Source organism: Podarcis pityusensis, assembly GCF_964106645.2.
Source record: "Podarcis pityusensis genome assembly, chromosome: 2".
In the NCBI taxonomy this organism is placed as follows: Eukaryota; Metazoa; Chordata; class Lepidosauria; order Squamata; family Lacertidae; genus Podarcis; species Podarcis pityusensis.
In genome coordinates, this window is record NC_138029.1 from 116,849,910 (window position 1) to 116,960,987 (window position 111,078).

Consider the following 111,078-nt stretch of genomic DNA (forward strand, 5'->3'; position numbering starts at 1 on the left):
AGCAAAGCTTCACTGTGAAACAGGCCAACGGTCAGGAGTTGGAAGCGACTGGAATTGGGACTGTGTATCTTGAAAGTCTGAACTTGACTATAAGCGATGTTTACCTGGTTCCAGAACTGAGATTTAATCTGCTGAGCGTGTCGCAGATTGCAAAGAAAGGACTGAAACTGTCCTATGATGCTAAAAGCTGCAAGATCTACAAAGATGGAGAACTGTTTCTTACTGCCAAAGAGAAAGATGGACTGTATTTGTTGACTTTTGATCAAAGTGATTACATGAAATGTAATTCTGATGTTTCTAACGAAATCTCTCTTGCAGGTGTGACCAGTGTGAGCACCAGGAAGGTGTCGAAGAAGGTCAACAGAGCATTTCAGCGAGTGTATGCTGATGTGATTGGTCCTCTAGAACCATCTAGAGGCGGTGCAAAATATTACCTTGTGTGTGTGGATTGTTGCACAAATTATTCTTGGGTTTATATGATGGAGAAACCGCAAGAAACTTTAGAAAAGTTTCAGGAGTTTTGTGACAAGGTTAAAAGTATGCATGATGCTAACATTGATTGTCTTTTCACAGATGACAAACAAGTTTTTCTGTTACAGAAGTTTCAGAAGTTCCTGGATGGAAAAGGGATAGACCACAAAGTGGCAGTCTCGCAAGAAGCGTGGAACAGGGGGGTCTGTGTAAAAGTGAACAAAGAATTGCAAAAGGGGATGAATGCGCAATTGCTGAGTTCACATTTGCCACATGAATATTGGGCCGAATCACTAGCGTCCTATCTTCATGTGTGGCTGAGAAAGGTCTCAACAGAGTTGGGATGTTCTCCTTTTGAGAAGCTGTTCAATAGAAAACCTTCTGTTGCCTATTTTAAGGTTTTCGGGTCTCATGTGAGAACAGAAGCTCCAGGTGGAGTAAAGAATGCCAGAGGCATTTTTGTGGGTTATGAAAAGGGTCTCTACAGAGTAATTTTGTCTGAATCTGGTCAGGTGATTCTCACAAAGTTCCTAGAGAGTGCTCCAGAGCGAGAGCGGGTTGTAGAACAAACATTTCCCACAGGAAACGATGATGATGATGATGATGAGTTTGATCTTATTGAGTTCAGTAGTACTGATGATGACAGCGATAGCTCAGACAGCTCAGTTGTCACAGTCGTTGAGAGGAAATCTCACACAATGGATAGACCTTCACAGATGAAGGAAGAACCACTGATAGCTACTGGTTCTCAACAGAGTCCAAAGGTTGAACCAGTGAGCACAGAGGATCAGAACCTCTTACGTAGGTCTGAGAGAGCAACGAAGGGTGTACCACCAAAGAGGTACTCAAAAGAGTTTGCTAACTTAGCTGTTGCATGTGTTGCTATTGTTAACAACTCAAAGCAGGTTGAAGCAGTGTCTAAGTCAGAGACAAAGACACAACAGAGAGTAGCTAGCCAAGGTAATGCAGAAGCACTCATTCCTTGGAAGCCAGACAACCAGAGAGGTACACTGGTGAAACCAGTGGTGGGTAGTTCCAAGGGTGGAACTGAAACAACAGGGGAATGTTATAAATATAACAACTGTTTGTTTTCTTCTCTGGATGACGCTTTGCTCGCAGCACGCATTGATACTTTAGGGGGAGTATGTTACCATAAAGCACCAATGCTGCAGCAAGCAAAGGCTCCAGCAGCTCAGCCAGCTGCTTGTGGCTGGAAAGCCAGACAGGATGTTTGTGACTGTTGCCATGGAAACAAAGGGGCAGTCCATTCTGTACTGAGCACCGGATGTTAGCTCAGTGTGTGTGTGTGTCATATGACCCGTACTGGATGTACTTGGGAGGAGTTTTCTTCTTGCTGTTGTTGAGTGCAGACATGATTCTCTGTACTGATGTAAGAGGCAGAAATAAATGATGTAAATAGTTTTCTGTCTGCTTCTTTCCCCTCCCTGGGGACACCAAAGGGGAGAGAGGAAGAACGGTGTGTTCCTCTCATACATCTGAGAAGAATCGCCGGACCTCGCCTGCTTATCAGCAGAGGTTGGGAGACGCGGGGAGGTCGACAGGAATATCTGCCGGTGCCTACGCTTGTGGCACATTCCTCTGACCCAGGCAGAATTCATCTGCCATTCTTCCCGGGTGGGTAGATCTTGTGTCTTCCAATACTTTGCAATAAGTATTCTTGCTGCTGTTGTAGCATACTGTCAGGGGCTCAGGAGCAGAGGCACAGGGGAGAGAGGAAATGGAGAGCGAAGGGGAGGAATCTGAGGGCAGCGGAGGGGAGAATGACAGTGACCCGAGAGATTCCATGAGCCTCTCCAGCGAATCAGAAGATTCCCAGAAGGGAGCGCCGATGGTCAGGGCAAGGGGGGTCCCAGGGGGGACGCAACAGAAGCAAAGAGCCAGAGGGGACTCCCAAAGCAGCAGTGAGAGATCAGGACCAGCTTCCCCACCAGAGCGCAGTGGGGGGGAAGAGTCCCATGTGTCAGGGCCAGCGTCTCCTCCAGCAAGGAGAGAAGATGGGTCAGGGCTGACCACGCCTCCAGCGGAGAGTGGGGGAATGGAGGGGAGGTCAGGTCCAGCTAGCCTCCCCGAAGGGGGAAGCAGTGACGGGAGCAGTATAACGATCAGGAGGAAGGTGGCCGGCTGGGCGCGCGCGCCAAGTTCGAATGTACAGGCGCGCGGGACAGCAGAAAACCCGGATTGGGAACCAGGTCCCAAAGCCCGCCGGAGGCAGGGGGAAGACTCAGGGGACTCAGCGTCAGAAGAGTCTAGGAAGGGCAAAACCCCAGCGGACAGGCGGACCCAGAGGAGGAAAGAGCAAAGGAAGAGGTGGAGCAAGGCTAGAGTCTTAAACTGGTGTCTGGGGGGCGGAGATTCAGACGGAGCTTCGGCGGTCTAGAGTTTCAGACGTAGAGCTGCGCGCCGCGGCTGTGAAAGCTAAAATGAACTTCAATAAAGACTGTTTTATATAACAACGAACTGGCGTTGGTCCTTTGTGAGCTGGGACCTAGGGCAGCTCTGACACATATATTAAAAAATTTATATCCTTTAACACCAACTGGCCGACCATGCCCAGGAGAAAGGCCTCTGGTTTCTTCAGAAAGGTATATTTAAATACCTTTTTCATTTCATTATAGATCATCTCCCAGAAAGCCTTAATCCTTGGGCACGTCCACCAAAGGTGAAAGAATGTACCTTCAGCCTCTTTACATTTCCAACATTTATTGTCAGGCAAATGATATATTTTTGCGTGCCTAACTGGTGTCATGTATATCATTTTCACAATATTCTCTCTTAAGGCATTACATGCCGTGAACTTCATACCTGTGGTCCATAACTGTTCCCAGTCAGCCAGCATAATGTTGTGTCCCACATCTTGTGCCCATTTAATCATAGCAGATTTCACCGTTTCATCCTGAGTGTTCCATTTCAACAGCAAGTTATACATTCTTGACAGAGTCTTAGTTTGGGGGTCTAACAGTTCTGTTTCCAATTTTGATTTTTCCACCTGGAAGCCAATCTTCTTGTCCAAATTGTATGCCTCCGTTATTTGATAATAATGAAGCCAATCTCGCACTTTGTTTTTTAGTTTTTCATAGCTCTGCAATTTTAATTTATCTCCCTCTTGTTCCAAAATTTTGGCCATTTAGCCTCCATATTGAGCTTTTTCTGAGCCTTCGCTTCCATTGGTGACAACCACCTTGGGGTTTTATTTTCAAATAAGTCCTTATATCTTATCCAGACATTAAATATTGCTTTCCTGACAATATGGTTTTTAAACTCTTTATGTGCTTTGACCTTATCATACCACAAATATGCATGCCACCCAAATACATTATTGAAACCTCCTAAATCCAAAATGTCTGAGTTTTCAAGAAGCAGCCATTCTTTCAGCCAGCAAAAAGCAGCTGATTCATAGTAAAGTTTGAGGTCTGGCAGGGCAAATCCACCTCTTTCTTTTGCATCAGTTAGTATTTTAAATTTTATTCTGGGCTTCTTGCCCTGCCAGACAAATCTAGAAATATCTCCCTGCCACTTCTTGGCAATACATTCATTTTTATCACAGCAATACGGCCTAGCAATGAAAGCTTCAGATTTGACCATATTTCTAAATCCTTTTTCACTTCCGTCCAGCATTTTTCATAATTATCTTTTTTTTTATTTAAATTTTATTTGAGAAAAATACACATATCATACTACAATACATATATATACTTACGAAGAAAAATCCAAAAAAAAGAAAAGAAAGAAAAAGAAAAAACAAAGAAAAAAGAATAAGACGAAACACAGGACATAAACACTGACAAATAATAAACTTCCGTCCAACTCGGTCTTGGATTACATATCCTTACATTACTTCTGCAGTAGTACTAACATTAGCATTATACATCGAAGGTATTAATTATCGTCTACTGTTAAGTTGTTAATTCCCGTATTAGTCTCAAAATAATTTAAAAATTTAGTCCATTCATCTTTAAGTTTCACTGTATTATTTTGCCTTATTTTTTGTGTTAGTCTCGCTAAATCAATATATTGATATAGCCTCACTTGCCACTCTCCAATCGTGGGTAAATCAGGAGATTTCCATTTTTGCGCTATTAGAATCCTCGCAGCGGCCATGGCATATTGAAAGAAGGTTTGATCTGATTTTTTTATTTCCTTGCCAATCATACCTAAAAGGAACATCTCAGGTATTTTGGGAAAATTATACTTCAAGATTTTTTTCAATTCATCATGGATTTGTCCCCAAAATTCCTTCACTACATCACAGGTCCACCAGATATGGAAGAAAGTCCCAACCTTGTCTTTGCATCTCCAGCAGGTGTTGTCAACAGTTTTATACATCTTTCCTAACTTTGCTGGGGTCAGGTACCAGCGGTACATCATTTTCTCTAAATTTTCTCGAAGGGTTGCACACGCTGTAAATTTCATACCTTTCCTCCAAAGTGTCTGCCATTTATTATATTCGATATTATGTCCGAGGTCTCTGTCCCATTTTACCATCACTCCCTTCACCAAATCCTCTTTAGTGTCCCATTCCAATAATTGTTTATACATTTTGGAGAGGAGTTTATCATTACTCTCTAAGATTTCCATCTGGAATCTTGATTTTTTTTCACTCATCCCCAGTTTCTTGTGCTCACCCCACAGTGCATTAATCTGATGAAAATGTAGCCAATCTTTTATCTTGTCTTTCAACTCATCATAAGGCTTCACCTTCTACCCTTCTTCTGTCTTGACTAAAAGATCCTCATACGTCCATCTTTCACCTGACATATTTATTTTTTTTATTTTGATGATATCAACTGGGGAGAGCCACCAGGGGGTACCTTTTTCAATCAGTTTTTTATACCTATTCCACACTTCCAGTAATGAGCCTCTAACTATATGGTTAGAAAAACCTCTGTGGACCCCACCTTTCTCCTGCCACAGGTAGGCATGCCACCCAAACCTAATATCGAAACCCTCCAAATCTAGCAGATCTGTATTCCTAAGGATGGCCCAGTCCCTTATCCAACATATGCAAGCTGCCTCATAGTAAAGCCTTATATTCGGGACTGCAAAGCCACCTCTCTCTCTTGAGTCTGTTAGGTATCTGAGCTTTATTCTGGCTCTCTTCCCCTGCCATATAAACTTGGACAAGATTTTTTGCCAATTCCTAAAGCGGGTGGTGCCTTTAATTATCGGGATATTTTGAAACAAAAACAATAGTTTCGGAAGAATACACATCTTAATTGCTGCCATCCTCCCTGTCCATGAAAGTTTCAGCCTGTGCCAGGTGTCCAGATCTTTTTTTATTTCCTGCCATACCTTATTATAGTTATCTTCAACCAAATTTATATTTTTCGGTGATAACCAAATTCCCAAGTATTTTACTTTATTCACAATTTTAATACCAATCTTTTGCTCCAGCTGGATTTTATCCTGGTCGGCCAGATTCTTTATTAGAATTTTTGTTTTCTTCCTGTTTAATCTAAATCCTGACAATCTGCCAAAATCCTCCAATAATTCTACCACCCTGCTGGCACTGTCCACTGGATTCTCCAAGGACAAGACCAGGTCATCGGCATAAGCCTTCAGCTTGAATTCTTTCATAATTATCTTTGAATAAATTCACATTCTTGGCAGTCATATTAACCCCCAGGTATTTCACTCTCTTAACCAATGTTAAACCTGTCTCCTTCTGAAACCTCTCCCTCTCAGTCACTGTTAGATTTTTCTCTAAAACCTTAGTTTTTAACTTACTCAACTTGAATCCTGCAACCTGACCAAATTCTTGAATCAGTTCCAATACTCTTTTAGTACTAGATTCTGGCTCCTGTAATGTCAGTACTAGATCACCAGCAAATGCTTTCAATTTGTACTGTTAGGCTCCGACTTGTATACCGTTAACCAATTGGTCCCTTCTAATCATATTTAAGAGAACCTCCAGGACCGATATAAAAAGCAATAGGGAAATTGGGAACCTTGTCGTGTTCCCTCCAGCACCATAATTCAAAATCATCAATTCTCCATCGATCAGCCTTCTTTATGGTCCGGCTCTCACTTCCATACATCACTACTGGGAAAACCATAGCTTTAACTATACGGACCTTTGTTGGCAAGGTGATATCTCTGCTTTTTAAGATGCTGTCTAGGTTTGTCATTGCTTTTCTCCCAAGAAGCAGGCGCTTTTTAATTTCGTGACTGCTGTCACCATCTGCAGTGATCATGGAGCCCTAGAAAGTAAAATCTCTCACTGCCTCCATTTCTTCCTCTTCTATTTGCCAGGAGGTGATGGGACCAGTGGCCATCATCTTCGGTTTTTTGATGTTGAGCTTCAGACCATATTTTGCGGTCTCCTCTTTCACCCCCATTAAGAGGTTAATTCCTCCTCGCTTTCTGCCATCAAGGTTGTGTCATCTGCATATCTGAGGTTGTTGATATTTCTTCCGGCAATCTTAATTCTGGCTTGGGATTCATCCACTCCAGCCTTTCGCATGTTGAATTCCGCATATAAGTTAAATAAGCGGGGAGCAATATACAGCATTGTTGTAAAGGTAAAGTAAAGGTACCCCTGCCCGTACGGGCCAGTCTTGCCAGACTCTAGGGTTGTGCACTCATCTCACTCTATAGGCCGGGAGCCAGCGCTGTCCGCAGACACTTCCGGGTCACGTGGCCAGCGTGACAAGCTGCATCTGGCGAGCCAGCGTAGCACACGGAACTGTTAGGATACTGCCAGGGAGATAAAGTCCATCTGAGCCCCCATGCCGGCTGCCGGACGATCCATCGACCTCCCGTAGATTCAGTATCAGCAATTAGCGACACGAAGCCTAAGAAATAGCTTGCCACATTCTTGGGCTGGTGCACACTCTGTCAGCAGAATTCACACAGCAAAAGTTGCACTCAGGAGAGTATCATTTAGAATGTTTATTCAGCGTTGGTCAGAACAAAGAACAAACATGACTGCCTGCTAGCGTGTTCTGGCGCAGAGAGAGAGAAAACGAAAGCAATAGCAAACATAAACATCCTGTAAAAGGAAATGTGCAGACTCTGTGACTCACAAGCCTGCTCTCTCTTAAGGTGGAACGGAAATATCCTAACATCCTCCCCCTTTCCGTGTAACCTGTAGTACCTGTGGTTCAACCCAATTGCAACCTCTGTACGTAAACCTTAAGTTGTTCTCTGTTAACAACCTTAGACAACAGATCAGCAGGAATTTCATTTCCTGCCATGTAGGACACCTGAATCAGTCCTTTCTGAATACACTCTCTTGCACGATGTAGCTTAATCTGCAAGTACTTGGTTCTTTGCTTGCAACTCTCTGAGTTCAGCAAAGCCAAACAGGATCTATTGTCTTGATACACTTGTATAGGACATTTCACAGTAACCCCAATGTCCTTAAACAGTTGCATCAACCATTCACAATCCATGAGTGAAAATGACAAAGCATTGAGTTCTGCTTCACAGGAACTTAGGCTCACTGTCGTCTGCTTTTTGCACAGCCAGTCAAACAGACAGTGGTTGTACATGTAGCACACTCCAGAAGTGCTTGTACCATCCGTGGTGTCACTTCCAAAACTTGCATCTGCAAAGATTTCAAGACCTCCAGTCTTCTGACTGGTGAACCTCAGCCTGTAGTGCATAGTCTCTTTCAAATAGCGGGCTATGCGCTTCAGAGCTTTCCAATCCTGAACAGTAAAATTGTTAGCATGTCTGCTAAGCAGGTTAGTGCTTACAACAATGTCAGGTCTTGAGCAGTTACAGATAGGCAGCCGTGTTGGTCTGCCATAGTCAAAACAAAAAATTTTTTTCCTTCCATTAGCACCTTAAAGACCAACTAAGTTAGTTCTTGGTATGAGCTTTCGTGTGCATGCATCTGTGCATGCATGTGTGTATCTGAAGAAGTGTGCATGCACACGAAAGCTCATACCAAGAACTAACTTAGTTGGTCTTTAAGGTGCTACTGGAAGGTCTTGAGCATCTAGCAATGAAATTCAACTTGCCTAGAATGCATCTGTACAGCGTAGTGTCAGAAAACGCTTCAGCAGTACCATCTACCTGGTAACCTATCACCATCGGTGTGTCTGCTGGGTTTGCATCAACCAAATTCAACCTGGTTAATACATCAGCAATTTTCTGTGTTTGGTGTACCAGAAAATTACCTGCTTGGTCCCTCTCCACCTGCAGAGAAAGATAGTTGGATACCTCACCAAGATCCTTCATGTCAAAGTGCTCCTTCAGTTGAGCTAGGGTGCTTTGGTAAAAAGCCTGATTCTTCCAAAACATCAAAAGATCATCAACAAAACATAAACAATACAGTTTGTTTTGCCCCTCCTCCTTGACAAACACACATGGATCAGCTTTGCCCTGGTGAAAACCTAGAGAAAGCAATGTCTCAGTGAGTTTTGTGTTCCAACACCTGGCACTCTGCTTGAGACCATATAAGGATTTCCGCAGTTTACAGACCATTCCCTTCTGTATCTGCATTCCATCAGGTGGAAGCATGTACAGCTGCTCCTCCAAAATCCCGTACAAAAAAGCTGTATTAATGTCATGATGGGAAACATGCAGTTTCTCCTCTGCAGCTATCTTGAGCATCAGGCCGAATGGCCTCATATTTGATGGTGGGCGAGTAGGTCTCGTGGTAATGCTGTCCTGGTACCTGTGAAAAACCTCTGGCAACCAATCTGGCTTTGTGTCTGACAACCTTGCCATTCTGATCTGTCTTGGCCTTGAAGACCCATTTGCTGCCAACCAGTCTCATTCCTGGGACTACCAGTACCAATTCCCAAGTTTGGTTCCTATTCAAGGAATCAACTTCAGCCTTCATGGCATTTAGCCAAGGCTCAGCATCTTTAGAGGTTAACTCCTGAACCTCTTTGAAGCTTGAAGGTTCCCACACCTTCTCTGAGCTACTAAGAACAGCAGTTGCCGTCTTAGCAAACTCATCAGCAAATCTCTTTGGAGGTCTGCTTTTGGTCGCCCTTTCAGACCTGCGAACTAGACGTAAGTCTTCTGGATTCATCTCCTCCTTCTTAAGAGAAAAGTGACCAATGGTGAACAGCGGTTCTTCCAGTTCATTGTCAGACGCATCAGATGGTCTGACTGAGGCCTTTGCGCTCTTGTAGTCTGCTGTGTCATCACTATCACTGACAGCAGCAGCAGCGCCACCAACTGAACTAGAATCCGAACTCTGATCATCATCATCATCATCACCATCCTCCTCAGCTTCCTCAGCTTGATCTGCTTTCTTCACACCACCTCCATCCTCCTCTGGATAACTCTGGAAAATTCCCACATTTTCCCCCCACTTTGGATTGTACTCAACACTCTTGGTGAACTTAATGGACTTAGAGTTAGTCATCCATATCCTGTATGCACCTTTCTCGTAACCCATGAACAAACCATGTGCCCCACGCTTCCCAAGCTTGTTGCTTTGTGGGGTGTGTACCCACATGTCAGAACCAAATATTTTCATGTGCTTGACGTTCGGTTTCTTACCAAACATCTTCTCGTACGGAGTGCAACCTATGGGTGATGACAGTCTCCGATTAACGGTATAAACAACCGTTGACAGAGCTTCCCCCCAAAACTTCTCAGGGAGGTTGGCATCATGCAACAAGGTTTTCAGGCCTTGAAGCAAAGTTTGATTTGCTCGCTCCGCAAGTCCATTCATCCATGGCGATCTAGGCGTTGACAAGTCATGCTGGATTCCCTTCTCAGTCAGGAAAGCTTCAAACTGCTGAGAAGTGAACTGTTGGGTTTGGAACTTAACTGGTTAAGTTGTTCCCATGATGCCTCAACATTCTGACGTCAGCTTTCGAAGCTGGGAGGAGCTGGGAGGAGTTACGTTCTGTTCCCCTCTGGTCTTTGAGGGAGGAAGGTTGCAGTTTGTCATGGCTGCGGTGAGCCCAGGAGTTTCCTGGGGAATGTCGGAATAAAGAACTGAAATGGACAAACCTGGACTCTGTGTGTGTTTGTCTGAAGCTAAGTGAAGCTACGTGACAGTTTTCACCGCTGTGTTCAACTCTGCTGAGGCGTGACTGAGAGCTCAGAGCGGAGGCGTGCCGGGCGGCCATAAAGAGCTAATTGGGGATCGCAAATCAATTAGCGGGGGTCACGTCAAACCAATCAATCAATTCCACATGAACTCCCCGCCCCAATCGGTAAAAAGACAGCCGATACGTTTACCACGAACATTCTCCAACCAAGCACAGAATGCCTTGAACTTAGGGAATGCTTGCGATTTCTGCTCAAGCATAAACACATGAATGTACCTGGAAAAAGAATCAATTAGAACCATGAAGTACCTTGCTCCTCCCAAAGATGGCGCAAGTGGACCAACCAGGTCTGCGTGCACTAGCTGGTAGGGTTTGGAAGCCTGCCTGCTAGACTCCTTGCCTTTTGGAGCAACCTTCACCTTGTTCTCTGCACAAAATACACATTTCATGTGATACTTACAAGGTTTGATGTTCAAACCTTCAACCAACTCTGGCATATTGGCTAGCGCTTGCCAAGAGAGGTGACAAAATCTTCGATGTGCATCGTGAATGCATCCTGCATGAAGAACTTTGTTAGTTTGTGCAACACAACAAGAATCAGCATTAGACACAACAGCATTGTCATCATAAGTTATACAGAATAAACCATCCATAAACTTTGCATGCAAAACGTCCTCTTTGCCTTTCCTGATGACACAGACGCTCCTCTTGAAGGAAATCTCAAAACCACGCCCAGTCAGCTGTGGGACACTTAGCAAATTGTCCGCAGCTCCTGGAACATAAAGTACATTACTGATGGTTGTATGCAAACTTGCAAGTTTAACAGTCCCTTCTCCTGCAATTTGCAACGTCCTTCCATCAGCCAGGTGGATCTCTCCGTCTTGCGGTGTGAAGGAGATAAACAGGTGTCTATCCTTTGATAAATGGCGCCTGGCGCCTGAGTCCACAATAAACCTGGCTTTTGGAGCAGTCCTTTCAGCAAGCAAAACCTTGTTTTCCACCGGCGTGGGCTTTTGCAGCTTGCCCCCCTGCTCCTGGCCATCAGACTTGCCTTTAGCCTTTGGTGAAGCAGTGCCAGCAAACAACGCTTTGTTTTCCACTGGCGTGGGCTCTTCACCCCCCCCTCTGCTTCGGGCCATCTGCAGGCATCTGTCTTTGTTTACCTCTGGCCTTCCGGCCTCTGCAAAGACAATGACCTTGGCTCCCACGAGAAACAGAGCTCTCAGCTGCTGACTCCTTGGCTCCCCCTGGAGGATGGAATGCTGCCTGGGCTGACATCACAGTCTGCTCCCTCTGCAGCTTGCAACCGGTGCCCTCTGCATCCCTGCATTCACTCGCATTCTGGGAAACAGCCAGGACCTCTGATGCACTCACACCCTGGGCATTCAGACTCTGAGCTGGGACGATTGGCAAATGGGCAGCTTTCAAAGCATTCCACATCTTAGGTGCCGTCACGTTGCCAGCAAGCGTTTTTATTTCCTCTAGAGAGACGGACAAGACGATTATGTCAATGGCCCTCGAATCACGGGCCCTCCATCTATCTGTCAGAGGAACTGGAGGGGCTTGAGACACAGTATGCCATACTCCATACTGACGCAGCAAACTCTCACACCATTTTGCCCAGTTCTGATAATTTTTTTTCATTTAACTTAGGGCATTCAGCAGCTTGGAAAAATTCCATTTCAGGTTTTCCTTGAGCCCGAGCCTCTCTCTTTACCTCAAAGAGTCCTTATCTTGGCAGCTCTGGCTCGGCTCCCAGGCCAATTAAGGTACCGCTCCGGCGGGAAGGTAAATGGCGTTTCTGTGCGCTGCTCTGGTTCACCAGAAGTAGCTTAGTCATGCTGGCCACATGACCCAGAAGCTGTACGCCGGCTCCGTCGGCCAGTTAAGCGAGATGAGCGCCGCAACCCCAGAGTTGTCTACAACTGGACCTAATGGTCAGGGGTCCCTTTACCTTTACCTTTACTTGAAGGACCAAACCAAGAATTACAACAATCTCTTCCACAAACACCTTGCATATGAACTTCGTAAAATAATGAAAGTGTACTACCCCTCACCCCCGCTCGCTCTCCCCACCTCTCAATTCCCCAGCCTTACACTGTATACAACATTAAAGTCTGTCTGTCTCTGAATTTTTATGATATCCAAAGTAACAGAGTAGCTTACAGTTAGGAAGCCAAATAGTTATTCTAGTTGATAGTTCCTTTTTACAGACTATACAGTGGCCAGACTCTTGCTATTCAAAAGAACTTTACTTTCATAATCATATAACTGAGAAGAATAGAAGAGGAGTCTGTAACCTGAAGTGTATGTAACCCGAGGTACCACTGTACAATCTTCTGCTTATTCAAACACGGGCACGTTCTCCCTTGAATTCTCTTATAGTTTCTTATGAAACATTTTTCTTTCACATCAGCAGTATTGTCTCTGTTTCTGCACAGGTTTCTGCTTATTAACATTTAGTGGCCGCCGGGACCACATAACACTGGTCCTGAGAGATCTGCATTGGCTCCCAGTACGTTTCTGAGCACACTTAAAAGTGTTGGTGCTGACATTTAAAGCCTTAAACGGCCTTGGTCCTGTATACCTGAAGGAGCATCTCCACCCCCATCGTTCAGCCCGGATACTGAGATCCAGAGCCGAGGGCCTTCTGGTGGTTCCCTCATTGCGAGAAGTGAGGTTACAGGGAACCAGACAGGGGGCCTTCTCTGTACTGGCGCCCACCCTGTGAAACACCCCCTCCCTTCAGATGTGAAGGAAATAAACAGCTATCCTATGTTTAAAAGACATCTGAAGGCAGCCCTGTTTAGGGAAGTTTTTAATATTTAATGCTGTACTGTTTTTAACACTTGATTGGAAGCTGCCCAGAGTGGCTGGGGAAACTCAGCCAGATGGGCGGGGTATAAATAATAAATTATTATTATTATTATTATTATTATATAATGATCTTCCTCTGCTTCACTTCAGATAATTCAGTGGGGCCTCTTCTCATTTCATTCTCTTCTGGATCAGTGCCTTAATCCTTTGTAGATTCTGTATATCACGGAATAACCATTGAGATGTCCCCAGATGTTGTTGTCCAGTTCCCATCAGCTTCAGCCAGCAGGGCAGACAGTCAAGGATGATAGAAACTCTAATCTGGACCTCACCACCTGGACTCTGCTGCCCTATATCCTTCCCATTGAAACAACCGTGAAAATAAATTTTGGACGCTATAGATTTATCCTGGTCTGGAGCATGCAATGTCTTTTGTTTTGCAGCTGTGTGATTTGTGCTCATATTGTATTGTGGTGGCCATTGGCTATAAACAATAAAATGTATAGATACGGTAGATTGAACTGCAAAAATAAGTAATAAAATAATAAAATGATTTTATTTTTTTGGTCCTCACTCCAAAATGGTGTGTGTGTTTTTGGTTATATTGGGGGTGGGGTGGGGGTGGAGAAGTATGAAGGCCAAAACCGTTCCCCTCCTCTGCTAAATGGATGCAGGAGACCAGAGGCAGCGAATGAAAAAGCAGGGAAAGAGAAACCCTCCAAGTGCCACTATTTCCCAGGGATGTCCCTGATTTAGAGAAGCCGTCCTGGTTTCTGATTTGATCCCAGAATATTCCGCTTTTCCTTAGGGTCTCCCTATTTTCACTGAAGAAATGCTGGAGGGAATGGAGTTATCCGACCCCCGGGCCCTCTGAGAAGACAATCCTGTATAGGGACGTTTGAAAATGTTTAATGTTTTATTATGTTTTTTATATATGTTGGAAACTTCCCAGAGTGGCTGGGGCAACGTAATAAGATGTGCGGTATATAAATAGGAAAATTATGTTTATGGAATGGGATGTTCCTATTTTCATCAGAGAAATGTTGGAGGGTTTGGAAAGGTCGGTTGCTGGAGCTAAGTGATTGCATGATCCCAACCAGCAGAGCTGGGAACAGGACTGCCTCCTCCAGCTACCCATTCGGGCTGCAGGCATAGCTGTCAACCTTCCCTTTTTTTTTGGCGGGAAATTCCCTTATTCCAGTGCCATTTCCCGCTGCTATCCCGGATTGTTAGATATCCTGTAGACTGTCCCCGGGACAGGTGAGGCTGCTGATCCCTTATTTTCAAATCTGAAAATTGACAGCTATGGCTGCAGGGTGGCATCGTCCCAGCTTTCTGAAAATATTTGCTGATAAGGAAACCAGTGACTGCACATCGGATCACAAGGAGACTTATTTGTGCAACATTCTGGATATCTTATAAGATGCCATGTAGATTCCAACGATACAATAAATTTTGAGGGACAGCGCAAGGGGGCGCATCCAGCCTCGCAGCCTCCCAGGGCCCAACCCACAGCCAGCGAGCTCCGATGCTCAGAGAGGCAGGAAACGGGGCCAGCCAGGGGGACTCGAGAGCGGCTGCACTTTCCTGTCCCCCCTCGAGGAGAGCGGAGGAGCAGCGGCCCATGGCCTGGCGAGTTTCCCCGGAGAGGAGCCGGATTCCGGTGCAGGGACGGAGCGAGGAGTCCGAGGTGCAGGAGGCGGGGGGGGGGCAGGAGGGGAGAGCACGTGCGCCTGGCAGGATGAGGCCCCGAGCCCAGCTAGAGGCTGCAGGGCGCGCCCCACCCGGGCAGGAAGGGGAAGGGGCGCAGCTGAGGGGCAGGGCATCTGCAGGAGGGCGCAGGGGCAAACATCTCTGGCTCAGGCTGGCACGGACCCTGCCGGAGACCCTGGGGAGCTGCTCCCTTCAGTCCTGAGCTCAAGGGGCAGAATGAGGGGTCCAAGGCAGCTGCTGCTTCCCGATGGACGATGCATATAGTTGCTCACGGATCAGCGGCGTACCTGGGGCTTTTGCCGCCCCTCTCCCTGTCCCTCATCAGGGAGCCCCGTCCTCTTCCACGGTCCTCCCCACGGCGGGGAGGGAAGGGGAGGCGGGGGGGGGAAGGAAGAGCAGTGCAGCACGGGGGGGCTCTTCCTGTGCAGCCCCCTGACACCCTTTGCAGGCCACTACTCCTGCCCCCCCCCTTCCTCTGCCAGTGCCATTGATATACCTATCGCCCTCCTTCATGAATTGGTCGCCTTCTAAAGCACTCTTAGCCGCCACCACCATCACTGCATCTTGTGGCAATGATGTGCATCAGATTCATTTAGCAAGGAAATGGCTTCTTTTGCCTGCCCCAACTCAAGGTACACTGTGCCTACACATGGAGGCTCTGTTGATCTGTCACAGCTAATAAAAAAGCTAATAGATCTATTTCCCGGAGAACGCATCTGATCTTTTCCCAAGCTGTCAAAGCTAGTGACCTCTTGTGTCTGCGTGTAAATAAGTGAGACTTATTTATTCATTAATTGTTTTATTTCCACCTTCCTCAGTAAGGCAGCAGGGTTGAAGTGGGTGACAGTTTAGAGAATGCAGAGGAAAGGAGGATTCTTAAGAAGTGTGGCATATGGAAATGAATTAATGATAATAAAAACGTTGAAGACAGTATTGTTAAAGACTGAGGAAGGCGAAATTGAAATTAGCTATTCATTTTCAGATTATTACTCATTTCATTTATATATTGCTTCATATTTTTAAGGGAAAAAATCTCAAAGCAATTAAAGGGAAATCTCATTGCAGTTTGTGTCCATAGGATGTTGAGAACATTAACTCTGTAGATCCAGGAGTTCTCTCCTCCTGATAGTCTCAGATTTGATTGTTCTTTCTGATAGAGAAGGAGGAACGAAACGTTTATGGGCTTAAAGCTGCATTGATTCTGGAGGCCACATTCCAGTGAGCTTTGTGGCCAATGTATGCACATGCATGCGCACACAGAAAAGATATGCAGACCATAAAGTCACATGCACACACTCACCAGAGGTGCTGCACACACTCACCAGACATGCCATCTAGCATACATACAAGTCTTGCAAACACAATCAGCATGTTTAGACCTTCCAACCCCAGTTCTGGGGTGGGGAAAAATAAGAGCACAAGAAGACCCTTCTGAATTAACAAGGAGATCTGTGGGGAAAAGACCCATCAGATTGTTCTTTAGAAATCCTCTTTAAAGAGCAGCCAGAGGGATCATTTATTTTCCTTTTGCCCCATTTCAGCACTGTGCTGGTTTGTGCTGAAATTGGAGTTGAAAAGATCTCTCTAAGGGCCCTTTAGGCATCTTTCTCTCCAGGACAGTCAGAGATCTTCATCCCATGATCAGATCAGGAGATGGAAATGGCAGGGACTAGCAGGACACACCCTGAGGCTTGGGAAGCCATATGCAGCCAATGGACTGCAAGTTAGAATGTCTTCAGTCAAGAGAGTTTGTGACCATCAAATTTAAAATATTTTGGAGTGAGTTCTTTAATTTTGTTGGTCAATATTCCTTTTGTCAGTTTCTTGGGCTGTGCAGATCCCATACATTTAAAGCACGTGGCTTCGCCCAGAGAACCACAGGACCTGTAGTTTATTGCTACAGTTCTCAACACCCCTAACAAACTGCAGCTGGCAGGATTTCTTGGGTGAAGCCATGTACTTTAAATGTTAGCTGGGTCTGTTGCAGCCTTAATCATATACAAGGATCTGTTGCTGCCTTTCCAACATGCTAGAAGTTGCAGCCAGGATCAGCATTCCCTGTCCACTGAACATGCTCAGTCCTCTCACTGGGTTGTTTTTGGATTTCCTTCCACTGCCTTGGTTCCCCCCCCCCCCCAAATATTATTTGTACTTCCATAAACCTTGATGTTTTCCCCAGTCTTTGGATAACTTCCCTTCGTCCCTGGGTGGAGCCGTTTGGGTGACATAATGATTGTCATTCACATCCTGAACATCAGAAATAGAAAGAGTAATAATATATTTCAAAAACTGGCTAATGGTTAAAATTCAAAGGGAGAGACTAGAGTGCAAAGGAAAGAAACCTCCTGCCGGCCAAGTTGGGGCCATCAGGGATCTTCTGCCTCGGGCAGATTTATGTCAAATTAAGCAGGAGGCAGAGGAGGGGCAGCCGCAGCAGCACTGGGATGCCCAGAAGCAGGATTTCCTGAAGACGATGCAGCCCCCTCGTTCAGGGTGGGAAACCCCACAGGCTCCCAGTTCTCACCACTCTGGGGATGGTGTCCTCTCCTTCAGGGGAGCTGCAGATGCCAGTCGGTGGCCCAGTGGGAGAGCAGGGGGACAGACCAGACCCTGCTCCCAGACACTGAGGGGCTTCTGGGAAAGGTAAGTGCCCTCCTCTCACCTGGGTTTCCAGCACCTGGAGGTCACAGGTCCACTGCCTCTAGACATGGAGGTTCTGTTTAGCTATGGTGGTGAATATTCCTCCCCCCTGCACTTTCTCTCTAATCCACTTCTAAAAGGCTTGCTAGACCAAACTTTCTTACACATGGGAGGTTTGCGATCATATCTCCTGATGTTGTTACTTTAATAAAGCAACCACAGGGGACTCGGAATTTCATCAGAGCAGAAGCTACGTCAGAAGAGGGTCCTTCCACCAACCCCCTTTTTCCTCCTCTAAATTGCCTCCATTTCCAAAATGCTCATTTCTCACCACTGAGATAAAAATCTTGGCACGTCTTGCAGCCTCACCACTGCCATCTGCAGTGCAAATAGAATAACATTGGCCTACCTTGCAAGATTGTTCCAAGATTTATTAAGATAATGTCCATTTCCAGATGACTGAATCACAGCCTGAAAAGTTGGGTTACAAATAGGAACAGTTTTTAGTACATCGCTGTACTAATGTACATTTGGTACATTACGATAAAACCTAAGTTGACCCAAGTTCAAAACAAAAAACTAGCCGCCGCCACCACAGACTCCTGAACCCCACAAACAGAATGCATCACTCCAGGAAGGACACCCACCCAACCTTTAGTGAGAGAGGGGAAAAGAGAAGGACTCTGCATGGGTAGTTGCACAAATTTACCAGCTGTGGTCCTGCACTGGCAGCAAGGCTAACAAACAGGGGAGCTGGGAACGTGCTGGTCCCATATCTCCCTGCATCTGCCTCCTGACCTAATTGTCCCAGCTTACCTCATGATTGGGCCGGCCCTGAGGGTGAACTGTGCTGAAACCAGACAGTCTCTTATGAGCCATAACTAACAAACTTTCCATTTTGCCCAAACCAGGAAACTATGGCTGCCAGCTTTGGAACAAGCTGGGATATTAAGCTAACTTCAAACTGTGCTTGGTCAAAACAGGAAATTCTGGCTGATCAGTGGCTTCGTGGTTTGACTGATCCCACTGATAGCAGTAAAAATAGGAAGCCCTGTTGCGTTCGAAGGGGTTGTTTGGACAGAATCTCTGATCAGCATGCCTAGCAGGACAGGCTTAAAAAGGTAAAGGGACCCCTGACCATTAGGTCCAGTCATCACCAACTCTGGGGCTGCAGCGCTCATTTCGCTTTTTTGGCCGAGGGAGCCGGCGTACACCTTCCGGGACATGTGGCCAGCATGACTAAACCGCTTCTTGCGAACCAGAGCAGCACACGGAAACGCCGTTTACCTTCCTGCCAAAGCGGTACCTATTTATCTACTTGCACTTTGACGTGCTATCGTACTGCTAGGTTGGCAGGAGCAGGGACCGAGCATCGGGAGCTCACCCCGTCGCAGGGATGCAAACCGCCGATTATTATTACTTTCATCCTGCCTATCTGACTGGGTTGCCTCTGCCCATCTGGGTAGCTTCCAACAAAATAAAAACCATCAAAAATTTCCTTGTAAAAGGCTGCCTTCGGAAATCTTCCATTTTGTAGAAATGGCCTTCGGTTTTACAGAATTGTCCTCTTTAAGGAATCACGTGGTGTAAACATGCAAGTTGTCCTCTACGTCCAAACACACACAGAGACACACATAGTAGGAGCAAGCAGTGCTCTAAAGTGCTTATCTTGCGAACTTGCCATCTAAGTTTTTTACTCCTGACCAAAGCTCCTGTTTCCCTAAAGGACAGGAGGGGGAGCAGAGGAGGAAACAGATGGGTTTGAAGGCTCTTTCCATCAGCCGCCTCTCTCCCCTGAGGAACAAGAGCAAAGGGTGTTTGCAGGGCAGGAGGGCAGAGGAGGAGGCAGCGAGGGCAGAGGGAGCAGTGGGCGGATCCCCCGCCTCTCCCAGGGGGTCCAGATGCAAGCAAGGGGCTTCCTTCTTCTCCATGCAAGGGCCACCCATGTATTCAGAGCAGTCCTTTAAAGATTAACACTTAAGTTCCATGGGATCTACTCTCAGGCCACTAATGTGCATACCATGCCAGCCTTAAGAAGGGAGGTAGGACAGGCAGGTGAAAGGAATTGCCAAAGGTGTTTGAAAATGGGTGGAGGCTCTTGGGAAGGGGGTGCCCGCTTGTGAATGAACTTTATTACGGTCACAGACCAGGATTAAAAAAGCATATAGATAAAATAGCAGTTAGGATTTTTTAACCAATAATTGTTAGAGCAAATTAGGACATGGAAACAGGCATAGGATAAAACATCTAAATAAAATACAAGATTAAACACGGATAATGGATGGATAAAAAAACAGATAATTAAAACAGATAAGAACTAAAAACAAACAAAGTCACACAGTTAAAACAACTGTAAGAGCATAAGAACTAAAAGACTCGCAGTTAAAACAACTATAAGAGACTGCAGAGTAGAAGCCTCTTAAATAGAGGACACTCACAACAATAGAAACTGCTGTGCAAATATGGTTAAAACAGACAATTAAAACAATGTTCAACGCTAAATTTAGAAGCAATATACAACAATAAACTGTCCCAGGGAGTTGTCTCAGAGTCACCCATGGAACCGTGTTTGGGGCTTTTCATGTCGGACTATCTTGAGTTGGGCGATGGTCTGCGCCTACAGAAATGTACACAGAATCTGGCGACCATCCAGGTCATCTTCTGATCTTTGCCTAACAGCAAAAGGTCAAATTTTTGCTTTTGCGGGAGGTCGGCTAGCCTCACCAGTAGGGGATCCATGCTCTTACTACGTGCCTCTTCATAAAAGGGACATTTAAAGAATAAGTATTCTGGGCTTCCTATCTCTCCCAATGGACAGGTGCAAAGTCTCTGAGCATACGGGACCCTTCTAAAGGCTTCATCCAGGACCGGCGAGGGAAGAGCCGAGCTTCTGGCGAGTGTAAAGGCCCTTCTTGCATCCCTAGATACGAGAAAGAAGAGATATGCTGCCGGTGCGGCTATATATCTCTCGATTTCTCCAATTCTATAGTCGGGGCACCTTGCAGTCCTGCTGTCTCTCGGTGTCTAATATTCTTTGCCTGAACGTAGCTTTTGCCTGGCCCAAGCCCAGACTTAGAAGGGCTTGAAGGGCAAAACCCAGTTTCCGGAGGGTGTTCAGGACTGCAGTCTGCCAGCCCGACTGGAATTGGTCACAGAGGATCAATGGGGCTATCCCTCGGGGGAGCAGGTTCAATGTCAGCCACTTGTAGGTTGATATTAGGCGGATGCTAGCCTCCACTCTCATCATCCCCGTTTCCAATCTAACCCATGCGTTTGAGACACATCTGGGGACTTGGAGGAGACGTCTAAGAAGTCTAGATTGAACTCTCTCAAGGGGGGAGAAAGCAGAGGAAGGTGGGCCCAAAAAGAACCATAGAGGAGTTGTGCCAAAGTTTTGGCCTTGTATAATTTTGGAGCTGCGGGAATGAAGAAACCCCCTTGTGCTCTGAAGAATTTAAGGATACAATTAGCGGTTTTTTCCGCTAGGGGGTGCCCAATTGGGGCTTCTTCAGGGGCAGCAGAATGTCTTGGGCAGAGGAATCCCTGCAGGGGCTCTCAGACTCCCTTGGCTTCTTCTTCCCTTCCTCCCAGGAAGCTGCAACTTGCTCTGGATTCTGTGCTCCTCAGGAAGCTGAACCTGTAAACCTAGCTGAGACTGAACCTGCAACCCTGGCCAGGATGGAAGGAGGAAGATGGACGGTTGACCTGGTCAGGCTCTCTCCCGCATCCCTCCCCACAACCTCTGAGCATTCCCTCCCAGGACCCTTGGAGAAATCTGGTGAGTTCCAGGGGAGAGGAGATGGGGACAGGGATAGATGGAAGGTGGAGGGAGAAAGAGGAAAAGATGGAGAGGAGACAAATGGAAGGAAGTTCCTGACAGGAAGAAGGAAGGGATGAGGCCTTCTCCAAAGCTGCTCTTTGTTTCTTGAATCCTTTTCCTAAAGTAGTGGGGGCAGATTTTCTTCCTCCAGGCTTTGAAATCTTAGGTGTTATTTCCACGGTGGGAATAATTGATGATAATGATGTTGCACACCAATCCTGAAAAATGGGTGAAGGGGAATGGATATGCTTCCCATAATTATTTATGATGAATGTATTTAAATTGTTTCTGTTACTCTTATTTTTTATAGACAGGGTCAGAATGATACATTCCACCAGCACCAAAACACAATAAATGCATGCACCTTCCCAGTCTGGTAGGGTTCAGGGACAAAGGACCAGTTATCATGATGCACGATTCCTGTGGCTGGAGGCTCTACACTTAGGATTGGGCATATAAAGTCAAAGAGCGGATGGTATTATAAGCAAATTGTGTAAACTTGCCAATCTTACAGACTGGGGTTGTGTGTGAGAGGGAGGGAGGGAGGGAGGGAGTGGGATTATAATTTATAGCGCCCCTGTGTAATGGCTTGGTTCTCCCGCACAGACGTGAGACAACTCCAGTAGTAATTATCTCAGGTTTATTCCTCAAACTCTGCCTTTAAGGGCTGCAGAAGATGAATAAACAGAAGCGTAGTTCATCTATGGAATCTATCCTAGAGGAGACAGTGACGGCCAGCAACATGGATAGCTTGAAGAAAAGGATAAGACTGACGTCTCTGCTCTGCCCTTGCGGTCTTAGGCAATAACGCTTCTTAATACTAGTGTCTGGAAAGCACACGAAGGCAGAGAAGATTCTTGTGCTCCAATCCTGCTTGCCGGTTTCCCACAGGCATCTGGTTGGCCTCTGTGAGAAGAGGATGCTGGACTAGGTGGGCCTTTGCCTGATCCAGCAGGTTCTTCTTAGGTTCCAATCTATTGCAATATTTTTACAGTTACATGTAGCACTTAAGTTTTATTTATTTCACAATGGAGACACTGTTACTTGAGCCTGATATCATTTCTTCACTTCAGAAAGAAAAAATAGATGTGTCTAATAAGCCAATTCCACCATAGATCTGTATTATAAAACGATGGTGCTTTATTAAGTTTGAATGGAGTGATCATGTGTTCCTCTTGCCACTATCTCGTCAGCTTTCGTAAAATTTGGAACATAGAGAGGATAGTGGAGAATGAAGGTGTTGAAATGAGAGAAGGTACAGATAGGGATTGACATGTGTTCAGTTCCCTTTTTGTCTTTCTTGAAAGTCTAACAGGATTCTCTTTCCTCCCAGACTCCCAAACAGGTGAGGAAGATGAAAGTCAGAATTCTATGGAGCCACATGTGAATTTATGGGGGAAAACAAAGAAATTGAGGATACAACAAAAAAGTCACAAAGGAGAGAAACTATTTGAATGTATTGAATGTGGAAAGAGCTTCAGTCGAAATGATACACTTAGAATACACCAACGGACTCATACAGGGGAGAAACCATTTAAATGTATTGAATGTGGAAAGAGCTTCAGTGAAAATGGAGCACTTAGAAGACACCAACGAACTCATACAGGGGAGAAACTATTTGAATGTACGGCATGTGGAAAGAGCTTCAGTCAAATTGTAGCACTTAGAATACACCAAAGAACTCACACAGGGGAGAAACCATTTGAATGTTTTGAGTGTGGAAAGAGCTTCAGTGAAAGTGGAGCACTTAGAAGACACCAACAAACTCATACAGGGGAGAAACTATTTGAACGTACGGCATGTGGAAAGAGCTTCAGTCAAAGTGGAAAACTTAGAATACACCAAAGAATTCACACAGGGGAGAAACCATTTGAATGTTTTGAGTGTGGAAAGAGCTTCAGTGAAAGTGTAGCACTCAGAAGACACCAACAAACTCACACAGGGGAGAAACCATTTGAATGTTTTGAGTGTGGAAAGAGCTTCAGTGTTAGTGGATCACTTAGAATACACCAACAAACTCACACAGGGAAGAAACCATTTAAATGTATTGAATGTGGAAACAGTTTCAGTGATAGTGGATCACTTAGAATACACCAACGAACTCATACAGGGGAGAGACCATTTAAATGTGTTGAATGTGGAAAGAGCTTCAGTCGAAATGATACACTTAGAAGACACAAACGAACTCATACAGGGGAGAAACCATTTGAATGTATTGAATGTGGAAAGAGCTTCAGTACAAGTGGAAAACTTAGAATACACCAAAGAATTCACACAGGGGAGAAACCATTTAAATGTATTGAATGTGGAAAGAGCTTCAGTGAAAGTGGAGCACTTAGAAGACATCAACGAACTCACACAGGGGAGAAACCATTTGAATGTTTTGAGTGTAGAAAGAGCTTCAGTGAAATTGGATCACTTAGAATACACCAACGAACTCACACAGGGGAGAAACCATTTAGATGTATTGAATGTGGAAAGAGTTTTAGCATAAGTGGAGCACTTAGAATGCACCAACGAACTCATACAGGGGAGAAACTATTTAAATGTATTGAATGTGGAAAGAGCTACAGTCAAAGTGGATCACTTAGAAGACACCAACGAACTCACACAGTGGAGAAACCATTTAAATGTATTGAATGTGGAAAGAGCTACAGTCTAAGTGGAGCACTTAGAATACACCAACGAACTCACACAGGGGAGAAACCATTTAAATGTATTGAATGTGGAAAGAGCTTCAGTGAAAGTGGAGCACTTAGAAGACATCAACGAACTCACACAGGGGAAAAATCACAGATACTTTAATAAACCGTATACGTGTTCTTTACCTTTCCTTCTATGCTTCCCTGCAATACTGATAAAATCAAACCACGCCAATGCTTTCAGCCCCAGAAGAGGAGCTCCCCTTGGTGTCAGGGGAGGGGTCCAAGGGAGCATCTGAAGCCCTGCCATTCCTTCTGTCCCTGGCCCCTTCCCCTCCTCTCTCTGCCATCCCAGGGCCACTCTTGACTCCACAGCAGGAGACTGGATCTGTCTGTGATGGTGAGATGTCCTGGCTGGTTGAAGGACCACTTCCTGTTTCCTGGAGCTCCATCCTTCTTTCTCATGCAGGGTGGAGTCATGAAGCAGGTGAAGGCTGAGCACACCTAAGGGTGGCCCAGCGGGTGGGTGGGATTCTGCTTAACCTTTCCCTGTCTGCTCCTTTAATGGATCCAAATCCCCACACCAAAAGGGGCAGTGTGAGGGCGCAATCAGTGTTATGGAGCTGCACTGAAAATCATTTCTTTGTGACTGTAAGAGGCCCTTCTCAAAAAAACAAGCATCAAGAGAATTTAAGTTATAGAATTTAAAACAAACAGATAATTACAAAAAAAGAAAGCAGTCTGGTGCCACATTGCGTAGGAGTTACTTTAGCACACTTTACCTGTGGCTTCCTTTGAAAAGAGCTCAGAAACTTCAATGGCTCAAAGAGCTGCAGACACTTTGCTGACCAGGGCTGGCTATAGGCAGCATAGGACTCCCATATTAGTACAGCTCCATCTGCCTAATTGTCTGTTTCTGGACACAATCAATGTGTCCACAAGAAGAGGAAGATAGATTTGAGGAAGGCCAACCTGCAGAGGCACTACAAGTCGAAGCACATCCAGTACCAGGAGTTCCAAGGGCAGCTGCACCAGGAGAAGGTCAAGGCGCTGAAAACAGACCTGTTGGGTAACCTGTGGCCCCTCCAGATGATGTGAAATTGCAACTCACGTCTTCTTTAGTCGTTGGCCACGCTGGCTGGGGCTCATGGGAGCTGGAGTCCAAGGATCTAGGTGCACAAAGGCCGGGGACATTTCAAATCCCTCCTCAGTCGTGAAGCTGATTGGGCGACTTAAAGCTGGTCACCATCTTTATGCGAAACCTCCCTCGCAGGGTTGCTGTGTGCGTGAAAGCAATATATCTTGTGGTGGGCTTGATGAGGGGAGTGTGGAACAGAAATGTAATTCATAGGTAAGAAGACAGGAAATAGTTCTGAATCTGACTGAAAATAAAGGATTCTTTGTCTCCAAATTGCATATAGCAAGCACCTGTGTTGTTGAACTCTAGCTGAAGTCTCAACATCTGGTTCCTCAGCACTCTGCACTCTCTCTCTGGAAACCTCCAGCTGTCAGGTGACAGGAACCAGCCAATGCCTCCCAGTTCAGAAACAGTCTGCCAAGAGCTGAGATTGGAAGTGGACAACCAAGGAAACTTAGGGGAGCATTTTCATTTCCATGCTTATGAATATTGATTTGAATCAATTCATCTGATGTGTTCAAAATAGTAGAGAAAATTTATGGTTGACACCACCTTGGGATAGTTTTGACAGGAATTCGGGGAACTAGGAATATTTTTAGTTCCATCTGGGTTGATGGATCATTAAATAGCTAGAGAGGATTAAGGGGTGGGGGCGGGAATCAGGCCTTGTTTCTCATGTGACAGATAACCGATTCCACAGTTCTTAAATGTGACCATTTGCGACACAAGATCTACCCACCAGGGAAGAATGGCAGATGAAGGTGATGGACTATATGGAACTGGCAGAATCCGAGACCAGGGAGAAGAGTTGGTGGAAGAAGATTGGAAGAAATTTAAAGACTATTTACAGAAACATTGTAAAATTAATGAATGTTAGAAAGATATTGGAATGAACTTATGTGGTTTTAGCAGAAATGTTATAAAGGATTAGGAAAAAATAGACTGTTAATTGGTGAAACGAGGGAAAGTAAAGTTATATCATATTAAGATAAATTACAGGACAAAAATTGGAAAAGATGGAAAGGATTTGCTGAAATAGTTAACCAAACTAGAAGGTCAAGAAAACAAGCTAACGAATGATAAGTTATGGGAAGATTCGATGTTTTATTTTTTTAATGGACTTTTTTTCTGTTTTTGTATTTTCTTTTTTTTTTCTTATTATGATGTGTTGTTTTTGATGTTGTTTAATATGATGTTATTATTTTTTCTTTTTGTAACCTTTAAAACATTAATAAATATTATTAAAAGTAAATAAATAAATGTGACCATTTGCTGCCTCCCAAAATTATGCTTAAGCCTTTCCCCTCCCCCCCCCCAAAAAAACAACAACAATTCAAACATGGTAGCTGGTCTTGTCAAACGGGCCAATATAAGGTTCATTTGGCAAGTTTGTTGTTGTTTATTCGTTTATTTGTGTCCGACTCTTCATGACCCCATGGACCAGAGCACGCCAGGCATTCCTTTCTTCTACTGCCTCCCGCAGCTTGGTGAAACTCATGTTCGTAGCTTTGAGGACACTGTCCAACCATCTCGTCCTCTGTTGTCCCCTTCTCCGTGTGCCCTCCATCTTTCCCAACATCAGGGGGGTCTTTTCCAGGGAGCCTTCTCTTCCCATGAGGTGGGCAAAGTATTGAAACCTCAGCTTCAGTATGTGTCTTTCCAGTGAGCACTCAGGGCTGATCTCCTTCAGAATGGATAGGTTTGATCTTCTTGCAGTCCATGGGACTCTCAAGAGTCTCCTCCAGCACCATAATTCTTTTTTTTTTATAATAAATAATATTTATTAAAGTTTCAAAGAATTAAAAAAAGAAAAAGAAAAAGAAAGCAGAAAAAAACAAAGTACAGAAAAATAAAAACAATTAAAAACAAATCAATCTTTACATGCCTTGTCTTTCATTTACTTGTTTCCCTGACCTCCTCACACCTCCCTTTTTTGTATTCTAGTTCAATTAGTTACTTCAGCATATCCTTTCCATTTTTGCTTTTATCTTAATGATTTATCTTAATATATTGTAACTTTACATTCTCACCTATTCAGGATCTATTTTTTTTAAATGATATTTTATTAAGTTTTATGAATAACAACAAAGAGAAAAAGGAAAAAACATATACAAAAAATATAAAATTATAAAATACAAAAAATACAAAAGTTTAACTTAGAAAAGAAAGGGGGAAAAACAAAAAAGAAAGAAAAAAGCACATTAAAAAACCCCCACAAAAATCCCTCTTTTTAATTCCTCATCTTTGATTCACTTATTTTCCTGACTTCCTCACGTCTCCCTTTTTTGTATCCCTTTTGAAAATTAGTTCAGCAAATTCATATCCAATTAATTTATCTATTATCAATCCAATCTTATTTTTTACTTTGTTGCTAGAACCCCTTCAGTTCATTTCAATGCCATTAACATTTAAAAATTTTACAATGTTTCTGTAAATAAATTTTAATTTTCCTCCAACTCTTCTCCCTGGTCTCGGATTCTGCCAGTCATTTCCGCCATTTCCATGTAGTCCATTACTTGCATCTGAATTTTACCTAATTCTATAACATTACTGCTAAAACCGCATAACTTCATTCCAGCATCCTTCTAACATTCCTTAATTTTACAATGTTTCTGTAGATAGTCTTTAAATTTCTTCCAATCTTCTTCTGCCGACTCTTCTCCCTGGTCTCGAATTCCGCCAGTCATTTCCGCCAGTTCCATGTACTCCATCACCTTCATCTGCCATTCTTCCCGAGTGGGTAGATCTTGTGTCTTCCAATACTTTGCGATAAGTATTCTTGCTGCTGTTGTAGCATACATTAAAAAATTTCTATCCTTCTTTAACACCAACTGGCCGACCATGCCCAGGAGAAAGGCCTCTGGTTTCTTCAGGAAGGTATATTTTAATACCTTTTTCATTTCATTACAGATCATCTCCCAGAAAGCCTTAATCTTTGGGCACGTCCACCAAAGGTGAAAGAATGTACCTTCATTTTCTTTACATTTCCAACATTTGTTATCGGGCAAATGATATATTTTTGCAAGCTTGACTGGTGTCATGTACCACCTGTATATCTTTTCAATAATATTCTCTCTTAAGGCATTACATGCCGTAAACCTCATACCGGTGGTCCACAACTGTTCCCTGTCAGCAAACATAATGTTATGACCAATATCTTGTGCCCATTTAATCATAGCAGATTTAACCGTTTCATCCTGCGCATTCCATTTTAACAGCAAGTTATACATTCTTGAAAGTGTCTTAGTTTTGGGATCTAACAATTCTGTTTCCAATTTTGATTTTTCCACCTGGAAGCCAATTTTTTTGTCCAAATTATAGGCCTCTCTTATTTGATAATAATGAAGCCAGTCTCGCACTTTATCTTTTAATTTCTCAAAATTCTGCAATTTCAATTTATCTCCTTCTTGTTCCAATATTTCCCAATATTTCGGCCATTTGGCCTCCATATTGAGCTTTTTCTGAGCCTTCGCTTCCATTGGTGACAACCACCTTGGGGTTTCATTTTCCAGTAAGTCTTTGTATCTTATCCAGACATTAAACAATGCTTTCCTTACAATATGGTTTTTAAATGCTTTATGTGCTTTAACCTTGTCGTACCACAAATATGCATGCCACCCAAAAACATTGTTAAAACCTTCTAAGTCCAAAATGTCCGTGTTCTCAAGAAGCAGCCAGTCTTTCAACCAGCAGAATGCTGCTGATTCAAAGTAAAGTTTAAGGTCTGGCAGGGCAAATCCGCCTCTTTCCTTTGCATCAGTTAATATTTTAAATTTTATTCTGGGCTTCTTGCCCTGCCAGACAAATCTAGAAATATCTCTCTGCCACTTCTTGAAACAGTCCATCTTGTCCAAAATTTGCAACGATTGAAACAGAAATAACATTTTTGGCAATACATTCATCTTTATAGCTGCAATTCGACCCAACAAGGAAAGCTTCAAATTTGACCATATTTCTAAGTCTTTTTTCACTTCTGTCCAACATTTCTCATAATTATCTTTAAATAAATGTAAGTTCTTAGCCGTCATATTAACCCCCAGATATTTTACTTTCTTAACTAAAGTTAAACCTGTCTCCTTCTGAAACCTCTCTTTCTCAATTGATGTTAAATTTTTCTCAAGAACTTTGGTTTTTGACTTGTTCAGCTTAAATCCTGCCACATGACCAAATTCTTGAATTAGTTCTAATACTCTCTTCATACTAAATTCTGGCTCCTGTAACGTCAAAACTAGGTCATCTGCAAAAGCTTTCAATTTGTATTGTTTGGCTCCGACCTGGATACCTTTAATCAGACGGTCCCTTCTAATCATATTTAACAAAACCTCCAGGACCGAAATAAAAAGCAATGGGGAAATTGGGCAGCCTTGTCGTGTCCCTTTCTCTATCTTAAATTCCTCTGTCATCACATTATTGACTATTAGCTTAGCCTTTTGTTCTGAATAAATTGCACTTATACCATTTTCAAACCCTTGACCCACCCCCACCCCCTGAAGATTTTTCTTCATAAAATTCCAAGAAATATTGTCAAAGGCTTTCTCCGCATCTATAAAAATTAAAACTGCTATAGTATTAATATTCACTTGCAACTTCTCCAAAATGTTAATTATGTTCCTCGTGTTGTCATTTCTTTTAAAATTTTGGTTCTCAAGGAAGAGGCAGCCCAGGAATACAAGGCAGGAATTTACCTGGGATCTTGCTAACAAAATCCTTTCATAGCTTTTTGTGAGGGATTTGCGGCTGCTAATCTTAAAGCCAGGATGAGCACTCAGAATTGGGCATCATTTCCTCTGTTATTAAAAATAAAATACTTGTTCTGCTTCTAAAAAAACCCTTTAGAATGCATTCTTATTCTTTTTTCATAAAAAAATTCAAACAGCTGTGCAAAGGTGCTCCTGTGCAATGCAATGTCAGAATAACAAAATAATGAAACATCTCACAAGAGCCTTCTTTTTTAAATATACAGCTAAAAAACCTTAAAACTCCTACAACACTTACCAAATAGAAATCTAATAGCTGGCCCCCCAGGCACTAGGAGGCAACCTGATGTTCAAGGCTTCACCCCACCCCCAAACTCTGAGCTTTTGGTTTCTCTTTAGACACTCATCTGTGGTCGCCTGGAGCATTTGAGGGGAAAGAGAGAGAACATTGGGGCATACGAAGCAGACATAGAAAAAGAAAGTGACAACCTGCTTGTAAGTGTCATTGTTACTTGGAAGGGAACAAGTCCTGTAAGTTTAATGTACATATAATGCTGTGCTTGAATGCATTGTAATAAAAATACTATAAAGGGAATCATAGAATCATAGAATCATAGAGTTGGAAGAGACCACAAGGGCCATCGAGTCCAACCCCCTGCCAAGCAGGAAACACCATCAGAGCACTCCTGACATATGGTTGTCAAGCCTCTGCTTAAAGACCTCCAAAGACGGAGACTCCACCACACTCCTTGGCAGCAAATTCCACTGGCGAACAGCTCTTACTGTCAGGAAGTTCTTCCTAATGTTTAGGTGGAATCTTCTTTCCTGCAGTTTGGATCCATTGCTCCGTGTCCGCTTCTCTGGAGCAGCAGAAAACAACCTTTCTCCCTCCTCTATGTGACATCCTTTTATATATTTGAACATGGCTATCATATCACCCCTTAACCTCCTCTTCTCCAGGCTAAACATGCCCAGCTCCCTTATCCGTTCCTCATAAGGCATCATTTCCAGACCTTTGACCATTTTGGTTGCCCTCCTCTGTACACGTTCCAGTTTCTCAGTGTCCTTCTTGAACTGTGGTGCCCAGAACTGGACACAGTACTCCAGGTGAGGTCTGACCAGAGCAGAATACAGTGGCACTATTACTTCCCTTGATCTAGATGCTATACTCCTATTGATGCAGCCCAGAATTGCATTGGCTTTTTTAGCTGCCGCGTCACACTGTTGGCTCATGTCAAGTTTGTGGTCAACCAAGACTCCTAGATCCTTTTCACATGTACTGCTCTCAAGCCAGGTGTCACCCATCTTGTATTTGTGCCTCTCATTTTTTTTGCCCAAGTGCAATACTTTACATTTCTCCCTGTTAAAGTTCATCTTGTTTGTTTTGGCCCAGTTCTCTAATCTGTCAAGGTCGTTTTGAAGTGTGATCCTGTCCTCTGGGGTGTTAGCCACCCCTCCCAGTTTGGTGTCATCTGCAAATTTGATCAGGATGCCCTTGAGTCCATCATCCAAGTCGTTGATAAAGATGTTGAATAAGACTGGGCCCAAGACAGATCCCTGTGGCACCCCACTAGTCACTCTTCTCCAGGATGAAGAGGAACCATTGATGAGCACCCTTTGGGTTCGGTCAGTCAGCCAGTTACAAATCCACTGAGTGGTAGCATAGTCAAGACCGCATTTTACCAGCTTCTTTACAAGAATATCATGGGGCACCTTGTCAAATGCCTTGCTGAAATCAAGGTAGGCTACATCCACTGCGTTCCCTTCATCTACCAGGCTTGTAATTCTGTCAAAAAACGAGATCAGGTTAGTCTGACATGACTTATTTTTCAGAAATCCATGCTGACTATTGGTGATCACAGCCTTCCTTTCTAGGTGCTCACAGACTGTTTGCTTAATGATCTGCTCCAGAATCTTCCCTGGTATTGATGTCAGACTGACTGGGCGGTAATTATTTGGGTCCTCTCTTTTCCCCTTTTTGAAAATAGGGACAACATTTGCCCTCCTCCAGTCTACCGGGACTTCGCCTGTTCTCCAGGAATTCTCAAAGATGACTGCCAGTGGTTCTGAGATCACATCTGCCAGTTCTTTTAATACTCTTGGATGCAGTTCATCTGGCCCTGGAGACTTGAATACATCTAAACTAGCCAAGTATTCTTGTACTATCTCCTTAGTTATTCTGGACCGTGTTTCCTCTGCTGAATCATTTGCTCCAAATTCTTCAGGTCGGGCATTGTTTTCCTTATCGGAGAAGACTGAGGCAAAGAAGGCATTGAGGAGTTCAGCCCTTTCTGTGTCCCCTGTTTGCATTTCACCATCTTCTCCTCTGAGTGACCCCACTGTTTCTTTGTTCTTCCTTTTGCTACGAGCATACCCATAAAAGCCTTTTTTGTTGCTTTTAACCTCTCTAGCAAGCCTGAGTTCATTCTGTGCTTTAGCTTTTCTGACTTTGTGTCTACACGTGCTGGCTATTTGTTTGAATTCCTCTTTGGTGGTTTCCCCCCTTTTCCATTTTTTGTACACATCCTTTTTTAATCTTAACTCAGTTAAAAGTTCTTTAGATAGCCACCCTGGCTTCTTTAGGCACCTTCCATGTTTCCGTCTCAATGGTATTGCCTGAAGTTGTGCTTTTACTATCTCCCTCTTAACAAACTCCCAGCCCTCATGAACTCCCTTTCCTTTTAGTATTACTCTCCATGGGATCTCACCCAGCACTTCCCTAAGTTTTATGAAGTCGGCTTTCTTAAAGTCAAGAAATTGAGTCCTAGTATGCTTGGCTGCTCCTTTCCGCTGTATAGTAAACTTCAGAAGAGCATGATCACTTGCGCCTAATGATCCTTCCACTTCTACCCCACTAACCAGGTCATCGACATTGGTTAGGACCAGATCTAAAATGGCTGCTCCTCTTGTTGCTTCTCCCACTTTCTGGACAATGAAGTTGTCTGCAAGGCCAGTGAGGAATCTGTTTGACCTTATGCTCTTGGCTGAGTTTGACATCCAACAAATATCCGGGTAATTGAAGTCCCCCATTACTACTATCTCCCTTCCTTTTGCATGCTTGGCCATCTGTTCCAGGAAGGCATCATCTATGTCCTCCGTTTGGCTTGGGGATCTATAGTAAACTCCCACAATGAGGTCTCTGTTATTCTTCTCTCCCTTAATTTTGACCCAAATGCTCTCACTTTGGCTTTGAGGTTCTAAATCTTGGATCTCTTCACAGGTATACACATCCCTGACATATAACGCCACTACTCCTCCTATCTTGTCTGGTCTGTTTCTCTGAAATAGATTGTATCCCTCCATTATTACATTCCAATCGTGGGACTTATCCCACCAGGTTTCAGTGATGCCTATTATGTCATATTTAGTTTGCTGTACCAAGAGCTCAAGCTCATCTTGTTTATTTCCCATGCTTTGTGCATTAGTGTACAGACATTGAAGTCCATTAATCATTCCCCCGTTTCTCTTATTTAAGGATTTTTTTCCCCCACCACTAGGTCTGCGTGCTGTTTGCTCCATTTGGTCTATGACATTTAGATGATCATCTTCATCAATTGATAGACTCCTACCTTCAGTAGCACTGTCTCCCTCCCCCACATTAGTCAGTTTCTCTTAGACTTAGGCAAGAGGTTCCACTCTGACAAAAGCATCAGAGGAGGCTGGATCTTTCCTCATAACTCATCGCTGGAGGCATAAGCTGCAGAGCTCTCACGGAAGGAAGCTTAAACTTGAGAAGCCAGTGTGTTCTTGCTGGAGATGGCTAGGAGAAGCAGCAGCAGCAGTTGCAAATAAGTCATGCAATGTTGAAGAAGCTTAGGATCTCCCTCTGGGACCAGGGATAGGAAAGCTGACTGAATTACATAAAGGACTGAACATTGTTTGCAATGTGCTACTTTATCATGCTTATCTTATTGTTAGACTGTTTAAGACTGTTCTGCGGTAAAGCTTCAAAACTTATTTTTGTGATGGAGAGAATTCATTCCCACACAAGGTCCAGATCATGAAGACCATGGAACAACTTTAACAGCAAGTACTTGAAGGGTACTTCAACAAGTACTTCAACAAGTACTTGAAGGGACGCGGGTGGTGCTGGTTGTTAAACCACAGAGCCTAGGGCTTGCCGATCAGAAGGTTGGCAGTACCGCTCTGGCGGGAAGGTAAAGGGCGTTTCTGTGTGCTGCTCTGGTTCACCAGAAGTAGCTTAGTCATGCTGGCCACATGACCCGGAAGCTGTACGCCGGCTCCCTCGGCCAGTTAAGCGAGATGAGCGCCGCAACCCCAGAGTTGTCTACAACTGGGTCTAATGGTCAGGGGTACCTTTACTTGAAGGACCAAACCAAGAATTACAACAATCTCTTCCTCAAAATGGTTCAGCCTCCACCACCTTTACTGCAGTCAACTGAAGGCAACCAACTAGGCCCTGGGGCCCCCGATCTTTCTCACTGCCAATGAAAACTAATAAATGAAAAGGAAGAGAAGCTACCCATATCACACTGACACAAACACCTTGCATATGAACTTTGTAAAATAATGAAAGTGTACTACCCCTCCCCCCCCTGCTTGCTCTCCCCACCTCTCAATTCCCCATCCTTGCACTGTATACAACATTAAAGTCTGTCTGTCTGTGAATTTTTATGATATCCAAACAGAGTAGCTTATAGTTAGGAAGCCAACACCCACCCTTCAGATGTGAAGGAAATAAGCAGCTATCCTATCCTAAAAGACATCTGAAGGCAGCCCTGTTTAGGGAAGTTTTTAATATTTAATGCTGTACTGTTTTTAACACTTGATTGGAAGCTGCCCAAAGTGGCTGGGGAAACTCAGCCAGATGGGTGGGGTATAAATAATAAATTATTATTATTATTATTATTATTATTATTATTATTATGTAATGATCTTCCTCTGCTTCACTTCAGATAATTCAGTGGGGCCTCTTCTCAGTTCATTCTCTTCTGGATCAGTGCCTTAATCCTTTGTAGATTTTGTATATCACAGAATAACCATTGAGGTGTCCCCAGATGTTGTTGTCCAGTTCCCATCAGCTTCAGCCAGCAGGGCAGACAGTCAAGGATGATGGAAATTGTAATCTGGACCTCACCACCTTGACTCTGCTGCCCTATATCCTTCCCATTGAAAGAAATGTGAAAATTAATTTTGTACGCTATAGATTTATCCTGGTCTGGAGCATGCAATGTCTTTTGTTTTGCAGCTGTGTGATTTGTGCTCATATTGTATTGTGGTGGCCATTGGCTATAAACAATAAAATGTATAGATACAGTCGATTGAAATGCAAAAATAAGTAATAAAATATATAAAATGATTTTATTTTTTTGGTCCTCACTCCCAAATGGTGTGTGTGTTTTTGCTTATATTGTGCTTTTGGTTATATTGGGGGTGGGGTGGGGAATGGAGAAGTATGAAAGCCAAAAATGCTCCCCTCCTCTGCTAAATTGATGCAGGAGACCAGAGGCAGTGAATGAAAAAGCAGGGAAAGAGGAAACCCTCCAAGTGCCACTGTTTAGAATTAGAGAATGGAGTTATCCAACCCCCGGCCCTCTGAAGGCCATCCTGTATAGGAAAGTTTTTTAATGTTTAATGTTTTATTATGTTTTTATATATGTTGGAAACTTCCCAGAGTGGCTGGGGCAGCGTAATAAGATGTGTGGTGTATAAATAGTAAAATAATATTTATGGAATGGGATGTCCCTATTTTCATCAGAGAAATGTTGGAGGGTTTGGAAAGGTCGGTTGCTGGAGCTAAGTGATTGCATGATCCCAACCAGCAGAGCTGGGAACTGGACTGCCTCCTCCAGCTACCCATTCGAGCTGCAGGCATAGCTGTCAACCTTCCCTTTTTTTTGCGGGAAATTCCCTTATTCCAGAGCCATTTCCCGCTGCTATCCCGGATTGTTAGATATCCTGTAGACTGACCCCGGGGCAGGTGAGGCTGCTGATCCCTTATTTTCAAGTCTGCTGATCCCTTATTTTCAAATCTGAAAATTGACAGCTATGGCTGCAGGGTGGCATCGTCCCAGCTTTCTGAAAATATTTACTGATGAGGAAACCAGTGACTGCACATCGGATCACAAGGAGACTTATTTGTGCAACATTCTGGATATCCGAGAAGATGCCAGGTAGATTCCAATGATACAATAAATTTTGAGGGACAGCGCAAGGGGGCGCAACCAGCCTCGCAGCCTCCCAGGGCCCAACCCACAGCCAGCGAGCTCCGATGCTCAGAGAGGCAGGAAACGGGGCCAGCCAGGGGGACTCGAGAGCGGCTGCACTTTCCTGTCCCCCGCCGAGGAGAGCGGAGGAGCAGCGGCCCGTGGCCTGGCGAGTTTCCCCGGAGAGGAGCCGGATTTCGCTGCAGGGACGGAGCGAGGAGTCCGAGGTGCAGGAGGCGGGAGGGGGAGGAGAGCACGTGCGCCTGGCAGGATCAGGCCCCGAGTCCACCCAGAGGCTTCAGGGCGCCCCCCACCCGGGCAGGAAGGGGAAGGGGCGCAGCTGAGGGGCAGGGCATCTGCAGGAGGGCACAGGGGCAAACATCTCTGGCTCAGGCTGGCACGGACCCTGCCGGAGACCCTGGGGAGCTGCTCCCTTCAGTCCTGAGCTCAAGGGGCAGAATGAGGGGTCCAAGGCAGCTGCTGCTCCGCGATGGACGATGCATATAGTCGCTCACGGATCAGCGGCGTACCTGGGGCTTTTGCCGCCCCTCTCCCTGTCCCTCATCAGGGAGCCCAGTCCTCTTCCACGGTCCTCCCCACGGCGGACAGGGAAGGGGAGGCAGGGAGGAATGGAAGAGCAGTGCAACAGGGAGGTGCCCCTCTCACTCTGCAGCCCCCTGACACCCTTTGCAGGCCACTACTCCTGCCCCCCCTCCTCTGCCAGTGCCATTGATAAACCTATCGCCCTCATTTGTGAATTGGTCAGATCGCCTTTGAAAGCTCTCTTTGCCACCACCATCACCGCATCTTGTGGCAATGATGTCCATCAGATTCATTTAGCAAGGAAATGGCTTCTTTTGCCTGCCCCAAATCAAGGTACACTGTGCCTTTATTAGTCAGGGCTAATAAAACAGCTGATCGATCCATTCCCTGGAGAACACATCTGAACTTTCCCCCAAGCTATCAAAGCTAGTGTGTCTGCGTGTAGATAAGTGAGAGAGCCTTAAAGCATGTTTTGTTAAAGGTTTTATCTTCCACCTTCCCCAGTAATACGGCTGAGTTTTCAGACAAAGAGTTGAAGTGGGTGACGGTTTTGAGAATGCAGAGGAAAGGAGGATTCTTAAGTGTGGCATATGGAAATGAATTACTGATAATAAAAACGTTGAAGGCAGTATTGTAAAAGACTGAGGAAGGCGTAATTGAGATTAGCTATTCATTTTCAGATTATTACTCATTTCTATACTGTTTCATATTTTTCAGAAAAATATCTCAAAGCAATTAAAGGAAAATCTCATTGCAGTTTGTGTCCATAGGATGTTGAGAACATTAACTCTGTAGATCCAGGAGTTCTCTCCTCCTGATAGTCTCAGATTTGATTGTTCTTTCCTATAGAGCAGGAGGAACGAAACATTTATGGGCTTAAAGCTGCATTGATTCTGGAGGCCACATTCCAGTGAGCTTTGTGGCCAGCGTATGCACATGCATGCTCACACAGAAAAGAGATGCAGACCATAAAGTCACATGCACACACGCCAGAGGTGCTGCACAAACTCACCAGACATGCCATCTAGCATACATACAAGTCTTGCAAACACAATCAGCATGTTTAGACCTTCCAATCCCAGTGCTGGGCTGGAGGAGAAATAAGAGCACAAGAAGACCCTGCTGAATTAGCAAGGAGATCTGTGGAAAAAAGACCCTTCAGATTGTTCTTTAGAAATCCTCTTTAAAGAGCAGCCCGAGGGATCATTTATTTCCAGAGCAGGGCTTTTACCCCATTTCAGCACTGTGCTGGTTTGTGGTGAAATTGGAGTTTAAAAAATCTCTCTAAGGGCCCCTTAGGCATCTTTCTCTCCAGGACAGACAGAGATCTTCATCCTATGATCAGATCAGGAGATGGAAACAGCAGGGACTAGCAGGACACACCCTGAGGCTTGGCAAATCATATGCAGCCAATGGACTGCAAGTTAGAATGTCTTCAGTCAAGAGAGTTTGTGACCATCAAATATAAAATATTTTGGAGTGAGTTCTTTGATTTTGTTGCTCAATATTCCGTTTGTCAGTTTGTTTCTTAGGCTGTGCAGATACCATACATTTAAAGCACGTGGCTTCCCCCAGAGAACCACAGGACCTGTAGTTTTTTGCTACAGCTCTCAACACCCCTAACAAACTGCAGCTGGCAGGATTTCTTGGGTGAAGCCATGTACTTTCAATGTTAGGTGGGTCTGTCGCAGCCTTAATCATATACAAGGATCTGTTGCTGCCTTTCCAACATGCTAGAAGTTGCAGCCAGGATCAGCATTCCCTGTCCACTGAACATGCTCAGTCCTCTCACTGGGTTGTTTTTGGATTTCCTTCCACTGCCTTGGTTCCCCCACCCCCAAATATTATTTGTACTTCCATAAACCTTGATGTTTTCCCCAGTCTTTGGATAACGTCCCCTCGTCCCTGGGTGGAGTCATTTGAAAATGGAAGAGCAGAGACCCAGGAGACCCATTCAAAGGGAGAGACTGGAGTGCAAAGGAAAGAAACCTCCTGCCGGCCAAGTTGGGATCATCAGGGATCTTCTGCCTCGGGCAGATTTATGTCAAATTAAGCACGAGGCAGAGGAGGGGCAGCCGCAGCAGCAGTCGGAGGCCCAGAAGCAGGATTTCCTGAAGACGATGCAGCCCCCTCGTCCAGGGTGGGAAACCCCACAGGCTCCCAGTTCTCCCCACTCCAGGGATGGTGTCCTCTCTTTCAGGGGAGCTGCGAATGCCAGTCGGTGGCCCAGTGGGAGAGCAGGGGGAGCAGACCAGACCCTGCTCCCAGACACTGAGGGGCTTCTGGGAAAGGTAAGTACCCTCCTCTCACCTGGGTTTCCAGCACCTGGAGGTCACAGGTCCACTGCCTCTCGACATGGAGGTTCTGTCTAGCTATTGTGGTGAATAATCCTCCTCCCTGCACTTTCTCTCTAATCCACTTTTAAAAGGTTTGCTAGACCAAACTTTCTTATACATGGGAGGTTTGCAATCATATCTCCTTCTGTTCTTACTTTACCTAAACAGCTGCAGGTGGCTCTGAATTTCATCAGAGCATGAGCTGTGTGAGAAGAGGTGACCTTCCACCAACCCCCATTTTCCTCCTCTAAATTGCCTCCATTTGCAAAATGCTCTTTTCTCCCCACTGTGGAAAAATCTTGGCACGTCTCGCAGCCTCAGAAATCCAATAAATTCCTCAGAAATCCCATGTGTAGTCGCATTAAAGATGACTGGCCTACATTGCAAGATTGTTGCAAGATTTATTAGGATAATGGCCAGGTTCAGATGACTAAATCACAGCCTGAAAAGCTGCGTTAAAAATAGGCACAGTTTTTAATGCATTGCTGCAGCAAAGTTACGCTGAAGCCTAAGTTGACCCAAGTTTAAAACAAAAAACTCTAGCCCCCACCACCACAGTCTCCTGGCCCCCACAACCAGAATACATCACTCCAGGGAGGACTCCCACCCAACCTTAAGTGAGAGAGGGCAAAAGAAAAGGACTCTAAATGGGTAGTTGCACGAATTTACGAGCTGTGGTCCTGCACTGACAGCAAGGCTTAACAAACAGGGGAGCTGGGAATGTGCTTGTCCCATCTCTCCCTGCATCTGCTCCTGACCTAATTGTCCCAGTTACCTCATGATTGGGCCGGTCCTGAGGGTGAACTGTGATGAAACCAGGCAGTCTCTTATGAGCCATAACTAACAAACTTTCCATTTTGCCCAAACCAGGAAACTACGGCTGCCAGCTTTGGAATAAGCTGGGATATTAAGCTAACTTCAAACTGTACTTGGTAAAAACAGGAAATTCTGGTTGATCAGTGTTTTCGTGATTTGACTGTTCCCACTAATAGCAGTAAAAATAGGAAGCCCTGTTGCATTTGAAGGGGTTGTTTGGACAGAGTCTCTGATCAGCATGCCTAGCAGGACAGGCTTAAAAAGGTAAAGGACCCCTGACCATTAGGTCCAGTCGTGACCGACTCTGGGGTTGCAGCGCTCATCTCACTTTACTGGCGAGGGAGCCAGCGTACACCTTCCGGCCACATGACTAAGCCACTTCTTGCGAAGGAGAGCAGCGCACGGAAACGCCGTTTACCTTCCTACCGGAGCGGTACCTATTTATCTGCTTGCACTTTGACGTGCTTTCGAACTGCTAGGTTGGCAGGAGCAGGGACCGAGCAACGGGAGGTGACCCCGTTGTGGGGAATCGAAGCACCGACCTTCTGATCGGCAAGTCCTAGGCTCTATGGTTTAACCCACAGCACCACCGGCGTCCCGGGACATCCTGTCCCAGGACAGGAAACAATTATTATTATTATTGTTATTATTATTGTTATTATTATTACTTGCATCCTGCCTATCTTACTGGGTTGCCTCTGCCCATCTGGGTAGCTTCCAACAAAATAAAAACCATCAAAAATTTCCTTGTAAAAGGCTGCCTTCGGAAGTCTTCCATTTTGTAGAAATGGCCTTCAGTTTTAAAGAATTGCCCTCTTTAAGGGATCACTTGGTGTAAACAACTCTTGAGATCTACTCTCAGGAAGGGAGGTGGGACAGGCAGGTGAAAGGAATTGCCAAAACTGTTTGAAAATGGGTGGGGGCTCTTGGGAAGTGGGTGCCCAATTGGGGCTTCTTCAGGGGCAGCAGAATGTCTTGGGCAGGAGAATCCCGGCAGGGGCTCTCAGACTCCCTTGCCTTCTTCTTCCCTCCCTCCCAGGAAGCTGCAACTTGCTCTGGATTCTGCGCTCCTCAGGAAGCTGAACCTGCAAACCTAGCTGTGACTGAACCTGCAACCCTGGCCAGGATGGAAGGAGGAAGATGGACGGGTGACCTGGTCAGGCCCTCTCCCGCATCCCTCCCCACAACCTCTGAGCATTCCCTCCCAGGACCCTTGGAGAAATCTGGTGAGTTCCAGGGGAGAGGAGATGGGGACAGGGATAGATGGAAGGTGGAGGGAGAAAGAGGAAAAGATGGAGAGGAGACAAATGGAAGGAAGTTCCTGACAGGAAGAAGGAAGGGGTGAGGCCTTCTCCAAAGCAGCTCTTTGTTTCTTGAATCCTTTTCCTAAAGTAGTGGGGGCAGATTTCCTTCCTCCAGGCTTTGAAATCTTAGATGTTATTTCCACGGCGGGAATAATTGATGATAATGATGTTGAACACCAATCCTGAAAAATGGGTGAAGGGGAATGGAAATGCTTCCCATAACTATTTATAATTAATGTATTTAAATTGTTTCTATTACTCTTATTTTTTATAGACAGCGTAAGAATGATACATTCTACCAGCATTAAAACACAATAGATGCATGCACCTCCCCAGTTTGGTGGGCTTAAGGGACAAAGGACCCATTATCATGATACACAATTCCTGTTGGCTGGAGGCTCTACACTTAGGATTCGGTATATTAAGTCCAAGAGTGTCTGGAATAAACTTGCCAATCTTACAGACTGGGGTTGTTTGTGAAAGTGAGTGAGCGGGATAATAATTTATAGTGCCCCTGTGTAATGGCTTGGTTCTCCCACACCGACGCGAGAAAACTCCAGTAGTAATTATCTCAGGTTTATTGCTCAAACTTATAAATCACTGTGGAGCTCAGTCTTCGGCCTGTTCATCCCAGCTTGCAGTTACCGAGTACTCCAGCAAAGAAGCCCCCGCTTTTGCTTTCTTTCCCCCTCTTCTCGCAGATTCTCACGAGCCTACGATTTTTGGGACAGGCTATTTCTGGGGTCTCTGTGTTAGAGCTCAAACTGGAGCTAACGGTCTGTGCCCCCACCCCCCCGGCACTCCCTCTTCCTGCTCTTTCTTCTTTCCTCCTGCTGCAGCTTGGCTGCTCCTCTCCTGCTTCACATTCCAACTGAATCACATCTCTTGCGTTCTCAGGCTCTGTCAGCGGAGGCACGAGAGGCTTGAGATTCACAGAGCTGACACCCTGTAATTTTGTCCGTTCCTAAGCTTCCATGGAGACACTGTGGTACAACCTTGGTGCAAATTTCAAAATAAGTACACAAAGTCAACAAAGAGACTCAGAGGTGGCACCAGCTTTCCTGGTCAAGAGTCCACTTTGTCAGACTGCAGCCCACAAAAGCTTAGGCCATAATACATTTATCAGCTTTTAAGGGCTGCAAAGATGAAAAAACAGAGGCATAGTTCATCTATGGAATCCATCCTACAGGAGACAGTGACGGCCAGCAACATGGATAGCTTGTAAGACTGATGTCTCTGCTCTGCCCTAGTGGTCTAGGCAATAATGCTTCTTGATACTAGTTTCTGGAAAGCACACGAAGGCAGAGAAGACTCTTGTGCTCCAATCCTGCTTGACGGTTTCCCACAGGCATCTGGTTGGCCTCTGTGAGAAGAGGATGCTGGACTAGGTGGGCCTTTGCCTGATCTAGAAGGCTCTTCTTAGGTTCCAATGTATTGCAATATTTTTACAGTTACATGTAGCCCTTAAGTTTTATTTATTTCACAAGGGAGATACTGTTACTTGAGCCTGAGATCATTTCTTCACTTCAGAAAGACAAAATAGATGTGTCTAATAAGCCAATTCCACCATAGATCTGTATTATAAAATGATGCTGATGTATTAAGTTTGAATGGAGTGGTCACGTGTTGCTCTTCCCACTATCTCATCAGCTTTCGGAAAATTTGGAACCTAGAGAGGATAGTGGAGAATGAAGGTGTTACAATGAGAGAAGGTGCAGATTGGGATTGACATGTGTTCAGTTCCCTTTTTGTCTTTCTTGAAAGTCTAACAGGATTCTCTTTCCTCCCAGACTCCCAAACAGGTGAGGAAGATGAAGGTCAGAATTCTATGGAGCCACATGTGAATTTATGGGGGAAAACAAAGAAATTGAGGATACAACAAGAAACTCACAAAGGAGAAAAACGATTTGAATGTTTTGAATGTGGAAAGAGCTTCAGTGAAAGTCAAACACTTAGAATACACCAACGAACTCACACAGGGGAGAAACCATTTAGATGTATTGAATGTGGAAAGAGCTTCAGTACAAGTGGGAAACTTAGAGTACACCAACGAACTCACACAGGGGAGAAACCATTTAGATGTATTGAATGTGGAAAGAGCTTCAGTCGAAATGATACACTTAGAATACACCAACGAACTCATACAAGGGAAAAACCATTTAAATGTATTGAATGTGGAAAGAGCTTCAGTACAAGTGGGAAACTTAGAATACACCAACGAACTCACACAGGGGAGAAACTATTTCAATGTATGGAATGTGGAAAGAGCTTCAGTGATAGGGGATCACTTAGAATACACCAACAAACTCACACAGGGGAGAAACCATTTAAATGTACTGTATGTGGAAAGAGCTTCAGTGATAGTGGATCACTTCGAATACACCAACGAACTCACACAGGGGAGAAACCATTTAAATGTATTGAATGTGGAAAGAGCTTCAGTGATAGTGGATCACTTAGAATACACCAACGAACTCACACAGGGGAGAAACCATTTAAATGTATTGAATGTGGAAAGAGCTTCAGTGATAGTGGATCACTTAGAATACACCAACGAACTCACACAGGGGAGAAGCCATTTAAATGTATTGAATGTGGAAAGAGCTTCAGTACAAGTGGGAAACTTAGAAGACACCAACAAAGTCACACGGGGGAGAAACCATTTCAATGTATGGAATGTGAAAAGAGCTTCAGTGATAGGGGATCACTTAGAATACACCAACGAACTCATACAGGGGAGAAACCATTTAAATGTATTGAATGTGGAAAGAACTTCAGTGACAGTAGAGCACTTAGAAGACATCAACGAACTCACACAGGGGGGAAATCACAGATACTTTAATAAACCGCATAGGTGTTTTTTACCTTTCCTTCTATGCTTCCTTGCAATACTGACAAAATCAAACCACGCCAATGCTTTCAGCCCCAGAAGAGGAGCTCCCCTTGGTGTCAGGGGAGGGGTCCAAGGGAGCATCTGGAGCCCTGCCATTCCTTCTGTCCCTGGCCCCCTCCCCTCCTCTTTCTGCCATCCCAGGGCCACTCTTGACTCCACAGCAGGAGACTGGATTTGTCTGTGATGGTGAGATGTCCTGGGTGGTTGAAGGACCACTTCCTGTTTCCTGGAGCTCCATCCTGCCTTCTCATGCAAGGAGGAGTCATGAAGCAGGTGAAGGCTGAGCACACCTAAGGGTGGGGCAGCGGGTGGGTGGGATTCTGCTTAACCTTTCCCCGTCTGCTCCTTTTCTGGATCCAAATCCCCACACAAAAAGGGGCAGTGTGAGGGTGCAATCAATGTTATGGAGCTGCACTGAAAATCATTGCTTTGTGACCGTAAGAAGCCCTTCTCAAAAAAACAAGCATCAAGAGAATTTAAGCTATAGAATTTAAAACAAACAGATAATTACAAAAAAAGAAAGCAGTCTGGTGCCACATTTCGTAGCAGTTACTTTAACACACTCTACCTGGGGCTGCCTTTGAAAAGAGCTCAGAAACTTCAGTGGCTCAAAGGGATGCAGACACATTACTGACCAGGGCTGGCTATAGGCAGCATAGGACTCTCATATTAGAACAGCTCCATCTGCCTAATTTGTCTGTTTCTGGACACAATCAATGTGTCCACAAGAAGAGGTAGATTTGGAGTGCCGCATTTTCAAAAAAGATGGACACCCGACTATTTCTTTCTGGAGCTGAAAGGCATTCCCTTGAGCCTCATTTGTGGTGAGGCCCTCTCCGTCCTGAAGAAGGCCCACCTGCAGAGGCACCACAGGACGAAGCACATCCAGTACGAGGAGTTCCAAGGGCAGCTGCGCCAGGAGAAGGTCAAGGCACTGAAAACAGACCTTTTGGGCAACCTGTGGCCCCTCCAGATGATGTGATATTGCAACTCACGTCTTCCTTCGCCATTGGCCACACTGGCTGGGGCTTATGGGAGCTGGAGTCCAAGGATCTAGGTGCACAAATGCCGGGGACAATTCAAATCCCTCCTCAGTCGTGAAGCCGATTGGGCGACTTAAAGCTGGTCACCATCTTTATGCGAAACCTCCCTCGCAGGGTTGCTGTGTGCGTGAAAGCAATATATCTTGTGGTGGGCTTGATGATGGGAGTGTGGAACAGAAATGTAATTCATGGGTAAGAGGACATGAAATAGTTCTGAATCTGACTGAAAATAAAGGATTCTTTGTCTCCAAATTGCATATAGCAAGCACCTGTGTTGTTGAACTCTAGCTGAAGTTTCAGCATCTGGTTCCTCAGCACTCTGCACTCTCTCTCTGGAAACCTCCAGTTGTCAGGTGACAGGAACCAGCCAATGCCTCCCAGTTCAGAAACAGTCTGCCAAGAGCTGAGATTGGAAGTGGACAACCAAGGAAACTTAGGGGAGCATTTTCATTTCCATGCTTATGAATATTGATTTGAATCAATTTGTCAGATGTGTTGAAAATAGGGAAATTTTATGGTTGACACCACCTTGGGACAGTTTTGACAGGAATTCGGGGAACTAGGAATATATTGAGCTCCATCAGGGTTGATGGATCAGCAAATAGCTAGAGAGGATTAAGGGGCGGGGGCGGGAATCAGGCCTTGTTTCTCATGTGACAGATAACCGATTCCACAGTTCTTAAAGCTCACCGTTTGCTGCCTCCCAAAATGATGCTTAAGCCTCCCCCCCTAAAAAACAACAACAACTCAAACATGGCAGCTGGTCTTGTCAAACGGGCCAATATAAGGTTCAATTGGCAAGTTTGTTGTTGTTTAGTTATTTAGTTGTGTCCGACTCTTCGTGACCCCATGGACCAGAGCACACCAGGCACTCCTGTCTTCCACTGCCTCCCGCAGCTTGGTCAAACTCATGCTGGTAGCTTTGAGAACACTGTCCAACCATTTTGTCCTCTGTCGTCCCCTTCTCCTTGTGCCCTCCATCTTTCCCAACTTCAGGGTCTTTTCCAGGGAGTCTTCTCTTCTCATGAGGTGAAGTATTGGAGCCTCAGCTTCACGATCTGTCCTTCCCCTGAGCACTCAGGCCTGATTTCCTTCAGAATGGATACGTTTGATCTTCTTGCAGTCCATGGGACTCTCAAGAGTCTCCTCCAGCACCATAATTCAAAAGCATCAATTCTTTGGCGATCAGCCTTCTTTATGGTCCAGCTCTCACTTCCATACATCACTACTGGGAAAACCATAGCTTTTACTATACGTACCTGTCAGGGGTTCAGGAGCAGAGGCAAGGGCAAGGGAGGAAACAGAGAGCGAGGGAGAGGAGGCAGAAGAAAAGATGAGTGATGACGACCCGAGATCTCCGAGTCTTTCCAGTGAATCAGAAGATTCACAGAAAGGAGCACCAGTGGCCAGGGCAAGGGGGGAGCCTAGGGGGACACCCCAGGAAGATAGAGCCAGAGGGGACTCAGAGGGGAGCAGTTGGAAATCAGGACCAGCGTCACCGCCAGAGAGCAGGGAAGAGGAAGGGCGCCAGGGATCAAGCGCTGGCAGCTCACAACAGGGGGGAGGGCACGAGTCAGGAGTGGCCACACCTCCATCGGGGAGCGAAGAAACGGTCAGACGGAAGGTGGAAGGTTGGGCGCGCGTGCCAAGTTCAAATGCACAGGAAGGTGGCGCAGTAGGCAGCCCGGAAAGGGAGCCAGGTCCTAAAGCCCGCCGAAAGGAGGGAGAAGAGTCAGGGGGGTCAGCGTCAGCGTCAGAGGAATCCCGGAAGGAAGAGACCCCGGGGGGCAGAGGGACCCAGAGAAGAACAGTCAGGCGGAAAAGGTGGAGCAAGGCTAGGATATTAAGTTGGTGTACAAGGGGCGGAGACTCAGATGGAGCTTCGCCGATCTAACCATGAGACGTAGAGTTGCACGCAGCAGCTTGAGAATGGAAACTGTAACTCAATAAAGACTTTTATTTAATGATCGCTGGCTAGCGTGATCCTCTGTGAGCTAGGATCTGGAAGCAGCTCTGACAGTAAGCTCCATCCCTAGATTGTGGGCATCTACGTCCTCGCAGAGAGGAGAGAAAGCGGGTGCCTACTAGCGAGCTCACGAACGGCAGACAACATGACGGCCGAACAGCAGATAGTGGAACTCAGAGAAGCAGTGACACGACTGAATGCCGAGGCTCTTGCATCCAGGAAGAGAGAGGAGGACGCAGCTGCCGCCTACAGGGATCTCCAGGTCAGGTTGGAAGTGCTTACGAAGCAAGGGCAACTGACACCCAAACCGGAGGGGATTGGGTTGGGGAGACGAACAGGCGGTCTGGTCTCTCACTTCGATGGGAATTTGCAACAGTACCCCAACTTTAGAGCAGATGTAATGTGTGCACTGCAACTGCTGAACAAAGACTTTAGAGATGAGCAAGAGAAGGTGGGATTCATCATGTCCCATTTGCATGGAGATGCTAAAGCATGGCTGCGCAATTTGTGGAGAGATAAGGATCCGGCGCTCCAAAATGCGGATGCCTTTATTAAAGCGATGGATGGGTGCTTTTTATCAAGCATTGACGTGGATCTTGCTCGGCAGGAGATACATGGACTGAAGCAAGGGAGGGCCAGCGTAAGGCAGTACCATGCCCGCTTTTTCGCTTTGGTCAGTGCCCTGGAATGGGACAGAGATTCGGCTCCTGTAAGAGACCTGTTTTGGGAGGGATTGCACGGCTCGGTTAAAGATGAAATTGCGAGGGGGGAGAGACCCCGGACCACGCAGGAGATCGTTCAGAGGGCGCTGGCGGTGGGGGTGCGGCTGGAAGGACGTCCGTGGAGCAGGGACGAAGGGCGTGGAGGGCGCGAACCAGCCAGGGGCTCCTCCTTCCTTCCCAGAGAAGCAGCGCGTGCGCAATCCACGCCTCCGCCAGGAGGAGGAGCGGAACCTATGGAGGTTGGAGGTGCAAGGGCTCAGTCAGCAGCCAGAGCCCTAGCACCGGCAGCAGTGAAAGCGAAGCCTCCTAGAGGGAACAGGAAGTGTTACATCTGCGATGATCCACAGCATATGGCGAAAGAGTGTCCCCAGAGGCTCCACAAGCACACTGCAGCCTCAGCAATGGTAACTGCAGCAACGCAGCAAGGACAACCACAGCAGGGAAACGAAGGAGTCTGGTTGGAGGAAGAGGCACTGGGGCCCAGCCAGACGTGTCAGTGAAGCAGTCCCCAGAGATTTTACAGCCCATGGACCCCCTCCCGCCCAAACCGGTAGTGAAGCTCACTGCGTCGCTCCAGCTGCCCAATGGAATCACCATGGACGTGCCAATCACCATTGACTCCGGAAGCAATGCGGACTTTATAGGGCAGGACTTTGTCGACCGGCACGCTATACAGTTGCTGCCTGCCACGCTGCCCCTGCAGGTTGTCACGGTGGATGGCAGGGAGCTGCTAGGGGGGCAAGTGGTGAAGCAGACGCCACCAATGGTGATGCGACTTGGGAATCACAGGGAAATCATCAGCTTCAATGTCACTCAACTATCGGACACGCCCATTGTATTGGGCATGAGTTGGCTGGACAAGCACAGCCCGACGCTGGCTTGGTACCAGAGGCAGCTGACCTTCGGCTCTTCCTTTTGCGCTGAACACTGCATCGTGCCCAGGCAGGAAGGAGGGGAAGAGGAGTCACAGCTGCAGCTAGGCACGCTGCAAGCGGTTCCCCACAAGTACGCAGAATTTTTGGAGGTTTTCTGCGAGAAAGAGGCAGACAGGCTACCCCCCCACAGACCATATGACTGCAAAATTGACCTGCTGCCGGGGGCGGCGCTGCCCAAAGGGAAGCTGTATTCCATGTCTGAGGACGAACTGCAGGAACTCAAAGAGTTCATAGATCATAATTTGGAGCGCGGTTTCATCCGAGAGTCCAAGGCAGCGGGGGGCAGTCCGGTATTCTTTGTTAAGAAGCGGGACACGCCCCAAAAAAGACTTGTAGTGGACTTTCGCATCTTGAACAGTGTGACCAAGCCATCGGACTTCCCCATGCCCCGAATCGACGACCTCCTCGCAAAGGTACGGAAGGGCAGAGTGTTCACCAAGTTGGACCTGCGAGGGGCATACAACCTCATTCGCATGCGGGAGGGAGATGAGTGGAAGACAGCCATGTTCACGCCCCTGGGCACCTACGAATATAGAGTTATGCCTTTTGGATTGCAAAATGGCTCCCACGTTTTTCAAGCTTTCATGCATCACGTGTTGGCGGGGCTCCTCTACAAGACGTGCGTCTGTTTCTTGGATGACATCCTGATCTTTTCGGAATCGCAGCAGGAGCATGACAGACACGTCAAGGAAGTGCTGAGCAGGCTACAGCAACATAGGCTTTACGCCAAGCTGGAGAAGTGCCAATTCGACGTGACCGAGGTGGATTTCCTGGGCTACAAGTTGTCTGATAAAGGGCTCGCCATGGACAGCGCCAAGGTCCGAGCAGTGTTGGATTGGAAAAGCCCACGCAACCGGAAGGAGGTCCAACGGTTTGTCGGCTTCGCGAACTTCTATCGCAAGTTTATCAAAGGCTTTGCGATGCAGACAGCGGCCATCACGGACACGCTCAGCTCCAAGAAAAAGAAGTTCATCTGGACAGAGCAGGCGGAGCAGTCCTTTCAGGCACTCAAGCGTCTCTTCGCGTCGGAAGAGCAGCTGCTTCATGTCAACCCCAGCAGGCCGATGAGGGTGGAGACAGACGCTTCGGACAGAGCCGTGGGAGCAGTCCTGCTGCAGAAAGACCCGCAGGGGGTTTGGAGGCCGGGAGCGTTTTACTCAAGGAAGCTCAGCAAGTCCGAACAGAACTACACCATCTGGGACAGGGAGTTGCTGGCCATTCATGCAGCGTTCAAAGCGTGGAGGCACTTCCTGATCGGCGCCAAGCACACGGTGCAGGTCTGCACGGACCACAAGAATCTAGAGCACTGGCGCACGGCACAGTTCCTGAACCAGAGGCAGATACGTTGGGCTGAGTTCTTTGCGAATTTCGACTTCCGAATAGAGTATGTCCCGGGGGACACCAACATCATGGCGGATGCTCTCTCCCGTAAGCCACAGTATCTGGAGGAGGCAACGCCAGCGGCCGCCATGCACATCTTCGCACCGACAGTGTGGGCGTGCGCGGCGGCAACAGTTGACCTGGATGCGGTGCGACGAGCGTTGCAGGATGACTCCTTCGTGCAAGCAAAGATGGCAGAGGTGCACAGGGGCACGGCAGCGACCGACGAGTTCCAGCTGCGAGATGGTTTGCTCATCCGTAAAGGGGCCATCTACGTGCCGGGAGACGAACTTCGCGCCAAGGTACTGCAGCAGCTGCACGACGCGCCCACTGCCGGGCACTTTGGCAAGGAGAAGACGGTGGAATTAGTAGCCAGAGACTTCTGGTGGCCCGGAATGAGAGGGGAAGTCGCGGACTACGTGGCGAGGTGTGACACCTGCCAGAGGGCCAAACCAGTGCACAGACCGCCGGCCGGACTGCTGGAACCGCTGCAAACTCCGTTCGAGCCATGGGAGAGAGTGGTCCTGGACTTTGTCACGGATCTGCCCAGCTCGAGGGGCAAGACGGCTGTGCTGGTGGTGGTGGATTTGTTCTCCAAGATGGCACATTTCATTCCGTGTGCGAAGGTGGCCACGGCGGAACAAACCGCCAAACTGTTCATAGACCACGTGTTCAAGGTTCACGGTCTGCCGCGGTCTATTCTGTCCGACCGAGGGCGACAGTTCATCTCAAACTTCTGGCAGAGGCTGATGGGCTTCCTGAACGTCAAGATCAACCTGGCGTCGGCTAGACACCCGCAGACCAACGGGCAAGCGGAGCGGGTCAATGCCATCATGCAGCAGTACCTGAGATGTTATGCGAATCAACAGCCTGCGACGTGGGTGGATTACCTGCCTCTCGCCGAGTTCGCCTACAACAACACGAAGCACGTGTCCACGGGGGTCACGCCGTTCTTCGCCAACAACGGGAGGCACCCTAGAACCTTCCCGGGACTGGAAAGAATGGGGGAGGGGGAGCCGCAGACAGCAGATGCGTTCGCGTCGGAGTTGCAGGAGGTCCACGATCAGCTGCGGCGGCACCTGGAGCTGGCTAAACACGCATACAAGGTACAAGCGGACAAACACAGAAGGGTTGGCGAAGAGATCCATGTGGGAGACTGGGTCTGGTTAGCAGCCCACGCAGTGCCGGCCAGGTCGTTGGCGAAGAAGAAACTAGGGCATAAACAACTGGGGCCCTACCAAGTCGAAGAACAGGTCAACCCGGTGGCTTTCAGGCTGGCTCTTCCGGAGGGTTCCAGAATGCATCCGGTGTTCCACAGATCGGTGCTCACTCCCTACAAGGCACCTCACAGGTTTCAGGAACCAGGAACGGCACCGGGTCCGCTCCGAGAGAGAACCGGGCAAGGGGGAGTGGCACAGGAGGAGCGCATCAACGAAGTCACGGAGATTTTGGACTCCAGATGGGGGGAAGAGGGGGTAGAATACCTTCTCGCCAAGGAGGGCACCCCGGCCAGTGCCAACAGCTGGGTGCCGGGCTACGCTTTGGACGAACCTCTGCTCAAAGAAGAGTTTCATGCCCTCTTCCCACATAGGCCAATGCCAGCAGACTTTTTCGACGACTGGCTTTTCACGCCCACGCTTTCAGCCAGCACGTTCCGGGGGTTCGACTCGGACGAGGAACCGACACGAGACGCCCGTTCCCCAGAGGGGTCACCCTCGGGATCTGCTTCAGAACCCTCGTATTGGTGGGATGATCGACCAGAGGAGCAGTTCCGCAGAAGGTGGCTGGAGGGTCCAGGACGAGCAACGTCTCCAGAAGGCAACGAGGGAGAGACGGACATGGACGTTTTCGGGGACGACCCGGGTTTCGAGCACGGCGGCACAGAGATGGAAGCGGAGGTGACCGTCGTCAACGAGAGCAGGGAGGAAGAACCGGAAGACTTCGGATGGCGGCCCGCCACGGGAAGCGAACTGTATCCGACATTCGTCCCCCTGACACGGCAGCACCCAGATCCCGCACCGGAAGGAGGGGAGGGGGGAAGAGGGGGCTTCGAGGGGGGGATGGATGTCAGGGGTTCAGGAGCAGAGGCAAGGGCAAGGGAGGAAACAGAGAGCGAGGGAGAGGAGGCAGAAGAAAAGATGAGTGATGACGACGACCCGAGATCTCCGAGTCTTTCCAGTGAATCAGAAGATTCACAGAAAGGAGCACCAGTGGCCAGGGCAAGGGGGGAGCCTAGGGGGACACCCCAGGAAGATAGAGCCAGAGGGGACTCAGAGGGGAGCAGTTGGAAATCAGGACCAGCGTCACCGCCAGAGAGCAGGGAAGAGGAAGGGCGCCAGGGATCAAGCGCTGGCAGCTCACAACAGGGGGGAGGGCACGAGTCAGGAGTGGCCACACCTCCATCGGGGAGCGAAGAAACGGTCAGACGGAAGGTGGAAGGTTGGGCGCGCGTGCCAAGTTCAAATGCACAGGAAGGTGGCGCAGTAGGCAGCCCGGAAAGGGAGCCAGGTCCTAAAGCCCGCCGAAAGGAGGGAGAAGAGTCAGGGGGGTCAGCGTCAGCGTCAGAGGAATCCCGGAAGGAAGAGACCCCGGGGGGCAGAGGGACCCAGCGAAGAACAGTCAGGCGGAAAAGGTGGAGCAAGGCTAGGATATTAAGTTGGTGTACAAGGGGCGGAGACTCAGATGGAGCTTCGCCGATCTAACCATGAGACGTAGAGTTGCACGCAGCAGCTTGAGAATGGAAACTGTAACTCAATAAAGACTTTTATTTAATGATCGCTGGCTAGCGTGATCCTCTGTGAGCTAGGATCTGGAAGCAGCTCTGACAGTACCTTTGTTGGCAAGGTGATGTCTCTGCTTTTTAAGATGCTGTCTAGGTTTGTCATTGCTTTTCTCCCAAGAAGCAGGCGCTTTTTAATTTCGTGACTGCTGTCACCATCTGCAGTGACCATGGAGCCCAAGAAAGTAAAATCTCTCACTGCCTCCATTTCTTCCCCTTCTATTTGCCAGGAGGTGATGGGACCAGTGGCCATGAACTTCGTTTTTATGATGATGAGCTTCAGACCAAATTTTGCGCTCTCCTTTTTCACTCTCATTAAGAGGTTCTTTAATTCCTCCTCCCTTTCTGCCATCAAGGTTGTGGCATCTGCATAACTGAGGTTGTAGATATTTCTTCCAGCAATCTTAATTCTGGCTTGGGATTTATCCACTCCAGGCTTTCGCATGTTGAATTCCACATATAAATTAAATAAGCGGGGAGACAATATACAGCCTTGTCATACTCTATCCGAATTTTGAACCAATCAGTTATTCTATATCCAGTTCTAACTGTAGCTTCTTGTCCCACATAGAGACTTCTCATGTTATGGAAATTGGGGGGGGGGGAGTGAGCACATCTTTAAAGTTGTTAAATGTTAGAAATATTATGCCTGAATGTATCCTTTCAACTTGACAGCTCAGGGAAGTTACCTAGCTTTAAAAATAATATAAAATCAATTCCTTTGCCAGTTTCCTCCATTCCAAAGCTATTTTCCCCTTGAAAAAGGACTCCAGGAAGTGTCCAGGGGTGACAATTGCTGAGCTGGGCCAAGGAAAGCCTAATCCTATCACCAAACTTGCCAAGGGGCCAGACATGCAAAGGAAGTTCTATTGTACTTTGGGTGATGGGACTTCAGAGGTGTTGGCCTATGCTAATCTTATACGGGAGTCTTGCCCTGACATGTCTGCTTATGCTAATCTTGTACCAAGGACTTGTCTGGACATGTTTGCCAAGGTTAAACTAGTGTAACCCCTGTCTACACCTCCCCTTTTGTGACATGTCAGTGATGTAACAATGATATAGCAATGATGCTCTACAAACAGTATTCTGGGATATCGTGGGGAAGTTTTAAAAGTCTTTGTCACCCCATGCTCGGGGTTCAAAATTCCTCTTTTAGCCTGTTGCGCAATAAACTTTGATCTACAGCTATTTGCTCCAGTTGGTGCTGGATTGCTTCCTTTATTCCACAAGGGACCTGCGGGCTCTTCCCAATGAGCTGGTTTGACTGAACAGCCTCACACCTAGATTTTTCCCTAAGACACAGGAGACAGATGAGGTGATCAGGCACTCCCATTTCTTTAAGAACTTGCCATAGTTTGCTGTGTCGACACAGTCAGCATGTTTGCAATTTGGTCTCTGGTTCCTCTGCCCCTTCGAAATCCAGCTTGCACTTCTGGGAGTTCTTGGTCCACATACTGCTTAAGCCTGCCTTGTAGAATTTTAAGCATAACCTTGCTAGCGTGTGAAATGAGCGCAATTGTGCGGAAGTTGGAACATTCTTTGGCACTGCCCTTCTTTGGGATTGGGATACAGACTGACTTTCTCCAATCCTCTGGCCACTGCTGAGTTTTACAAAGTTGCTGGCATATTGAGTCTAGCACCTTAACAACATCATCTTTTAAAATTTTGGTTTTCAAGGAAGAAGCAGCCCTGGAAAATAAGGCAGGAATTCACCTTGAATTTTGCTAACAAAATCCTTTCATAGCTTTTTGTGAAGGTGTGACTGCTAATCTTAAAGCCAGGATGAGCACTAAGAATTGGGCATCATTTCCTCTGTTATAAAAAATAAAATAAAATACTTGTTCCGCTTCTAAAGAAACCCTTTAGAATGCATTCTTATTTTTTTCATTAAAAAATTCAAACAGCTGTGCAAAGGTGCTCCTGTGCAATACAATGTCAGAATAAAAAAATAATGAAACATCTCACAAGAGCCTTGTTTTTTAAATATACAGCTAAAAAACCTTAAAAACTCCTACAACACTTACCAAATACAAATCTAATAGCAGGCACTAGGAGGCAACCTGATGTTCAAGGCTTCACCCCCCCCCCCCAACTCTGAGCTTTTGGTTTCTCTTTAGACACTCATCTGTGGTCGCCTGGAGCGTTTGAGGGGAAGGAGAGAGAACATTCTGGCATATGAAGCAAATATAGAAAAAGAAAGTGACAACCTGTTTGTAATGGAGGCTTACAAGTTAGACAGGAAAATTGGCTTCCAGGTGGAAAAATCAAAATTGGAGACAGAATTGTTAGAACCCAAAACTAATAACTTGTCAAACATGTATAACTTGCTGTTGAAATGGAATACACAGGATGAAACGGTTAAATCAGCCATGATCAAGTGGGCACAGGATATTGGTCATAACATTATGTTTGCTGACTGGGAACGGTTGTGGACCACCGGTATGAAATTTACGGCATGTAATGCCTTAAAAGAAAATATTATGAAAATGATTTATAGGTGGTACATGACCCCAGTCAAGCTTGCAAAAATTTACCACTTGCCTGATAATAAATGCTGGAAATGTAAAGAGATTGAAGGTACATTCTTTCACCTTTGGTGGATATGCCCAAGGATTAAGGCTTTCTGGGAAATGATATATAATGAAATGAAAAAGGTACTTAAATATACTTTTTTGAAGAAACCAGAGGCCTTTCCCCTGGGTATGGTTGGCCAATTGGTGTCAAAGAAGGATAGAACATTCTTTATGTATGCTACAACAGCAGCAAGAATACTCATCGCAAAGTATTGGAAGACAGACGATCTACCCACCGTGGAAGAATGGGAGATGAAGGTTATAGACTATATGGGACTGGCAGAAATGGCCGGCAGAATCCGAGACCAGGGAAGAGAGACGGCGGAAGAAGATTGGAAGAAATTTAAGGACTATCTTAAGAAACATTGTAAAATTATTGAATGTTAGAACGATGTTGGTTTAGAAATTAAGTGGTTTCTAGCTGTAATGATTATGCAATCAAGAAAAGAAAGGTTAAAAATTAAATAGAAATTAGGGGAGGGATTTGCTGAATTAAATAATTAGAGATTGGAATACAGAAAGGGGAGGTATGAGGAGGTCGGGAAAGTAAATTATAAGAAAATAAGGGATTAAAATTATACTTGTTGTTTGTGTTTTGTTTGTATTTTTGTTTTTTGTTTTATATAATTTTTTGTTGTTTTTTTAATATCATATTTATTGCAATTTTCAAAAAAATACAGAAAAAAGAAAAAGAAAAAAAGAAAACATTTACCATTTAAACCTTATTTTCAATGATATCTTTTCAAGACTTCCCCACACCTCCCCTTCTTGTATTCCATCTCCACTTATTTAGTTCAACAAGTTCTTATTCATTATTCAATTTTGTTCATTTTGTATAGCCACTTTCACCTTATAATCCACAGTCTTTGTACATTAGAATCTTTTTCTAAGGTCGATCCCAATTCCCTTCCACGAATTCCTCTTTTTTGTACTCGTAGCAAAACAAAATAAAAAAAGAAGAAAAATTCAAAATATAATTATACACCCTTTGGATTCCCAAACTCCAGCCCCCCTTTCCCGGTTTTGATCCCCAATGTCCATCAGTCTATCTGCTATCAGCCTGGAGACCTCACATCCGAGGCTTTTAATTTTCTCACAGTTCCTCTTTGCCGGTTTTTTTGATAGTCCTTTATATCAAACACCAAATCTCGGAGAAGCTCTGTCTCGAAGATGTCCATTTTTCTCCCATCTAGGCCTCTATATTTAAAAGTGGAGCTCAAATCTTGTTTCTTAATCCTTTTGAGTCTGAATGTCCCAAAAGCTCCAACTTCCATCTTGATCAAATTTGTAATCCATAGGTCTTCAGATCTCCACATCAGGAGATCTCTCCGATCTTCATTATCCAGTTCAAACCAAATTTTCATCATCCAATTCTTGTTTTCCTTTATGTCCTTCCTAGCAGGCCTCTGGCCTTCCTTGATCTTCTGTGGCGTTGTAACTCCTCCTTCATTCCCTTCCAAATCATCATGTATCCCTTGTTCCCCTTTCTCAAATTTCTCAGGTTTCTTTTCCTGCTCAGCTGCAAAAACTTTTGATTCCGCTACAAGTTGAGTCAAGTCCCTTCCAGTTTCAGTAAATTTGTTTACTGTTTCATTCAGTGTAGTAGCCCTCGTAGTCAAAATATTGCTTTGTTCTTAAAGCTTTCCCAGGAGATAAAAAGTCCTGTTCAGCTCTATGAGTATTTTTCCACTTACAGCCATTCTTGTAATATCCCAAAACCCCCTCTAGAGGGATTATGGTTACTTAGTATCCTTCCAGTTCCAACCCAAAAGTCAAAATAACTTGTTCTTCCTTGTTTTCAACAATTTATATCCAAATTGTAACAAATCTAACCAGCAAAGTCACAGAAACAAAGTTCTCTTTTTATTCCCCAACTTTGACAGCTACTTTGACAGCTGTCAAAATCTTCTGTATCTCTTCACCAGGCTCTCTCGCGGATCACTCCCGGTTCCCGGGGGGTTGCACTTTAACTCTCAAAATCAACTCTTATCCTCCAGCAAAGTTACTTGTACTTTCCAATCGTGAAATTAATAACTTTTATCCAATAAAGAAAAGGATGTTCTCTCAACCTTAGTTATCTAGTCCTTGCTTTAAATTGTTTACAGTGCGGGGAGACGGACTTCCTCTTTGCGCCTTCCCCGATCGTGCCAAATCCAAGAAAAAGAAAAATTTCCCTTTTAAGTCCAGTTTCTGTATTACTCACAGGTTGTTGCTTTTAGTCCAAATATTCAGAAGAAGCCAGCGCTCTCCGTCAATGGCATGCGGCTTCACTCAGCAGGGGAAGCAGAGGACTCTCAGCACCGCGCCGCTCCCCGTCCCCCGTTCCGTAGCCTTTAAAAAGGCTCCTTCGTGGGTTGGGGGCGCAAACGGTGCCCGCCGAGTCACCAAGTCCACGGGCTTCCGCGCCCGTGGTTTTTAAGGGTCCCCGCTTCGCCGGCGCGGCAGGACCCGACCCCTGCTGAGCAGATTCCCTCCGGAGCTCGGAGGGAATCCGCCATTCGACGATGGCGCTAACCCGGAAGTCATTTTATATAAATTTTTGAAAACTTCAATAAATATCTTTTTTTTAAAAAGTGTTATAAGTTTAATGTACATATAATGCTGTGCTTGAATGCATTGTAATAAAAATACTATAAAGGGAAGTTTCTCTTAGACTTAGGCAAGAGGTTCCACTCAGACAGAAATTATTATTATTATTATTATTATTATTATTATTATTATTATGTAATGATCTTCCTCTGTTTCACTTCAGATAATTCAGTGGGGCCTCTTCTCAGTTCATTCTCTTCTGGATCAGTGCCTTAATCCTTTGAAGATTTTGTATATCACATAATAGTCATTGAGGTGTCCCCAGATGTTGTTGTCCAGATCCCATCCGCTTCAGCCAACAGGGCAGACAGTCAAGGATGATAGAAACTCTAATCTGGACCTCACCACTTGGACTCTGCTGCCCTATATCCTTCATATTGAAACAAATGTGAAAATAAATTTTGGACGCTATAGATTTATCCCGGTCTGGTGCATGCAATGTATTTTGTTTTGCAGCTGTGTGATTTGTGCTCATATTGTATTGTGGTGGCCATTGGCTATAAACAATAAAATTTATAGATACAGTAGATTGAACTGCAAAAATAAGTAATAAAATAATAAAACTATTTTTATATTTTTTTGGTCCTCACTCCCAAATGGTGTGTGTGTTTTTGCTTATATTGGGGGTGGGGTGGGGGTGGAGAAGTATGAAGGCCAAAACCGTTCCCCTCCTCTGTTGAATGGATGCAGGAGACCAGAGGCAGTGAATGAAAAAGCAGGGAAAGAGAAACCCTCCAAGTGCCACTATTTTCCAGGGATGTCCCTGATTTAGAGAAGCCGTCCTGGTTTCTGATTTGACCCCAGAATGTCCCGCTTTTCCTTAGGGTCTCCCTATTTTCATTGAATAAATGCTGGAGGGAATGGAATTATGTGACCCCCAGGCCCTCTGAGAAGGCAATCCTGTATAGGAAAGTTTTTTAATGTTTAATGTTTTGTTATGTTTTTCATATATGTTGGAAACCTCCCAGAGTGGCTGGGGCAGCGTAATAAGATGTTAGGTGTATAAATAATAAAATTATATTTATGGAATGGGATGTTCCTATTTTCATCAGAGAAATGTTGGAGGGTTTGGAAAGGTCGGTTGCTGGAGCTAAGTGATTGCATGATCCCAACCAGCAGAGCTGGGAACTGGACTGCCTCCTCCAGCTACCCATTCGGGCTGCAGGCATAGCTGTCAACCTTCCCTTTTTTTTTTCTTTTTTTTTTTGCGGGAAATTCCCTTATTCCAGTGCCATTTCCCGCTGCTATCCCGGATTGTTAGATATCCTGTAGACTGTCCCCGGGACAGGTGAGGCTGCTGATCCCTTATTTTCAAATCTGAAAATTGACAGCTATGGCTGCAGGGTGGCATCGTCCCAGCTTTCTGAAAAGATTTACTGATGAGGAAACCAGTGACTGCACATCGGATCACAAGGAGACTTATTTGTGCAACATTCTGGATATCCGAGAAGATGCCAGGTAGATTCCAATGATACAATAAATTTTGAGGGACAGCGCAAGGGGGCGCATCCAGCCTCCCAGCCTCCCAGGGCCCAACCCACAGCCAGCGAGCTCCGATGCTCAGAGAGGCAGGAAACGGGGCCAGCCAGGGGGACTCGAGAGCGGCTGCACTTTCCTGTCCCCCGCCGAGGAGAGCGGAGGAGCAGCGGCCCGTGGCCTGGCGAGTTTCCCCGGAGAGGAGCCGGATTCCGCTGCAGGGACGGAGCGAGGAGTCCGAGGTGCAGGAGGGGGAGAGCACGTGCGCCTGGCAGGATCAGGCCCCGAGCCCAGCTAGAGGCTGCAGGGCGCGCCCCAACCGGGCAGGAAGGGGAAGGGGCGCAGCTGAGGGGCAGGGCATCTGCAGGAGGGCACAGGGGCAAACATCTCTGGCTCAGGCTGGCACGGACCCTGCCGGAGACCCTGGGGAGCTGCTCCCTTCAGTCCTGAGCTCAAGGGGCAGAATGAGGGGTCCAAGGCAGCTGCTGCTTCGCGGTGGACGATGCATATAGTCGTCCCATGATCAGCGACGTACCTGGGGCTTTTGCCTCCCGGGGCGGTCACTGAGTCTGCCGCCCCTCTCCCTGTCCCTCACCCGTCCTCCCTACGCCCCGACTGTCCTTCCCTCTCGCCTGCTTCTGCCTCCCTGCGGGGGCTGCAAGGGCGATGAGTGGGTTCCTGGGGCCGCAGCACAGGCACAAGCTCACGCTCTCCCACCGGCGGAGAGGGAAGGGGAGGCAGGGGGGAATGGAAGAGCAGTGCAACAGGGAGGTGTCCCTCTCACCCTGCAGCCCCCTGACACCCTTTGCAGGCCACTACTCCTGCCCCCCCTCCTCTGCCAGTGCCATTGATAAACCTATCGCCCTCCTTGGTGAATTGGTCTGATCGCCTTTGAAAGCTCTCTTTGCCACCACCATCGTCGCATCTTGTGGCAATAATGTCCATCAGATTCATTTAGCAAGGAAATGTTTTCTTTTGCCTGTCCCAAATCAAGGTACGCTGTGCCTACACATGGAGGCTCTGTTGTTCTGTCACGGCTAATAAAACAGCTCATAGATCTTTTCCCTGGAGAATGCATCTGATCTTTCCCCAAACTATCAAAGCTAGTGACCTCTTGTGTCTGCGTGTGAATAAGTGTGACAGGCATAAGCCTGTCTCATTAATTGTTTTATTTCCACCTTCCTCAGTAATACAGCTGAGTTTTCAGATGAAGGCTGAGGGTTGAAGTGGGTGACAGTTTTGAGAATGCAGGGGAAAGGAGGATTCTTAAGAAGTGTGGCATATGGAAATGAATTAATGATAATAAAAACGTTGAAGACAGTATTGTGAAAGACTGAGGAAGGCGAAATTGAAATTAGCTATTCATGTTCAGATTATTACTCCTTTCATTTCTATACTGCTTCATATTTTTAAGAAAAAAATCTAATTAGTAATTAGAGAGAAATCTAATTGCAATTTGTGTCCATTGGATGTTGAGAACATTTACTCTGTAGATCCAGGAGTTCTCTCCTCTTGATAGTCTCAGATTTGATTGTTCTTTCTGATAGAGCAGAAGGAACGAAACATTTATGGGCTTAAAGCTGCATTGATTCTGGAGGCCACATTCCAGTGAGCTTTGTGGCCAACGTATGCACATGCATGCGCACACAGAAAAGAGATGCAGACCATAAAGTCACATGCCCACACGCCAGAGGTGCTGCACAAACTCACCAGACATGCCATCTAGCATACATACAAGTCTTGCAAACACAATCAGCATGTTTAGACCTTCCAACCCCAGTTCTGGGGTGGGGAAAAATAAGAGCACAAGAAGACCCTTCTGAATTAGCAAGGAGATCTGTGGAAAAAAGACCCTTCAGATTGTTCTTTAGAAATCCTCTTTAAAGAGCAGCCAGAGGGATCATTTATTTTCCTTTTGCCCCATTTCAGCACTGTGCTGGTTTGTGCTGAAATTGGAGTTGAAAAGATCTCTCTAAGGGCCCCTTAGGCATCTTTCTCTCCGGGACAGACAGAGATCTTCATCCTATGATCAGATCAGGAGATGGAAATGGCAGGGACTAGCAGGACACACCCTGAGGCTTGGCAAGCCATATGCAGCCAATGGACTGCAAGTTAGAATATCTTCAGTAAAGAGTTTGTGACCATCAAATATAAAATATTTTGGAGTGGGTTGTTTGATTTTGTTGGTCAATATTCCTTTTGCCTCTTTGTTTCTTAGACTGTGCAGATACCATACATTTAAAGCACGTGGCTTCCCCCAGAGAACCACAGGACCTGTAGTTTATTGCTAGAGTTCTCAACACCCCTAACAAACTGCAGCTGGCAGGATTTCTTGGGTGAAGCCATGTACTTTAAATATTAGCTGGGTCTGTTGCAGCCTTATTCATATACAAAGATCTGTTGCTGCCTTTCCAACATGCTAGAAGTTGCAGCCAGGATCAGCATTCCCTGTCCACTTAACAGGCTCAGTCCTCTCACTGGGTTGTTTTTGGATTTCCCTCCCTCTGCCTTGGTTCCCCCCCCCCCAAATATTATTTGTACTTCCATAAACCTTGATGTTTCCCCCAGTCTTTGGATAACTTCCCCTTCTCCCTGGGAGGAGCCGTTTGGGTGACATAATGATTGTCATTCACAGCCTGAACATTAGAAATAGAAAGAGTAATAATATATTTCAAAAACTGGCAAATGGTTAAAAAATGGACTTTTGTTTTTATTCTTGGGTTTTATTTTACTTTGTGTTTATTTCTTTTCCAGGAGGGTGGCGTAAAAATGGAAGAGCAGGGACCCAGGAGACCCATTCAAAGGGAGAGACTGAAGTACAAAGGAAAGAAACCTCCTACCGGCCAAGTTGGGACCATCAGGGATCTTCTGCCTCGGGCAGATTTATGTCAGATTAAGCAGGAGCCAGAGGAGGGGCAGCCGCAGCAGCACTGGGAGGCCCAGAAGCAGGATTTCCTGAAGACGATGCAGCCCCCTCGTTCAGGGTGGGAAACCCCACAGGCTCCCTGTCCTCCCCACTCCGGGGATGGTGTCCTCTCCTTCAGGGGAGCTGCGGATGCCAGTGGGAAAGCAGGGGGAGCAGACCAGACCCTGCTCCCAGACACTGAGGGGCTTCTGGGAAAGGTAAGTGCCCTCCTCTCACCTGGGTTTCCAGCACCTGGAGGTCACAGGTCCACTGCCTCTCGACAGCTATGGTGGTGGTTATTCCTCCTCCCTGCACTTTCTCTCTAATCCACTTTAAAAAGGCTTGCTAGACCAAACTTTCTTACACATGGGAGGTTTGCGATCATATCTCCTGATGTTCTTACTTTACTTAAACAGCTGCAGGGGACTCTGAATTTTATCAGAGCAGAAGCTACGTCAGAAGAGGTGATCTGCCACCAATCCTCATTTTCCTCCTCTAAATTGCCTTCATTTCCAAAATGCTCTTTTCTCCCCACTGAGGTAAATCTCTTTGCATGTCTTGCAGCCTCAGCGATCCCATGTGTACTTGCATTAAATAACACTGGCCTATTTTGCAAGGTTGTTACAAGATTTATTAGGATAATGGTCAGGTTCAGGTGACTGAATCACAGCCTGAAAATCTGGGTTAAAAATAGGAACAGTTATTAATGCATTGCTGCAGCAAAGATACGATACAACCTAAGTTGACTCAAGATTAAAACCAAAAACTCTAGCCACCACCGCAGTCTCCTGGCCCCCACAACCAGAATGCATCACTCCATGAAGGACCCCCACCCAACCTTTAGTGAGAGAGGGCAAAAGAAAAAGACTCTAAATGGGTAGTTGCACAAATTTACCAGGTGTGGTCCTGCACTGACAGCAAGGCTAACAAACAGGGGAGCTGGGAATGTGCTGGTCCCATCTCTCCCTGCATCTGCCTCCTGACCTAATTGTCCCAGCTTATCTCATGATTGGGCCGGCCCTGATTTGGAACTGTGATGAAACCAGGCAATATCTTATGAGCCATAGGTAACAAACCTTCCATTTTGCCCAAACCAGGAAACTGCAGCTGGCAGCTTTGGAATAAGCTGGGATATTAAGCTAACTTCAAAATCTGCTTGGTCAAAACAGGAATCTCTGGTTGATCAGTGGCTTCGTGGTTTGACTGTTCCCACTGATAGCAGTAAAAATAGGAAGCCCTGTTGCATTCAAAGGGGTTGTTTGGACAGAGTCTCTGATCAGCATGCCAATCAGGACAGGCTTAAAAAGGTAAAGGACCCCTGACCATTAGGTCCAGTCGTGGCCGACTCTGGGGTTGTGGAGCTCATCTCGCTTTACTGGCCGAGGGAGCCGTCGTACACTTTTCGGGTCATGTGGCCAGCATGACTAAGCCGCTTCTTGCGAACCAGAGCAGTGCACGGGAACGCTGCTTACCTTTCTGTCAAAGCGGTACCTATTTATCTACTTGCACTTTGATGTGCTTTCGAACTGCTAGGTTGGCAGGAGCAGGGACCGAGAAACGGGAGCTCACCCCGTCACAGGGATGCAAACCGCCGACCTTCTGATCGGCAAGTCCTAGGCTCTGTGGTTTAACCCACAGTGCCACCCACGTCCCACGATAGGCTTAGGAAGCAATTATTATTATTATTATTATTATTATTATTATTATTATTACTTTCTTCCTGCCTATCTGACTGGGTTACCTCTGCCCATCTGGGTAGCTTCCAACAATATAAAAACAAGCAAAAATTTCCCTGTAAAAGGCTGCCTTCGGAAGTCTTCCATTTCGTAGAAATGGCCTTCAGTTTTAAAGAATCGCCCTCTTTAAGGAATCACGTGGTGTAAACATGTATGTTGTCCTCTAGATCCAAACACACACAGACACACACATAGTAGGAGCAAGCAGTGCTCCAAAGTGCTTATCTTGCGAACTTGCCGTCTAAGTTGTTTACTCCTGACCAAAGTTCCTGTTTCCCAAAAGGACAGGAGGGGGAGCAGAGGAGGAAACGGATGGGTTTGAAGGCTCTTTCTGCCTCTCTCCCCTGAGAAACAAGAGGAAAGGGTGTTTGCAGGGCAGGAGGACAGAGGAAGAGGCAGCGAGGGCAGAGGGAGCAGTGGGCGGATCCCCCGCCTCTCCCAAGGGGTCCAGATGCAAGCAAGGGGCTTCCTTCTTCTCTCTGCAAGGGCTACCCATGTATTCAGAGCAGTCCTTTGCAGATTAACTTTTAAGTTCCCAGGAATCTACTCTCAGGCCACTAATGTGCATACCATGCCAGCCTTAGGAAGGGAGGTGGGACAGGGAGGTGAAAAGAATTGCCAAAGGTGTTTGAAAATGCACCTTGGGAAGGGGGTGCCCTTGGGAAGGGGGTGCCCAATTGGGGCTTCTCCAGGGGCAGTAGAATGTCTTGGGCAGGAGAATCCCTGCAGGGGCTCTCAGACTCCCTTGGCTTCTTCTTCCCTCCCTCCCAGGAAGCTGCAACTTGCTCTGGATTCTGCACTCCTCAGGAAGCTGAACCTGCAAACCTAGCTGAGACTGAACCTGCAACCCTGGCCAGGATGGAAGGAGGAAGATGGACGGGTGACCTGGTCAGGCTCTCTCCCGCATCCCTCCCCACAAACTCTGAGCATTCCCTCCCAGGACCCTTGGAGAAATCTGGTGAGTTCCAGGGGAGAGGAGATGGGGACAGGGATAGATGGATGGTGGAGGGAGAAAGAGGAAAAGATGGAGAGGAGACAAATGGAAGGAAGTTCCTGACAGGAAGAAGGAAGGGGTGAGGCCTTCTCCGAAGCAGCTCTTTGTTTCTTGAATCCTTTTCCTAAAGTAGTGGGGGCAGATTTTCTTCCTCCAGGCTTTGAAATCTTAGGTGTTATTTCCACGGTGGGAATAATTGATGATAATGATGTTGCACACCAATCCTAAAAAATGGGTGAAGGGGAACAGAAATGCTTCACATAATTATTTATAATTAATGTATTTAAATTGTTTCTATTACTCTTATTTTTTATAGACAGGGTCAGAATGATAAATTCTACCAGCATCAAAACACAATAAATGCATGCACCTCCCCAGTTTGGTGGGGTTAAGGGACAAAGGACCAGTTATCATAATACAGGATTCCTGTAACTGGAGGCCCTACACTTAGGATTGGGTATATAAAGTACAAGAGCGGATGGTATTATAAGGAAATTGTGTAAATCTTACAGACTGGGGTTGTTTGTGAGAGTGAGTGAGTGGGATAATAATTTTAGCGCCCCTGTGTAATGGCTTGGTTCTCCCGCACAGACGCGAAACAACTCCAGTAGTAATTATCTCAGGCTTAATGCTCAAACTCATAAATCACTGTGGAGCTCAGTCTTCGGCCTGTTCATCCCAGCTTGCAGTTGCCGAGTCCTCCAGCAAAGAAGCCCCCACTTTCGCTTTCTTTTCCCCTCTTCTCGCAGATTCTCTCGAGCCTCCGATTGTTTGGACAGGCTATTTCCGGGGTCTCTGTGTCAGACCTCAAACTGGAGCTGACGGTCTGTGTCCCCCCCCCCACGGCACCCCCTCTTCCTGCTCTTTGTTCTTTGCTCCTGCTGCAGCTTGGCTGCTCCTCCCCTGCTTCACATTCCAACCGAATCACATCTCTTGCGTTCTCAGGCTCTGTCAGCGGAGGCACAAGAGGCTTGAGATTCACAGAGCTGACACCCTGTAATTTTGTCCGTGCCTAAGCCTCCATGGAGATACTGTGGTACAACCTAGGTGCAAATTTCAACATAAGTACACAAAGCCAACAAAGAGACTCAGAGGTTTATAGTGGCACCAGCTTTCCTGGTCAAGAGTCCACTAAGTACCACAGAAGCTTAGGCAATAATACATTTATCAGCCTTTAAGGGCTGCAAAAGATGAATAAACAGAAGCGTAGTTCATCTATGGAATCTATCCTACAGGAGACAGTGATGGCCAGCAACATGGATAGCTTGAAGAAAAGGATAAGACTGACGTCTCTGCTCTGCCCTCGTGGTCCAGGCAATAATGCTTCTTGATACTAGTTTCTGGAAAGCACAGGAAGGCAGAGAAGACTCTTGTGCTCCAATCCTGCTTGCCGGTTTCCCACAGGCATCTGGTTGGCCTCTGTGAGAAGAGGATGCTGGACTAGGTGGGCCTTTGCCTGATCCAGCAAGCTCTTCTTAGGTTCCAATACATTGCAATATTTCTACAGTTACATGTAGCACTTAAGTTTTATTTATTTCACAAGGGAGATACCGTTACTTTACCCTGAGATCATTTCTTCACTTCAGAAAGTAAAAATAGATGTGTCTAAAAAGCCAATTCCACCATAGATCTGTTTTATAAAATGATGGTGCTTTGCCAAGTGTGAATGGAGTGATCATGTGTTGCTCTTGCCATTATCTCATATTAATTCCTAAAAATTTGAAACCTAGAGAGGACAGTGGAGAATGGAGACAGTGTTAAAATGAGAGAAGGTGCAGACTGGGATTGACATGTGTGCAGTTCCCTTTTTGTCTTTCTTGAAAGTCTAACAGGATTCTCTTTCCTCCCAGACTCCCAAACAGGTGAGGAAGATGAAAGTCAGAATTCTATGGAGCCACATGTGAATTTATTGGGAAGAAGAAAGAAACTGAGGATACAACAACAAACTCACAAAGGAGAGAAACTATTTGAATGTATGGAATGTGGAAAGGGCTTCAGTGAAAGTGGAAAACTTAGAATATATCAACGAACTAATACGGGGGAGAAAAGATTTGAATGTTTTGAATGTGGAAAGAGCTTCAATGACCGTCAAACACTTAGAATACACCAACGAACTCACATGGGGGAGAAACCATTTAAATGTATTGAATGTGGAAAGACCTTCAGTCAATATGGAGTCCTTAGAATACATCAACGAACTCACACAGGGGAGAAACCATTTAAACGTATTGAATGTGGAAAGAGTTTCAGTCAATATGGAGTCCTTAGAAGACATCAACGAACTCACACTGGGGAGAAACCATTTAAATGTATTGAATGTGGAAAGAGCTTAAGGCAATATGGAGTCCTTAGAAGACATCAACGAACTCACACTGGGGAGAAACCATTTAAATGTATTGAATGTGGAAAAAGCTTCGGTAAGAATGGAGCACTTAGAGTACACCAACGAACTCACACAGGGGAGAAACCATTTAAATGTATTGAATGTGGAAAGAGTTTCAGCGAAAGTGGAGCACTTAGAATACATCAACGAACTCACACAGGTGAGAAACCATTTAAATGTATTGAATGTGGAAAGAGCTTCAGTCAAAGTGGGGCACTTAGAATACATCAACGAACTCACACAGGGGAGAAACCATTTAAATGTATCGAATGTGGAAAGAGCTTCAGTCATAGTGGAGCACTTAGAATACATCAACGAACTCACACAGGGGAGAAACCATTTAAATGTATCGAATGTGGAAAAAGCTTCAGTGAAAGTGAGAAACTTAGAATACATCAACGATCTCACACAGGTGAGAAACCATTTAAATGTATTGAATGTGGAAAGTGCTTCAGTGAAAGTGGAGCACTTAGAAGACATCAACGAACACACACAGGGGAGAAACCATTTAAATGTATTGAATGTGGAAAAAGCTTCAGTCAAAGTGGGACACTTAGAATGCATCAACGAACTCACACTGGGGAGAAACCATTTAAATGTATTGAATGTGGAAAGAGCTTCAGTGAAAGTGGGAAACTTAGAATACATCAACTAACTCACACTGGGGAGAAACCATTTAAATGTATTGAATGTGGAAAAAGCTTCAGTAAGAATGGAGCACTTAGAAGACATCAACGAACTCATACCGGGGAGAAACCATTTAAATGTATTGAATGTGGAAAGAGCTTCAGGCAATATGGAGTCCTTAGAATACACCAACGAACTCACACTGGGGAGAAACCATTTAAATGTATTGAATGTGGAAAAAGCTTCAATAAGAATGGAGCACTTAGAAGACATCAACGAACTCACACTGGGGAGAAACCATTTAAATGTATTGAATGTGGAAAGAGCTTCAGTCAAAGTGGGGCACTTAGAATACATCAACGAACTCACACTGGGGAGAAACCATTTAAATGTATCGAATGTGGAAAAAGCTTCAGTGAAAGTGAGAAACTTAGAATACATCAACGAACTCACACAGGTGAGAAACCATTTAAATGTATTGAATGTGGAAAGTGCTTCAGTGAAAGTGGATCACTTAGAAGACATCAACGAACTCACACAGGGGAGAAACGATTTAAATGTATTGAATGTGGAAAAAGCTTCAGTCAAAGTGGGACACTTAGAATACATCAACGAACTCACACTGGGGAGAAACCATTTAAATGTATTGAATGTGGAAAGAGCTTCAGTGAAAGTGGGAAACTTAGAATGCATCAACGAACTCACACTGGGGAGAAACCATTTAAATGTATTGAATGTGGAAAAAGCTTCAGTAAGAATGGAGCACTTAGAAGACATCAACGAACTCACACGGGGGAGAAACCATTTAAATGTATTGAATGTGGAAAGAGCTTCAGGCAATATGGAGTCCTTAGAATACACCAACGAACTCACACAGGGGAGAAACCATTTAAATGTATTGAATGTGGAAAAAGCTTCAATAAGAATGGAGCACTTAGAAGACATCAACGAACTCACACTGGGGAGAAACCATTTAAATGTATTGAATGTGGAAAAAGCTTCGGTAAGAATGAAGCACTTAGAGTACACCAACGAACTCACACAGGGGAGAAACCATTTAAATGTATTGAATGTGGAAAGAGTTTCAGCGAAAGTGGAGCACTTAGAATACATCAACGAACTCACACAGGTGAGAAACCATTTAAATTATTGAATGTGGAAAGAGCTTCAGTAAGAATGGAGCACTGAGAATACATCAACGAACTCACACAGGGGAGAAACCATTTAAATGTATCGAATGTGGAGAAAGCTTCAGTGAAAGTGAGAAACTTAGAATACATCAACGAACTCACACTGGGGAGAAACCATTTAAATGTATTGAATGTGGAAAGTGCTTCAGTGAAAGTGGAGCACTTAGAAGACATCAACGAACTCACACAGGTGAGAAACCATTTAAATGTATTGAATGTGGAAAAAGCTTCAGTAAGAATGGAGCACTGAGAATACATCAACGAACTCACACTGGGGAGAAACCATTTAAATGTATTGAATGTGGAAAGAGCTTCAGTCAAAGTGGGGCACTTAGAATACATCAACGAACTCACACAGGGGAGAAACCATTTAAATGTATCGAATGTGGAAAAAGCTTCAGTGAAAGTGAGAAACTTAGAATACATCAACGAACTCACACAGGTGAGAAACCATTTAAATGTATTGAATGTGGAAAGTGCTTCAGTGAAAGTGGATCACTTAGAAGACATCAAGGAACTCACACAGGGGAGAAACGATTTAAATGTATTGAATGTGGAAAAAGCTTCAGTCAAAGTGGGACACTTAGAATACATCAACGAACTCACACTGGGGAGAAACCATTTAAATGTATTGAATGTGGAAAGAGCTTCAGTGAAAGTGGGAAACTTAGAATACATCAACGAACTCACACTGGGGAGAAACCATTTAAATGTATTGAATGTGGAAAAAGCTTCAGTAAGAATGGAGCACTTAGAAGACATCAACGAACTCACACGGGGGAGAAACCATTTAAATGTATTGAATGTGGAAAGAGCTTCAGTCAAAGTGGGACACTTAGAATACATCAAGGAACTCACACTGGGGAGAAACCATTTAAATGTATTGAATGTGGAAAGAGCTTCAGTGAAAGTGGGAAACTTAGAATACATCAACAAACTCACACTGGGGAGAAACCATTTAAATGTATTGAATGTGAAACGTGCTTCAGTGAAAGTGGGAAACTTAGAATACATCAACGAACTCGCACTGGGGAGAAACCATTTAAATGTATTGAATGTGGAAAAAGCTTCAGTAAGAATGGAGCACTTAGAAGACATCAACGAACTCACACGGGGAGAAACCATTTAAATGTATTGAATGTGGAACGTGCTTCAGTGAAAGTGGGAAACTTAGAATACATCAACAAACTCACACAGGTGAGAAATCATTTAAATGTGTGGATTGTGCAAATAGCTTCAGTAAAAATGAACACCTTAGAAGACATCAGCTAACACACACACAATGAAAACTACGGGTTTATTGAATGGGGAAAGGGCTTCAGAGGGAGTGGAGACCTTAATATTCATTAGTAAATTCACATGGGGAAAACAATATAAATGTATGGAGTTTTTCACTCAGGGTTCACTACTTCCATCAAGAAACTCATAAAGGGGGAAATCAGTTGTAAATGCATGGAATGATGTTTTAGTGTTTCTACTTAAATTTGTATACACATATATACGTATTAAAGTAATGAAGGTCACATATACTAAATGTACAAAGTAAGTGGCAACTTTTTGCTAGATAAACAGGGAGAGAGTGTGAATCTGCAATGCTCAAGGTGTGTGTTGAATCTGTTGAGTTTTCAGGTCCGCCTTTCACTGCCAAAATGATGGGCTGCCCTTGCCTTGTAGATCAGCATTCCAGGCGCTCTTTACTTGAACTTTGCATAATCTATTGAAGAGCTTTTTACTGATAGATAGCATTTTCCAGCTGAATGAAAGGTCCCTGTGTTAAATGTTCATTTGGGATTGCTTTTAAAACTCATCTCCTATTTTCTGTGCTCTTGTGTACCTGTTTTGTGCTGTTTTTATTAAATATTTTATGCATTGGCTTTTGACCCGTGGAAGGTGACCAGTGAGGGTGTTTTTTTGTGTTCCTTAGTTCACAGAAATGTTTTAAAGGAATGTGAAAGAATTAGGGCTAGGGGAGATGAGTGAAAGGGACTGAGGAGTGGGAGACTGATTTGTTGTGAATGTGGGAGGTGGAGTGGGAGAGAAGAGAGAGGTCCGTTATTTGGTCAGGGCTGTGGCTAAAGGCCTTGGTCCAGCTTTTCTGGGAATTGTAGTCTCAGGATGTCTAATTGTAGTTGGCTGAGGAGGCTCAGAAACCTCTGAGAGGTTCCTCCCAGAACTACAGTTCCCAGAGTTCCTAGGAAGTGAAGATGGCTGTGAAGTCTCTGGACAGAGGTCAGCAATCTAAGGGCCACGGGCTGGTTCTGACCCGAATGGGTTCTGGATCCGTCCCACAGAAGGTCCAGAAATTGCCTCATGGTTCTGATTCATATAGTTTGGGCTGCACCATTTCTCTCTCTCTTTTTCTCTTCCTGACGGCGGCACTTCCTCCCTCCCTTCTGGCTTCTCCCCCGCCCTGCAGAGGAAGGGGGCTAGCCTTTGGTTGGTGCCAGCAGCATTGTTTCCCTCTGATTGGTTGCAGAGTTATTTTGTTGTTGGTTATACTTGCGTCTATACAAAGTGCATAGCTTTTGCCCCTCCATAAAGAAATGGGGAGGAGACAAGAGCTGGAATAGCTGACCAGAAGGAAATGTAACCTGGGAACTTCATGTTGCTCCCCCAGCTCCCTGAACCCAAGAAAAGACTCATCCAGGGAGGCAGGTGAGCATCACAACTAAACCCCACATTATGCTCTCCAGTAGCTAATCGCTCAGACAGGGCTATTTTCATTCAGTTCTTTGTGTTAGGGGGGGGGTTACCTTCCCTTCTTCCCTTGCAATCATGACAAAAATGAAACCTCCACAGCAATGCTTTTAGCCCCAGAAGAGGAGCTCCCCTTGGTGTCAAGGAAGCGGTCCAAGGGAGTGAGGAGATTTCACCCTTCCCATATCAAAGAATCTCCTGATGAGTCTGGTGATTTTCCAGAGAGGAGGGGCAATGTTCTGCTCTCTACTTATTCTGCTCCAGCACCACATCAAAGAGTCAGTCAGTCAGTGTGTTGGAGAGAGAGAGAGACTGAGTGTTAGAGATCGTGTGTATAGATAGGGTTGCTGCTAAGAGCAGCTGCAGGCACTCAGTGCGGTTCAGCATTCATTTATGCTTAGACCTCATTAAGCTCTGTACATAGTTGTGTATTATAGCTGTAGATAGAATAAAGAAGATATTCTACAGAGCTGCTCTCCGAGTCGTTTATACTCTGCTATACTCTGCTATACTCTGCTATACTCTGCTGTGCGACGACTGTCTTCTTGTGGAAGTGAATCCGGTGCTCACAACTCTAAGCTGTGAGTCCACAGCACTTTGACCTGTTCCTGTGCAGAAGGTGGTCTCTGGAAGTGCTACCCAGCTCGCCTAGCCCAGTCAGGGCTGAAGTGGATGAGTCCAGTTGGTGGCACTGGCTCAAGGACGATGCTGACATCGGTTATGGGCCCAGTCGTTGTTCCAGTCGTCTGACCAGACATTGTCCCAGTCGTCCCAGTCGCCAGACGTTTCTGTTGCTGATTGCTGGATGGCGGAACGGAGGCTGCATGCTGGACTGATTTGTGGTGCCCAGAAGCAGAGCTGTTTTGGAGCAGAGTGTTCAAGCTGCCGCTGTTGCTGCTGCTTGATTTATGGAGGTGTGTTGCTGACTGCCAAAAGGAAAGAAGATAGCATCCCTGTTTGCCTGTTAATTGCGCTCTGAGTGGGAGAGAGAGTGGCTGAAGGAGTCAAGGCTTTATCTGTGTTGCACGAAGGAAGTGTCTTGCTTTAAGTGATAGCAGACATGGCCTGTGCACATTCTGGCCAGATGACTCTGCCCTTTCCTCTCCTCACGCCCGAGACCTATGCTGTATGGCAGGTCAAGATGAAAGCGCTTTTACAGAGGCAAACAGGGATGCTATCTTCTTCTCTTTGCAGTGTTTAGAACAGATAATTACCCCCCCAAGAGGCAGTCTGGTGCCACATTGTGTAGGGGTCACTGTAACACACTCTACATGGGGCTGCCATGCACTTTCTGCCTGGAACTTTCTGTGCTCAGAAATTTCAACTGGCTCAAAGAGCTTCAGACACATTGCTGACCAGGGCTGGCTATAGGCAGCATAAAGGTAAAGGTAAAGGTACCCCTGCCCGTACGGGCCAGTCTTGACAGACTCTAGGGTTGTGCGCTCATCTCACTCTAGAGGCCGGGAGCCGGCGCCGTCCGCAGACACTTCCGGGTCACGTGGCCAGTGTGACATAGCTGCTCTGGCGAGCCTGCACCAGAGCAGCACACGGAACTCCGTTTACCTTCCCGCTATAAAGCGGTACCTATTTATTTACTTGCACTTTATGGGTGCTTTTGAACTGCTAGGTGGGCAGGAGCTGGGACCGAAAGACGGGAGCTCACTCCGCCGTGGGGATTCGAACCGCCGACCATACGATCGGCAAGTCCTAGGCACTGTGGTTTTACCCACAGCGCCACCCGCGTCCACAGTGAGAACTGTGGTTCTCAAGGAAGAGTCAGCCCAGGAATACAAGGTAGGAATTCACCTTGACATTTGCTAACAAAATCCTTTCATAGCTTTTTGTGAGGGTGTGGCTGCTAATCTTTAACCTGGGATGAGCACTAAGAATTGGGCCTCATCCCTCTGTTATTTAAAATAAAATAAAATGCTTGTTCTGCTTCTAAATAAACCCTTTATCATTCATTTTTATTCTTTTTGCATATTAAAAAAATCACTATTTTAAAAAGCTGTGCAAACAATGCAGTGTCAGAATAACAAAAGAATGAAACATCTCATGAGAGCCTTGTTTTTTAAATATACAGCTAAAAAACCTAAAGGCTCCTACAACACTTACGAGATACAAATCTAATAGCAGGGCCCCCAGGCACTACAAGGCAACCTGATATTCAAGACTCCCCACCCACCCACCCGTCCCACCTCTGAGCTTTTGGTTTCCCTTTAGACACTCATTTGTGGTCGCCTGGAACATTTGAGAAAAAGAGAGAGAACATTGTGGCATATGTAGCAAACATAGAAGAAGAAAGAGTGCAACCTTTTCGGCAAGAGGTTCCACTCAGAGGTTCCACTCTGACAAAAGCAGCAGAGGAGGCTGGTATCTTTCCTAATAAATCATCGCTGGAAACAGAAGCTGCAGAGCTCTAACAGAAGGAAGCTTAAACTTGAGAAGTCAGTGGGTGCTTGTTGGAGATGGCTAGGAGAAGCAGCAGCAGTTGCAAATAAGTTCTGCAATGATGAAGAAGCTTAGGATCTCCCTCTGGGACCAGAGAGAGGAAAGTTCACAGGATTACATAAAGGACTGAACATTGTTTGCAACGTGCTTCTTTATCAAGTTCATCTTATTGTAAGACTGTTTAAGACTCTTGTGCAGTAAAGCTTCAAAAATTATTCTTGTGATGGAGAGAACTCATTTCCCACACAAGGTCCAGATCAGGAATTCCATGGAACAACTTGAACAACAAGTACCTGAAGAACCAAACCACGATGTAGCCGTGCTCTTTCCATCCCTTTCCAAAATTGCAGCAAGCTGTTCCTCCAAATGGTTCTCCCTTCACTGAAGTCATCTGAAGGCACCAACTATGCCCTGTTGGCCCCGATCCTTCTCCGTATGAAGGCTCCCTCCTCTGCTGAATGGAGGCAGGAGACCAGAGACAGCAAAGAAAAAAGCAGGGAAAGACAGACCCTCCAAGTGTCACTGTCTTCCAGGGATGTCCCTGATTTACCGAAGCTGTTGTCAGTTTCTGATTTGATGCCAGAGGGTATGGGGTTATGTGACCCCCAAGTTGTCTGAAGGTAATCCTGTATAGGGAATTTTTAAAATGTTTTCTTATGTTTTTATATATGTTGGTAGCTGCCTGGAGTGGCTTGGGCAACCTAATAAGATGTGTGGGGTATAAATAGTAAAATTATCATTATGGAACAGGACACCCCTATTTTCATCGGAGAGATGTTGGAGGGTATGGAAAGATAACAGAGCCCAGCCCTGGCACCTGTTACTGGAGCTAAGTGATCACATGACCTAGGCCAGCAGAGCTGGGAACTGGACTGCCTCCTCCAGCTGCTAGGCATTCAGGCAGCTGGGTGGCATCGTCCCAGCTTCATGAAATGGTATTTCAGGAATATTTCCTGTAGAGGATTTGGAAACCAGGGACTGCATACTGATCGCAAGGAGACTTATTTGTGCAACATACTGAAGAGCTTATAAAATGCCAGGTACATTCCAATGTTCTAATAAATTTTGAGAGACAGCTTTCCAAACAAAACCCACTTATTACAGAATTATTATTATTATTATTAATACCCCACACTCCCCAGCCAAGGCCGGGCTCAGGGCGGCTAACAAGCAATAATAAAAACAAGTTGAATGATTACAACTTAAAAACAAAATTAAAATACATTAAAATATTGATACATTGAAATATTAAAATGTAGCCTCATCGCAGGAAGAGAAAGGAAAAGAAAAAAGAGAGGGAGGGAGGGAATAAATTTGGCTCCAAGCCAAAGGCCAGGTGGAACAACTCTGTCTTACCGGCCCTGAGGAAAGAAATCAGATCCTGCAGGGCCCTGGTCTCATGAGGTAGAGCGTTCCACCAGGCCGGAGCCAGAGTTGAAAAGGCCCTGGCTCTGGTTGAAGCCAATCTAACTTCCTTAGGGCCCGGGACCACTAGGGTGTTGCTATTTATGGACCTTGAGGCTCTCCGTGGAGCATACCGGGAGAGGCGGTCCCGTAGGTACGAGGGTCCTAGGCTGTGAAAGGCTTTAAAGGTCAAAACCACACCTTAAATCTGACCCTGTACTCCACCGGGAGCCAGTGCAGCTTGAAAAGTACTGGGTGAATATGCTCCCATGGCATAGACCCCGTGAGCAGCCTGGCTGCATTCTGCACCCACTGGAGTTTCTGGGACAGCTTCAAGGGCAGCCCAGCGTAGAGCGAATTACAGTAGTCAAGCCTGGAGGTGACCGTCGCATGGATCACTGTGGCCAGGTCGGGGTGGGAAAGGTAAGGGCCCAACTGCTTGATGACAACGAAAGGGTATAGAAAGGGGAAGTTTTCGGGTTTCTCTAAAAACCATCGGACTATTGTGTACACAATTTCAAGGTAACATTACACTTTATTTCCGCTTTTTCTTACATGGGACTCGAACTCACAACCTTGAGATAAAGCACCTCACGCTCTACTGACTGAGTTAAGACAATAAGACAACTCAGTGATTTGTGTACAGGGGACACAGATGGCGGCGTGTGAACTTCCCTAGAGAAGGGTGCAAAAAGCTTGTTCCCTGCTGCTCCAGAGCTAGGAATGGACCAGATCTCATAGGGCTAATCCATTTGCCCCGACAGCTAAGAGCAGAACCTCCAGGATCAGAAGCAGCGGGCTGCAAATACGAGGGCAGGTGAAGCAGCAGGGCGGTCTCGCAGCACTCGCCTTGCAAGGGGGCGCATCCAGCCTCGCAGCCTCCCAGGGCCCAACCCACAGCCAGCGAGCTCCGATGCCCAGAGAGGCAGGAAACGGGGCCAGCCAGGGGGACTCGAGATCGGCTGCACTTTCCTGTCCCCCGCCGAGGAGAGCGGGGGAGCAGCGGCCCGTGGCCTGGCGAGTTTCCCCGGAGAGGAGCCGGATTCCGGTGCAGGGACGGAGCGAGGAGTCCGAGGTGCAGGAGGCGGGGGGGGAGGAGGGGGAGAGCAGGTGGGCCTGGCAGGATCAGGCCCCGAGCCCAGCTAGAGGCTGCAGGGCGCCCCCCACCCGGGCAGGAAGGGGAAGGGGCGCAGCTGAGGGGCAGGGCATCTGCAGGAGGGCACAGGGGCAAACATCTCTGGCTCAGGCTGGCACGGACCCTGCCGGAGACCCTGGGGAGCTGCTCCCTTCAGTCCTGAGCTCAAGGGGCAGAATGAGGGGTCCAAGGCAGCTGCTGCTTCGCGATGGACGATGCATATAGTCGTCCGATGATCAGCGACGTACCTGGGGCTTTTGCCTCCCCTCTCCCTGTCCCTCATCAGGGAGCCCAGCCCATTCGACGGTCCTCCCCACGGCGGAGAGGGAAGGGGAGGCGGGGGGGAATAGAAGAGCAGTGCAGCGGGGGGGGGGGTCTCTTACTGTGCAGCCCGCTGACACCCTTTGCAGGCCACTACTCCTGCCCCCCTTCCTCTGCCAGTGTCATTGATAAACCTACCGCCCTCATTTGTGAATTGGTCTGATCGCCTTTGAAAGCTCTCTTTGCCGCCACCATCACCGCATCTTCTGGCAATGATGTCCATCAGATTCATTTAGCAAGGAAATGGCTTCTTTTGTCTTCCCTCATCAATGTACACTCTGCCTACACATGGAGGTTCTGTTGTTCTGTCAAGGCTAATAAAACATCTAATAGATCTATTTCCTGGGGAACGCATCTGATCTTTTCCCAAGCTATCAAAGTTAGTGACCTCTTGTGTCTGCGTGTAAATCAGTGAGAGAGGCTTAAGCCTGTTTCATTAAAGGTTTTATTTCCACCTTAGTAAGGCAGCAGAGTTTTGAGATGAAGGCTGAGGGTTGAAGTGGGTGACAGTTTTGAGAATGCAGAGGAAAGGAGGATTCTTAAGAAGTGTGGCATATCGAAATGAATTAATGATAATAAATATGTTGAAGACAGTATTGTAAAAGACTGAGGAATGCAAATTTGAAATTAGCTATTAATGTTCAGATTATTACTCATTTCATTCATATACTGCTTCATATTCTTAAGGGAAAAATTCTCAAAGCAATTAAAGGGAAATCTCGTTGCAGTTTGTGTCTCCATAAGATGTTGAGAACATTAACTCTGTAGATCCAGGAGTTCTCTCCTCTTGATAGTCTCAGATTTGATTGTTCTTTCTGATAGAGCAGGAGGAACACTTTTTGGGCTTAAAGCTGCATTGATTCTGGAGGCCACATTCCAGTGAGCTTTGTGGCCAATGTATGCACATGCATGCGCACACAGAAAAGAGATGCAGACCATAAAGTCACATGCACACACGCCAGAGGTGCTGCACAAACTCACCAGACATGCCATCTAGCATACATACAAGTCTTGCAAACACAATCAGCATGTTTAGACCTTCCAATCCCAGTGCTGGGCTGGAGGAGAAATAAGAGCACAAGAAGACCCTGCTGAATTAGCAAGGAGATCTGTGGAAAAAAGACCCTTCAGATTGTTCTTTAGAAATCCTCTTTAAAGAGCAGCCAGAGGGATCATTTATTTCCAGATCAGGGCTCTTACCCCATTTCAGCACTGTGCTTGTTTGTGGTGAAATTGGAATCTAAAAAATCTCTCCAAGGGCCCTTTAGGCATCTTTCTCTCCAGGACAGACAGAGATCTTCATCCTATGATCAGATCAGGAGATGGAAATGGCAGGGACTAGCAGGACACACCCTGAGGCTTGGCAAGCCATATGCAGCCAATGCACTGCAAGTTAGAGTGTCTTCAGTCAAGAGAGTTTATGACCATCAAATTTAAAATATTTTGGATATTCCTTTTGTTCTTAGGCTGTGCAGATACCATACATTTAAAGCATGTGGCTTCCCCCAGAGAACCACGGGACCTGTAGTTTATTGCTACAGTTCTCAACACCCCTAACAAAATGCAGCTCGCAGGATTTCTTGGGTGAAGCCATGTACTTTAAATGTTAGGTGGGTCTATCACAGCCTTAATCATATACAAGGATCTGTTGCTGCCTTTCCAACATGCTAGAAGTTGCAGCCAGGATCAGCATTCCCTGTCCACTTAACATGCTCAGTCCTCTCTCTGGGTTGTTTTTGGATTTCCCTCCCACTGCCTTGGTCCCCTCCCCCCAAAAAAATATTATTTGTAATTCCATAAACCGTTTCCCCCAGTCTTTGGATAACTTCCCCTCGTCCCTGGGTGGAGTTGTTTGGGTGACATAAAGATTGTCATTCACATCCTGAACATTAGAAATAGAAAGAGTAATAATATATTTCAAAAACTGGCTAATGGTTAAAAAATGTGCTTTTGTTTTTATTCTTGTGTTGTATTTTACTTTGTGTTTATTTCTTTTCCAGCAGGGTGGCAAAAAAATGGAAGAGCAGGGACCCAGGGAGAGACTGGAGTGGAAAGGAAAGAAACCTCCTGCCGGCCAAGTTGGGACCATCAGGGATCTTCTGCCTCGGGCAGATTTATGTCAAATTAAGCAGGAGCCAGAGGAGGGGCAGCCGCAGCAGCACTGGGAGTTCCAGAAGCAGGATTTCCTGAAGACGATGCAGCCCCCTTGTTCAGAGTGGGAAACCCCACAGGCTCCCAGTCCTCCCCACTCCGGGGATGGTGTCCTCTCCTTCAGGGGAGCTGCGGATGCCAGTCGGAGGCCCAGTGGGAGAGCAGGGGGGACAGACCAGACCCTGCTCCCAGACACTGAGGGGCTTCTGGGAAAGGTAAGTGCCCTCCTCTCACCTGGGTTTCCAGCACCTGGAGGTCACAGGTCCACTGCCTCTAGACATGGAGGTTCTGTTTAGCTATGGTGGTGAATATTCCTCCCCCCTGCACTTTCTCTCTAATCCACTTTAAAAAGGCTTGCTAGACCAAACTTTCTAAATGGGTAGCTGTACAACTTTACCAGCTGTGGTCCTGCACTGGCAGCAAGGCTAACAAACAGGGGAGCTGGGAACGTGCTAGTCTCGTATCTCCCTGCATCTGCCTCCTGACCTAATTGTCCCAGCTTACCTCATGATTGGGCCGTCCCTGAGGGTGAACTGTGATGAAACCAGGTACTCTCTTATGAGGCATAACTAACAAACTTTCCATTTTGCCCAAACCAAGAAACTACGGCTGCCAGCTTTGGAATAAGCTGGGATATTAAGTTAACTTCAAACTGTGCTTGGTCAAAACAGGAAACTCTGGCTGATCAGTGGCTTCGTGGTTTTACTGTTCCCACTGTAAAAATAGTAAAAATAGGAAGCCCTGTTGCATTCAAAGGGGCTGTTTGGACAGAGTCTCTGATCAGCATGCCTAGCAGGACAGGCTTAAAAAGGTAAAGGGACCCCTGACCATTAGGTCCAGTTGTCACCGACTCTGGGGTTGAGGCGCTGATCTTGCTTTATTGGCCAAGGGAGCCGGCGTACACCTTCCGGGTCATGTGGCCAGCATGACTAAGCCGCTTCTTGCGAACCAGAGCAGCGCACAGAAACGCCGTTTACCTTCCCGCTGGAGCGGTACCTATTTATCTACTTGCACTTTGACGTGCTATTGAACTGCTAGGTTGACAGGAGCAGGGACTGAGCAACGGGAGCTCACCCCGTTGCGGGGATTCGAACCGCCAACCTTCTTATCAGCAAGTCCTAGGCTCTGTGGTTTAACCCACAGCGCCACCCGCGTCCTAGGACAGGCTTAGGAAGCAATTATTATTATTATTATTATTATTATTATTTGCATCCTGCCTATCTGACTGGGTTGCCTCAGCCCATCTGGGTAGCTTCTAACAAAATAAAAACTATCAACAATTTCCTTGTAAAAGGCTGCCTTCGGAAGTCTTCCATTTTGTAGAAATGGCCTTCAGTTTTAAAGAATTGCCCTCTTTAAGGAATCACGTGGTGTAAATATGTATGTTGTCCACTAGGTCCAAACGCAGACAGACTCACACATGGTAGGAGCAAGCAATGCTCTAAAGTGCTTATCTTGCGAACATCTAAGTTGTTTACTCCTGACCAAAGCTCCTGTTTCCCAAAAGGACAGGAGGGGGAGCAGTGGAGGAAACAGATGGGTTTGAAGGCTCTTTCCACCAGCCGCCTCTCTCCCCTGAGGAACAGGAGCAAAGGGTGTTTGCAGGGCAGGAGGACAGAGGAGGAGGCAGCGAGGGCAGAGGGAGCAGTGGGCGGATCCCCGCCTCTCCCAGGGGGTCCAGATGCAAGCAAGGGGCTTCCTTCTTCTCCATGCAAGGGCCACCCATGTATTCAGAGCAGTCCTTTGCAGATTAACTCTTAAGTTCCAAGGGATCTACTCTCAGGCCACTAATGTGCATACCATGCCAGCCTTAAGAAGGGAGGTGGGACAGGCAGGTGAAAGGAATTGCCAAAAGTGTTTGAAAATGGGTGGAGGCTCTTGGGAAGGGGGTCCCCAATTGGGGCTTCTCCAGGGGCAGCAGGATGTCTTGGGCAGGAGAATCCCTGCAGGGGCTCTCAGACTCCCTTGGCTTCTTCTTCCCTCCCTCCCAGGAAGCTGCAACTTGCTCTGGATTCTGCACTCCTCAGGAAGCTGAACCTGCAAACCTAGCTGAGACTGAACCTGCAACCCTGGCCAGGATGGAAGGAGGAAGATGGACGGTTGACTTGGTCAGGCTGTCTCCCGCATCCCTCCCCACAACCTCTGAGCATTCCCTCCCAGGACCCTTGGAGAAATCTGGTGAGTTCCAGGGGAGAGGAGATGGGGAGAAGGATAGATGGATGGTGGAGGGAGAAAGAGGAAAAGATGGAGAGGAGACAAATGGAAGGAAGTTCCTGACAGGAAGAAGGAAGGGGTGAGGCCTTCTCAGAAGCAGCATTTTTTTTCTTGAATCCTTTTCCTAAAGTAGTGGGGAAAGATTTTCTTCCTCCAGGCTTTGAAATCTTAGCTGTTATTTCCACGGTGAGAATAATTGATGATAATGATGTTGCACAACAATCCTGAAAAACAGATGAAGGGGAATGGATATGCTTCCCATAATTATTTATGATTAATGTATTTAAATTGTTTCTATTACTCTTATTTTTTATAGACAGGGTCAGAATGATACATTCCACCAGCATCAAAACACAATAAATGCATGCACCTCCCCAGTTTGGTGGGCTTAAGGGACAAAGGACCCGTTATCATGATACAGAATTCCTGCTGCTGGAGGCTCTACACTTAGGATTGGGCATATAAAGTCCAAGCGTGTCTGGTATTATAAGCAAATTGTGTAAATCTTAGAGACTGGGGTTGTTTGTGAGAGTGAGTGAGTGGGATAATAATTTATAGCGCCCCTGTGTAATGGCTTGGTTCTCCCGCACAGATGCGAGACAACTCCAGTAGTAATTATCTCAGGTTTATTGCTCAAACTCATAAATCACTGTGGAGCTCAGTCCTCGGCCTGTTCATCCCAGCTTGCAGTTGCCGAGTCCTCCAGCAAAGAAGCCCCCACTTTCGCTTTCTTTTCCCCTCTCGCAGATTCTCTCGAGCCTACGATTTTTTGGACAGGCTATTTCCGGGATCTCTGTGTCAGACCTCAAACTGGAGATAACAGTCTGTGCCCCCCCCCCGCCGTCGGCACCCCCTCTTCCTGCTCTTTGTTCTTTGCTCCTGCTGCAGCTTGGCTGCTCCTCCCCTGCTTCACATTCCAACCGAATCACATCTCTTGCGTTCTCAGGCTCTGTCAGCGGAGGCACGAGAGGCTTGAGATTCACGGAGCTGACACCCTGTAATTTTGTCCGTTCCTAAGCTTCCATGGAGATACTGTGGTACAACCTTGGTGCAAATTTCAAAATAAGTACACAAAGCCAACAAAGAGACTCAGAGGTTTATACTGGCACCAGCTTTCCTGGTCAAGAGTCCACTTTGTCAGACTGCAGCCCACAAAAGCTTAGGCCATAATACATTTATCTGCCTTTAAGGGCTGCAAAAGATGAATAAACAGAAGCGTAGTTCATCTATGGAATCTATCCTACAGGAGACAGTGATGGCCAGCAACATGGATAGCTTGAAAAAAAGGATAAGACTGACGTCTCTGCTCTGCCCTCGCGGTCCTAGGCAATAACGCTTCTTAATACTAGTTTCTGGAAAGCACACGATGGCAGAGAAGACTCTTATGCTCCAATCCTGCTTGCCGGTTTCCCACAGGCATCTGGTTGGCCTCTGTGAGAAGAGGATGCTGGACTAGGTGGGCCTTTGCCTGATCCAGCAGGCTCTTCTTAGGTTCCAATATATTGCAATATTTTTACAGTTAAATGTAGCACTTAGGTTTTATTTATTTCACAATGGAGATACTGTTACTTGAGCCTGAGATCATTTCTTCACTTCAGAAAGAAAAAAATAGATGTGTCTAATAAGCCAATTCCACCATAGATCTGTATTATAAAATGATGGTGCTTTATTAAGTTTGAATCGAGTGATCATGTGTTGCTCCTGCCACTATCTCATCAGCTTTTCAAAAAATATGGAACCTAGAGAGGATAGTGGAGAATGAAGGTGTTACAATGAGAGAAGGTGCAGATTCGAATTGACATCTGTTCAGTTCCCTTTTTGTCTTTCTTGAAAGTCTAACAGGATTCTCTTTCCTCCCAGACTCCCAAACAGGTGAGGAAGATGAAAGTCAGAATTCTATGGAGCTACCTGTCAATTCATTGGGAAGAACAAAGAAACAGTTTAAATGTATGGAATGTGGGATGTGCTTTTATCACAGTGGAAGTCTGAGGATACATCAACAAACTCACAAAGGAGAGAAACTATTTGAATGTATGAAGTGTGGAACGAGCTTTAGTCATAGTCAAGCACTTAGAATACACCAACGTACTCACACAGGGGAGAAACCATTTGAATGTATTGAATGTGAAAAGAGCTTCAGTACCACTGGGAAACTTAGAATACACCAACAAACTCACACAGGGGGAAAACCATTTAAATGCATAGAATGTGGAAAGAGCTTCAATGATAGTGGATCACTTAGAATACACCAACGAACTCACACAGGGGAGAAACCATTTAAATGTATTGAATGTGGAAAGAGCTACAATCGAAGTGGAGGCCTTAGAATACACCAACGAACTCATACAGGGGAGAAACCATTTGAATGTGTGGATTGTGGAAAGAGCTTCAGTGAAAGTGGATCACTTAGAATACACCAACGAACTCACACAGGGGAGAAACCATTTAAATGTGTGGATTGTGGAAAGAGCTTCAGTGAAAGTGGAAAACTTAGAATACATCAACGAACTCACACAGGGGAGAAACCATTTGAATGTGTGGATTGTGGAAAGAGCTTCAGTCGAAGTGGGACACTTAGAATACACCAACGAACTCACACAGGGGAGAAACCATTTAAATGTATTGAATGTGGAAAGAGCTACAGTGAAAGTGGAACACTTAGAAGACATCAACAAACTCACACAGGGGAAAAACCATTTAAATGTATGGAATGTGGAAAGAGCTTCAGTGAAGGTGGAAAACTTAGAAGACATCAACGAACTCACACAGGGGAGAAACCTTTTGAATGTATTGAATGTGGAAAGAGCTTCAGTGAAAGTGGAACACTTAGAAGACATCAACAAACTCACACAGGGGGAAAACCACAGATGCATTAATAAACTGCATAGGTGTTTTTTACCTTTCCTTCTATGCTTCCTTGCAATACTGACAAAATCAAACCATGCCAATGCTTTCAGCCCCAGAAGAGGACCCTTGGTGTCAAAAGAAAGCAGTCTGGTGCCACATTTCGCAGCAGTTACTTTAACACACTCTACCTGGGGCTGCAACATCAACAACTTTTTCCAGGGAGCCTTCTCTTCTCATGAGGTGGCCAAAATAGTGAAACCTCAGCTTCAGCATGTTTCCTTCCAGTGAGCATTCAGGGCTGATCTCCTTCAGAATGGATAGGTTTGATCTTCTTGCAGTCCATGGGGCTCTCAAGAGTCTCCTCCAGCACCATAATTCAAAAGCATCAATTCTTTGGCGATCAGCCTTCTTTATCGTCCCGCTCTCACTTGCATACCTCACTACTGGGAAAACCATAGCTTTAACTTTACGGACCTTTGTTGGCAAGGTGATGTCTCTGCTTTTTAAGATGCTGTCTAGGTTTGTCATTGCTTTTCTCCCAAGAAGCAGGCACTTTTTAATTTCGTGACTGTTGTCACCATCTGCAGTGATCATGGAGCCCAAGAAAGTAAAATCTCTCACTGCCTCCATTTCTTCCCCTTCTATTTGCCAGGAGGTGATGGGACCAGTGGCCATGATCTTTGGTTTTTTGATGTTGAGCTTCAGACCATATTTTGCGGTCTCCTCTTTCACCCTCATTAAGAGGTTAATTCCTCCTTGCTTTCTGCCATCAAGGTTTGGTCATCTGCATATCTGAGGTTGTTGATATTTCTTCCGGCAATCTTAATTCTGGCTTGGGATTCATCCACTCCAGCCTTTTGCATGTTGAATTCCGCATATAAGTTAAATAAGCGGGGAGCAATATACAGCCTTGTTGTACTCTTTCCCAATTTTGAACCAATCAGTTGTTCCATATCTAGTTCTAACTGTAGCTTCTTGTCCCACATATAGATTTCTTATGTTAAGGAAATTAGGGAGCACATCTTTAAAGTTATTAAATGTTACAGATATTATGCCTGAATGTATCCTTTCAACTTGACAGCTCAGGGAAGTTACCGTATTTTTTGCTCTATAAGACTCACTTTTTCCCTCCTAAAAAGTAAGGGGAAATGTGTGTGGGTCTTATGGAGTGAATGCAGGCTGCACAGCTCTCACAGAAGCCAGAACAGCAAGAGGGATTGCTACTTTCACTGCGCAGGGATCCCTCTTGCTGTTCTGGCTTCTGAGATTCAGAATACTTTTTTTCTTGTTCTCCTCCTCCAAAAACTAGGTGCGTCTTGTGGTCTGGTGCATCTTATAGAGCAAAAAATACGGTACCTAGCTTTAAAAATAATATAAAATCAACTCCTTTGCCAGTTTCCTCCATTCCAAAGCTATTTTCCCCTTGAAAAAGGACTCCAGGAAGTGTCCAGGGGTGACAATTGCTGAGCTGGACCAAGGAAAGCCTAATCCCATCACCAAACTTGCCAAGGGGCCAGACATGCAAAGGAAGTTCTATTGTACTTTGGGTGATGGGACTTCAGAGGTGTTTGCCTATGCTAATCTTATACCTGAGTCTTGCCCTGACATGGGCATGCTTATGCTAATCTTGTACCAAGGACTTGTCTGGACATGTTTGCCAAGGTTAGACTAGTGTAACCCCTGTCTACCCCTCCGCTATTGTGACATGTCACATAGCAATGATGCTCTACAAACTGTATTCTGGGATATGGTGGGAAAGTTTTAAAAGTCTTTGTCACCCCATGCTTGGGGTTCAAAATTCCTCTTTGAACCTGTTGCGCAATAAACTTTGGTCTACAGCTATTTGCTCCATTTGGTGGCTGGATTCCTTCCTTTATTCTGCAAGGGACCCGCGGGCACTTCCCAACAAGCTGGTTTGACTGAACAGCCTTACACCTAGATTTTTCCATAACACTCAGGAGACAGATGAGGTGATCAGGCACTCCCATTTCTTTAAGAACTTGCCATAGTTTGCTGTGGTCGACACAGTCAAAGGCTTTTATATAGTCAATGAAGCAGAAGTAGATGTTTTTATGGAACTCCCTAGCTTTCTCCATAATCCAGCATGTTTGCAATTTGGTCTCTGGTTCCTCTGCCCCTTCGAAATCTAGCTTGAACTTCTGGGAGTTCTCAGTCCACATACTGCTTAAGCCTGCCTTGTAGAATTTTAAGCATAACCTTGCAAGCGTGTGAAATGAGCGCAATTGTGTGGTAGTTGGAACATTCTTTTTTTTATAAATTTTTTTATTGGTTTTACAAAATTTTTTAAAACAATACAAACATATAAAAAGACATACAAACACGTATAGTTTCATAACCTTTTTTTCATAAACCATGTTTCTCAGACTCCCCCATACCTCCCCTTTCTGCATCCCAATGTCCAAAAGTTTTTAGCAACTCTAAATATTTCTGTCAGTCCTCTGTCCTCTTAATCTTTCCTTCAGTCTAGTCTTATATCGCTGTAACCCTTTCTTACTCAAAACCTCGACATTCTAGCATTCATCAAGTTTATAATAGTCCTTAAGGTAGATTTTAAATTTCTTCCATTCTTCTTCCGCCGTCTCCTTTCCCTGGTCGCGGATTCTGCCAGTCATCTCGGCTAAAGTCATATAGTCCATCACTTTCATCTGCCATTCTTCCAGGGTGGGTAGATCTTGTGTCTTCCAATACTTTGCGATGAGTATTCTTGCTGCTGTTGTAGCATACATAAAGAAAGTTCTGTCTTTCTTTGACACCAATTGGCCGGCAATGCCCAGGAGAAAGGCCTCTGGTTTCTTAGGAAAAGTACATTTAAGTGCCTTTTTCATTTCATTATATATCATTTCCCAGAAAGCCTTAATCTTCGGGCATGTCCACCAAAGGTGATAGAAAGTACCTTCAGTTTCTTTACATTTCCAACATTTATTATCAGGCAAATGATAAATTTTTGCTAGCTTGACTGGGGTCATGTACCACCTGTAAATCATTTTCATAATATTTTCCTTTAAGGCATTACATGCCGTGAATTTAATACCGGTGTTCCACAACCATTCCCAGTCAGCAAACATAATGTTATGGCCAATGTCCTGTGCCCACTTAATCATAACCGATTTAACTGTCTCATCTTGTGTATTCCATTTCAGCAGCAAATTATACATTCTTGACAAGTTCTTAGTATTGGGTTCTAACAGTTCAGTCTCTAATTTTGATTTTTCCACCTGAAAGCCAATTTTCCTGTCCTGTTTATAAATCTCCATTATTTGGTAATATTGAAGCCAGTCTTGTACTTTAGGTTTCAATTTCTCATGACTCTGTAATTTCAATTTATCTCCCTCCTGTTCCAAAATTTCCCAATACTTTGGCCATCCGACCTCCATATTGAGTTTCTTCAATGCCTTAGCCTCCAAGGGTGACAACCATCTAGGGGTTTTATTTTCCAACAAATCTTTATATCTTATCCAGACATTAAACAATGCTTTTCTAACAATATGGTTTTTAAAGGCCCTATGCACCTTGATTTTATCATACCATAGATATGCATGCCAACCAAATGCATTATTAAAACCTTCCAAGTCCAAAATGTCTGTGTTCTCGAGGAGCATCCACTCTTTCAGCCAGCAAAACGCTGCTGCTTCATAGTACAATTTTAAATCCGGCAGGGCAAATCCCCCTCTTTCTTTGGCATCTGTCAGTATTTTAAATTTAATTCTGGGCTTTTTGCCCTGCCAGACAAATTTCGAAATATCTTTCTGCCACCTCTTGAAACAGTCCATCTTGTCAAGAATCTGCAAGGCTTGAAACAAAAATAACATTCTAGGCAGTACATTCATCTTAATCACTGCAATTCGGCCTAACATTGACAGTTTCAAATTTGACCATATTTCTAGATCTTTTTTAATTTCTAACCAGCATTTTTCATAGTTGTCCTTATACAAGTTCAAATTTTTAGATGTCAAATAAACCCCTAGGTATTTCACCTTTTTGACCACTGTCAAACCTGTCTCTTCTTGAAATTTCTCCTTCTCCATAACTGTTAAATTTTTTTCTAAGACTTTAGTTTTTTGTTTGTTTAGTTTGAATCCAGCTACCTGGCCAAATTGTTGAATTATCTCCAACACCCTTTTCGTACTAGTGTTTGGCTCTTGTAGGGTCAATACTAAGTCGTCTGCAAATGCCCTTAACTTATAATGTTTAGCTCCGACCTGTACACCTTTAACCTGCTGGTCATTTCTAATCATATTCAGCAACACCTCCAGAACAGAAATAAAAAGCAACGGGGAAATTGGGCATCCCTGTCGTGTTCCTTTTTCTATCTTAAGTTCCTCAGTTATCACATTATTAACAATCAGCTTAGCTTTTTGTTCAGAGTATATCGCACCCATACCATTCTCAAATCCTTGGCCTACCCCCATCCCATGAAGATTCTTTTTCATAAAACTCCAAGAAATATTGTTGAAGGCTTTCTCCGCGTCCACAAAGATCAGCACTGCTTTAGTGTTTATTTTCACCTCTAGCAATTCCAAAATGTCTATTATATTCCTTACATTGTCTGATAGGTGCCTTTTTGGGAGAAAGCCTGCTTGGTCCCTATGAATCTTCTCCATCAACACTCTTTTAAATCTTTTTGCCAAAATGTCTGCAAAAATTTTGTAATCCACATTAAGTAATGATATTGGGCGGTAGTTCTTAAGTTGAGTCTTTTCAGTCTCTGTCTTTGGTATGAGTGAAATATACGCTTCTTTCCACGATTCTGGTGCTTTTTCCCCCTCTAAAATCTCGTTACATTAAATCAGCCATGATAAAATGGGCACAAGACATTGGGTACAACATTATGTTTGAAGACTGGGAAAGGTTATGGACCACCAGTATGAAATTCACCGCATGTAGTGCCTTAAAAGAAAACATTATGAAAATGATATACAGGTGGTACATGACCCCAGTCAAACTTGCAAAGATATATCATCTGTCTGACAATAAATGTTGGAAATGTAAGGAGGCTGAAGGAACATTCTTCCACCTCTGGTGGACATGCCCGAGGGTGAAGGCCTTTTGGGAAATGATTTACAATGAGTTGAAAAAGGTATTTAAGTATACCTTCCATAAGAAACCAGAGGCCTTCCTCCTGGGCATTGTAGGCCAGAGAGTGTTAAAGAAAGATAGAACTTTCTTTTTATATGCAACTACAGCAGCAAGAATCCTTATAGCCAAATATTGGAAGGCACAGGAGATACCCACGCTGGAAGAGTGGCATACGCAACTGATAGACTACATGGAACTAGCCGAAATGACTGGCAGAATCCGAGACCTGGGAGAAGAGGCAGTGGAAGAGGATTGGAAAAAATTTAAGGACTATCTACAAAAACATTACAAGTTATATGAATGTTGAGAATTTGCTAAGTGTACGGAAAAACATGCTTCAGTATTGAGATTTGAAGATGACGGAAATTAAGTTATGACTGTGAAAAGTTTAAATTTTTAGAATTTATAATTAGATGAAAGTACAAAAACACATGAAACAAGGTATCAATTTGCTGTTTATTTTTATTGTAAAGAAAGCAGGGGATGGAAGACGTGGGGAAGTCCAGTTGATTATGACAAAAGATCTGGAAAAGTGAATTTTCTTTTATTTAATTTCTTCTTTCTTCTTGTAAAACCGCTTTTGTTGTGTTATTGACGATGAATTCTGATCTTGGAAAAAAAGCAATAAAAAATATTATTAAAAAAAAAATCTCGTTACAGACTTCCTTTAACGGATGAACCAACCACTCCTTCAAAGATTTATAATATCTGGAAGTCAGTCCATCTGGCCCTGGAGATTTGCCCAATTGCATGTCTTGAATGGCACCCTCTATCTCTTGTTCTGTTATTCTCTGGTTTAAATCCACCTTGCTTTGATGAGAGATTTTTTGTAATCCGTATTTATTAAGGAATTTATCTATGTCCTCTTCGTTTTGTGGTCCTTGAGAATAGAGTTTTTTTAAAATAACTCAGAAAGCAATTTCTAATCTCGTTGGGTTTAAATATGTTCTTTCCATCCACTTCTAGACTTGTAACTGTGTTTAGTTTCTGCCTTTTCTTCAATTGCCATGCCAGAAGTTTGCCACATTTGTCTGCCGATTCGAATGTCTTTTGTTTCATTTGCTTTATCTTCCATTCAATCTCTTGATTCATCAGTTCCATATATTGTGTTTGATACAACTTAATCTCTCTCAAAATTTCCTGGGACTTTGGTTTTGATCTTAATTTTTTCTCTCCTTCTTTTATCTTTTCCAAAATCTTTTCCTTCTTTTCATTCTGCTTTCTCTTTTTAATTGAATTTTGTTGAATCAAAAATCCTCGCATCACAGCTTTACTTGCGTCCCAGATCACTCTTTTTTCCACATCGGCCTTTAGGTTTATTTCAAAATAGTCCTTTAAAGTTTTTTGGGCCTTCATGTGGATCTCTTTATCTCGAAACAGGGTGTCATTCATCCTCCATCTGAATTGACCAGTTGTTGTAAGTTTCATTTCCATCTTCAGGGCGTTATGGTCGGAGCAGGTTTTTGGGCAGATTTCTATTTTCTTGATCTTTGGAGCCATCCCACTAGTAATCCAAATTTGATCAATTCTGGTCCAGGTCATCATTGCTTGGGAGAAAAAGGTTCCCTCTCTCTCGAGAGGGTTCCTTGTTCTCCATATGTCTATTAGGTCCATATTTTCCGTCATCTCAGAAAAGGTCTTCGGAAGTCTCCCTTCCTTGGAAATTGTCAGTCTTTGTGCCTTGTCCATATTTGTAGAGACTACACCATTCATGTCTCCCATGATTATCATATTGTAATCCAGATAGTCCATCAAAGTTTCATGGAGTTTCTTGAAAAATTCCGCTTTGCCTTCATTTGGTGCGTAAATTCCAACTATTAAGTATTTTTCTCCTTGTACTTGTATTTCAACTGCCAGATATCTTCCTTGTTCATCTTTAAACATCATTTTTGGGACCCATTTTTCTTTTACATAAATCACAACTCTTTTTTTAACTTTATCCGATGAGATGAATTCTTGTCCTAATCTTTTATTTATAAGTAGTTTCCTGTGTGCTCTGGTTATATGGGTTTCTTGTAAACAAATCAAATCCAGTTGTTCTCTTTTCAAAATGTGGAATACTTGGCGTCTCCTCAAAGGCATGTTCAGCCCATTACAATTCCAGCTAAGGAATTGCAGGGCCATCTTGTTATTTTTCTGTTACTCCTCCAACCGCTCCAAGTTGTTGCTCTTCCTCTGATGGTGCTGGGTTAAGTCCGTACGATAAATTGAGAATGTCTAGTGCTCTCCTTTGTTCTGCAATTGGGTCCACAGTTCCCTTCTGTAAATCCTCTTGGTTTCTTTCCAGGAATCTTTCTTTATCTTGTATTGTCTTTATTTTCACCTTCTTTCCCTTGTAGTCAAAAGACAGTCCTTGTGGGTACTCCCACCTGAAAAGGATGGTGTTCTTCTTCAACAGATAAACCAAGTCCTTATAGAAGGTTCTCAGCTCCAAGATGTGTTTAGGGATAGCTTTAAAAATCTGTATAGGTGAATTTTCAATTTGCAAGGCCCTTCCGTAATGTAATTTTAGTATTTTGTCTCTTTCTTCCTTCGATCTAAGGGTAATCAAACAATCCCTCGGGGTCTTTCTGTTCTGTCTTCTGCTCAGTCTAAATGCTGTTGTTATTTTAATTTCTTCGTCCTCCAAGTCTTCCCAGAAATCAGCAAACTCTCGTGTTAAAAACTCCACTAGGTTGTCTCCTTCGCTCTCGGGAATCAGTCTTAATTTCAGATTTCTTTCCTTTCTCTGTAATTCCCACAAAGCCAGAGTTGTATCATGTTCATACACTTTTTTAGCGATCGGTTCCAAGTTCTGTTGAGTCTCTCCAGCAATAGTTCTGGCTTCCTCTGCAATCTTACGTGTTGCGGAATTTTCTTGGACCAGCTTGTTTATAGATTCTGTATTCAAATCCAATCTTGCTGTTAGTTCTGTTAATTTCTGTGTATTTTCTGTACTCTGCTTTGTCAAATTCTCCAAAGACTGATTTATCTTGAGAAGCGCTTGTGTCACTGACTCCATGGAAGCAGCTGTCACTTTTTCTTGTCCTGTTGTTCCTGTAGGAGTTGCGCCAGTGATTGAACCTCTTTTCTTTTGTTGCTGTTGCTGGTATTGTTGTTGCTTAGCCTTAGCTCTTGTGGTTATCTCTTCTGCTGAGCCACTCATGTCCCAAGGTCGTTCCCAGGGAAAACAGTCCCCTGATGGAAAATTCCACTGTCCTGGGCTATTACAGCCGTTACTTTAGCCCTCTAGGGGGAGCAGGCCAAAAAATCCAAGTATAGAGACAAAGAAGTTAAAAAGAAAAAAAAAACAAGTATGTCAGGAGGCTTGTAAAAGTCTTTTACAACACTTTTTCCAGTAGATACAATTTCAATATGCTCCAGTAAACTGTAACAACAGAGTCCAAGAACTTTGTATCAAAAGAAACTTCAACTATGTAACTTTCCCAGGAGTTAAAAACAGTTCAGTGCTTTAATGTCTTATTTGGCAGTCCGCTTCAGGGCAGTGGGGCAGCAGAAGGGTTTTTCCTTTTTAAATAAATCATGCAGTTCTTAATGTCCTTTTTTCCTCCCCTCTGCCCTGCTTGCTAGAGGGGAGATCTAAGTTCAATGTCAGGTTTAAATAGTCAAAAAATGTCTCATACGGATGCAGCTTTAAAGTTCTGTTGCTTTAGCTGTCATGCAGTCAGGGGGGAGGCAGACTTCCTTAATTTTTGCCTTCCCCGTTTTCAGCCAAATTTTCTTTTAAAGGGTTCCAAATTAGCGTTCAGTCTTACAGGTTTTTTCAGTCCCAGATTTACAGGAAGGAATCGGCGCTCTCCGTCAATGGCGACGCGGCTACACTCTGCGGGCTGGGTAGCGACTCTCAGCACCGCGCTCTCCCGATGCCGTTCCAGAGCCTTTAAAAAGGCTCTTTCTGCAGTAAGGGGGGGCGCTTCTGGTGCCCACCGAGTCTCCTTGTTCACAGGCTTCAGCGCCTGTGATTTTAGGGGTCCCCCGCTTGCCGTAGCGGGTCAGACCCGAACTCGCAGAGCAGTCCTCCTCCGGAGCTCGGAAAGAGGACCGCCATTAACGCTGGCGCTGACCAGAAGTCCCGGTAGTTGGAACATTCTTTGGCACTGCCCTTCTTTGGGATTGGGATGTAGACTGATCTTCTCCAATCCTCTGGCCACTGCCGAGTTTTCCAAAGTTTCTGGCATATTGAGTCTAGCACCTTAACAACATCATCTTTTAAAATTTTGGTTCTCAAGGAAGAGGCAGCCCAGGAATACAAGGCAGGAATTTACCTTGAATCTTGCTATCAAAATCATTTCATAGCTTTTTGTGAGGGTTTTGTGGCTGCTAATCTTAAAGCCAGGATGAGCACTCAGAATTGGGCATCATATCCTATGTTATTAAAAATAAAATACTTGTTCTGCTTCTAAAGAAACCCTTTAGAATACATTCTTATTCTTTTTTCATAAAAAAATTCAAACAGCTGTGCAAAGGTGCTCCTGTGCAATGCAATGTCAGAATAACAAAATAATGAAACATCTCACAAGAGCCTTGTTTTTTAAATATACAGCTAAAAAACCTTAAAACTCCTACAACACTTACCAAATAGAAATCTAATAGCTGGCCCCCCAGGCACTAGGAGGCAACCTGATGTTCAAGGCTTCACCCCACCCCCAAACTCTGAGCTTTTGGTTTCTCTTTAGACACTCATCTGTGGTCGCCTGGAGCATTTGAGGGGAAAGAGAGAGAACATTGGGGCATACGAAGCAAACATAGAAAAAGAAAGTGACAACCTGCTTGTAAGTGTCATTGTTACTTGGAAGGGAACAAGTGTTATAAGTTTAATGTACATATAATGCTGTGCTTGAATGCATTGCAATAAAAATACTATAAAGGGAAGTTTCTCTTAGACTTAGGCAAGAGGTTCCACTCTGACAGAAGCATCAGAGGAGGCTGGATCTTTCCTCATAACTCATCGCTGGAGGCATAAGCTGCAGAGCTCTCACGGAAGGAAGCTTAAACTTGAGAAGCCAGTGGGTGCTTGTTGGAGATGGCTAGGAGAAGCAGCAGCAGCAGTTGCAAATAAGTCATGCAATGTTGAAGAAGCTTAGGATCTCCCTCTGGGACCAGGGATAGGAAAGCTGACTGAATTACATAAAGGACTGAACATTGTTTGCAACGTGCTACTTTATCATGCTTATCTTATTGTTAGACTGTTTAAGACTGTTCTGCGGTAAAGCTTCAAAACTTTTTTTTGTGATGGAGAGAATTCATTTCCACACAAGGTCCAGATCAGGAAGACCACAGAACAACTTTAACAGCAAGTACTTGAAGGGTACTTCAACTAGTACTTGAAGGGACGTGGGTGGTGCTGGTTGTTAAACCACAGAGCCTAGGGCTTGCTGATCAGAAGGTCGGCAGTTCAAATCCCCGCGACGGGGTGAGCTCCCGTTGCTCAGTCCCTGCTCCTGCCAACATAGCAATTCGAAAGAACATCAAAGTGCAAGTAGGTAAACGGCGTTTCTGTGCGCTGCTCTGGTTCACTAGAAGTAGCTTAGCCATGCTGGCCACATGACCCGGAAGCTGTACGCCTGCTCCCTCGGCCAGTAAAGCGAGATGAGCGCCACAACCCCAGAGTTGTCTACAACTGGGTCTAATGGTCAGGGGTCCCTTTACTTGAAGGACCAAACCAAGAATTACAACAATCTCTTCCTCAAACTGGTTCAGCCTCCACCACCTTTACTGCAGTCAACTGAAGGCAACCAACTATGCCCTGGGGGCCCCGATCTTTCTCACTGCCAATGAAAACTAATAAATGAAAAGGAAGAGAAGCTACCCATGTCACACTGACACAAACACCTTGCATATGAACTTTGTAAAATAATGAAAGTGTACTACCCCTCCCCCGCTCGCTTTCTGCACCTCTCAATTCCCCAACCTTACACTGTATACAACATTAAAGTCTGTCTGTCTCTGAATTTTTATGATATCCAAACAGAGTAGCTTATAGTTAGGAAGCCAACACCCTCCCTTCAGATGTGAAGGAAATAAGCAGCTATCCTATCCTAAAAGACATCTGAAGGCATCCCTGTTTAGGGAAGTTTTTAATATTTAATGCTGTACTGTTTTTAACACTTGATTGGAAGCCACCCAGAGTGGCTGGGGAAACTCAGCCAGATGGGTGGGGTATAAATAATAAATTATGATGATGATAATGTAATGATCTTCATCTGTTTCACTTCAGATAATTCAGTGGGGCCTCTTCTCAGTTCATTCTCTTCTGGATCAGTGCCTTAATCCTTTGTAGATTCTGTATATCACAGAATAGTCATTGAGGTGTCCCCAGATGTTGTTGTCCAGTTCCCATCAGCTTCAGCCAGCAGGGCAGACAGTCAAGGATGATAGAAACTCTAATCTGGACCTCACCACCTGAACTCTGCTGCCCTATATCCTTCCCATTGAAAGAAATGTGAAAATAAATTTTGGACGCTATAGATTTATCCTGGTCTGGTGCATGCAATGTCTTTTGTTTTGCAGCTGTGTGATTTGTGCTCATATTGTATTGTGGTGGCTGGCCATTGGCTATAAACAATAAAATTTATAGATACAGTAGATTGAAATGCAAAAATAAGTAATAAAATATATAAAACGATTTTATTTTTTTGGTCCTCACTCCCAAATGGTGTGTGTGTTTTGGGTTATATTGTGCTTTTGGTTATATTGGGGGTGGGGTGGGGAGTGGAGAAGTATTAAAGCCAAAATCGCTCCCCTCCTCTGCTAAATTGATGCAGGAGACCAGAGGCAGTGAATGAAAAAGCAGGGAAAGAGGAAACCCTCCAAGTGCTGTAACCTTATTCCATTTCCCGTGCCGCTGCCAAGGGATCGAAGGAGACAAGAAACACCAGGGTGTGGTTCCACAGAGAAAAGGATTTATTTGAGATCTGCGCAGAGGCAACCAGTGGAATATCTTCCAAAGAGGAGAGGAGCCGGATTCCGCTGCAGGGACGGAGCGAGGAGTCCGAGGTGCGGGAGGCGGGGGGGGGGGAGGAGGGGGAGAGCAGGTGGGCCTGGCAGGATCAGGCCCCGAGTGGAGCCAGAGGCTGCAGGGCGCCCCCCAACCGGGCAGGAAGGGGAAGGGGCGCAGCTGAGGGGCAGGGCATCTGCAGGAGGGCACAGGGGCAAACATCTCTGGCTCAGGCTGGCACGGACCCTGCCGGAGACCCTGGGGAGCTGCTCCCTTCAGTCCTGAGCTCAAGGGGCAGAATGAGGGGTCCAAGGGAAGGGGAGGCGGGGGGGGGAGAGCAGTGCAGCACGGGGGGGGGCTCTTCCTGTGCAGCCCCCTGACACCCTTTGCAGACCACTACTCCTGCCCCCCCTTCCTCTGCCAGTGCCATTGATAAATCTATCGCCCTCATTTGTGAATTGGTCTGATCGCCTTTGAAAGCTCTCTTTGCCACCACCATCACCGCATCTTGTGGCAATGATGTCCGTCAGGTTCATTTAGCAAGGAAATGGATTCTTTTGCCTGCCCCAAATCAAGGTACACTGTGCCTAAACACGGAGGTTCTGTTGATCTGTCACGGCAATTAAAACAGCTGATAGATCTATACTCCAGAGAATGCATCTGATCTTTTCCCAAGCTGTCAAAGTTAGTGACCTCTTGTGTCTGCGTGTAAATAAGTGAGACAGGCTTAAGCCTGGTTTCATTAATTGTTTTATTTCCACCTTCCTCAGTAAGGCAAATGAAGGCTGAGGGTTGAAGTGAGTGCCAGATTTGAGAAGGCAGAGGAAAGGAGGATTCTATGTTCAGATTATTCATGTTCAGATTATTACTCATTTCATTTCACTGCTGCTTCATATTTTTAAGGGGAAAAAATCTCAAAGCAATTAATGGAAAATCTCATTGCAGTTTGTGTCCATAGGATCTTGAGAGCATTAACTCTGTAGATCCAGTTCTCTCCTCCTGATAGTCTCAGATTTGAGACTGTTCTTTCTGATAGAACAGGAGGAACGGAAGATTTATGGGCTTAAAGCTGCATTGATTCTGGAGGCCACATTCCAGTGAGCTTTGTGGTCAATGTATGCACATGCATGCGCACACAGAAAAGAGATGCAGACCATAAAGTCACATGCACACACGCCAGAGGTGCTGCACACACTCACCAGACATGCCATCTAGCATACATACAAGTCTTGCAAACACAATCAGCATGTTTAGACCTTCCAACCCCAGTGCTGGGCTGGAGGAGAAATAAGAGCACAAGAAGACCCTGCTGAATTAGCAAGGAGATCTGTGGAAAAAAGACCCTTCAGATTGTTCTTTAGAAATCCTCTTTAAAGAGCAGCCAGAGGGATCATTTATTTCCAGAGAAGGGCTTTTACCCCATTTCAGCACTGTGCTTGTTTGTGGTGAAATTGGAGTTGAAAATATCTCTCTATGGGCCCCTTAGGCATCTTTCTCTCCAGGACAGACAGAGATCTTCATCCTATGATCAGATAAGGAAATGGAAACCGCAGGGACTAGCAGGACACATGAAGTGGGTTGTTTGATTTTGTTGGCCAATATTCCTTTTGCCTGTTTGTTTCTTAGGCTGTGCAGATCCCATACATTTAAAGCACGTGGCTTCCCCCAGAGAACCACAGGACCTGTAGTTTATTGCTACAGTTCTCAACACCCCTAACAAAATGCAGCTCGCAGGATTTCTTGGGTGAAGCCATGTACTTTAAATGTTAGGTGGGTCTGTCGCAGCCTTAATCATATACAAAGATCTGTTGCTGCCTTTCCAACATGCTAGAAGTTGCAGCCAGGATCAGCATTCCCTGTCCACGGAACATGCTCAGCCCTCTCACTGGGTTGTTTTTGGATTTCCCTCCCTCTGCCTTGGTTCCCCCCCCAAAAAAATATTATTTGTACTTCCATAAACCTTGATGTTTCCCCCAGTCTTTGGATAACTTCCCCTCCTCCCTGGGTGGAGCCGTTTGGGTGACATAATGATTGTCATTCATAGCCTGAACATTAGAAATAGAAAGAGTAATAATATATTTCAAAAACTGGCAAATGGTTAAAAATTGTGCTTTTGTTTTTATTCTTGAGTTTTATTTTACTTTGTGTTTATTTCTTTTCCAGGAGGGTGATGTAAAAATGGAAGAGCAGGGACCCAGGAGACCCATTCAAAGGGAGAGACTGGAGTCTCTTCCTGCTGGCCAAGTTGGGGCCATCAGGGATCTTCTGCCTCGGGCAGATTTATGTCAGATTAAGCAGGAGCCAGAGGAGGGGCAGCCGCAGCAGCACTGGGAGGCCCAGAAGCAGGATTTCCTGAAGACGATGCAGCCCCCTCGTTCAGGGTGGGAAACCCCACAGGCTCCCAGTCCTCCCCACTCCGGGGATGGTGTCCTCTCCTTCAGGGGAGCTGCAGATGCCAGTCGGTGGCCCAGTGGGAGAGCAGGGGGGACAGACTAGACCCAGCTCCCAGACACTGAGGGGCTTCTGGGAAAGGTAAGTGCCCTCCTCTCACCTGGGTTTCCAGCACCTGGAGGTCACAGGTCCACTGCCTCTCGACATGGAGGTTCTGTTTAGCTATGGTGGTGAATATTCCTCCTCCCTGCACTTTCTCTCTAATCCACTTTTAAAAGCCTTGCTAGACCAAACTTTCTTACACATGGGAGGTTTGTGATCATATCTCCTGATGTTGTTACTTTAATAAAGCAACCACAGGGGACTCGGAATTTCATCAGAGCAGAAGCTACGTCAGAAGAGGGGTCCTTCCACCAACCCCCTTTTTCCTCCTCTAAATTGCCTCCATTTGCAAAATGCTCTTTTCTCCCCACTGAGGTAAAAATCTTGGCACGTCTCGCAGCCTCAGAAATCCAATAAATTCCTCAGAAATCCCATGTGTAGTCGCATTAAAGATGACTGGCCTACCTTGCAAGATTGTTCCAAGATTTATTAAGATAATGTCCATTTTCAGATGACTGAATCACAGCCTGAAAAGTTGGGTTACAAATAGGAACAGTTTTTAGTACATTGCTGTACTAATGTACATTTGGTACATTACGATAAAATCTAAGTTGACCCAAGTTCAAAACAAAAAACTCTAGCCACCGCCACCACAGTCTCCTGGCCCCCACAAACAGAATGCATCACTCCAGGAAGGACTCCCACCCAACCTTTAGTGAGAGAGGGCAAAAGAAAAGGACTCTAAATGGGAAGTTGCACAAATATACCAGCTGTGGTCCTGCACTGGCAGCAAGGCTAACAAACAGGGGAGCTGGGAACGTGCTGGTCCCATATCTCCCTGCATCTCCCTCCTGACCTAATTGTCCCAGCTTACCTCATGATTTGGCCGGCCCTGAGGGTGAACTGTGATGAAACCAGACAGTCTCTTATGAGCCATAGCTAACAAACTTTCCATTTTGCCCAAACCAGGAAACTGCAGCTGCCAGCTTTGGAATAAGCTGGGATGTTAAGCTAACTTCAAACTGTGCTTGGTCAAAACAGGAAACTCTGGTTGATCAGTGGCTCCGTGGTTTGACTGATCCCACTGATAGCAGTAAAAATAGGAAGCCCTGTTGCGTTCAAAGGGGTTGTTTGGACAGAGTCTGTGATCAGCATGCCAATCAGGACAGGCTTAAAAACTAAAGGGACCCCTGACCATTAGGTCCAGTCGTGGCCGACTCTTGGGATGAGGCGCTCATCTCGCTTTATTGGCTGAGGGAGCCAGCGTACACCTTCCGGGTCATGTGGCCAGCATGACTAAGCCACTTCTTGCGAACCAGAGCAGCGCACAGAAACGCCGTTTACCTTCCCGCCGGAGCGGTACCTATTTATCTACTTGCACTTTGACATGCTTTCGAATTGCTAGGTTGGCAGGAGCAGGGACCGAGCAACGGGAGCTCACCCTGTTGCAGGGATGCGAACTGCCGACCTTCTGATCGGCAAGTCCTAGGCTCTGTGGTTAACCCACAGTGCCACCCGCGTCCCAGGACAGGCTTAGGAAGCAATTATTATTATTATTATTATTATTACTTGCATCCTGGGTTGCCTCTGCGCATCTGGGTAGCTTCCAACAAAATAAAAACCATCAAAAATTTCCTTGTAAAAGGCTGCCTTCGGAAGTCTTCCATTTTGTAGAAATGGCCTTCATTTTTAAAGAATTGCCCTCTTTAAGGAATCACGTGGTGTAAACATGTAAGTTGTCCTCTAGGTCCAAACACACACAGACACACACACACACACACACACACACACACACACAGTAGGAGCAAGTAGTTCTCTGAAGTGCTTATCTTGTGAACTTGCCATCTAAGTAGTTTACTCCTGACCAAAGTTCCTATTTCCCAAAAGGAGAGGAGGGGGAGCAGTGGAGGAAAGGGATGGGTTTGAAGGCTCTTTCTGCCTCTCTCACCTGAAGAACAAGAGCAAAGGGATTTTGCAGGGCAGGAGGACAGCGGAGGCGGCAGCGAGGGCAGAGGGAGCAGTGGGCGGATTCACGGCTTCTCCCAGGGGGTCCAGATGCAAGCAAGAAGCTTCCTTCTTCTCCATGCAAGGGCCACCCATGTATTCAGAGCAGTCCTTTGCAGATTAACTCTTAAGTTCCAAGGGATCTACTCTTAGGCCACTAATGTGCATACCATGCCAGCCTTAGGAAGGGAGGTGGGACAGGCAGGTGAAAGAAATTGCCAAAGGTGTTTGAAAATGGGTGGAGACTCTTGGGAAGGGGGTGCCCGCTTGTGAATGAACTTTATTATTGTCACAGACCAGGATTAAAAAAGCGTATAGATAAAATAGCAGTTAGGATTTTTTTAACCAATAATTGTTAGAGCAAATTAGGACATGGAAACGCATAGGATAAAACATCTAAATAAAATACAACATTAAACACGGATAATGGATGGATAAAAAAACTGATAATTAAAACAGATAAGAACTAAAAACAAACAAAGTCACACAGTTAAAACAACTGTAAGAGCATAAGAACTAAAAGACTCGCAGTTAAAACAACTATAAGAGACTGCAGAGTAGAAGCCTCTTAAATAGAGGACACTCACAACAATAGAAACTGCTGTGCAAATATGGTTAAAACAGACAATTAAAACAATGTTCAAGGCTAAATTTAGAAACAATGTACTAACAATAAACTGTCCCAGGGAGTTGTCTCAGAGTCACCCATGGAACCGTGTTTGGGGCTTTTCATGTCGGACTATCTTGAGTTGGGCGATGGTCTGCGCCTACAAAAATGTACACAGAATCTGGCGACCATCAAGGTCATCTTCTGATCTTTGCCTAACAGCAAAAGGTCAAATTTTTGCTTTTGCTGGAGGTCGGCTAGCCTCACCAGTAGGGGATCCATGCTCTTACTACGTGCCTCTTCATAAAAGGGACATTTAAAGAATAAGTATTCTGGGCTTCCTATCTCTCCCAATGGACAGGTGCAAAGTCTCTGAGCATACGGGACCCTTCTAAAGGCTTCATCCAGGACCGGCGAGGGAAGAGCCGAGCTTCTGGCGAGTGTAAAGTCCCTTCTTGCATCCCTAGATACAAGAAAGAAGAGATATGCTGCCGGTGCGGCTATATATCTCTCGATTTCTCCAATTCTATAGTCGGGGCACCTTGCACAGTCCTGCTGTCTCTCGGTGTCTAATATTCTTTGCCTGAACGGAGCTTTTGCCTGGCCCAAGCCCAGACTTAGAAGGGCTTGAGGGGCAAAACCCAGTTTCCGCAGGGTGTTCAGGACTGCAGTTTGCCAGCCCGACTGGAATTGGTCACAGAGGATCAATGGGGCTATCCCTCAGGGGAGCAGGTTCAATGTCAGCCATTTGTAGATTGCTATTACGCAGATGCTAGTCTCCACTCTCATCATCCCCGTTTCCAATCTAACCCATGCGTTTGAGACACATCTGGGGACTTGGAGGAGAGCTCTAAGAAGTCTAGATTGCACTCTCTCAAGGGGGGAGAAAGCAGAGGAAGGTGGGCCCAAAAAGGAACGATAGAGGAGTTGTGCCAAGGTTTTGGCCTTGTATAATTTTAGAGCTGCGGGAATGAAGAAACCCCCTTGTGCTCTGAAGAATTTAAGGATACAATTAGCGGTTTTTTCCGCTAGGGGGTGCCCAATTGGGGCTTCTCCAGGGGCAGCAGAATGTCTTGGGCAGGAGAATCCCTGCAGGGGCTCTCAGACTCCCTTGGCTTCTTCTTCCCTCCCTCCCAGGAAGCTGCAACTGGCTCTGGATTCTGCGCTCCTCAGGAAGCTGAACCTGCAAACCTAGCTGAGACTGAACCTGCAACCCTGGCCAGGATGGAAGGAGGAAGATGGACGGTTGACCTGGTCAGGCTCTCTCCCGCATCCCTCCCCACAACCTCTGAGCATTCCCTCCCAGGACCCTTGGAGAAATCTGGTGAGTTCCAGTTGAGAGGAGATGGGGACAGGGACAGATGGATGGTGGAGGGAGAAAGAGGAAAAGATGGAGAGGAGACAAATGGAAGGAAGTTCCTGACAGGAAGAAGGAAGGGGTGAGGCCTTCTCCGAAGCAGCTCTTTGTTTCTTGAATCCTTTTCCTAAAGTAGTGGGGGCAGATTTTCTTCCTCCAGGCTTTGAAATCTTAGGTGTTATTTCCACAGCAAGAATAATTGATGATAATGATGTTGCACACCAATCCTGAAAAATGGGTGAAGGGGAATGGAAATGCTTCCCATAACTATTTATAATTAATGCATTTAAATTGTTTCTGTTACTCTTATTTTTTATAGACAGGGTCAGAATGATACATTCCACCAGCACCAAAACACAATAAATGCATGCACCTTCCCAGTCTGGTGGGGTTCAGGGACAAAGGACCAGTTATCATGATACACGATTCCTGTGGCTGGAGGCTCTACATTTAGGATTGGGCATATAAAGTCAAAGAGCGGATGGTATTATAAGCAAATTGTGTAAACTTGCCAATCTTACAGACTGGGGTTGTGTGTGAGAGGGAGGGAGGGAGAGAGTGGGATTATAATTTATAGCGCCCCTGTGTAATGGCTTGGTTCTCCCGCACAGACGCGAGACAACTCCAGTAGTAATTATCTCAGGTTTATTCCTCAAACTCACAAATCACTGTGGAGCTCAGTCTTCAGCCTGTTCATCCCAGCTTGCAGTTGCCGAGTCCTCCAGCAAAGAAGCCCCCACTTTCGCTTTCTTTTCCCCTCTTCTCGCAGATTCTCTTGAGCCTACGATTTTTTGGACACGCTATTTCCAGGGTCTCTGTGTCAGAGCTCAAACCGGAGATAACAGTCTGTGCCCCCCCTTGCACCCCCTCTTCCTGCTCTTTGTTCTTTCCTCCTGCTGCAGCTTGGCTGCTCCTCCCCTGCTTCACATTCCAACTGAATCACATCTCTTGCATTCTCAGGCTCTGTCAGCGGAGGCACGAGAGGCTTGAGATTCACAGAGCTGACACCCTGTAATTTTGTCCGTTCCTAAGCTTCCATGGAGATACTGTGGTACAACCTTGGTGCAAATTTCAACATAAGTACACAAAGCCAACAAAGAGACTCAGAAGTTTATAGTGGCACCAGCTTTCCTGGTCAAGAGTCCACTTTGTCAGACTGCAGCCCACACAAGCGTAGGCCATAATACATTTATCTGCCTTTAAGGGCTGCAAAAGATGAAAAAACAGAAGCGTAGTTCATCTATGGAATCTATGCTACAGGAGACAGTGACGGCCAGCAACATGGATAGCTTGAAGAAAAGGATAAGACTGACGTCTCTGCTCTGCCCTCGCGGTCCTAGGCAATAATCCTTCTTGATACTAGTTTCTGGAAAGCACAGGAAGGCAGAGAAGACTCTTGTGCTCCAATCCTGCTTGCCGGTTTCCCACCGGCATCTGGTTGGCCTCTGTGAGAAGAGGATGCTGGACTAGGTGGGCCTTTGCCTGATGCAGCAGGCTCTTCTTAGGTTCCAATATATTGCAATATTTTTACAGTTAAATGTAGCACTTAAGTTTTATTTATTTCACAAGGGAAATACTGTTACTTGAGCCTGAGATCATTTCTTCACTTCAGAAAGTAAAATTCCATCATAGATCTGTATTATAAAACGATGGTGCTTTATTAAGTTTGAATGGAGTGATCATGTGTTGCTCTTGCCACTATCTCATCAGCTTTCGTAAAATTTGGAACATAGAGAGGATAGTGGAGAATGAAGGTGTTAAAATGAGAGAAGGTACAGATTGGGATTGACATGTGTTCAGTTCCCTTTTTGTCTTTCTTGAAAGTCTAACAGGATTCTCTTTCCTCCCAGACTCCCAAACAGGTGAGGAAGATGAAAGTCAGAATTCTATGGAGCCACATGTGAATTTATGGGGGGAAACAAAGAAATTGAGGATACAACAAAAAAGTCACAAAGGAGAGAAACTATTTGAATGTACGGAATGTGGAAAGAGCTTCAGTCAAAATGATACACTTAGAAGACACCAAGGAACTCACACAGGGGAGAAACCATTTAAATGTATTGAATGTGGAAAGAGCTTCAGTCAAAGTGGAGCACTTAGAAGACACCAACAAACTCATACAGGGGAGAAACTATTTGAATGTACGGCATGTGGAAAGAGCTTCAGTCAAAGTGTAGCACTTAGAATACACCAAAGAACTCACACAGGGGAGAAACCATTTGAATGTTTTGAGTGTGGAAAGAGCTTCAGTGAAAGTGGAGCACTTAGAAGACACCAACGAACTCATACAGGGGAGAAACTATTTGAATGTACGGCATGTGGAAAGAGCTTCAGTCAAAGTGGATATCTTAGAATACACCAAAGAATTCACACAGGGGAGAAACCATTTGAATGTTTTGAGTGTGGAAAGAGCTTCAGTGAAAGTGTAGCACTCAGAAGACACCAACAAACTCACACAGGGGAGAAACCATTTGAATGTTTTGAGTGTGGAAAGAGCTTCAGTGTTAGTGGATCACTTAGAATACACCAACGAACTCACACAGGGGAGAAACCATTTAGATGTATTGAATGTGGAAAGAGCTTCAGTGATAGGGGATCACTTAGAATACACCAACGAATTCATACAGGGGAGAAACCATTTAAATGTGTTGAATGTGGAAGGAGCTTCAGTCGAAATGATACACTTAGAAAACACCAACGAACTCATACAGGGGAGAAACAATTTAAATGCATTGAATGTGGAAAGAGCTTCAGTCGATATGAACACCTTAAAATACATCAACGAACTCACACAGGTGAGAAACCATTTAGATGTCCTGAATGTGGAAAGAGCTTCAGTGAAAGTGGAGCACTTAGAAGACACCAACAAACTCACACAGGGGAAAAACCATTTGAATGTTTTGAGTGTAGAAAGAGCTTCAGTGAAAGTGGAGACCTTAGAATACACCAACGAACTCACACAGGGGAGAAACCATTTAGATGTATTGAATGTGGAAAGAGTTTTAGCATAAGCGGAGCACTTAGAATGCACCAACGAACTCATACAGGGGAGAAACCATTTAAATGTGTTGAATGTGGAAAGAGCTTCAGTCGAAATGATACACTTAGAATGCACCAGCGAACTCATACAGGGGAGAAACCATTTAAATGTGTTGAATGTGGAAAGAGCTTCAGTGATAGTGGAAAACTTAGAGTACACCAACGAATTCACACGGGGGAGAAACCATTTAAATGTATTGAATGTGGAAAGAGCTTCAGTGAAAGTGGAGCACTTAGAAGACATCAACGAACTCACACAGAGGAAAAATCACAGATACTTTAATAAACCGTATAGGTGTTCTTTACCTTTCCTTCTATGCTTCCCTGCAATACTGATAAAATCAAACCACGCCAATGCTTTCAGCCCCAGAAGAGGAGCTCTCCTTGGTGTCAGGGGAGGGGTCCAAGAGAGCATCTGAAGCCCTGCCATTCCTTCTGTCCCTGGCCCCTTCCCCTCCTCTCTCTGCCACCCCAGGGCCACTCTTGACTCCACAGCAGGAGACTGGATCTGTCTGTGATGGTGAGATGTCCTGGGTGGTTGAAGGACCACTTCCTGTTTCCTGGAGCTCCATCCTGCCTTCTCATGCAAGGTGGAGTCATGAAGCAGGTGAAGGCTGAGCACACCTAAGGGTGGCGCGGGGGGTGGGTGGGATTCTGCTTAACCTTTCCCTGTCTGCTCCTTCTCTGGATCCAAATCCCCACACAAAAAGGGGCAGTGTGAGGGCACAATCAGTGTTATGAAGCTGCACTGAAAATCATTGCTTTGTGAGCGTAAGAGGCCCTTCTCAAAAAAACAAGCATCAAGAGAATTTAAGCTACAGAATTTGAAACAAACAGATAATTACAAAAAAAGAAAGCAGTCTGGTGCCACATTGCGTAGGAGTTAGTTTAACACACTCTTCCTGGGGCTGCCTTTGAAAAGAGCTCAGAAACTTCAATGGCTCAAAGAGCTGCAGACACATTACTGACCAGGGCTGGCTATAGGCAGCATAGGACTCCCATATTAGAACAGCTCCGTCTGCCTAATTGTCTGTTTCTGGACACAATCAATGTGTCCACAAGAAGAGGAAGATAGATTTGAGGAAGGCCAACCTGCAGAGGCACTACAAGTCGAAGCACATCCAGTACCAGGAGTTCCAAGGGCAGCTGCACCAGGAGAAGGTCAAGGCGCTGAAAACGGACCTGTTGGGTAACCTGTGGCCCCTCCAGATGATGTGAAATTGCAACTCACGTCTTCTTTAGCCATTGGCCACGCTGGCTGGGGCTCATGGGAGCTGGAGTCCAAGGATCTAGGTCCACAAATGCCAGGGACATTTCAAATCCCTCCTCAGTCGTGAAGCCGATTGGGCAACTTAAAGCTGGTCACCATCTTTATGCGAAACCTCCCTCGCAGGGTTGCTGTGTGCGTGAAAGCAATATATCTTGTGGTGGGCTTCATGAGGGCAGTGTGGAACAGAAATGTAATTCATAGGTAAGAAGACAGGAAATAGTTCTGAATCTGACTGAAAATAAAGGATTCTTTGTCTCCAGATTGCATATAGCAAGCACCTGTGTTGTTGAACTCTAGCTGAAGTTTCAGCATCTGGTTCCTCAGCACTCTGCACTCTCTCTCTGGAAACCTCCAGCTGTCAGGTGACAGGAACCAGCCAATGCCTCCCAGTTCAGAAACAGTCTGCCAAGAGCTGAGATTGGAAGTGGACAACCAAGGAAACTTAGGGGAGCATTTTCATTTCCATGCTTATGAATATTGAATTGAATCAATTCATCTGATGTGTTCAAAATAGTAGAGAAAATTTATGGTTGACACCACCTTGGGATAGTTTTGACAGGAATTTGGGGAACTAGGAATATTTTTAGTTCCATCAGGGTTGATGGATCAGCAAATAGCTAGAGAGGATTAAGGGGTGGGGGCGGGAATCAGGCCTTGTTTCTCATGTGACAGATCACCGATTCCACAGTTCTTAAATGTGACCATTTGCGACACAAGATCTACCCACCAGGGAAGAATGGCAGATGAAGGTGATGGACTATATGGAACTGGCGGAAATGACTGGCAGGATCCGAGACCAGGGAGAAGAGTCGGTGGAAGAAGATTGGAAGAAATTTATCAATTTAAAGACTATTTACAGAAACATTGTAAAATTAATGAATGTTAGAAAGATATTGGAATGAACTTATGTGGTTTTAGCAGAAATGTTATAAAGGATTAGGAAAAAATAGACTGTTAATTGGTGAAACGAGGGAAAGTAAAGTTATATCATATTAAGATAAATTACAGGACAAAAATTGTAAAAAGATGGAAAGGATTTGCTGAAATAGTTAACCGAACTAGAATACAAAAAAGGGAGGTGTGAGGAGGTCAAGAAAACAAGCTAACAAATGATAAGTTATGGGAAGATTCGATGTTTTATTTTTTTAATGGACTTTTTCTGTTTTTGTATTTTCTTTTTTTTCTTTTCCTATTATGATGTGTTGTTTTTGATGTTGTTTAATATGATGTTATTATTTTTTCTTTTTGTAACCTTTAAAACCTTAATAAATATTATTAAAAATAAATAAATAGATATGACCATTTGCTGCCTCCCAAAATTATGCTTAAGCCTTTCCCCTCCCCCCCAAAAAACAACAACAGCTCAAACATGGTAGCTGGTCTTGTCAAACGGGCCAATATAAGGTTCATTTGGCAAGTTTGTTGTTGTTTAGTCGTTTATTTGTGTCCGACTCTTCATGACCCCATGGACCAGAGCACGCCAGGCACTCTTGTCTTCTACTGCCTCCCGCAGCTTGGTCAAACTCATGTTCGTAGCTTTGAGGACACTGTTGAACCATCTCGTCCTCTGTCATCCCCTTCTCCTTGTACCCTACATCTTTCCCAACATCAGGGTCTTTTCCAGGGAGCCTTCTCTTCTCATGAGGTGGCCAAAATATTGAAACCTCAGCTTCAGCATGTGTCCTTCCAGTGAGCACTCAGGGCTGATCTTCTTCAGAATGGATAGGTTTGATCTTCTTGCAGTCCGTGGGACTCTCAAGAGTCTCCTCCAGCACCATAATTCAAAAGCATCAATTCTCCGTCGATCAGCCGCCTTTATGGTCCGGCTCTCACTTCCATACATCACTACTAGGAAAACCATAGCTTTAACTATACGGACCTTTGTTGGCAAGGTGATGTCTCTGCTTTTTAGGATGCTGTCTAGGTTTGTCATTGCTTTTCTCCCAAGAAGCAGGCACTTTTTAATTTCGTGACTGCTGTCACCATCAGCAGTGATCATGGAGCCCAAGAAAGTAAAATCTCTCACTGCCTCCATTTCTTCCGCTTCTATTTGCCAGGAGGTGATGGGACCAGTGGCCATGTTCTTCGTTTTTTTGATGTTGAGCTTCAGACCATATTTTGCACTCTCTTCTTTAACCCTCATTAAGAGGTTAATTCCTCCTCGCTTTCTGCCATCAAGGTTGTGTCATCTGCATATCTGAGATTGTTGATATTTCTTCCGGCAATCTTAATTCTGGCTTGGGATTCATCCACTCCAGCCTTTCGCATGTTGAATTCCACATATAAGTTAAATAAGCGGGGAGCAATATACAGCCTTGTTGTACTCTTTCCCAATTTTGAACCAATCAGTTGTTCCATATCCAGTTCTAACTGCAGCTTCTTGTCCCACTGTAGAAATGAAAATTCATGGGAGACGAGAGAGGCAGGTGTAGCTAGGCGTCTGTCAGGGCGGACCCTGAGAGCCTATTTTATTGAATATTGCAAGCATTGCCACAGGTGGGCCTGTGGCTGATTGGTTGATACATACACACAGAAACTTGTAATTGGTTAACATAAGTACTAAGGCGGGAATTACATGTGATCATTTATCATTGATGGAGAGAAGGCTGAGAATCGGAGCTAGAACTAGACAGGCGTGAAGCCTCCTAATTGAATTGTAACTAGGGATTAATTGGCACAAACAATATAACAATCGGGTTCTATAGTTATGGTCAGCTAGGCAAGGAGAGCAAGTACAGTTTGTTTTCCATGAGCTTAGGATGTCTGTTACTAATGATTGATCATATCATGTAACAATGTAATCAGGTTTTGTGATCAGCTAGGCGTGAAGAGCAGGTTCGTACAGTGTGTGCAAAAGCAGGGAAAAACCTACAAGCAAGACTTCTCAGAAAGCAAGAGAAAAAGAGGAGCAAGGCTTCCCCAAAATGGAGCAGTTCTGTGCAGAAAGAGACTTCCCTTTATCCCACATATAGATTTCTTATGTTAAGGAAATTAGGGGGGGGCACAAAAGTTATTAAATGTTACAGATATTGTGCCTGAATGTATCCTTTCAACTTGACAGCTCAGGGAAGTTACCGTATTTTTAGCTCTATAAGACTCACTTTTCATTCCTAAAAAGTAAGGGGAAATGTGTGTGGGTCTTATGGAGTGAATGCAGGCTGCACAGCTATCACAGAAGCCAGGACAGCAAGAGGGATTGCTACTTTCACTGCGCAGCAATCCCTCTTGCTGTTCTGGCTTCTGAGATCCAGAATGACAATTTGTGCATTTAATTGCTTCAATTTCCTGCCCAGAGCCACATAGTCTCTTTTGATCTTCTGGAGGCTATTGCTTGCAGTGTCATTGGTTCCCACATGAACCAAGAGGAAGGGGGTATTTGTCAGTGGGTTTTATGATTCCTTGCAGTCGTTCAGTTACATCTTGGATCTTAGCCCCGGGGAGACAGCACACCTCCCGAGACATCTTGTCAGGCCCACAGATCACTGCTTCTGTTCCCCTCAGTAGGGAATCCCCTATCACCACTACACGCCTCCTCTTAGGTTTGGTCGGAGTTCTTCTGTGAGCTGTCTGTTCCAAGGTCGCCTGCACATTCCCTGAGGACTGACTTTGCTGCTCGTCTTCATATACCTGATCGACTGTAATGAGGGAGAGATCCTCAAATGGAGTCTGTTCTTCGTCTTCCATGCTAGGGGAGAGGACTTCAAAGCGATTGTGTATTTCTAAACAATCAGAGCGAACCCTGGGCCTCCTACTTCTTTGAGTCACGTTTCTCCATA

The 111,078-nt window shown here is 45.3% G+C and overlaps 4 protein-coding genes and 3 long non-coding RNA genes across 9 annotated transcripts; 5 read left to right on the forward strand and 2 right to left on the reverse strand.

Annotated features, from left to right (window-relative positions):
* The first annotated feature begins 2,091 nt into the window (after positions 1-2,091).
* Positions 2,092-2,945, forward strand: LOC308470247. The gene is made up of 2 exons (XR_013982300.1): positions 2,092-2,490; positions 2,539-2,945. It is a non-coding gene; the product is annotated as an uncharacterized lncRNA (long non-coding RNA).
* An 8,070-nt stretch (positions 2,946-11,015) lies between these two features.
* Positions 11,016-34,839, reverse strand: LOC308470271. Its single transcript, XR_013982324.1, has 2 exons — positions 34,239-34,839; positions 11,016-12,414 (listed from the first exon to the last, which is right to left on the reverse strand). It is a non-coding gene; the product is annotated as an uncharacterized lncRNA (long non-coding RNA).
* On the forward strand, positions 17,584-26,987 carry LOC308469637 (uncharacterized protein). Of its 2 annotated transcripts, XM_080992379.1 has the most exons (3): positions 17,584-17,716; positions 21,216-21,402; positions 22,778-26,987. In XM_080992379.1, exons 1-3 carry the CDS (start codon positions 17,711-17,713, stop codon positions 24,247-24,249), a joined length of 1,665 nt encoding a protein of 554 aa, XP_080848505.1. In that variant the 5' UTR covers positions 17,584-17,710; the 3' UTR covers positions 24,250-26,987. The 2 variants fall into 2 exon arrangements, with proteins under 2 accessions (XP_080848505.1, XP_080848504.1); XM_080992378.1 differs by lacking the exon at positions 17,584-17,716 and having other exon boundaries at positions 21,132-21,402; positions 22,778-25,497.
* A 2,997-nt stretch (positions 34,840-37,836) lies between the features above and the next one.
* LOC308469700 (uncharacterized protein) lies at positions 37,837-45,275 on the forward strand. Its single transcript, XM_080992542.1, has 3 exons — positions 37,837-38,922; positions 40,823-41,009; positions 42,878-45,275. Exons 1-3 carry the CDS (start codon positions 38,557-38,559, stop codon positions 43,927-43,929), a joined length of 1,605 nt encoding a protein of 534 aa, XP_080848668.1. The 5' UTR covers positions 37,837-38,556; the 3' UTR covers positions 43,930-45,275.
* Positions 45,276-45,591: 316 nt separating this feature from the next.
* LOC308470257 lies at positions 45,592-58,873 on the reverse strand. Its single transcript, XR_013982310.1, has 2 exons — positions 52,858-58,873; positions 45,592-46,282 (listed from the first exon to the last, which is right to left on the reverse strand). It is a non-coding gene; the product is annotated as an uncharacterized lncRNA (long non-coding RNA).
* Positions 58,874-59,496: 623 nt separating this feature from the next.
* LOC308469320 (uncharacterized protein) lies at positions 59,497-72,444 on the forward strand. Of its 2 annotated transcripts, XM_080991568.1 has the most exons (5): positions 59,497-59,685; positions 62,198-62,566; positions 64,856-65,042; positions 66,929-69,217; positions 69,301-72,444. In XM_080991568.1, the coding sequence occupies exons 1-5, from the start codon at positions 59,524-59,526 to the stop codon at positions 70,548-70,550; spliced, it is 4,257 nt and encodes a 1,418-aa protein (XP_080847694.1). In that variant the 5' UTR covers positions 59,497-59,523; the 3' UTR covers positions 70,551-72,444. The 2 variants fall into 2 exon arrangements, with proteins under 2 accessions (XP_080847694.1, XP_080847695.1); XM_080991569.1 differs by lacking the exons at positions 59,497-59,685; positions 62,198-62,566; positions 64,856-65,042 and adding an exon at positions 65,547-65,902.
* Positions 72,445-83,250: 10,806 nt separating this feature from the next.
* On the forward strand, positions 83,251-86,349 carry LOC308469986 (uncharacterized protein). Its single transcript, XM_080993169.1, has one exon. The coding sequence runs from the start codon at positions 83,550-83,552 to the stop codon at positions 84,525-84,527; it is 978 nt and encodes a 325-aa protein (XP_080849295.1). The 5' UTR covers positions 83,251-83,549; the 3' UTR covers positions 84,528-86,349.
* The last annotated feature ends 24,729 nt before the right edge of the window (positions 86,350-111,078 follow it).

Excerpts from the sequence above, each read along its gene's own strand:
- LOC308469320 (XM_080991568.1), top strand. The coding sequence starts at position 59,524 with ATGCTCAGAGAGGCAGGAAACGGGGCCAGCCAGGGGGACTCGAGAGCG. Across the intron at positions 65,043-66,928 it reads AGGACCCTTGGAGAAATCTG|ACTCCCAAACAGGTGAGGAA; the intron begins GTGAGTTCCAGG and ends CTTTCCTCCCAG. Across the intron at positions 69,218-69,300 it reads ACATCAACGAACTCACACAG|GGGAGAAACCATTTAAATGT; the intron begins GTGAGAAACCAT and ends GAACTCACACAG.
- LOC308469637 (XM_080992378.1), top strand. The coding sequence starts at position 21,147 with ATGTCTTGGGCAGAGGAATCCCTGCAGGGGCTCTCAGACTCCCTTGGC. Across the intron at positions 21,403-22,777 it reads AGGACCCTTGGAGAAATCTG|ACTCCCAAACAGGTGAGGAA; the intron begins GTGAGTTCCAGG and ends CTTTCCTCCCAG.
- LOC308469700 (XM_080992542.1), top strand. The coding sequence starts at position 38,557 with ATGGAAGAGCAGAGACCCAGGAGACCCATTCAAAGGGAGAGACTGGAG. Across the intron at positions 38,923-40,822 it reads CTGAGGGGCTTCTGGGAAAG|GAAGCTGCAACTTGCTCTGG; the intron begins GTAAGTACCCTC and ends CCTCCCTCCCAG. Across the intron at positions 41,010-42,877 it reads AGGACCCTTGGAGAAATCTG|ACTCCCAAACAGGTGAGGAA; the intron begins GTGAGTTCCAGG and ends CTTTCCTCCCAG.
- LOC308469986 (XM_080993169.1), top strand. The coding sequence starts at position 83,550 with ATGGAGCTACCTGTCAATTCATTGGGAAGAACAAAGAAACAGTTTAAA.